This window comes from Meleagris gallopavo, chromosome 22, assembly GCF_905368555.1.
Source record: "Meleagris gallopavo chromosome 22, MGAL_WU_HG_1.1, whole genome shotgun sequence".
Classification (NCBI taxonomy): Eukaryota; Metazoa; Chordata; class Aves; order Galliformes; family Phasianidae; genus Meleagris; species Meleagris gallopavo.
In genome coordinates this window covers 9,112,132-9,251,842 of record NC_139425.1, presented here as the reverse complement: position 1 = coordinate 9,251,842, position 139,711 = coordinate 9,112,132, and the positions used below count along the sequence as shown (strand labels likewise).

At 48.4% G+C, this 139,711-nt stretch overlaps 5 protein-coding genes across 7 annotated transcripts in view; all 5 read left to right on the top strand.

Moving 5' to 3' along the window:
* The window catches only part of LOC100549696 (peroxidasin homolog), a 45,449-nt gene extending 17,214 nt beyond the window's left edge, over nt 1–28,235 (top strand). Inside the window, exons 3-23 of one of the 2 annotated variants that reach the window (XM_085241465.1) lie at nt 1,284–1,355; nt 1,607–1,678; nt 4,437–4,508; nt 5,933–6,004; nt 7,543–7,712; nt 9,058–9,175; nt 10,739–10,908; nt 11,365–11,637; nt 11,807–11,923; nt 13,475–13,633; nt 15,337–15,449; nt 16,478–16,634; nt 17,938–18,046; nt 18,797–18,954; nt 20,660–22,163; nt 22,685–22,819; nt 23,301–23,509; nt 24,164–24,278; nt 24,626–24,719; nt 25,135–25,254; nt 26,500–28,235. In XM_085241465.1, the coding sequence (XP_085097591.1) occupies nt 1,284–1,355; nt 1,607–1,678; nt 4,437–4,508; nt 5,933–6,004; nt 7,543–7,712; nt 9,058–9,175; nt 10,739–10,908; nt 11,365–11,637; nt 11,807–11,923; nt 13,475–13,633; nt 15,337–15,449; nt 16,478–16,634; nt 17,938–18,046; nt 18,797–18,954; nt 20,660–22,163; nt 22,685–22,819; nt 23,301–23,509; nt 24,164–24,278; nt 24,626–24,719; nt 25,135–25,230 (3,985 nt within the window). In that variant the 3' untranslated portion in view covers nt 25,231–25,254; nt 26,500–28,235. The remainder of the gene's footprint in view (nt 1–1,283; nt 1,356–1,606; nt 1,679–4,436; nt 4,509–5,932; nt 6,005–7,542; nt 7,713–9,057; nt 9,176–10,738; nt 10,909–11,364; nt 11,638–11,806; nt 11,924–13,474; nt 13,634–15,336; nt 15,450–16,477; nt 16,635–17,937; nt 18,047–18,796; nt 18,955–20,659; nt 22,164–22,684; nt 22,820–23,300; nt 23,510–24,163; nt 24,279–24,625; nt 24,720–25,134; nt 25,255–26,499) is intronic. The other variant, XM_085241466.1, reaches the window with a different exon arrangement.
* A 1,323-nt stretch (nt 28,236–29,558) lies between these two features.
* Nucleotides 29,559–36,491, top strand: SRMS (src-related kinase lacking C-terminal regulatory tyrosine and N-terminal myristylation sites). Its single transcript, XM_003212049.4, has 8 exons — nt 29,559–30,079; nt 31,895–32,016; nt 32,767–32,933; nt 33,846–33,984; nt 34,400–34,558; nt 35,038–35,219; nt 35,362–35,518; nt 35,833–36,491. The coding sequence occupies exons 1-8, from the start codon at nt 29,724–29,726 to the stop codon at nt 36,024–36,026; spliced, it is 1,476 nt and encodes a 491-aa protein (XP_003212097.1). The 5' UTR covers nt 29,559–29,723; the 3' UTR covers nt 36,027–36,491.
* A 2,932-nt stretch (nt 36,492–39,423) lies between these two features.
* PPDPF (pancreatic progenitor cell differentiation and proliferation factor) lies at nt 39,424–41,724 on the top strand. The gene is made up of 5 exons (XM_003212039.4): nt 39,424–39,581; nt 40,217–40,305; nt 40,804–40,881; nt 41,058–41,154; nt 41,407–41,724. Exons 2-5 carry the CDS (start codon nt 40,251–40,253, stop codon nt 41,510–41,512), a joined length of 336 nt encoding a protein of 111 aa, XP_003212087.1. The 5' UTR covers nt 39,424–39,581; nt 40,217–40,250; the 3' UTR covers nt 41,513–41,724.
* Nucleotides 41,725–48,631: 6,907 nt separating this feature from the next.
* EEF1A2 (eukaryotic translation elongation factor 1 alpha 2) lies at nt 48,632–61,043 on the top strand. Its single transcript, XM_085241695.1, has 8 exons — nt 48,632–48,770; nt 50,053–50,257; nt 53,834–54,013; nt 54,958–55,254; nt 57,945–58,095; nt 59,348–59,604; nt 60,106–60,340; nt 60,696–61,043. The coding sequence occupies exons 2-8, from the start codon at nt 50,114–50,116 to the stop codon at nt 60,821–60,823; spliced, it is 1,392 nt and encodes a 463-aa protein (XP_085097821.1). The 5' UTR covers nt 48,632–48,770; nt 50,053–50,113; the 3' UTR covers nt 60,824–61,043.
* Nucleotides 61,044–71,323: 10,280 nt separating this feature from the next.
* Nucleotides 71,324–137,631, top strand: KCNQ2 (potassium voltage-gated channel subfamily Q member 2). Of its 2 annotated transcripts, XM_085241751.1 has the most exons (17): nt 71,324–71,619; nt 90,653–90,743; nt 91,219–91,345; nt 92,410–92,585; nt 93,232–93,357; nt 95,687–95,797; nt 96,384–96,479; nt 97,339–97,433; nt 100,017–100,046; nt 103,836–103,904; nt 105,817–105,846; nt 110,693–110,746; nt 117,457–117,680; nt 118,393–118,501; nt 118,987–119,118; nt 127,034–127,157; nt 127,839–137,631. In XM_085241751.1, the coding sequence occupies exons 1-17, from the start codon at nt 71,324–71,326 to the stop codon at nt 128,556–128,558; spliced, it is 2,610 nt and encodes an 869-aa protein (XP_085097877.1). In that variant the 3' UTR covers nt 128,559–137,631. The 2 variants fall into 2 exon arrangements, with proteins under 2 accessions (XP_085097877.1, XP_085097879.1); XM_085241753.1 differs by lacking the exon at nt 110,693–110,746.
* The last annotated feature ends 2,080 nt before the right edge of the window (nt 137,632–139,711 follow it).

Sequence of the window (139,711 nt, the reverse complement as noted above, 5' to 3'; positions counted from 1 at the left end):
CTAATTTCTCCATCAAATAGGAGCAGAAAATTGGGCTTTCCTGCTGGGAAATGACAGAGCTGTCTTCTCTTTTGCTGTCGGGTGCCAAATTACTTCCGAGGGGCATATTTATCCCCAGAAAGGGAAGAGAATCAACTTGGAAAATAAGCTCCAGGAACAGTCTGAATCGTTCTTAGATTGAATTTAACCTGATATCGTAAGGTCTGACAGCTCACAGAGGGAATAGCAGCTTTTCCTTCAACACAGCAAAACAAATCTTTGCAATATGAAGTTGCAGCTCTCCTTTTTGTTCACATCTCCAGTTAGAAACTTCAAAACTAAGGTGAAGTCCTTACTCTGAGCCATCAGAGTACTTACTGGTGGCCACAGTAAGTTTTGCTGGATCTGATACTATGGGGAAAGACCCAAAGGAGTGGTGCAGTTAGGCAGCCACGATGTACAGTTAAATCCTGTCTATTAAAGAGCTCTTTTAAAGTGATTTATTGAGTTTTCATGGTGTTTGGCTTGGCAGTGGTTGCAGAAAGTTTCTGTAGCATTCAGCTGTGTGGTCACCGCCGTTGTGGTGGTTACAAGGGTGAATTGCCTTTCTGGTCACTGGCATTCATTTGCATCCACAGTCATGGCAACTGCACAATAAAACCAGAGATGCCTGCCAATATGATGCTGTTCATAGATTTTGTATTAAAATCTGGCACAAGGCTCTCTAGATTGAAAGAGGCTGTTTGTGCATAGCAGCAGATACAGGATCTGTAATATTTATTTATTTTTCATACGTACCGATTTATATACAAAAGGGATTAAACCAATGCCTTCCCACTTAACAACTCCTATAACCCATGCAGTGGCACTTTGAACTGCTTTCATACAGTTAAAACCTGGCTCTACTCACACAACCGTGCACTCCAAAAACCTGTGCAGTTGTACAGAAACAGCAGCAACGATTGAATTTGGACCTCCCCTCTGCTTCCAGCTGTCTGTCTCCCTTCCCCTCATCCTTTTCCTAGTCTAAATTGCAACTTCTTGGTGAAGACCACTGTGGTGAAAGGTAGGGAAACATCTTTGAGTGTTGTATATATTAGAAGCACATGGTGACTCTAGGTAAGAGATGTTCTTGAGTTATCTGCTGTGAACATCCCTAATAACTAAATTTGGCCTAATAACCCTTTTAAATCTTAAATTCTATGCATTAAGGGTTTTTTGTGTGACCGCCCAGCAATACAAATGCGCCGAGTCTCTCACACTGTGATTTCACCAGCTGTATTTTTGTTTCTTGCTCTGAACAGGCTGCTGAACAATAATCAGATAAAGCATATCGTGAGAAGATCCTTTGAAGATCTGGAGAACCTGAAGTACCTGTGAGTTGATAGCTCAGTAATCTCTTAACTATTTTGAAATTTAACAGCTCGCTTCTGAAGTTTTCCAGCGAAGGGTGTGCTTTGTGCACTCAGAATTTCTGGATGTTAATGTTGTAGCTGTAAAACATTGCCTTTGAATCCAATCAGAAAGCTCTGCTTTGGATTGAGGTTCGTAGCTGTTTCCTGTGTCTTCTCAAAGACGTCTGCTGTGTGGTTATTCTGATGCATTTCTCTCTCTCTCCTTTTCAAAGTTACCTTTATAAAAACGAAATTCAGAGCATCCAGCAACATGCCTTCCATGGGCTGCACTCCCTGGAGCAGCTGTAAGTATTCACGATGTGTGTCAGAGCTGAGCTGTCGGCTCATCTAACCCTAATTCTGCACTTCCAGTTGTGGAGTGCACTTAGCAAAGAGTGGGACGTCCAGCTTTGCTGTCCAGCATTGCACTGGCTTCATCTGCATGCAGCTGGTCCCAGTATTGATCTGGGTCAGGCAATATGAGGACTATTCCTCTGACATCCTATACGTTCTCTCCCAGTCCCGGACCGCTGGAGCATAGGAATAACTCAGCTGTGCTTCTGAATACTTTTGCATCCACAGGCCTTCCATTGGGAGGGAAATACGGACGCGTTTGGTGGCTTGAAATAGAGTACAGCTGCCCTCCTTTGTTTGCTGTGACTCCTGGAGCACAGTGTAGGGTCTGGCTGCTCTCTTCAATTGAGAGCAGTGTTTGTGTTGCTCTTTTGTTGGAAGCAAATGGATGAAATGCAAGCTGAGAGCTGGGGTTGGAGTATTTAAGAAAGCCACCAGGAAGGTGATGCATTAAAGCATCTGGAAATTGCAATGGGGAGAAGACGATGGAGGCAAAGAAGCTAAGTGATGGCCTTCCCTCCAAGCTACATAGCACTCTGTGATGAAAGCAGCCTCGTGTGCTCTGCTGGCAGCTGGAGCCTGTCACAGCGACGTTGCTGCTTTCCTTCTGCTTATTGCAAATCTGCGTCATTTGTTCTAAGTAGTTTTGTGTTTTGACTGTTAGTGCTCCATGCTCAAGGTGGGATGGAAAGACTGAGCTCTGACACTCTTCATGCAGCTTACTAAACTGGGATTTGATTTTTCATGCAGGTGTCATGATATGTTACATGCATGTAGGTAAATGTGTGTGCCAGAAAGAATGTAAGCGTGGGTGTTTTAAGTGCAGGCATCATTTGCATCGTTGGAGAACAGGCAGCAAAGGTGAAACCACTAATCCCTGGATTGTCTCAGATGACAGTTTGTAGGGCTCGAATGTGACTAGCAATTTTTTTACAAAAGGAGTAGAATTCAGCTTGTTCTCCCGGCTGACAGCAAAAGAGGAGGGAGCATAGTGGAAGTTCCAGCAAGCTTAATACTAGCTCTGCTCCCATCCTAGTGTATGGGATGGGTTTCTGGGTTTCCTTCATCCAGCTCTTCAGTGATGCCTGGGAGAAAACATAGGAAGTGGATCCTGGCTGGGCTGTGCTTGCAGACATGGTGCTGGCCATAGTGATGCTCTAACAATGAGCGTTCCAGACTTGATGTCATGAATAAAAGGAAAAAAACAACAAAACCACAAAACCAACAAACAACCCTCTGAAAGGCCCATCTGTTTTCAATCTCTCAGGCAGGCATGGTTCCAGAAGAATTAGCTTTGCTCAAATCCTGCTGCATTTTCCTGTACCCCACAGGTCAGCTTTTCAAGGAGAAGCATAACCCAGTTGATAGACAGTGTCAGGTGTTTTCCTCAAGGTCCAAAGCAATGACAGCAGCTATCTCAAACTTCCTATAGCACATGCATTTCCCTCTCCCCACGCTTGCTCCCCACCACAGGATCTGAGTCCGTGTGCCTTGGTTCATGCTCTGATAGCAAACCATGCATTGTGACTCCTTCCATTACAGATCAAACAGCCATGTGGAGGCTTAGGCAATTATTTCTTAATGCGGTCAGCTACAATAGCAGAACAGAGTATTTGTAGATCCATGATTAATCAGTTTCCACTGTGAAATTTATGCCTGTGTAAAATCAGGGGGGAGAGTTTTGGCAATGTTCAGAGTGCACTGAAATGCCTCTAAGGGTCAGGAACGTCTCAGCTATGTTAGTCATGTCACAGCAGATGGGAAGAGGGAATCTCGGCTCTCTTGGTGCGTTGCTGCAGACCTCAGGTTTCCTTCCCTGATGGCAGGAGGTGACTGGGACAGTGCGAGAGATCTCGTACACCTGTGGAGCAGCAAGTCGCTTGGGATTTCAGTGGGACTACCAATACTAACCTTCATTAACAAGAGCAGGGCTGTTTACATAGATGTTCCATTTAGATCATGTTGTTCCAGCTGACTGCATCTCTGTTTTTGGAGAATGTGTTTTCTGTCTGCAGAAGCTGCATAGCCTGATGGCAGCAGGTTCTCTTGATGTTTCTGCTCTCACTGCGTGGACTCGCTTGCTGGGAACTCCTGTTAGCATTGCAGAGAAATGTAGGCTGGAAGAGGCCTCTGGGTGTCCCCAGTCTGAGTTCCAGCTTCAAGCAGGACCAATTTCAGTTTTATCAGGTTCTTCAGGGCCTTTTACTACAAATGAATTGTTAGCAAACTCATGACCCCTCTCAGAAGGGCTGACGACTGCTTTATAACATGGCAATGTATTCCACCCCAACAATCCAAGGGGAGGCTGAGGCACGAGGGCAAGGTGTGCAAAGTTGCAGTTATGGTGGCTGGATGGGGAGCTGCAGCTGCAGGCTGCCTGTGGGAGCAGCTTTGTCCTCACACCTGACAATGCAACAGGTTCATAGTGATGGTGGTGGCTTTAGGTTTAACAGAAGGACAAATCCGACCTGCTCAGTGTTTGCTGGAGTTTGTAAAGAGTGGGAGTAAATAGTTTGGTATAGGGGAAATACAACGCTGGTTATTTGTATGGGAAAGTTAGAGACAATGAAGAAAAGGCTGGCTTCTGAACAGCATCTGCCCTGAGATGTGTGGTGACTGATTAGAGGATGTTGGTGCAGCGATTTGGAAAGATCCTCTGTCCTTTAAACTGAGATCTGTACCCTTGTCCTTTGCGGTTTTCTGTGGCAGCTACCTGCACTTCAACAACCTGGAAACCCTGGAGCCAGAGACGTTCAGTGACCTGCCCAAACTTGAAAGGCTGTAAGTAAAGATGCGACCTTTCATGTGAGCAAGGGGAGAGAAGGGGAAATAAACCTTTGTTTTCTGTATTTTGAAGCGAAGTGTGGTGATCTCCAAACTGGAGAGAAATGGAAAAAGCATCCTTAAAGATGCAGGTTTTATGCACTTGCAAGGTAGGATGGTTAATGAGATTGGGAAGGGTTTTCTCGTCTTGTGTTATGTTTCTATTTGAGTAGGGGTAAATCTGTAGAAAGTTAATTTTATTCCAGCTGTAAGGTCAGCATTAATCACTGCTGGGCAGTGCGGACAAAGTCACAAGGAAGTCTAACAAGAAAAGCATGCATCCTACTTGAAAGCAGTGAGGAATCAAGTCTTGTGCCTCTTACTCTCTTGTGCCTCTTACTCTCTTGTGCCTCTTACTCTCTAGTGCTGCTTGTAGTGACAGTATAGCCATCAGGAAAGGGACACACACAGAGATTCCTGCTCCATAGTGAAACCAACAGACACTTCTTTACTGCATGCAAACATGCCTTGCGTCCGTGCGTGGGGGGAAGACAAAACTGGGAAATCCAAACACCCTTGGGATAAGTCAGACCTGGATCTGCCTGCTATGGCTGATCTCAGCCTCTGTGTTTGATCCAACAGAAATTCTGGATTTAAATTTCAGAGGAAGGTTTGTCAGCATCCAAGCTGGGCAACTAGACTGAATGTGCCTGTACACGTGTGTGTGCAGACAGCTGAGTGCAAGCGCACTGCTTTTGTATTTCTTTCCTGTTCCATCGTCCACTACAATGAATTCTTACCTTTTGTAGATGGTCTTTTGTGAATATTAATGTAATGAATAACTATATTTTCTCCTTTAAGGAGGGTTAATTGTTCCATCCTGTGTGTTTCGTGTTTCATAGCAATCAGTGGTGGGTTTTTTTTTGTTGTTTTTTTTTTACTGGAGAGTTTGAATTGGATCTGCTCATGGAGTTGGCTTAGTAACACTGAGTCTGGGGGTTGTCTGCTCTTGCTGGAGCCTTGCTCCAGTGGCTGCCCCATCCAGCTTCCATGTCTTGTGCAGGGGGAGAAGATCTCTTCTAAACCAGAGCTGACCCGGGTGCAGGAATCACAGGGTGGGTCCAACCCATAGGGATTTTGTGCCCTTTCTGCTCCCTTTGTAGAGCATGAAGCAGATTAACTTGAAGATTCCAGTTTAAATCCGTGACATCACGCCTTGAGTCACCATTTCCAGTACACACCCGCTCTCTGCTTTGGTGTGCTGCACTGCACTCACAGACAAACAAAATCTCTGTAGCTCATGGAAGCAAACACAGTAAATGTAAAAAGTGAGCTCCATCTTGGTGAGCAGCCTTTGCACTTAAGCTGAGTTTTGACTCGGGATGTTACCATCTGCAATGCAAATACTGAATAATGTTTTGGCATGGGTTCTTCCATTGCAGATTCTTGCACAACAACAAAATTTCCAGGATTCATCCAGGGACATTCTCTCAACTGGAATCCCTCAAACGACTGTAAGTGAAAAACATTGCCTGCAAAGAGCATTTGTTTATCTTTGATCAGATGGCCAGGACTTGAGGAAAAATGTGCCTGGTTGGCAAAGCTCTCGGTTGTTGCACTTCTAAGGCCACTGTTAAGTTTATAAAACAGTTCTGGTTGGACGCAAGAGCTGATTTAACCAGTTAGTAGTTATTTCACACTGATGTCTAATTAAAATCTAGCTCTAATCTTCTTACAGCTCGCTAATGCCCCAGGCATGAGCATTCCTGAAAAGTCATCCCAACCCTCTGCAGCCCTACGTGCTCTGGTCCCATAAAACATCCTGCAGAAACGTGGGATGTCCAGGCTGCACATGGGATCTCAGTCATGTCTTCAGATTTGTCCTAACATGGAAGGAAAAAAAAAAAAATGTGCTCAGAGGAGTGCCACAGGTCTTGGTTCTCATCCAGGAGGGAAAACCCTGCTGTGTTATTCCCATGTAACCTGACAGTCTCTTAATCTTGCATTTTGATTGCTTATAACCCTTAGTACTTAGATTTGTTTGTCTTTTATGATCTGTGGAAATAAGTTCTAAGATGCATTTCTTTGGGAGGGGCAATAAAGCAACAAGAAACACAAAGAATTTTGGTGTCTTACCACGATTTTAAACTGCAAGAAAGTAATGTGCTTATCACTATCTCACCCCAGTCCTCTGTGATTTCTGCAAGCAGGTAGAATACTTCATTTTCTGAACAGAGAACAGCTCATGAAATGTTGTCTGCACATGTCAGAGAAAAAGATGTAGTGTCTATAAAAAGCCCTTTCGTGGCCTCGTGTGAAATCTCACTTTCTCAGATGTTTGTCCATTAAAACATTAGGCCTTTCTCTCACGTATTTAGATGGCTAAGACCCATCTACTATAAAACTGTCTGGGGAAGGAGACATAAGCTAATCCCCCAGCAGCCTCCTTATCCTTGCACGTAGCCCTGCACGTCGTAATGAGGTCAGTGGGAGGAAAGGCGTGGGTGCAGCTGGAGGTCACCAGTGCTCCCATTCGACATGTGCTGCAGCAATAAAAGTTCTTACAGCGGTGCAGAAATGCTACAACCTCCAGGATAAGATTGATCCCATGCACACTGAAATCGTGGAGGTGTTTTTGCTGATTTCGGCGTGCTCCGGTAATGGCTTATGCAGGGGGATGCTGTTATTCCCATGTGTTCACTCAGATGCTTTGCATCTTGCAGGCTATCTGGTTGGTGAAAAAAGGGTGACCATATAGTGAATGTTGTGCTTTGTGCTCCTACAAATGAACTGCGGGACTGCATTTTAGCACTTGGGCAGTTAAATGTGCAACACTATGCATAATTGGGTTTAATGGAATGATTTTCATTTGAAACTGGGATAGCTGATAGGCGAAAGATTGTCAGTAAAATCACTCTGACTTGGTTGAGCACCCTCTCTAAATGTTGTGGGAATGAACTATCTCAGATTCTGCTTTGGGATACAATCAAATGCCAGGCAGAGCAGGCAATTGTGAAGCTGGGGGCTGACATGCCTTCCCCTGCTCTTGCAGGCGGCTGGATTCCAATGCACTGCTCTGTGACTGTGACCTGCTGTGGCTGGCTGAGCTGCTGCAGAAATACGCTGAGCTGGGCAGCATCCAGACTGCAGCCACCTGCGAGGCCCCGCGGGAGCTGCACGGTCGCTCCATCGTCACCCTGACTGCCCAGGAGTTCAACTGTGGTGAGTGGGATGCAAAAACCCCACGGCCCCAGGGCTGGGCTCTGGGCTTGGAACTGCTTTGTCCATCTGGGAGTGCTGGTGGGCAGTGGGCTGACCGTGAGCCAGCAGTGTGCTCAGGTGGCCAAGAAAGCCAATGGTATCCTGGCTTGTATCAGAAACAAGCGCAGCCCTGCAGAGAGTCGAATTGGCACAAATGAGCTCATGACCTCTAGCGCATGGGAGGAACAGAAAAGGTCTGGAGACAGCAGCTGGAACAGACCTGCTGCCGTGGACTGTGCTGCACCATGAGCCGTTCCTGCCACTATTGGAAATTTGCCCTCCTTTAGGCATGGGCGCACAGTGGGATGCCTGTCAAACCAGCCAGAGCACCTGTGGTGGGAACATTTTGCTGGCATTAGGCTATTACGCTGGTCTTGTGCCAGCTGGGGAAGACAAATGATGCATAATGCAGCATAAAGCCCTAACGATGCAGAGAGCTGATATCCGAGTCAGGATGGAGCCTGCTGGCATGAAGCTGACCCACTACTTCTTAGCAGATGTCAGCCAGCAGTGCAGGTTTGCACTGGCTCAGCGTTTTGAGTCACGGCGCTTTTGGTCCCACATCAGCATCCTGGAGGTTGGTCACCAACTTGCAGACTGAAGAATAAGGGCACAGGCCTTTCACTGAGCAAGGTGGCAGGTTCTCTCTTAATCTTATGAATAATCCAGCTGTTTTCACTGGATTACTGGTCAGCATAGAGATTATGACACGAGTAAGTATTCTGCTGAAATGAGATCAAGTGCTTTAGACAACGTGCCTAAATTCCTTCCTATTTTAGCACATCCCTTGAATATGTTTGGCTTGCTCAGTGCATGAGTACATCTTAAAATGAAGCACGTAGTGAAAACCTCAGTTGAATAGGGTTGATTCTATTCAGGAACATAATGAATGAAATTCTGTCAAAAGGGAAGCAGCGTGATTTGCAGAGTGCTGGCACTGTTTGGATGGAGCCAGCAGTCACTGAGAGCTGTGGGCTGCCAAGGGCATGAAAACGACCCATGTGAGGATGCCATCAACTCTTTGCTTGTTCTGGGGAGCCAGGGGCCAACTTTTGATGAAGCAGCATACAGGGAGTTTTTGTGCCCTGTGTGCCTGGGCTGAGCAGGAGGCAGCCACTGGCAATCAGAATGGCCACACCAATCCTCGATGGTACTTGGGCTTGGGGGGCTGTTCCACTGCTGGCATTGTTTGTTTTGCTGATGCTGGTAAGGAGTGTTGGGCTGGGTGCTGGTGTGCTCTGCCAGGGGCTGGTTGCTCTGGATGTGGTTTTGTGCTATTGGATTGTGTTAAAATGGTCTTTTGCAGAGAGGCCTCGCATCACCTCAGAGCCCCACGACGTCGATGTCCTCTTGGGAAACACAGTTTATTTTACGTGCAGGGCAGAGGGCAACCCAAAGCCTGCCATTATTTGGCTCCACAACAAGTAAGTGCCATACAATGAGCTCTGGTGTAGCAAAGATTCCTACCAGGTACTGAACTTTTCAGTGACTGCTGCCATTACAAAGGCTGTTTAGTGTTTTCAGTGTTAAAGATATAGGAATGGATATTCCATGGATTGCATTTACCTTCTTTTTAATGGTATTCTCTGATGACCGTGTAACCCAAGTTATCTATTTAAAATGTCTCATGTGTGTTGCAGTGAATTTCAAGAGTTTATAGCTCTCCTGCAAACATGCTCTGCAGGCTGAAAGCAATTGTCTTCTGATAAAAAAAAAAAAAAAAAAAAAGTATTTAATCTTGCTCTCAGCCACCATATTTGCCATTTATTAACTGCTGAAATGCTTCTTGTATCTGGATTTTTTCTCACTGAAGGACCAGTGTGCTGGGTGTGTGCTTTTCTATCGAGGGGAAAATTACTGTACACCACTGAAAGGTAGACCTTGCAAAGCAGTGTATAGATGAATGTTCTATACAGCAATGCTGAAAAAATATATGGCTGTGCTAGATGCCAAAGCATTTCTGAGCAGTGCTACACAATAGAATATTCTGTGCTCAAGCAGTTACCCACTGAGGAAGTAAAGTTCCTGAGCTGCTTTACGAGCTCCTTGTCTGAGGGAGTCTGAATAGGGGCTGGTTATTAATAAAAATGATCAATGTGTGCTCCTTCAGTTAACTCCCCACTAGGCAAAGTTTCAGCACAGAGCAAAAGTTTACATCTGACTTAAGTCCCCCTGGAAGGAAGATTTTGTTGGGGAAATGCTGGCAGGCTCCCAAAGATAGCATTGTAAGAGGGATAATGATAATAAATGTTCAGCAAATGAGGTATGACTACAGCGAGGAGACATCAGAGGAATTAAACAAATGCCCAGCAAGCATCTTAGTTGCATAGTGGATTTGGCCTTTGTCCTGGTGGGAGTGAGGTCCCCTCTCCCTTCTCAATCATTTGCTGCCATCCAGGACTCCTTCATGCTGGGACAAATGGGGTGTTGCAGTGAGACCTGCTGCTGCAGACTGGGCTCTGGAGACTGGAGCCATTGCAGAAAGAGGGAAGATGCTTCGCAGCTCTTACATCCCAGACTGGAATCCAGGCTGTGGTGGGGTCCCATGGTGCCTTTCTCAGAGGTTTTTGTCTCCTCTAAGGCTCTTGGGCCCACTCAAATAGAAATGGCTGCACACAATAACAATATGCATTTGTTATTATATTTACATTTAGTAAATAATAGGAGCAAGCTTTCTGAGCTCAGATGCATGGCAGTAGCAACGGTGCTATTGCATGGGAACAGTACGCTCTCCTGATGGACAGTAAACGTCGCATATAGTCAGCAGTGAGAGAGAAAATAGCTCATCCCATCCAGGGAGTAAATCAGAGCTGGAGATGGAGTTCAGTGCTCTAAATCATAACCTTTGCTATAAATGTCACGAAGTCTCAAAGCAGTGTCAAGGAACACCAATATAATCTAATTCATGCGAAGCCCCCTGGCAGCTTGTGGGAAGAACATTTCGGCTTTCCCCCTTCCGACTTTGCCTGTCTGTGGCTGTTTTTCAGTAATGAGATTGACATGAAAGATGACAATCGCTTGAACCTGCTGCAAGATGGCACCCTGATGATCCAGAATACCAAGGAGTCAGACAAAGGTGTCTACCAGTGCATGGCCAAGAACATCGCTGGGGAGGTCAAGACCCAAGAAGTCGTCCTGCGCTATTTTGGCACCCCATGTAATTGAGCCTTGGGTACCTCTTGATGGCTTGGGAGTGTGGTTGGGGCTAGAAGTGGAGCTGATCTCTAAATCCTTACTTTATATGTGCCAAGTAGTTCTTGGTGTGCTGGGGAACAGAGTGGCTAATAGTATAATGCCATCTTTGGGGTGGTTCGTTCATGGGAATTGGGAATTGAGAGATTGGAGATTGGAGGTGATTTGGGAGTAGAGAGGAAATTTAGAGGCTGTGAAGAATTCTACATAGTGATGGGGACACAGGAGTGGGGAAATGTCAGCAGCAGGGTATGGGGAGGTTGTGTGAAAAAAGAGGGGCTGGGGGCAATGCTGAGGATTTGGAGGTCAGGGAAGAGCTAGATGGATGCTAGCTGGGCTGCATGAAGAGTCTGAGCAATTTCTGTCCGTAAGCAAGCAAGCAGCAGGGCTCCTGGTTTCTGAAGCACTCATTTCCTTCCAGCCAAGCCCACTTTTGTGATCCAGCCGCAGAACACTGAAGTGCTGGTTGGGGAAAGCGTCACCTTGGAGTGTGGGGTCTCTGGGCATCCCCACCCTCGCGTCAGCTGGACACTTGGCACAGGCTCTCCTTTACCGCAGGATCCCCGCTTCACTATCACCAGCTCTGGAGGACTCTTCATCCAGAACGTCACCTTCTCAGACCAGGGACAGTACAACTGCAATGCCAGCAATACTGAGGGATCCATCCGGGCGACGGCGAGGATCATAGTGCAAGGTGGGAAGCCCCAGGCTGGTGCCGCTTCTGGGGTGAAGTGCTCAGTGTGTGTTTAATCCCTGTGTATCAAGGCCAGTTAATTTTTCATGCTCCCTCTGAGAATTAATCTGAGCTTGTGCTGTGACTTTATTTTTTTTTCCTGCTGCTCAGTTGCTGCTTTCCCTTCCAGATTCTCCCAGGTTCCTCCTCGTCCCCACTGATCAGACAGTAACTGAGGGACAAAGTGTGGATTTTCCCTGCTCTGCTGAGGGTCACCCCCCACCTGTGATTGCCTGGACGAGAGCAGGTATGGCCTCACTTGACTTGAGTTTGTCTCTTTGCCACCATCCACAGGGTACGGGTGAGAAAAGCTGTGTTGTAGATCACCAAGGATAATGTTAAGCACTGAGAAAGGCTGCCCAGAAAAGCAGTGGATGCCCCACCTCTAGAGATGTTCAAGGCCAGGTTGGATAGTGCTCTGGGCAGCCTGACCTGATGGGGGGCAATGTGCCCACGGCAGAGGGTTGGAACTAGATGGTCTTTAAGGTCCTTTCCAACCAAAGCCATTCTGTGAGAACATGTTCTCTTAGGTCATCATGTTGAAAGGAAGGAGTGTGCCATTTTTCATCAGCGTGAAACCTACAGAAAGCCTTGAACATCCTCCTGCTGAGGCTTCTACTTCCTTTGGAAGGGCAGGGTCTGGACACCACCATCAACCAGCTCTCTGTCATTGCCATCGCTTTGCTTCTCTTGACGAGCACACAGCAGGAGAATGCTGGTCACTGCTGACACAGCTCTGAGCTTCCTTTTAGCTCAGGAAAAAGCACTTTGGGCCAACAGGTGGTGGTGAGCTTTTAAAGTCTCAGATGATTGTTAACGCTGGCTCCACCAGACTGATCCCATCTAACGCTTTCTGGGACAGAAGCCAATAATGCTTGGCCCAGAGGCCCTCCAACTTTTCCTTATGCTTCACAAGCCATAATTAATGGTTTAGTGGAGGATTCATGGCTATTGTATTCCAGCTTCCACAGCAATAGCCCTGACATGGGGTTAAGAAGGAGCAGCTGAAATTCTCTACCACGCTCTCTATCTCCTTTAACCCAGATCTCTGGTAGAGATGTCAAAAGGCTTCAGTGACAAGAAGTAAGATTAAGAAGGCAGTTTTGTAACTAGATTTGCAAGGTCATTTGGCAGTGCAGCAATTAACCAAGCTTTGTAGCACCTTCATCTGTTACAGCCAGGACAAGAGGACAAGATGGGGAGGAGCAGAATTCATCCTCAAAGTCACTTCTGACAGTGTAGGGAGGGTTCAGATTCCTTGTGATATTTGATATAAATAAACCCTTAACTGGAAGAAGGCGAATATTTAAAGAAAAAAAGTCACCAAAGTTCTGACATTTTTGAAGAAGTTAGTAAAATATCTATTTTGAATTTAATTAGAGGAAATATTGGAACAGTACAGTTTCTAAACTGAAGGAAGTCAAAATGCTGAATTAAGAAAGAGACAATCAAATACATGGAAACAGTTAGAACTAACCCACATGGTTTGGTTAACTGAACACAGAGTTGCTATCCATCAGGTGTCAGGGAGCCTGCAGTTTTCATTAAGTAAAGGCTTACAAGGGAATTAAAAACATACCATCTTCTTCCCACTGCTCAGACAAGAGAACTCCATCATTGTCCTGGGCGTGGGAAGAGCAGCATCTGTCCTGTTCCCCTCTTAGCAAGATGAAGGCTGTATTTCAGGGTGGCTGATGGCACGCTGGGGACGACACGAAATGTTGAACTTGTAGATCCACCAGTGATGGGAGGAGAAAGCTGAGAAGTGATGAACTAATTGAGCTGTTTGTTGGAGCAGGGGGACCGCTGCCGAGTGACCGAAGGCACAGCATCCTCTCCACGGGGACCCTGCGAGTGATGAGGGTTGCCCTGCATGACCAAGGGCAGTACGAGTGCCACGCCATCAGTGCCATTGGTGTGAGGACCCTGCCCGTGCAGCTGGCCGTGACCCCGCGGGGTAAGCTGGGGTGGTGAGAAACTCGGGCTGACCAATGGCTCTCGTTAGGTTCACGTCATGGTGAATAAGGCAGTCGGGGAACTGTGGGATGGGATTTTGCTTTTGCCGGGGTGCAGACGTCTGGCCACCAGAGCTCCGTCAGTTGGTGGGAAATTTGAAGGAAGTTTGCAGGGTGCCAAGATTTGTGAGTTGGAAGGAGCTGCTTTGGTTTTCCTTCCTTGGAAATTTATTGAGCTGTCAAGAAAGAGTATAACCGTGGGAATGAAATCATCTGGGGTGGGCAGTGATTGGGGGAAGGGCTTGTATGCACCCCACAGACACTGGGCAGGGCTCTGCGACCAAGGAGTGGCCTTGTACTCTAACACCCTTCAGATGAGCTCTATTATCCAACCAGTTTGGGTGAGGCCCTTCATTGTGTTTGGAGCTTTTAATAAAATGATTTTGGTAAAGGAAAGGAAACCAAAGGTTACTGTTGGAAAATTCACAAGTTGTGTTAATTGAATTCTTAGTAATATTTATTTATTTAATTTGGGCCTTTCTATAGAACAAGTTGTGAGATTCCTTTTTTTTTAATTATTTTTTTTTCTATTTTTCGTATTTAAAAATTCTAAAGAAAAACACCCGGTTCCCTCTCACCAAGGCATAACTCTGGTTCCAGGGACATTTATCTTAAACATTAGCTTACAAGGTCATAGGTTCAACCTAAATTTAGGTGTTTTTGAATATTAAGCCTTTGTAAAAACACAAGTCACACAGGAATGTGTTTTGATTTTCTTTTTTATTCCCATATAAATAATCTTTCTACATGAGCAAACGTTCCTGCTCTTTCACAGACTTGACAGAATTTTACTAATGGTAGGCCGGGTGGAAGGAAACTAGAAACATGAAATTAGTAATGCTTAATGAAAAGAGCTCGCAGAATATTTTAAAAGCAGAAAGATCAATAGAATGACTTGATGTGACCTAACACTTGCCAGATGGCTTCATCTGGTAACTCCTGAATCAATTCATAGTCATCACTTCAGCTACTGCACCTCTCCTATGCAGAAAGGTTGAGGGAACGGGGCTTGTTTAGCTTGGAAAAGAGAAAGCTCTGAGGAGACCTCATTGTGGCCTCCCAATACTTGAGGGGAGCATATAAGCAGGAGGGGGAACGGCCGTTTATGGGGGTGGATAGTGATAGGATAAGGGGAATGGTTTTAAACTGAGACAGGGGAGGTTTAGGTTGGATATTAGGAGGAAGTTTTTCACACAGGGTGGTGAGGCACTGGAACAGGTTGCCCAAGGAGGTGGTGGATGCCCCATCCCTGGAGGCATTCAAGGCCAGGCTGGATGTGGCTCTGGGCAGCCTGGTCTGCTGGTCGGTGACCCTGCACATAGCAGGGGGTTGAAACTCAATGATCACTGTGGTCCTTTTCAACTCAGGCCGTTCTATGATCTTTCCTAGAAAGTCATTTAATGGAAGATTTTAAATGACATAGAAGCCAGCACATTCCCATATAATTGCCGCAAATAGAGATGGACAAGAGTAGAAAGTAATGAATGTAAATGATGGAGGACAGTAGTGGAGAGACAGAGAACACACTTTGGTTGGGAGAGTCCTTGCAATAGCACAAAGAGGCATTCTCCCAGTGGTGAGATGCTTTGCACGTGGATTTGTTTTCCTTCATGCATTTACTGTGACTCTCCTCTGTGCTGCACAGTGATTCCTGTGTTCCTTCACCCCCCACAAGACGTGGTGGCAGAGACAGGGCAGGACGTGGCCATCACCTGCGCTGCCCAGGGGGACCCACGGCCCACCATCACCTGGGTGAAGGTAAGGGGCACTGCACTGCCAGACCAACATTTCAACTGTTTTGGGTTCTTAAAGGGTTTAAAGGAACGTTGCTATTTCTCAAGCTCAAAGCCTTGCAATGCGCATTCCTGTTTTCTCTTGCTCTTCTTTCCAAAGAGGTAACATAAAGCCAGTGACCTTTCAGGATGTTAGGGATGCTTGACTGACTGTTCCCAGAGAAAACTGCAAACTGATTATTCTTTTCCTAAGTAGTTTTGCTTATTTCCAGGATTCCCACTGCCGGAACTGGATGGTGCTTGTTGGCTCTAGCTTAGATGGGACAAAGCCATGATCCTTCACAGTCAGTCTGCAGCTTGGCTGCTCTTTTGAAGAATTCATTAGACGGAGCTCTTCAGGCTTTTTCTTGCTGTGCCATAGCATTACACCTCGGATCTTTCCTGGCTACGAGGACAGTCAGGCATGCAACAAATTACAAGGGAAATAGCTTGAGCCTCATTTCTCCTGTGGAGATCTGTTGGCAGGTGACATGCAGCTTTCCAACAGTGGAGCAGAAGGAGAGAGGAAGCATTACGCTGGGCCAAGGCAGTGAAAAGATATTAAGGAAAAAAAGAATGAAATAAATCTGAAGCCACCAGCCAGGCTGAGAGGTGGGGTCGAGCACAGTGCTGCTCAGAGCCAGCAAAAACTGCGATCTGCAGCCCTACGCCAGAAAAAGCCCTCCGTTCCAGGCTACTCCTGAAGTTATTTAGACTTATTCCTGCAGCACAAAACTTCTATGCCAGCCCATCTGTGCAGAGTGCAGCGCAATGGGTGCAGCACCCGTGCCCTGCAGCGAGTGCTGGAGGCAGAGCAGGCTCGGGAGCTGAGCACGCTGTCCTCGCAGTGGCTGCAGGCAGCAGCAGTGTCCTCGGATGGCTTTCTGCTTTCTTTCTTTCGAAGAGCAGTGCTAACATCTGGTGGCCGCGTTGGCTCATCGCATCCAGTTTGCTGAAGGCTGGGATGCAGGGGAGCTTCCCCCACGCTGACGCAGTTTCTGTCTTTCGGAACAGGAGGGGATTCAGATCACGGAGAGCGGCAAGTTCCACGTGAGCCAGGACGGGACCCTCTCCATCCAGGATCTTGGCGTGGCTGACCAGGGCAGATACGAGTGCATAGCACGGAACCCCTTCGGCTTCACCTCCAGCGCCATGCAGCTCACCATCACCGGTAGTGTTAGCTCCTCCTGGCGCTCCTTTTTGCCCTTATGAAAAGCAAGGGTTATGTAGTGTCGATGGTCGTACTTTGGATGCAAACTTCTTTCTTTAGCTTTGCAGACAGGTTGCTCACAAGCACCAGGGGGAGAACCTTCTTAGCATGTGCCAGCACGCTCCCACATCTGACCCCAGTCTCACGCACCGGGAAGGGAGAGGGAGAACAGCACTGCTGGTGCGAAGCGGGGGCTTAAACATTCCCCCTGTCCCCAGGGGCTGGGCAATAAGCCTCTGCTTTTCAAGCAACCGCTCTGTGCATTAGGGAAAGTGGAATGAATAAAGAAGAGCAGCACTCCTCTGCTGGTCAGAGCAGAGGTCAAGTGTGGCATTGTGCCTCGTAGAGGGAAAGGAAGAACTGATGAGGGGCAAAAACGCAAAGGCGAACAATGAAGTTAACAATCTGAGTAGAGACCTTTACTCGAGCACGTAGGAATTACCAGCAGGAATAGTGAGCAGCTTATTAGGTGAAATTAATATCATTTTCAGGGACTGTATGCAAGGGGCTGAAAATAATCTGAAATCTCTTTGTTACTTGAAATTATTCCTGAGATAATTTCTGTGATTTATTCTTGGTTTGTCCCTCATTTCCCAGCTGCCTGCTGCATATGCCAGTGCTCAAATAAAGACTAGTTTGCTTTGCTGCGAAAAAGGCCCTGGCTCAAAAAAAAAAAAAAACCCGCATTTTTATAGGAATTTATCATTTATTTCTGAAGGTATTCAAGCAACAGCATTCATTTTTGTTTTAAAATGGTGGTGTTGATGCACTAACACTAACGAGTTGAATTAGAAGTGTCCCACAAATGGAAAATTAACATTTAAGTGATGCCTTCAGATGAATGTCATGAATTCTAGAAATGTCCTTTGTGGGAAATAAAAGCATTATTTTCTGTTCACCCATTGAGATTTGTACATTTTCTTTTTCCAGTTTAACCACCAACCAAAGCAGGCGTTCATTTGCGAAGCTGAACAGGAACAGATTCTGAATGCGTGTTGCACAGCCATCTCCTGGAAACATCACCTCTTTTTCTTCTTAATTAATTAAATTTAAAATGAGAATTTAATTTAATTTCTTCTTTAGAATATCTGTTAGAAAAAAGACACCGAAGTTTAACAGTGGTTGAATTACAAATGGAAATACAACTTGACCTGCGCTAGAGTTACTTTGGTGCCTGTCCTCAGACAAATTTTCTTGAGCTTGGAAGACAAATTAATATCCAAGTAAATGCACAGTATTTATTCTCTCTTTCTGCTTTGGAAAGCCACGGACGTCGGTCGGAGTGGTGACACATTTGTAGCCACATCCCTGCAGGAAGCCATCAGCAGTGTGGACCATGCCATCAATTCAACACGCACTGAGCTGTTCAGCAGGTAAATATGTGAAGGAGCTCACATCTCATTGTGAGAGATGGGGATGAGAGGCACTGAATGAAGCTTTCTGAAATCTCGTTTTATCATTGACAATCCGCAAATGAAAGCTATTGTCCAGGGTACTGAAGGTTGAAGCTGTACCATGTAGATGTAAGGATGTGCTAGAATTTCATAACAGGAAGGTGTTTGGGATCCTGGAAAAAACTGGTATATTAATAGCTCTTCTTACATTGAATATATTAAAAGCATGCATTTTGTCAACTGGAGTTGGCTCCAGAGACAGTACACAGGAAAAAGTAAATCAGCATAGTCGTTTTGTGAGTGCAATTGACTTTGTGCAGGAGAACAGAAATGCTGATACAATTCTTAGGCATTTCCTCAATGAAAAATGACATCTAAGAGAATGAAAACTCCTTCAATTTCCATTCCAAAATATGGTTTTTATTGAAACAATGAACAGTTTGTATTAAGCCCCAAACCTCTGGGTTTTGGTGACTGAAAAATAAATGGCTACAGAAAAAAAAAAACCAACCCGCAGATACCAAGAAAATTAAATATGTTTACCTTCCTGGGGAAGAATATCCTGTCTTTAATCATCTGCAATATGAGGGTTAGCTACATTTACGTGTTCTGGTTTTGGAGGTTAAGCACCAAGGCAAGCTGAGAACCTGATTCCTGCAGGGTCCCATTGCTCTGAGTGCTGTGTGTTTATTTTGATGTTCTTCTATCTCTTCTAATTCCTTGGGACAGACGCCCCAAGACACCCAACGACCTGCTGGCCCTCTTCCGCTACCCGCGGGATCCTTACACCATTGAAACAGCCAGGGCAGGTGAGATCTTTGAAAGGACTTTGCAGCTGATTCAGGAGCACGTGCAGCAAGGTTTGATTGTGGATATGAATGTCACAGGTAAGGGAGATTTTATTTCCCTTCTTAACCACATGGGTAGAATGAAAGTAAAATAACAGTGTGTAGGCATGCAGAAAATGTAAAAAGGCTTGTGCAATACTGTGCCAAAATGTCTCAATCGATTATAGGTATGGTAAGAAATGTGTTGTCTGGGTTGCAGTTCTATCTAAGATCTCATGGGTGTCATAACAGCCAGAGGGTTGTGTGGCTGCTGAACCAGCTCAGCGCTCAGGAGAGTAATTCAGTTTTGCTAAACGTTTCCTGATTGTCTATGAAGACATTGATCCTTATGAACATTCATCCATCTAACTCCCACAGCTCCAGAGAGGAGCAGAGCATCAGAGTGCCTCTGTGGGTCTGAGTTTTGGTCAGAGACATTTCACAGAATCATGAAGGTTGGAAAAGACCTCCAAGATCCTCAAGTCCAACTCCAGCACACCCCACTGGGCCCACTGCCCTCATCCCTCGGTGCCACATCTCCACAGCTCTGGAACACCTCCAGAGATGGTGACCCCCCCCCCCACCTCCCTGGGCAGCTGTGCCACTGCATAACTGCTGTTTCAGATATGAAATTTTTCCTAATGTCCAAACTGATTTCCTGCCTTCCAAGTGGCAACAAGCAAAATACTGAAAACTCTGGTGTGTTTGGGTTCTGAACAGAGAAAGGGGATCTTACGCCTGATTTTTGCCATGTGTGGTCTTTTAGGACTTTGACCTCTTAGCTATATACTCCCACGTGTCCCACCACTCAGATTACTCTTTTTAGGACAAGATATCAAGCACCACAGAAGTGGAACACCACGGTGCTGTGCTGGCCAGAGATCACAGAATTGTAGAACACCCTCAGAAGGCACCCTAAGGATCATCGAGTCCAACCCCTGGCTCTGCACAAGACCACCCAAAAATCAGACCATGTGCACGAGAGCAGTGTCCAAATGCTTGTTGAACTCAGGCCGCTCAGGGCTGTGACCACTGCCCTGGAGAACCTGTTTCATGCCCACCACCCTCTGGTGCAGAACCATTCCCTGATATCCAGCCCAAACCTCCCCACAGTTCCCTGCAGAGATCTAAGTGCCCTGCAGTAGCCTTCCTGTGTTTGGACATTTCCTTTCACTGCACATTGCTACCTATATGTGTTAGTCGATGTGTAGCAGGCATGTATGTTTGGGGCCCATAAATACTCTATGCCTGCCTGGATCCACTCCAGGCTGCAGGGAATCTCCCTGCAAGCTGCAGGTCAGGTCTGGGCTCATTGCCCTGCCAGCCTCTCCCTGTTCCTGCATACACCGCAGCATTATTCAGCACATCGCCAAGTCACCAACAGCTTCCCTGCTGCTCGTCACGTAGAGTTTGGGTGATCAGTGGTGCTCAGGGTTGCAGCATTAACCCAGAGAGATGTGAAATAATCCCAGTGCTGACTGCAGAACGGGAACCAAGCTGCCTTGCTGTTTGGTCTGCCAATCTCAGCAGTTCTGATTTCCATCTCTGCACAGTTCGCATGAAATGCTTTTCCCTTTCTTTTCTTTTCTATGGGTCTGATATTATCTTATGCTTCCACATGTTCTGTATCACATGTAGCTTGGAGATATGGTCCTCCCATGCCCATCCTGGGAATCCCAGATGCAGGCTTCCAACAGCACCCTGACATGGGAACCAGATGGCACAGTGACTGGCTCTGACACTGCACTGTTGGTTCCATTTGCAGGTTATCGTTACAACGATTTGGTGTCTCCTCACTACCTGAATATGATTGCCAACCTGTCTGGCTGTTCTGCTCACCGCCGCACACCCAACTGCTCTGATATCTGCTTCCACAAGAAATACAGGACACACGATGGTTCCTGCAACAACCTGCAGCACCCAATGTGGGGTGCTTCTCTCACCGCCTTCCAGAGGCTCCTCAAACCTGCTTACCAGAACGGATTTAACCTTCCCCGGGGGTTTTCCTTGGCAGAAGATGCCAGGGACCTGCCCCTTCCCTTACCCAGGCTTGTCTCCACAGCCATGGTTGGGACTGAGACCATTACCCCAGACGAGCAGTTCACACATATGCTCATGCAGTGGGGCCAGTTTCTGGACCACGACATGGACCAGACGGTGGCAGCCATCAGCATGTCTCGCTTCTCAGATGGAGCACCCTGCAGCCAGGTATGCAGCAATGACCCACCCTGCTTCTCCGTCCTGATCCCCGCCAACGACCCACGCGTCAGGAATGGGCGCTGCATGTTCTTTGTGCGCTCCAGCCCCGTGTGTGGCAGTGGGATGACCTCCCTGCTGATGAACTCTGTCTACGCCAGGGAGCAGATCAATCATTTGACCTCTTACATCGATGCCTCCAATGTGTATGGCAGCACCGAGCAGGAATCACGTGAGCTGCGGGATTTGAGCAACCAGAATGGGTTGCTGAAGCGAGGGAGGATGGTGCCCAGCTCAGGGAAGCACCTCCTGCCCTTTGCTGTGGGGCCTCCCACTGAATGTATGAGGGATGAGAATGAGAGTCCTGTGCCGTGCTTCCTGGCTGGAGACCACCGTGCCAACGAGCAGCTCGGGCTCACGGCCATGCACACACTGTGGTTCAGGGAGCACAACCGCATTGCTGCTGAGCTGTCTGTCCTTAATCCCCACTGGGATGGAGACCTCCTGTACCACGAGGCGCGGAAGATTGTGGGTGCCCAGATGCAGCACATCACCTATGCCCACTGGCTCCCCAAGATCCTTGGGGAAGCAGGGATGAAGATGCTGGGTGAGTACAAAGGCTATGACCCCAGCGTCAACGCAGGGATTCTCAACGCTTTCGCCACTGCCGCCTTCCGCTTTGGGCACACTTTGATCAACCCCATCCTGTACCGGCTGAATGAAACCTTCCAGCCCATCCGCCAGGGCCATGTCCCCCTGCACAAGGCCTTCTTCTCCCCTTTCAGGATCACGCAGGAGGGTGGGATTGATCCACTCCTCCGTGGGCTCTTTGGGGTTCCTGGGAAGATGCGGGTCCCCTCAGAACTCCTCAACATGGAGCTGACAGAGAAGCTCTTCTCCATGGCACACTCTGTCTCCCTGGACTTGGCTGCTATCAATATCCAGAGAGGACGAGATCATGGCATCCCACCTTACAACGACTTCAGGGTCTTCTGCAACCTCTCGTCTGCACAGGAGTTTGAGGACCTCAGAAATGAGATAAAGAACTTGGAGATCAGGGAAAAACTCAGGAGGTACTGTAGCCTGGACTCAGAGGGATCAAAATCACTGGAGATCAGCTAGTGAAAAGCTTTTGCTCCTCCTAGAGCATCAATCAAATAACCTTCCTATCGAATAACCTTCCTATCAAATAACCAGCTGTTGCTGTCAGATATTGGGATAAGTTAGTAGCTGTGGTTTGAGAATGGAGTAAGAGAAATAAGGTCTCTCCAAGTGATCAGGCTATTTGTGAGCGAAATGTCATCAGGCACTGCTGTGGTGTAGCTTGGGAGCAGACTGAGCCTTGGAGCTATTTTCCAGAGAGACTACCTGCAGTGTATGTACTGGCTGCTATTAGCTTACTCTTTCCAAGACAGACCTTTATCCCAGTGTCTTTTAGATAACACCAAATTAGAAATATGTTCTAGATTACTTCCTGTTGTACACATGCCTACAATAGGATCAAATTTTTGTCTTTTTGATAGTTTTTAAATGTTTGTGGGTTTTTTTTGTGTGTTTGTGTTTTTTTTTAAATATATATATATTTATCCTTTAGCTTATATGGAACTACCAAAAATATTGACCTGTTTCCAGCCCTGATGGTGGAGGATCTTGTCCCTGGTACCAGAGTTGGACCAACGCTGATGTGCCTGTTAACAACACAGTTCAGAAAGCTGAGGGATGGAGATAGGTATTATCATCAAAGTCAACTCAACATTCTGTTTGGGGAGATTTGCTCCCTGTGAGGAGCAAGGAAGCAACAGAACTTGTCATTTTTGATTGTTCTTAGTCTTATGATAGCAAGAAGGGTCTCCTCTGCTCAGGACTTGTCACAGTTACTTTCAGTGTGTGCATTCATGATTTAACAATTCCCTTTCCACTAAGAATGCGTCCACTGTCTCCTCAGAACTCAAGAGAATATCAGCTTCCTTGTGATTCCCAATTTGCCCCTTGTGCAAGTGCCTTGGGATTCCCCTGCACAGGGCTGTATGTACGGGTGGTCGCACTCTGCGGCTCCCAGGGATTCCTGGGTTCACAGAACTGAACTTTGTCTTCACAGCTGCCTGATAGCAGAATAAAAGCTCCTTTGGGGGTCTGGGTGCTGCCATGCAGATGTAGAGGATCTCTTCTGCCATCTTCCTCTCTCATGCTGTGATTACAACGCCCTGCAGGTTTTGGTATGAGAATCCAGGAGTCTTCACGCCAGCGCAGCTGACTCAGCTCAGACAGTCGTCCCTCGCTCGTGTCATCTGTGACAACAGCGACCACATCCAGCAGCTCCAGAGGGACGTCTTCCGTGTGGCGTCGTACCCACAGGGCATGGTGGGCTGCGAGGAGATCCCTGCTGTGGACCTTCGCTTTTGGCAGGACTGCTGCGAGGGTAGGGAGGAGGCTGTGCCAGTGCTGTGAGGTGGCATCGTCCCATGCCGTCTCTTTTTATGTGAAGGGTCAGGAGCTGGTTTCATGAAATTCAATGCATCGAGTCTGGCCAAAGCTCCATCAAGGCCGTTCAGGGCTTCTCTCTCTGGCAGCTGGTGCTTAGGGAGTGAGACTGAACAGGATGTGGGGATAGTGACCCCATAATCAGACTTACGTGTTCGAGAGTCTGCAAAGCTCCTCTGTTAAACTGAAGATCCTACCATAGTCTCTTTGCGTGATATTCTGGCTGCAAACACCAAAATAAGACATAAGAATCTATGCACAATTAATCTCCTTCATTCTGCTGTATGAGATGCGTTAAAGGCTGCGTGGTGAAGGAGAGCAGCACTGCCCTCTTCATGTTTCATTTTAAGCCAAATGGCTCTATTTTATACACAAGTGCTAACACAGGCTTTCCTTTCCTTAGACAAGTATTGGCACAGGCTGCCCAGGGAGGTGGTGGGTCACTGTCCCTGGAGGTGTTCAAGAACTGTGGAGATGTTGCACTGAGAGACATGGCTAATGGGCATAGTGAAGTGGGTTGGGGTTGGACCTGGGGATCTTAGAGGTCTTTTCCAACTTTAATGACTCAATGCTTGTTTGTTTCCTTCCCTAGACTGCCAAACACGTGGGCAATTCAGGGCTCTTTCTCAGCGGTTCCGAAGCAAGAGGTCTCCTGGATTCAGCTACCCTGAAGAAAACCCTGCCAAGCACAAGCCTGCCTCCCCCAGGTGGATATTAACACTTTTAACCTCTGTTCAGAAGCATAAGAGAAGTTTTTAATTACTCAGTCCATTCATGGCATTTAACACTGGCATTTTGCACAGGAGTGTTTCAGTAAGTAAATGCTGAATTTGATCAAAGTTATCCAACACTTTAGCAGAGAATATTTTTAAATATTTGGGTAGATCAGGGTACCACTGAGTGGCTGTTAAACTGACATCTCTTGGAAGACAAAACAGTAGTTGGGCCCTTCAGCGCCCATCTTGTTATATGGAGGCTGATGTTGGAGAAGGCAGAATCATTCTCTAATCCAGGAAGTCAACATTTCTATAATTCTTTTCCCTTTTCACCCCAGAAATGAGGCGCCTTCTCCAAGCTCTTCTTCCAGAGAGAATCTTGAGTCCCTTGTGGCTGAACTGGAGAAGGCAGTCACTTCCCTACGGAAACAGGTAAAACTGTGCGCCCCAGTATTCGTCTTCCATGGAGTCAGCCTGAGAGCAGGACTTAGCTGTTTGCTATGAGTAGCTTCTGTGCCCTCCAGATCCAGGAGCAACCGCTGGATGAGAGTAGCCTAGGATCACAGGAGTGGGAGAAGAGAATTCTGAGTTCTTTGAGCTCAGACCTCGACAACTGCAGGGAAAGCACAAGTTTGAGACTGAAAGTGACTTGAGCTAGCTCTTTTTTCTTGCATTTGGGACAAGTTAAAGAGCACTGGCCCTAGAAGATGTGGTTTAGTGGTAGGACTTGGTCGGTCAGGTTGATGGTTGGACTTGATGATCTTGCAAGTCTTTTCCAACTCGAATGATTTTATGATTCTGTCCAATAGTGCAGGCTCTACTAAGATCTGCTTTTCATCCCCACCAGGTGCATATACTAGAGAGCCAGCTGAGGTGGCACCACAGGAACACCAGCACATATGAACAGGGGAAGAAGACTGGGGACAAACGGAGAAAAAGTTGACCATATTGCCTCCTCATATACGAGGTCAGTGTGCTTGTTCTGGGCTGGGGTCCCTGAGGTGGCTCAGTGCTTGTGGAGGGACAGCTGTGCAGCCTTCATATATAGAAAAGACTTGCAGTAAGGAGTGGAGCAATCCAGTGATGAATGGGATGAGGTAGTAGGCTTAACTGCAGCAGGTTAGACACCATTTCTAACAGTAATGATTAGTGACTCACTGGAATGAGTTGTCTGGGGATCTTGTGGCATATCCATATCTGGAGGTCTTTTAAGAACTGGTTTGGCAAAGATGGGGAAATACATAAGTATAGGACTTATGTGGACTGGGTGAGGTGTCTGAAGTTTATTCTCCAGGGATGTGGGTAGGTTTCTTCTAGCAACACTTAATGCCACAACCCCAAACCCAACAGCCTCCAGAGGACCTTTGTGGGGAGAGAGAGTACGAAGTGCAGTGATGGAGCAGATGGACTGGTTCCTCCTCCAGGTAACGAGGACATCTTGGCACATGGAGCGATCCATTATTTGCTTACATATTGACAGAGATTTCCCCCTTGACAACTGAATCACTTTGCACCTCTGTGCTGAAAGCATCAATCCTATGTTTTCTCAGCTCCAGCCAAGAGAGCAAGGCTGTTGTATTTCTCAAGTCAGTGTAAGCTGTGGCAGAAATCTGCAAGACCTCTGGTTCCCTGTGTTCAGGGTCACAGTGAGCACAGGCTGAGTTCCCTTCCTGCCACTTCCATGGATATCCCTGCAGCCTTGAACAACTCGCTGGAACCTGCCAGTCTGGAGGAAGTGGTTGATAGTTTTTACGTGTTGCAAATTACTACTTCATGGACAAGAGGAGTTATGCAGAAGCATTGCCCTGCCAGGCAGTCTGTGCTAGAAGAAGCGTTCACTGGAAGTTAGATTAATGGGGAGGGCACACCAAGGCTGATCTATGCTGATAATCTTTGTGGAAAAAGGAGGAGAAGCTTATAGACCGACCATGCCATTTTCCAGCCTGATTTGATATGTGGGTTTCTACCCATTTTCCACTTGAATACTGATCCCATTAAGAAATTTGATAGGCTGCACTGTTACCCACACGAATTGGCTTTTCTTTGTCATCATTTGATCATTGAAGAGCACTGTAGGGGTTTTACAGGGTCCCTCAGATACATTTGTGTGGTTTTAAAGGGTTCTGTTGTTGTGCTGCAGTCGCATGTGCCTCAGGCACAATACGAATGGTGATCTCTGCCTCTCACAAAGTTTTTTTCTGTGCTGTTCCAGGTGTCTGGTGATCTGTGCTCTTGCTCTCCGTCAGCCAGTCCAACCCATTCTTCAAGGGCTCCAAGCAACCCATGAGCTCCTATGACACTCTGCCACCTCCTGTGCCACCTCTTGTCCCACAACAGCTGTCCTTCTGCCTGTATTCAGCCCTGCACTGCAGCCCCTGAGCCCCTGCACTGTTCCAGCCCTTGTCAGCCTCTGGGGATGGGCTCTGCCACCACACTGTCCTGCTAGATGGTGCCAAGATGCCACTTCCTTCCACAGTCCTGAAGAAATGGAGGATAATTGAAGCTGCCTTAGATTCACCATTGTGCCCTTCTCCTCTTCCCATCCATCCTTGACATCATCTTCCGACCCCTGGTCTGAAATGTCAACTGAAAGAATTCATTACGAGACAAAACCTCTCTCAGATGCACTATCTTCAAGCCAGGAAATATCTGGAAAAATCTGTATGTGGTTTGAAAAAAGGAAAATTGAACAAGCATGAGATATTCTAATGCTAACAGAAAGACCAAAAAGAACCTGAGAGCCCTGGAAAGCACTGTGTGGGCTGGGCTGGGTCCATGCCAGCAGCAGTGAGCTGGATCCAGAGCCTGGGGAAGCCTTGCAGTTGCTGGGGTGCTTCAGGACAGGCTGTGGCAGCCCACCACGCTGAGGTCTGCTGCTGTGCTTTGCCACCTGATTGGTAATGGGTGGCACATCCTCAGTGCTGTGACCCTATGAGCGACCTCCCATTGCTTGCCTGGTGCTCAAAAACATTTTCCTCAATACTAACTGCATTCTCCAGGGTTCTGCCCTTCTGAGGTTTAATTGGATTTATGTTTCTCTTCCTTTTTTTTTTTTTTTTTTTAAACTCCCAATGGCTCTTCACTGGAAGATGTGTTTTGAGTGTAAATGTAACAGGACCCGGAACAGAACCTCTGATAATTAGATGTGATGGGTGCTCTCATTAGTGAGGGGGAGCTGCTGGTTTCTGTCAATTAGTACTGGAGAACACGATGTGCAGTATTTGACACACTGATGAATGCCAAGTGCTGCTTGTGTTTATTGCTCCTAGGTGCTCTGCAGCGAAACCAGGACTGTGCAACCAGCTCTCCTGAGGTGGTCTTCTGGTTTCCTTGCTCTTTGGAGGTGCTTTTTAGTGGTGCTAGAACTGAGGTCCCTGTGCATCCACCACAGCTGCATATCTGTGGGCAGATTGGTTCTTAATCCATCTGTGTAAGCCAAGCACAGGGGCTGAGAGAAGATACTTGATCTGTTTGATAGCTGTGCCTTATCTTTTTCACTTTTCCTGTGTCCTCCCACCTGCCTTCCCCAGTGCAAGGACTCACGTCTTTTATGAACGTGCTTTCCCTCGTCTTGTCCTCCTTTTTTTAGGTGTGTGATAGTACCAAGGGGATTCAAAGCAACAGAGATACTCCTGGAACTTAATAGGAAAATAAAAAAAATAGGAGAAACAGGTTGTGATTTCTTAGCAATTTCCTGGCATGGAACTCCGAGCCGTGTGTGCATGTCCTGTGCAGACAGAGGCTGCAGTGATGAGTGTGTGTTATGCATGTCTGGTAAGCTCAGAGGCAGCATTTAGTCCTCGGGGATGTTTGTCACGTTGAAGTACTCTTTCATTTAGGTGCAAATCAAGGTCCAAAGCCTTGCGTGTTCTATATCAGCTGCACTCGTCTCTTGCTTGTACCACCAGAGAATCTAATCTGGCAGAGGTCAATAAAGGTAAATCAGTCTCCAGTCTCCTTCTGCAAACCACAAGTTTACCAAGTCCCCATTCAAAGCAGCAAGACATAAATGGTTGGTGCTTGATCTAATCAGATAATCTCTCTAAATGCATAAGTGAGCAGGGCATCTCCTTCCCCACAGAGCACGACATGCGGTGCAGCCTTGGTGCAGCCTTGTCACAGGGACAGCTGCCACTTTGCTCCCCACGTGTTGCAAAGCCTGAGCTCCGTCCTCCGTTCCTCTCCCTGGGCTGAGGTGGGAAAAACGTGCAAAAATTAAACATCAGTGCATGCCCCCACCAGCAAGGCTGTGTGCTGGGAGGGGGGAAAATCTGGCGGCATTGCCCGTATGTCCAGGTGCTATTTTGCAAAGAATGTTTTGCTGAAGACTTGCTTTTCTCTCCAGCCCCTCTGTGCAGCAAGGTGAAACCACTACAGCGAATTAATCTGTTTTATTTATTTATTTTGGAGAACCTCTTTGAAAAACCCATCCCCACACCCAGAATGAACTCCCCCCAGCCATGACAGCAGGGGAGGATCAAAATAACGAGCTCAAGGCTGGGAACTGAGTTCCTGGGGGAGCTGCTATCGCCGAGCACTGCCAGGCACAGAACTCCCACTAATTAGATGGAACAGTTAAGTGACAAAACCCACGCAGGGGTTGCTGAGGGGGCTGGTGGTGGGATTTGTAGCAGAGTGGATTTTCAGACAGCTGAAGGAACGTGTCCCATGTGCACTGTGTGAATCTCCATCCTTTGCTGGGGATGAGGGCTCAGTGTGGGGGGCATGGAGGCACTTGGGGCTGATCCAGGGGGACCCATCCTGAGGCATCAGGAAGTTAATTCCTTAGAGATGCCCTGAGAAAGAGGAATGAATGGGAAGAGTCAAGTGCAGGGTGATGACAGGAGGCCATGGCATCAGACCCAATGGAACAGGGTTTGGCATTACAAGCTCTGAAATATCTATCTGGCAAACGACCAAACTTCAGACCTCCTCCAGGTTATTTTAATTCTATTTTCCTTTGGAAAAAAAGGAAAAATAAAGCTCTCCCACACCCGGGGGACCGAGACCACTAAGGAGAGCCCGCCGCTCATCACAAGAGCTGCTTAAAGAGCAGCGAGCCTCGTTTACCAGCACTCTGGAAACGAGCGTGAGAGCGCACGTTAAAATCTTAATTAAAGGCGAAGCCTTTCTCCTCCTGCGAGCGCTGCCCGGCTCGGCGGCTCCAGCTGTGCCAGATGTGCCCGCAGGTCTCCCACACAGAGACGCGTCCCGCCCGCGCACTCACCCCACCAGCCCAACGGGTTTCACTTTCAGAAATAGGAAGTTGGTGGCAGTGAGCGCCCAGACGCGTGCGGGTCGGGACGGAGGTGGAGAGCTGCCGGGCGCTGCGGTGCGGGGCCGACGGCATGAGCTCCCCGCCCGCCCCTCGTTGTGCCTTTGGGAAACGCCGGGGAATAGGAGCGTGGTGACATCCAGACGCTGCATCCTCCAGGGATGGAGCAGTTCGTCCGCAAGCGTTTGACCTTCTTGACATCCTTCTGGAACAAGCTGTGGCCCCGCTCAGGCCCGGATAGCTGCTCGCTGGGGTACTTTGGTTCCGATTCTGTTTCGCTGCACTCGGAGCCCAGCTGCGTTTCCTTCATTCCAAAGTCCTCTCTCTGTATCGCTTTATACGCTTTCACAGCCCGCAGTGCAGATGAACTGACTGTAAATGCAGGGGACAAACTGCGTGTCCTCAGAGAAGAAGGGGACTATGTCTTAGCCAGGAGGCTGCTGGGGGAACCGGCCACGGGATACGTCCCTGCTGCATATGTGGCCAACCTCAGCCAGGGCACCTCTGCTCACCGACCGTAAGTATCCAACCTGTCTGTGTGTAGGGTGGGAGGTGGCCCTACAGCAGCACAACCCTGCCCAGGAATGGCAATGGGAACCTTTATAGGGCTGTGCTGGGGCTTTGTCTTCCTCTGGGCATCCCTGGAGGGAGCTGATAGCAGTGGGGTGGAGGGGTTCAGGATGGTGGGCAAAGGCTGGGGACGTGCTGGGGACAATGATGCTGGTCCCCCTCCTTTGTGTATCATTCCAGCACGGGACTAGATGTGCTCAGCTGGGACATGGTGCAGTGATGTATCAAAATAGGTCCCTGCTTGCTCTGGTTCCTTTTCCATTTAAGGGGAGACAGTGGGGAGGGATGGAGCTGGGGGAAACCACCAGGTCCAGCTTGTGTCAGCTCCAAAAAGCCTGTGAGAACAGAGAGAAGCGTTTGAGTTGAGAGCCGTCAGGAGTCATTAGAGCCAAGCCATACGTACACTGCTGTGGTGCATCCAGGATGGGGTTCCCCTCCCTGCTCTTGCCTCTCCCATCTGTGTGGAGCTGGGTTACCATCCTCATCCAGGAAAAGCCTGGACTCATCCTTACATAAGGCAGCCCAGTCGTGACATGCTGGGTAAAGTGCCCTGAGACATCGGTGCTCCCCGGCACTGAGTCAGTGAGCCCTGAGGCCCTGAGTCAGTGAGCAGGATGTGGGTGGGTGTGGGATCCCTGCGCTCCCTCAGGGCTCCTGCAGCCCCTCCATGCTGAGATAAAGGGGCATAGATTGCAACCAGAGCCCCTCCCTCGCTCCCCACCCTGCCTACACTTTGGGGCAAATTGGCTCGATTTGGGACCACAGCTGCACATGCCTGGTGAGTTTGGCACCCTGCTGTGTTCCCATTGCATCCGCTGGAGTGGGTGTTTGTGTCTATGTATCTATATGTGTTCTGAGAGCAGAGGTGAGGGTGATGCCAAGGGGCAGCCGAAGTGAGCTGGGAGCGCACAGACTGTGCGGAGCCACAGGTCTCAGCTGGGTGTAATTTGCCTTGCTGCAGTAAGCCCATCATGGTTAATTTCCCACACAGCAGATGCTGGCAATCCTGGCTAATGATGAAACCTCCGGCTTTGCACATCCCAGCTGGAAGGAAGCAGCCTCTTCCCCAGGCTCCTGTGCGTCACACAGGCGTTGGGCCCCAACCACCAACCTGCCTTTTCTTGCTGGAGGTTTTGTGCATGAAAGAAGGGTTTGGTTGGGTACTCCCTCGTGGCTCAGCACTGCTGATAGCAGTGCAGCAAAGGGCAGCTGCAGTGCACAGATGTGTGGGAGGAAACCTCCCAAACTGGGGGATCCATTTGGGGTCCCATACCCTCCTTCCCAGGTGGAGCAATGTGCATCCTTTCCCTGGAAATGGAAATGGGTGCTCCTGAGCCACCTGTGGAGCTGTATCCACCAGAAGGAAAAAGAGAAAGAACTTCCCAATTTTGAGCATGGTGTGAAGATAAAACAGACTCTAGCCTTGCCCTGGTGTACACAGAGGATGAACTGGAAATACCAATTATTTGGGTCTTGGGGCACGTGGCTATGAGCAGATTATTTGGAGAGGGATGAAAGGTGCCTTTGGCCGAGCATTCCAACAAAACACAAGGAAAGCATTTGCAGTTAGAAAGCTGTGATAAAATGCATCGAGTGCCTGTGAGAGCAGTGCAACAAAGCAGCCCCAGTTCAGTCGCTGTGATGTTCATCCTTGCCCCGTGCACAGCATGTAGAGCACCACTGCACTCTGCTCCATTCTAATCACTGCCCCATCCCTACTGGGAATCTGCCCCAACTCTGACTGCCCTCTGCTCTCCCCCAGGTGGTATTTCAGCAAGATCAGCCGCAGTGAGGCCGAGCAGCTGCTCCTCTCGCCTCCAAACCAGCATGGCTCCTTCCTTGTCCGGGACAGTGAGAGCAGCAGGGGCGAGTACTCTCTCTCAGGTAATTTTGGGGTAATTATCCTGAGAAAATGAGCACAGAGAAAGGAGCCAGGCTGGTCCCCAGGAGCAGCTCAATCAATGTGGGGAGAAAAAGATAGAAATATGCTTTGAGTGCTCTACAGCACCTTGTTAAAAGGAGCTAACTGCTTCCTAAAAGCTAACAGGTGTAAGTATGGATCACTGCATTACTGTGGCAAAGGAAAGTGCATCGTTTCCATCTGAAGTATGAAAGCCATGAGCGCGTTACAGCAGTTTAATGACGGTTTTGCAGCACTAACTCCTGGGATTTCATTCTGGTGGCTTTTGTAGTCTGATGTTGGCTGTAAAGTGCCAGGGCCTGGTGCGCTCCTGTGCACAGCAAGCTGAGCGTGGGGAGTTTCAGGCCAGGCAGCGTCATTGCAATGTGGTCTGATCCAAGTCAAACATCTCCAGCTCCTGGCAAGCCATAGCTCTGTGCTGCAGCGTGCTTTCTGCAGGTACAGCTGCTCCTGATTCACCGACCCCACGCAGTGGTGAACTCAGACGCTCTCTGAGCAGTTCGTTTGCATGGGAATGGTTTTCCTCTCATAAAGCATCGCCTCTCTGCTCCAGCACCGCCCGTAGCTGGCAGTCTGCTGAGCCAGGCAATGCCAGAAGGAGAGGTGAACCCCAGGGCTCCTTTAGGAGGAATTAAACATCCCAGGAGAGGCAATGGAGGGGGCACTGGGGACATGGAAGGAGCTGAGATTTTCCCCCTGGGCTTCCTCTGCAGTGCGCAACCACACCAAAGTCAGCCATTTCCGCATCTGCAAGAGCCCTTCAGGCAGCCTCTACATCCAGAGGGGTCATCCCTTCCCCGACATGGAGGAGCTGCTTGCCTTCTACACCGAGAACTGGAAGGTCATCCAGAGCCCCTTACTGCAGCCCTGCAGCCCCACGGTGCGTACAAGGCTGCCCCCCAGCTGCTTTCCCCTTTGGGCTTGGTTGAATGGGTTGGAGCCTAAAAGATGTGGAAGAAAGGAAAGAAGCTAAATAGGGAAGATCAGAAATAACACGTATCCATCTGGGATTCGAGCTTTGTTAAACTAAAAGCTATAACATACTGTTAGCATAACTTCCAGATCACATTCATTGGCCATATTAAAGCTGGGCTTGTTGTTTGTATGCATGGAGAGCTGCCTTGCCCAGCTTGTGGCCTGGCCAAAAGGCACAGTCTTTTCTGAAATGTTTGCTCCGTGACAAAGACTCAAAACCATGTCGTTACAAATTCCTTCAATACTGAGTCTGGAAATAGCTGCTCTTCCAGACTTTTCCTAAGGAATAATAAGACCACTTGGCTTTTCTATGGTTCTCATGTCAATTAGTGCGGCACTCATAAATCCAGCTACGGCACAAATCCCAAATTACTAGCTTGCTGCCTGATTAGAATTGCATTTGCTAGTTATGGCTTAGAAATAACAATTAAATATATGAATAATTGGAGAGTGAAATGGGCTAAGAGATAAATGCTTAACGAGTTGAAGCCTAAACCAGCCATAATATGTAATGATATTAATTTATTCATTTTTTATTTATTGGTGGAAATAGAGAAAAGCCATCTTTAGGGGCTGATGAGGAATTACTTATGGATTATCATAGAAACACAGAACGGTTGGGTTGGAAGGGACCTTACAGCTCCTTAACCCCTATGCCAAGGGCTGCCTGCCCCCCACCGGCTCAGGTTGCCCGGGGTTCCATCCATGGCCTCCGGCACCTCCAGGGATGCATGACACCGATGTGTGGCTGATGTCCCCTGTCCTGCTCGGGACCAGCAGCTGACACAGGTCTGAGCATGCCATGCCCCTTCTGCAGACCCCCCCGGAGAGGGATGGCTGGGAGCGCCCGCGCTGGGAATTCACCCTGCGGAGGAAGCTGGGCGAGGGCTACTTCGGAGAAGTGTGGGAAGGACTGTGGAGGAACACAGTGCCCGTGGCCATCAAGATCATCAAAGGTGCGTGGAAGGGCAGATGATAATGGTGACCTACCGAATGTCTTGTTTGCTGCTACAGTGTTCATGCCCTTTTGTTTCCTGGTCCTCTTGGTCACTGTGTGTGTCTCATCAAGCAAACTGTGGTAGGACCCGGCTTGTAGCCATGTATGGACCTGTTCAAGCTTGTGCTGTGCCTTTACGTAATGGCTCAGCCCAGTGGGTTTGTGATAAGTCAAGTCTCAATGGAACAATGACAATGAAAATGGGATCCAAAGCCCAGTGGAAAACATCTCATGGGTGTTTGGACCTGAGATGCAGGGTGTGCAGATACCAGGCTTGAGAGACACAGGGAGGATAAAGGTCCTTATATCAGATGGGAGGTGCAGAGCTCTGAAGGTCTGAGTGAGAAAGGGTTCACAGCAGCTTTCTCTGTCAGCTGACATGAAGGCAGAAGACTTCACCAAGGAGATTCAAAACCTGAAGCGCTTGAGGCATGAGAAGCTGATCCAACTGCACGCTGTCTGCTCGCTGGATGAGCCTGTGTACATCATCACCGAGCTCATGCGGAAAGGCAACCTGCACAGCTACCTCAACAGTAAGTCAGTTTATTTTTCTTGGCTTTTATTTCCCATCCCAACCTGGTAATCAGACTTTGAAGGAAACAAGACCAACAGCTCCCACCAAGACCTGTTTTTCTGCCAGGTGCATCCCTCCTCCTCCAGACCTCTGGGCTGGGGCTCTGGCAGCAGTTGGTGCCGGAGGAGAAGGAGCTTGCAGGTAGGATGGGTTGGGAGCAGACTTGCATGGCAGCAGGTCACCTTCAGTTTTGACCAAGCTACAGACATCTGCATGCTCTTGCAGCTCAAGGTGCTCCTCAGGCTCACCACATTCCTGATGAGCACAGGCCATAGTGAATGTACCACACAGCACAGCCTTGACCTTAGATTTGACTTTTTCGTGTTCCCCACAGCATCTTCTCCCACACTGCTGCCACAGGGTCTCCTTTCAAACCTGAACATCCTAAAATAAATGTTACTAGTTTGCCTCAAATGCCTGGATCATTTGGGTTGACAGGTCCTGAAGGAAAGTCCCTGGGCACCTCCCACCTGCTCAACATCGCCTGCCAGGTGGCAGATGGGATGAGGTACCTGGAGGAGAAGCACATCGTCCACCGGGACTTGGCGGCCAGAAACATCCTGGTGGGAGAGGAGCTCACCTGCAAAATTGCTGACTTTGGACTGGCCCGGCTCCTCAAGGTCAGTCAGTGGGTCATTGAGCTGCCCCACACTGCAGCCATCACCTGTTGACCCCTTCCCATGGCCTCCAAGGCAAAGCCCTAAAAGCAGCAGCTGCACTCATCTTGCAAGCCCTCAAACACTGTCTCCCTTTGTTTTTCAGGATGACATTTATTCCACCAGCAGCAGCACCAAAATCCCGGTGAAATGGACAGCCCCTGAGGCAGCCAACTACCGCACCTACTCTCTCAAATCCGATGTCTGGTCCTATGGCATTCTGCTCTATGAAGTCTTCACATACGGGCAGATCCCATATGAAGGTAGGGCTAATGGTCCCTTCCAGCATCTTGCCCATGCTCTTCAAAAGTCAGCGTGTCAGGAATTGTCATATTATCCCTTCTGCAATGGAAGTGGAAGCATCTCCTGGCACATGATATGGTTATTGTTCAGGGGAATTTTGGTGTTTGCAGAGGGATCTGGAAGGTGGTATGGGCTGAATGATCTCTCTCAAACCAAACCTGTGGCAGAAGCCGTTTCCAAGCAACACTGGTTGATCTCTTGGCCCATTACAGGTCTACCCTCAGTACGTCCTTTGGGAACATTAAAGTGAAGGAAATCTTCTCTTCTATTGTAGGAATGACAAACCAAGAAACCATACGACAAATCACCAGGGGCTACCGCCTTCCCCGGCCCAGCTCCTGCCCTCCTGAGATTTACAGCATCATGTTGGAGTGCTGGAGTGGCAACACGGAGGAGCGGCCCACCTTCCTGGCACTGCGGGAGAAATTGGGCTTCATCTACAGGCGGCTGCTCAACACCCTGTCCTGAGGGACCTTCCCATCCTTCCTGCAAAACTCCCTTTGGGCCAGCTCTTGCCAAACGTCTCCTTCCTTATGGTTGCCCTCCCATAGGACTTGAAGGAAAGCACGTGTCCCATCCCCTTCCCCTCCTCCCTCCCAAAGAAAAACCCAACAAACAGCCCCTGGACCCTCTTGGTGGGGATGCAGGGAGGTGGTCAAGGGAAAAGGCAATGAAAGTGTGAATTCATTACTGGAGCTTGGCTGTGCAGCAGTCTTGGAAAGCCCCGTGGTAGTGAAGACATCACCCAGTTCACAGCTCCATTCAGCCAGTAGGGTGGGAGGTTCCTGCCATCCCCACACCAACATGAAGGTTTGCAGTTTGTTTTCAGTTGTGGCTCTGCTTGGTTTTCTTGTACTGTGTGTCTGATGTCCTTGTCAATAAATGCGTGTGCCTCCATCCCTGCTGCCTTCTGCATGCTGCCATGCCAAAAGGCAGTGGGTTGCAACCAGTCCCACTCTTGCAAACCCAGATGGAACCATTTTGTGTGCAAACAGAAATGTAAGTGTCTCTGTTTCTCCAGGTGGAAATAGGCAGCTCCTGTCCTGGCTGCTCCTCTCCAACTCCTTGCTTTGGTCACATTCATGCGTTCTCACAAAGCCGTAGAATCATGAACGTTGGAAAAGACCTTCAAGACCATCCAATCCAATACCAACCCACCTCACCGTACCACTTACCATGTCCCTCAGTGCCATATCTCTGTGTTTCTTGAACTCCTGCAGGTATGGGGATCCCACCACCTCCCTGGGCATAGTGGGGATGGGATGACAGTTGGAATAGAGGCAGCATTGCAGGTAAGACAGCTTCACCCTGTTTTGCTGCAGTGTAGAGGCATTTAAAGGTGCAGCTCTGGACTTGACTGTTCCCATCTGGAAAAAGCAACCCATTGGGCTGACTGTGGTGTTTGGCAATGGTTACAGGAGGAAACTTTCATCCTGAAAGCATTTTGCAGTCTGATCGAGCATTTGCATACAGCGCAGCCTAATGCGAAACCAAAGTCTGAAGCTGCATCCGATAGGTGATGGATTTATTGCATGCCAGGAAGGTACTGGGACATGTGTTCATGGCAGGACCTCTGCAGCAGGGCAGACTGCAGGCGTGCAGGCATTGCTGCCACGAGGTGGTGCTAAAAGTGAAGCAGAAGGTGCTGGGAACGTTCAGGGTTGCAGGTTGGAGCCTGCGTGCACTCATCCTGCATGCAGCTGTCCTGCGGCAGCTCACCATGCAGCAGCAAAGTCACACTGCAGAGAGGGGATGCGGGGATATGAGAACATAGCCAAGCTGGCAGTGCTCACGGCAGTTTCTCCTTCCTCCTCTGCAGCTGCTGCACTGCTTGGGTTTGTCTCCAGCTTTGTCTGCTGGGTTCTGGCATTTCTCTGCGTCTATATTTGCTTTTGGAATGAATGCATAGCTGGAGCAGCGCTTACATTTTCTTTTACCTCAGGATCTCAGCCTCATCTCCCATCAGAGCTGGAGATGCAATGGGAGATCAGGCTGTGCCCTAGCTGCAGGGGCCCCGTTCCTTTCCAAATTGCCATAGGGTGGGCACTGCAGACACGTGTTATTAGAGACATCCGCTGCTCTGTCTCAGCCTGGCACGTGTTCTCTTAATGGACCCAAGTTGTCCAAGTGGCATTTGGAAACAGTGCCAGGCTAAGGCAATGTATGAGAGCTATGTGTCGTTTGTTCCTATTTTTAACATCCCACTTGAGCCTTTGTGAAGGGTCAGGGAGAAGCAAAGTTTCTGCAAGGAAAAAAAGAAATCCCAAAGTGGCAAAATGTAGGAAATGAAAGCAAATATTTCTCATACTGGGCTGTTGCAGGAGCTCCTCTGACAGCAGAGGGATGGCACAAGGGCAGTAGTGAGGGCCAAGGGCGAGCAGAAAGCACAAGCTATTTTTGCCCAAATATGTGAGTTAATCAACAGCCAAAAGGCTGAGTCTTGGAAAGCAGCATGGGGCAGCAGGTGAGGAAGGGGACACTGGTCCCTGGTGGGATGCTGGCACTTGGCGGCAGAGCAATTTGATCCTCCAACAGAAAGCCATATGGAAACAGGGGGGAGGTCTTTAGGTAGGGCTATGGGGTACCCTGCTTTTCTCTCTTGTGTCACCCAGTGAATCTCTCACTGTCCCAGTCTGGTGCACAATGCATCAGTAAAGGGAGGTATGGGCTGAGTTGCAGTTCCCAGTTCACCAAGTTGCTGGCGCTGTGCTCTCTGCCATGACCCTGCCATGACACTTGGCCTCTCCTTGGGTCACTCTCACCTCCCTGGGTGCAAAACCAAAAACCTGAGCGCAGCCTTGAGGCAGCTCTAAAGTCTTCTGAAACTTTTGGGTTTCCTCTTGTCATTAGTGGTGGGAATGAAATGAGATAGAACAGCTGGAAGGGGCCTTCAAAGATCGAGTCCAACAACTCGATCACTTCAGTGCTAAGCAAAAGTCAAAGCAAATTATTGAGGGCATTATCCAAATGCCTGCTGAACACCGTCAGGCACAGCTCAGCCTGTGTGAGGGGCCCTGAGGTTGTTTTAGGGAGGGCTGGGGCTGTTGGCTAGGTTCCAGCTCACTCAGGCAAAGCTTCGCTGCAGGGTTATATGGGGACGTGCTCGTGGCCTGGCCGCGCAGCTGCCAAATGAAGCAAGGAGCCCTGCCCTAAAGCACTGCTATTAAAATACAACAAATGTGAGCTAAAGCAGCGATATTCCTCTCTACGGAAAAAATCTACACGGAGATGAAGCGGCCCCTTGGAGCACAGCCCGGACCTGCAGCAGCATCCTATAGTGGGACAGCAGAGCCTGGAGCCAGGTGGTGCCAAGGCTGTTCCCAGAGCTGCTGGGGCTGTTTGCCCGGGGCTGACGGGTCTGCAGGAGCCCTGCCATGGGGCAGGTGGGGGGAGCTGGGGACAGGCTGGCTGCTTGCCCCGTGCTTCATGAGTAACTGATTAAGGAACCAGAATCACAGGTGAGAGGGGGAGGAACCCCGCCGTCCGGTTTGTTGTGCTTCAGTATGGGTCGTGCAAGGCTTTTTCTCCTAAATTAAAACCTCTTCTGCAAAATCGATGCAGATGTAGTGATTCAGAACCCCTTCGAATAGATATTTATCCATTTGTGCTACAGTTTTAAAGAATTAAGAGGCAACGACAGCTTTTCTCTTGGGGGAAACATATTTTTGCTTGGCCTTTTTCAAATGTCTTCGCACCAAATCTCAAACATAAGTCGAAATCTTCGGAACCCGCCGCGACCGCGCCGCCGGTACCGCGCGCTCCGCCTGCAAGCCCCGCCCCCTTCGCGACGTAGTGGGCGTATTTATACACTCCCCGCAATATGATTGGCTGTGCGGAGGGGGCGTGGCTACAGCTGCTATATAAACAGGGTGGGGGAGGTGGGCCCGGCAGCGCCGCGGCTCAGGCCGTGCGGAGCGGTCGCGTTTGTTGCGCTCCCTCCGGCGGGGGCTCCGAACGGCCCCGCCGGGTCCCTTTACCCTCCCCTTCCTCTTCCGGACCCCGCTGGGCCCTAGTGCCGGCCAGGTGCGCTGCCGAGCCTTCGGGGATGGGTTGGGGGTGCTGGATGGCGGGGTAGCTCGGCTTTGAGCATTGTTACAAGGGTGCGTTGGGGGGAAGTGGGGAGGGGGCTGCTTTGGGAGGGGCTGGTTGGGTTGTCGTTCACCCTGAGGGTTTAGGGGATGAAATCGAGCTCCCTGATTGTGGCTGCTGTGATCCTGTGCGGGTGACGCGTGGGGGTCAGCCCAGGCAGTGCCGTGCCTCAGTTTCCCCAGCACTACAGATCAATATGGGTGCGTTGTCCCGATGGGTGCTGGGCTGCACCCCTGCACAGAGCCTCATCTTGCACCCCCACCTTTGTTCCTTATGCAACTTCACGCTCGGATTTCACAACTCCGAAGTGTTGACCCAAGGAAAGTAATAGGATTGCTGCAGAGAAGCAAAACAACTGTGCTGGGCCCCAGGAAGTTGTTGCACTGAGGCTGTGCAAGCTGTTGTTTCCAAGGGAATTATTTTGGCTTTGCACAAAGCTCTGAGCCAGAGCTCTACGGCTGCAGATTGACACATGGAGGACTGCTGGGCATCGTACCTGGTGTGGTTAAGTCTTTTACAAAATAATCAGTCTGGTCCCTCTGCAATCATGGCTGTTCCTTTACTTGCAGGTTTTCCATCAGCACAAACCCAGGTCCCAGAGCCATGGCCTCCATCCCATCGAGCGGCTCGCTTATGGCCACGCACAACTATCACCGAAGTAAGAGCAGAGCACATGGGGGTGTGGAGAGTCACTGGGAGCCCAGAGGAGCTCCTTGGCAAGGAAGAAGGGTGCCCAGCAGCTCTGACCAGCTGGGGAGCAGTCTTGCCAGCTCCTCTGCCTGTTACAGGGTTATGAGTTGTAGGGCATTATGCACTGCTGCTGTGGAAATGAGCTGCAAAGCCACTCTGGGCCATGGCAGCCACTGGTGCCTCTCTAGGGGGTGCTCCAAGGGAATTGAAATACTTCTTCTGAGCCCAAATTAGGAACAGGCTTACAGCACATGGGCTAAAGCTGTGCAGATTAAGTGCAGGAATCAGCATCCTCTTGGCCTTGAGACATCTGTAAAGGTTTCTGAAGTGTTCCTTGCAAGGCCAAGCCATTAAATAACATCCTTGGAGGTGAAAGTATTTTCCTGCAGAAGTGTTCAGGTGTTTTGTGTTGGCCAACTTGCCATCTCTCCGTGTTTCCTTCCTGATGGCTGCAATTTCTCTGCAGGGCGTCTGAGCTCCACGTCCAGCAACAGCTCCTGCAGTAGCTCTGAGTATGCTGGGGAGGTCATCCCCCACCACCCTGGTGAGTGCATGGGAATACATCCCCTACATGTCCCAGCAAGAACATTTTGCCTTTAGAAATCTATATGGAAGCACTGAGGACAGCATGTAGTTGTGCACTTACCAGAGCTGTCCCAGCCTCTCCTCTGGGATGGCAGTGGGGCTGCCCAGTATGCACTGACCTCTGCTGTCCCCCAGGTCTGCCCAAGTCTGACCCTGGCCAGTGGTGGGCCAGCTTCTTTTTCGGGAAGACAAATCACCCTGCCATGACGACTGTGTCAGAGTCCCCAGAGAGGTGAGTACTTTGCTCTGGATAAAGACATTGGGGCAGAGCCACTGTGCAGCACCCAGGGCTCCCCATGCCACATCCTTTGGGTGCATCCTAGCCTGGGTGTTTGGGAACCACGTCCCCATGGCGCATCCTGAACCCCATGGGTGACATCTTGTGGGTCTTCACCACCTGCTGTTAGACTGTGGAGGAAAAAAAGGCAGGTTGAGCACAAAGCACCGTGCTGCTTTCCTGACCCAACATTTTGCTCTCTTGCAGCTTGGGAGCGCTGCCATTGCCCGTGGGGCCCCTGGCATGTGGGCTGGTGCCAGGAGCAGGACGCAGGCGGCATGCCAGTGAGCCGGGCATTGGGCCCTCATCCTGAGCTGCATGGCCCTTCCCTTCCCCACAGAGCTGCTTGCAGATGTATGTGCTGCTTTGGGGTAAGACAAGGCAGCAACCCCCCAGCAATTCCTATACCAGCCTTTTACTATTTCTTGATGCAACTATGCTATTTCTGTCCAGATTTGGTAACACACGTTTATTGACTTTGTACTTGTACAATGGCTACTAATAAACTCAAGCAGCCTTTTAGAATGCTGTGGGTTGTTCTTCACTGTGGTGAGGGGTCTGCCAGTCTGGGGTCAAGCCATGGGTGTGGATGGGATGGATCCTGGAGGCAGTGCAGTCTCCATCCAGTATTTCCAGCATGGCTATAATGCTGGGAGGGACTTTTGCAGGAGGTGAGTAGCTCTGAGCCAGACAGCGTGGTCATGCCAGCATGACTCACTGGTGCAGGGGTGTTTTGCATCTGAGCAGGATCTGGCTTTACCACTGCAATTCTACAGGCGCCTGCTGCACCCTGTTCTCCCTGCGTGGCTGCACAGCACATCCCTGCTGGTGCTGCACACATTTGCTGCAGTAATGTGCAGGGTGTGCAGGGCTGCTGTGCTTGGGTAAGGAGCATGGGAGGGGGGAGGGAGGAGGTTTGACCAAGATGGGCAGTGCTGCTGTGTAGCTGGCTGATGTTTGTGCTGAGCTCTGGCTGGTTTTGCCATCAATTAGTCTAGTGACCCTTCTGCTGACCAGCTGATTACTGGAGCATACTGCTCACTGGAGCACTACGAAAACAGGAGCCTGCAGGCCTGCGTGCAGGACAGGAGCCCAGCAAACTTCAGGGCAGGAGCAAACTTAAAGACGTGGAGTCTTGCTCCAGTTTGCTTTCAGCAAAAGGTCTGTGAGAAACCATGTGTGTACTGGGTGAAAAAAGGGGGGAAATAAGTCATTTTTGTTTAAAAGCAAGTTGAGGTGGGAACAGGGTGAGCGTGGCCCTGGGTGCAATCCCAGCATTGCTGCTTGTCCCCTGTGCAGGGTGAGGCTGGGAGCAGTGGGTCTGTGTGCTGCAGATTCCTGGTAGCAGCCCCGTGTTTCAGAAAGAGAAACGTATTTTTATTAAGGCTTACAGCCACATAGGCTGCAGATTATCAAGTGTGGACACAGGCAGAGTCAATATTGCTGTTTGCTTGTCCACCCCATGACCACTGAGGGTCAGATCTAGTTCCTGGAGGAGGGTCAAAAGCCTACCCCAGAGTTTTGGGATGAAGAGCAGAGATGTGTGTCATGCAGCTCAGGACTAAGTCCCTCCCACTTTGCCTCAGTTCCCCCATTGATGGTGCTGGCTTGGTGCTTTCCACGAAATAAGTTTGCTGAAGGCTGTGATGGACTTTGACCGTACAAATCCAAACTGTTTGAACAGCCCTGTGGTGACTTTGTGCCCAGCACCAGGATTTGTTTTTCTGCCTCGTGCTCTGGTAGGGGGCTGACTTGGGGGTCCCTGGAACCCCCAGGCTGGCCCTGCTTTGTGCAAATGTTCCTGACCCCATTGGCTGCAAAGCAAAGGCAGCTCTGGGAAATGGGCTCTGGAGGTTAACGTGGCCTAGAAAGAGAGGATGGAAAAGCTGAAACTGGGTGCTCCAGGGCTGAGAAGTCACTTCTGTTCTAGTGAAGTTGATGGCATTTCTGAGGTTCCCCCTCAAATGCTTCCTGACAGATGCATTCCTGTATCCTATGCCGCTCTGATTATAGAGTAATAAAAATATATTTGATACACAGAATACAGTCTATAATGGGCTACATTCTTTCTGATGGGAACAGAATGGCTTTGTATTCCACCGTGCCTGAGTGGGATAATAGCTTTAATTAATGATAGAGCAGAGATGCACAAACACTTCCTCTTCCCTTTGTGCAACAGCACTGCTTACACCCATGTCTCAACCTGCTTTATAAAGCACAGTGGCAGCAGGGTCACAACGGAGCAATGTAGGAGGTGTTGGTCTCTGTGTGGATGGGTTTCGGCCTCCAGCAAAACATATCTGAGAAATGGTGGCAGGACCTGCAGCTGGGCTTGGGGAGCCTCACATTGGGTGAGAAGGGATGGGACGGGTGTGGGGTGGGTTCACAAGAGGGCAATGGGACAACAGTGGGCTCTGCAGGTAGTGATGGGGGAGCTCTGGGATGATGCTGGGCAGGCGGACAGATGGGCAGAGCGGCAGTGGGGGATTGAGGGGGTGGGGTGAGAATCTGGGCTGATTTCCCAGCACAAAGCCTGTGCTATGTGTGTGGAAGAGAGTAAGCTAAATTTCGTTTGTATCGATTGAGAATCAATCACTTTAAAAGCGAGCGGACAACAGGATTTGGATAGATTTCCTTTTTTTTCCTTCAGTTTTCCCTCTAATTACAGTCTCCAAGTAACTGTGGCCCTCCATGCGTTTTGCTTTGGAGCAAACTCTCTGCTTCTCTTTCTCCGTATTTATCCACCTGGCTCTCACTCAGGGCTCCGTGTTCCAGCGGGGCCTGTATGGGGAGCGGGCACCAGTTGGGGACCTCTCCTCCTCCTCCCTTTTTTCCCATCTTTAGCATCGTGCTGCTCCAGGCCGGCGTGGGCAGCTGCTGCCACCTACCGGGACGGATCCGTCCTCTGCCACGCGGGTTTGGGTCGCAGTGATAACGTGGGGATGTGCTGGGAGTGGCCGGGCTGCTCCCGGCTTTTCTTCTGCCCGTTGCGTTCTCAGTCGTCGGTACGGAGGATAACGCATGAAGGAAGTTACCCCAAGCTTATGTATGATCAGCAAAACCTGGGAAAATGGGATAATTTTTTTGGCAGAAACCAACACGGTGCTCAGCAGGACACAGGCAACTGCTGGAGCAGCATCTCCTTCATGAGATCGAGGGATAATTTTGCTATCGTTCAGTGAATGCGAAACAAATCCATTGCTAAATATAAGAGGGGCTTCGAGAGAGGCTGGGTCAGCACTGAATGTGCTCACTGAGGTCCTCGTTTCTCCCCCTGGATGCAGCCAGTGTTCCTGCTGTCAGCCAGGCACCACCAGCAGCCCTTCATGGGAGATGAGTAGGAGATAGGGGCTGGTTTTGCACTGTGGTTCAATAAGAGCTGACCTAAGGATGAATGCAGGCTTTTCCAAACTTGGAGTTGTGCCCAGCTGCCAAAACGCAGCAGCATCTCAGAGAGAGCAGGAAGGAGCTATATTTTAGCAGCAATGCTGAGATGATTGTGGGGAAGGTGAGGAGCAGTGAAGGAGTTAAAATCTTCAGAAGAAACCCAAGTTTAGGGGAGGAGCTGCTGCAGAGGACCTGGGGATGTGCACTGTAACCCATGGGTGCTGCTCAGCTCAGCGAGCAGGAAATCAGGCATTCTGCGATGGTTTTCTCTCCAAGGCTGAATTTTGGCTGAGAGCCCACAAACTGCTTTGCCTTTGCAACAGGATGTGCAGCTCAAGGTGTTGTTGACCAAGTCACCTAATCCAGCAGGGGGTGTCCAGGATGTTTCCAGCACCTTCTCCCCTGAATTTTGGACATGAATACCCACAAGCAGCCAGCTGTGGGATGGGATGCTGATTTCCCTGTTTCAACCCCATAACTTATCTGTTTTGTGCAGAAGGGGTTTCTTGAGGAGCACCCCTCCGTGCCTCCACTCGTACCCCAGATGGCCCTGAGGACACTTTTAAAGGCCTTTAAGCCGTGACCTTTCAGCATTGCTGCCTCAGATCACCGCAGTACCCAGGAGCTTGGTGGTTATGATGACCTGAAGGAAGCTCTGGGTTGCTCATCCCAGTGCTGCTGAGTGCCTTTGTGAGCCCAGCACAGCCACGTGGCACACTGCTGTCCCATCAGGGTGACACCAGACACCAGCCCCAGCTGGCCGGTGGTGAGAGGGCTTGGGCATCTTGCTGTTACTGCCAGAAGTTATTTTTAAACCACTGGCTCCAATTTAAAATTATCTGCATCATGTGCTGACTGCAGGACTTCAGAATACTCTCCCCTCCTCCTTCTTCTCCTGTCTTTCTGTCCCACAGTGCTGTCTTCACTGCTCCTCTCTGCAGCATGAGCAGAGCCACCAGGAGATGGGGGAGGGAATCCCATCCATCACAGCTGGGGTTTGACTAAAGTGAGAATTTGACTCTTGTGTATATTGCTGTGCTGCAAGGAACCCTGACCATAGGAGGAGGGAATCCTAACAGCATCCTCCCCTGCCATGAAGTGTCCACTGGATCTCAGCTGCTTCCCCTATGCTCTCAGCTGCCCCAGTGCTCATGAGGCTGTGTATTTCTTCTTTTCAAGGCAAGTATTGCTTTACATGGGGTGAAGGAGGAAAACAGTGACCCCTCTGCTGATCCTGTGGCCAGCCCTTGTGAGAGCAGGGTGTCTGGGGTGATGCGGGGGTGAGCATCCCTGGTGGCTGCTGTCGGCACCACCCAGACCCCCTCCTTCAGAGGGGACCTGATGCATTACACAGGGAGAATTGTGAGAGCTCAGTGGGCTGAACATGTTACTCACGGGAAGGAATCCCCCTTCAGTACCAAGGCAAATTCAGGCAGGCAGCCTGGAGTGTCAGCATCCCAGATACATACAAATTACCAGCACTGCGGATTATTCACTCTCACACTATGCAGAGCCTCTTGGGAAAAAATCTCAGTTATTACATCTGGGCAAAGGGAGATTTTTGTACAGTTTAAGGCATCAGATCCTAACATGGGGGCTGAGGGGTTGGAAGGAGCGGAGGTGATAACAAAAGGGATACAGGATCCTGCCAGCTGCCATCACAGCACCTTTGAATGGCCTTTGTGGGAGGTCTCCATTTTCTTGAGTGATCCCAAATTGTTTGGGGATGGATTTTCTGGGGAAAGCCTAAATAGGATGGGATACAGGGGAGCTGTTTCAGCTGAGCCCAAATCTGAAGCTGAAAAGATGAAAACAAGGCTCTGAACTCCCAGTCACTGCACGTTTTGCCTGCTCAGGTCTTTTCTCCTTCTCAGAGCTGAGAATTGAAGGTGGATGAGAACTAATTTCCGGGTGTTTGGGCCAACACTGTAGTGAAGCACTTCTGCTCAGGATGCAGGTATTGGTGAAGCCCTGCTCTGCAGCACACGGCTGTGGCTTTAAGTCCCTGGGAGGCCGGGTGTCAGGTGGCTGCCCCTCATCCCGATTAGCCAGGTCTGGCAGCTCTCTCCTATTCCTGTCCTGCACTATTTATAGTGTGATGGGCTGTCGGGCTCTGCCATGCTGCAGCTACAGGCAGCCCCGTTTCTGTGCCTCCTGCCTGTCCTTGCATAAAAAGGGGAGATTATTTTTTGGCAAAGCACTGATAAATGGGCAGAAAGAACAAAGGACTTGTGCACCCATCTCTGCTATGCATTGCCACACTCGATGTCCATCTCCAGCACATCCATGCCTGGGGTTATGCCATTGTTCCCACCCCAAAATAAGCTCAGTGCCTTTAAATACCCTTCCTTCTAAAAGTCTAGTTTTACTTTTTTTTTTTTTCCCCCCTAGTACTCAGTATTGCACAGAGAATGCTGCATAAAAGATATCTTCCTATCACATCTCTAAGAAAATACCACCAAACTATAACATTCAGGAAAAAAAAAAGTCTCTCTTTAAACATTAATGAGAGCTTAGTACCATTTTAATCTACACGATGTGTGTTTAACCCTGAGACAGTGAAGTGAGAGCACATGACTTAGCTGCTAAACCCACTGGAAGATGTCTGGCCCACAGAATTGGTTTGAATTATTATATAGATTAACTCAAAATTCGCTCTCAAAGTTTTGACCGGTTTTTGGTGTGGGGACACAGAAAATGTTGCGTTACCTTATAACTGCACAGCTGACATGGGTAAAAATACTCTGACCACCACCTGATATTTATTAATGCAAAGGAAGTGTCATGGTAGGACAGTAGGACATTATTCATGATTTCCTTGTCCTAGGACTTGAACCACATCTCCCATTAAATTCAATGATGTTCACAAACCACAGATTCTTGAGCAACAGCCCTACATATTGCAAGTGCAGAAACATATTTTGCTTGATTTGTTCCTTCACTGTTTGCTCCTGGGCTAATGCATTTCCACTGATGCAGAAATGTGGGTCAGTGCCCACAGGACTGTGCCCAGGGACACGTGTGTCCCTGCAATGACCTGTCCCCCGTCTCACGAGCTGGGAGTCCTGAGCTTCATGCCCATTCCATCCCTTCACTCCCAGGCTGCCGTGAGGGTTCCAAGCCCCTCTTGGTCCCACCTGCCCCGATCCCCCTGGATGGGGAACTCCATCATTTCCACTCACTTACAAAAAATACTTTCTTCTATTTCCGTCTATCCCTCCATCTTCCTCCTTGACCTCCACCTCCCTAATCTCTCCATCTGCTCCATCCCTCCTTTTCCCACCTTCATCTTTCATCCCTACAGCTCTCCTGGCTTTTCACCTGTCATCCCTCCACCTCCCTCCCATTCCTCTGTCTTCCATCTTTCCTACCTGTTCTCCATCCTTTCACCTCCCATCCCTCCATCTTCTACCTCTCCTGTTCCTCATCCCTCTATTCCTCTTATCCTTCCTTTCTGCCACCCCTCCATTTCTCTCATCCCTCTATCTTCCTCCCATCCCTCCATCTCTTCTGTTTCTCTCTTTCCTGTTTTCTTCTTATTGTTCAATTTCTCCCTCCCTCCCTCCATCTTCCTCCCTTCTCTTTACCTCTCATCCTTCTGTCTGCGTCCTCCTCTCTCCATCTCTCTTCCATTTCTCCTTCCACTCTTCCTAACCCTCTATTTCTCTCTCCCTCCATTTCTCCCATCCCTTTATCCCCCATCTCTTTCCATCCCTCCATCTCCCACCCTTCCACCTCTCCCATCCATTTGTCTACCGCTCCTCCATCTCTCCTCCCATCCCTCTGTTTCCCCTATCCCCCTATTCCTCCCATCCCTTTACCTCCGATCTCTACATCTTCCACTACTCCAGCTTTCCTCCGTTTCTCCCATCCCTCCATCTTCCTCCCATCCCTTTATCCCCCATCTCCTCCCCATCCCTCCATCTCCCACTCTTCCACCTCTTCAATCTACCTTCCATCTCCAGTTCTCCCCCTCCGCCTCTCCCTGCTCTCTCCTCCTCCTTCTCTTCCTCCTCCTCCTCCTCCCCCTGGCTCGCCTCCTCCTCCCCCTCCCGGTACCGCATTGCCGTAGTGCGGGGGGGCCGCTGCATTGCGCTGCCGCCGTCAATAGGTGGGCCCCTCCCGGGGAGATAAAGCCGCCGGAGCCCAAGCTGGCAGCCTCTGCCGCCCCGACCGCCGCTCCGGTAAGAGCTCCAGCCCCCCCCGGGATCGGGCTGCTCGGAACGGGGGGGGACCTGGTTGAAGGGGGGGTTGCTGGGACGGGGGTACGATGCGTGTGCATGGGGTGCTGCTGGCATCGAGAGTGGGGGAGACCCCCGGGATGGAGAGAGAGGATGGGGTTGGGCCGCTCCTTCAGCCCGCAGGTGGGAAACAACCTACATCCTGGAAGCTTGAGGGAAGGAAAAAGATTAACGATGAAATCAAAAGAAATAGTGAAAATAAATGAAGATAGATTAGAAAGGGGGGAAAAAAAAAACCACGAAGAAAAAGGGGAAAAAAAAAAAAAGAGAGAGGGAGAAAAAAAAAAAAACAGTAAATGAAAATAAAGGAATCCCCCGCTTCCCCGGCAGCCCTGCGCCCTGGGCGCACAGAGGGGAGCGCAGCCGACGCCGGGCACCTGAGCGAGGCTGCGCCATGGCCGGATCCTGCGCTCGTTCAAGGGCAGGGAGGAGGGCCGGGGGCAGCGGGGCTGTCACCGCCCGCCCGAATCGCTGTGCGAACGGAAAGCTGCCCCCGACCTGCTTTGCTTCTATGGGCAGCTTCATAAAATTGGATTTTATTAGACGTCAAATTAAAGCTCCTAATTGTGCAGAGCTTCTGTAGCAGCTGCGGCACCATGGTAACCCTGGGAGATGCCAGAACAGATCTATTGATTTTCGTTTTAAGCCTCCTCCCTCTGTTTCATCCAGATTCAGGGCAGCAAAATACCACAGAATCTCCCACAGCAGGCTCAGCTGTGCTGCCCTGCCCCGCTCTTTGCAGCCCTGCTCAGGGCAGAGTGAGAGGGCTATTTTTGTCCGTCCCGTTTTTTGGGCACCATGTTGTCACCCAAGAGGTGAAGACACCCAGTGGGGATGGGCACCCATGGCTCCTCCCAGAGTGCCCATGAAGTGGAGGATTTGGAAATGGAATAGGGTTTGGAAAGACCTAGAAGGAAGCAGTGCAGAGCCATCGGAAGGTTGGTTGTTTTTTGTTTTTTCACGGAGGAAGGGCACCTTCGAGGTACCGATGACGTAGCCTTGGGAGCTGGGGGTCTCCAGGAAGGCAGATGATAAAATCATGGTATCTTGCTGAAGCTGGAGGCTGGACGTGTTGGCCAGAAATAGCCTGGCCAGTCTCCTCCGGGGGCGGGCTGGATCTGACCCAGCATGAGCAGAGCCACCGAGCCACGGCTGTGCACCCCTGTCTGGACTGGCAGTGCAGTCGTGGGGGCTGTGCTGACGCTGCCTTTTTTTCCCTTTACAGCCTCTCCATAAACTCAGCTGCATCCCCAGCGCTCCCCCCACCGCCCGCATAGCCCACCAGCATGGGGAAGGAGAAGACGCACATCAACATTGTCGTCATCGGGCATGTGGACTCTGGGAAATCCACCACCACCGGGCACCTCATCTACAAATGCGGGGGCATTGACAAAAGGACCATTGAGAAATTCGAGAAGGAGGCTGCCGAGGTGAGGAGAATGACCCCGCCATGTCCCCTGCTCCATGCTGATGTCCCGTAGGCAATATGCCCCTTCTCCTGGTGACGCCATTCTCGTACCTTCCTCCCTTTGTTCCCATCACTTTTTCCCCTCTGCATCCCAAGTCTTCCCGGCTCCTGAGGCCCATTGGTCCATTGGGGTTTTCCCCCAATGCTGATCCCACCACCTAGGGATTTAGAAGATGGATTGTGGTGCCAGCAGTAATAGCGAGATTCTGGGAGAGCCGCAATGCTACAGGGCATGAAATTCCCCCTAAATGTTGTGCATGAGGAGGAAAACCTGATAAATCCTTTCCTGCCCTGTGCACAACCATGAATTTCACCCTATAACATGTCCTTCCAGCATCATGAGGCAGCCAGCATCAGCTGAGGGTGAATTTGGTCCACTTGTCTAAAGATCCATCCCCTTAATGGGGTTTGATTGGTAGCCTTCTGTATAGCAAAGCAGGCATGGAGTATAAGCATTTAAGCTGAATTCTTTTGTTTAGCTTCTCTAATGGTGCCATTTGTAGCAATGTCATAGTGCAGGCATTTCTCAGACTGTCATGCTGCAAAGCACCAACCAACGCCTATAATGTGGCATAGATCAAAGAGGAAAAAATATTCTGGGGGACAGAGAAGAACATTGCGAATGGGAAGAGCTGGGAAATAAGTGATGGTAAATTCTAGAGAGGTGGGTGAGCCAGGAGCAGGCAGGCTGTGTTACCCATGGGGCAGCTCTGGTCAGAAGATGTCTCATCATCATCGTGTCATGAACCTTCCATAAATCTTTAATGCAGACATCCCTTAATTTTTCTGGACAAAACCTCACATTTAAAAGAAAAGAGAGAGAGGAAAAATAAAAAAGAAGCCTTCAGAGCTGCCATTCCTGACAGTACATCTTGCTGTCTGTCTCTTTGAACCCTTTGAATGTGCCAATAGCATCTGAGCTACACCACCCCTTTTCCTGCCTCATTGTCAGTCTTCTCTTGCCGCGCTTAAGACCAGAGCCTCTTCCTTAGAATAAAATCATCTCTCTTTCCTTCATTTTAAAATGATCACTGCCATCCTTTGGTATATTTCCAGCCCCTTACCTCCAGATCAGGTATGGCACGATGAGGTTATCACGTACATGACTGCAGCTGTGTTAATTGAGCAGACATTTCCCCTGACTTGCCAGAATACGCGGGGACTGGAGCTGCTATTAATAGCCTATTGACTGAGCTTACCGACTCCATTTTCTGATGCAGGGCTGGGAAAGGGTTTTCTTCCATTAGGTGGCATTCTCAGGAAATGGAGGCCTGCGTGCACCCAAAAAAATCTATCAGAGAACACAGTCTGATTTCTTATTATTTTCTTTTTCCTAAGAGAAAAGATTTTATTTTTCTTTTTGACTTCCAGGGCAGAAGTAACAGTATCTCCAAGAGAGGAATTTTTAAATTCCTCTTTAAAAAAGAAAAAGAAAAAAATAAACAAAAAACCAAAACCCAACAGTATTTGAGAATAGAAAGCTGTCCCTTTGCTGGGGTCTGATGGAGGAAATTCAGGCAGTCCTAGCACCAAACAGTGAAGGTATTGTGCAGTGCTAGATAATGCAGTAGTTTTTTGTTTTTTTCAACAACAGCTCTGGGTAATTGAATATACCCTATGGAAGGAGGGGAGCTGTTTGCTAAATAAAGGATCTCACTTGCCTTCAGGTTATGTCCTGCACGTTCCGGGGGAGGGGGGGGACGACACAGAATGGACAGCTTTTGGTTGGGTATGGATCCCTGTGCTTCCTATGAGGGTTTTAGGATAAGCTGATTGCTGCCACAACCAGCTGCAGCCTGGGGCCTGCTCTGTGCCTTGGGTTCCCCACCCCTAAGCATAGTGCTGATGGCTGAAAGGCTGTGGGGTTTGCTGGTTGAGCTCCTGCCTGAGCGAGCCTCATTATTAATGCACTGCATAAAATAAATCTCTTTTTCCTTAACCCTCCTCTTGGCTTGGGCAGTAAATTAGCACGCTCTAATGATGCCCTAAATATCCCCCAGCAAGGGAGAGAGTGGGTGCGCATGCTGGAAAGGGTTAACCTCCCAGCTCCCACTCTGCATCTTTTGCCATATTGAAGCAAAGATGTGATTCTGGATTTTTCCACCCCCTGCTCCTGCAGGCACAGAGCTCAGGGCTGCCCATTGGGGCTGCGGCATCACCCAGCACTCTGTCTGAGTAAGGGGAGGTTTGCTCTGGCTTTAGGATTTTGGCTGTAATCCCCCCACTCCCCCACCCCGAGCGAGCTGCAAAGTCATCGCAGCGCTTGGCTGTTACATAAAGGGGCTGGCATGGTTAATTCCTCGTGCTGCTCTGGCACGGGGCTGCGATGCGGGAGGGATGTGGGGCACGGCGATCCCATCCCGGTGCAGGCAGGGTGCGTTGGGTGCGGTGCTGCAGCATCCTCCCCAGTGAGAAGCACTGGAGCGCTCGCTGCCTGCCAGCAGGAGGCATTTCCCTCAGGATCGGTGATCTATAATCGCCCATTATGAGTTTTATGCACCGATGCTCCAGAAGAAATCGCTGCTGCAGACATGGGACCGTGGTACAGCACCTCCGTCCTTGCGAGGCAGTCACAGCACATTACGTCATCAGCAAATGACCTATTTCTCCAGCTGAATTCTATTTTCCACCTTAGAAAACTCGCCTCTCCAGCCAAGATCTGGTGATTGACACACGTTAATCCTCTGGTCCACCTGGGCTACCCTGGGGCACAGTGGGACAGGCTGAGCTTGTCCTCCCCCATCTATGCAGGATCCCTGTTCAGAGCCTGGGGAAGGTCTGGCTCTGCTTGGTGGCATCAATGGACACCGACCCAAAGGAAGCAGCATCCCGATTTTACAAGGGTGTGTGCTTTATTGCAGGGCAGGGAGATTTTCAGTGGCTCCACTCACCCAGCGTGATTTTCTACATGACAATGTTGGCTGGGATTTTGGCCATTTGGCAGTGACAGTTGGTCTGACTGCAGCTCGCAGTCGCTTTTCGTGCAAATTCGCACACTCTGTGGCAAAAATCAATCACGTTTCTGTTCAGCTCCTAGCAACCCTCTTGCATTTCGTTTTCTTTTAACCCATTCCCTCGCTATGTCCTGTTAGTTTGGGGCTCCCTCGCTTAGCAATGGCTTTTCCCTTTACCTAACTGTTTCATGTTCACTTAAAAGATTAAAATACAGCAGCAAGAAGCTTTCCAGCACTGCTGTGTAATTCTGCATCAATGCGATTTCACAGCTGCCCTGCAGGGTTGTGGCATCTCATGGAGGAGACATTGCTAATCTCCGGCTCCAGCTTCTTATCCAGTCCCACCGTGAATCCTCTTCGTAGCTCTGCTTCCAACCTCTTCTCCATCCTACTGGGGAATGTGTTTAGAACCATATCTCCTTTCCTCAGCATGTATTGATGCATAGATTGTGGCTGCCATTGACTTTAGAGGGTTTGCAACGTGACCTTTTGCCTTTGTGGCTATGGGAAATGGGATGTGCTCCATTAGTGGGGGGTGCCCTGGGTTTGGGGCTCTGATCAGCTCTCGCCTTTGTCTTGAACAGATGGGGAAAGGGTCCTTCAAATACGCCTGGGTGCTGGACAAGCTGAAGGCTGAGCGTGAGCGTGGCATCACCATTGACATCTCACTGTGGAAATTTGAGACCACCAAGTACTACATCACCATCATCGATGCGCCCGGCCACAGGGACTTCATCAAGAACATGATCACAGGCACATCCCAGGTGAGAATGGGATGCTGGATGTGGAGCTGCTGGATGTGGGAGGCTGAGGTAGCACCAGTGAGTGGTGGTGAGCAGGGTCCATGCAAGAGGTGGCACCAGGTCTCTCTCTGGATGCTGAGGAAAGGGTTTCTTTGGGCAAAAAGGAGTGCTACAGCACTTCCCTTACTTGTATGAGCTGGGGAATAAGGACTCTGAGAAGCAACAGGATGTTGTGAGCTATAGGTCTTTTTGTGAGAATGTCTCCCATGTTGTTTTTAGCCTCAGACAACTCAGGCAAACAAGAAGCTTCCCACAGACCGTTAGGTTTTATTGGCCAGATGAGACTCTGTGGGCCTTTTCTCTTTGCTTTTTCTCAAAACAGCCATCTTTGTTCCATAAACCACACCACAATGCCAAACTGTGGTCTGTGTCTCAGGGGCAAGGCAGCTTCTCCCTGCTGTGCTGCACTGCACTGCAGAGCATTTCTGCATCCCAGGGCCCTTCATGGGCACTGGATGAGCCTTGTTGCATGCCCCTTGATGCCACCTGGGTAGTGCACACCTTTTGCCAAAGGCAGACAGCTTCTGTCATTGACACTGAGGACAAGAGAAACCTGTGGGAGCTCCTCCATCAACCATGGAGATTAGTGGAAAGACTTTAGTGAGGTTTTAGGTGAGGCTTTGGCCCTGCAACCATGGGATGTCAAGATGAGGTCCTGGTTAGATCCACATAACTTAGAAAGATCTATCCTGTTGTCTAACATATTGTGAAAGTATGCACAATTGGCAAGAATAAAATCACATGGGTCAGGGTTGAGGTAGATCAGCAGGGTTTTGGGTAGCAGCTGGCAAGGCATCTGCCTAAGGCATGTTCATTCTGAGTAACGTTCCCTTTGGGACATACTCAGAGCTCCCAGGAGCAGCATTCTCAGGGACAGCAGCAGCTTATCATCTCTGTCCTCCCAGGCTGACTGTGCCGTGCTGATTGTTGCTGCTGGCGTCGGTGAGTTTGAAGCTGGCATCTCCAAGAACGGGCAGACCCGTGAGCATGCCCTGCTGGCTTACACCTTGGGGGTGAAGCAGCTCATCGTGGGCATCAACAAGATGGATTCCACGGAGCCTGCATACAGCGAGAAGCGCTATGATGAGATCGTCAAGGAGGTCAGCGCCTACATCAAGAAGATTGGCTACAACCCAGCCACGGTTCCCTTCGTGCCCATCTCGGGCTGGCACGGGGACAACATGCTGGAGCCATCCCCCAATGTAAGTGTGCTGTTGTGCTGTTCCCCCACTGTAAATGGCTGCATCCAGGCTGAGGTTGGTTTTGGTGCTGTGAAAGCCACAGGCATGCTTCGTGCACATGTCATGGTCCACGTTGCTGGCGTAGATGTTTGTCACGTCGCTGTGATTGTGCTGGGATGAATGGGCACAGTGTGCGTGCTTCTTGTTGTACTGTGGCCAGACATCCCAGTGGCTCTCCGTGAGCATCCTCACATGATCTGTAGGGCCGTGCTTCTGGGATCTAATTTAAAAATTTTGCTTCGTCAGACCCGTGGTGACGTTAGAGCCAGCCACAGCAATTGTCATGCTCAGCAGGAACAACATGAGCAGTTTTAGGGCATTGTTTTCCCAGGCAAACAACACGATCTGGTGCAGGGTTGGAGCAGTTCCCACTGCACAGCCGGGCTAACACGTGCTGCATATTGGGTGCTTCTTCGTGTCGGTGCCATATCAGCTGCACCAAGTTCCACTGCTGGGACTCCAATTTTTAAGGCAATTTTTGCATGGGAAGGTACCATGATTTCCTTGAGCATCCATTTGGGGTTTCTCCTTGGCCAGTATATTCCAAATTGGCCTATCCCTTCGTATATCAGTGCTGATGATAAAACGATAGGGTGCTATTTCCTCATATGATGGCAAGGGAGAAGGAAGAGATTGAAGAGGCATGGGGGTTCTTTGTCAGACCAGATGCCAAGAGCAATTGTTACTCACATCTTTTTTTGGAGAAAAAGCTCCCCCAGCTTCAGTCTTCTAAAGACTAAAGAAGGTCTTGTGATATCAAGCAAGTTGCTGAGTGCTGAAACAGTGGTACCTTGGGAAACCAACTGGAAACTCAACACTTCAGGGAGATTTAGGACTTTACTTGTGGATTTGGGGTCAGCACTCCAAAAGGAGGGAGGCAACGTGTCCAACTACTGCCAATGGAGATTGGGATTGAAAGCCTGAGCTAGAGGAGTGCTGCAATGCAACCTCACACCAACCTGGCATGTAGCTCACAGCCTTGCACAGGAAAGACAGCTCATGAGAAGCTTGGGGCTAGCTTGCAAAAAGTGGGTTTTTGGGAGATTCCTTTCCCCTGTAGAGTGGAGCTGGGATAAGGTCAGCTACGGTCATGCCAAGCCCAGCTGCATAGTTCCTGGGTGCCTCCAAATCAGGCTCCAAATGTCAGCAGCTGCTGGGCAGGGAAGATGATCCTGAACAATTCGTTATTAATAGGCTGCAGAGGGGAGGCACAGGGCAGGATGGGCCTCACTGACTTCGTCCCTCAGATGGGAGGCTGGGAGAGTCAGGGGGGAAGAACTGGCTGCGGGGCTGGGAGTCCAGGGAAGCTTTGCTGAAAGGATGCATGGATATTCTGTATCCCATGATGTGGTCCTCAGGGTCCCCTCCCACCTCTGTGGTGACAGAGTCTGCCTCCCCACATTGCACTCTTTTCTAGGAAAGCTTGGGTGGCAATCCAGTGCAAATCTCTCTATCTTCCTACTCCTCACCCTCCAAAAAAGCGCTGATTATTCTCACTTGCTTATTTCCAGCTGAGTTTCACTAGAAAAAGAGGCAGCCAGGTGACTTGTCCATCCATCAGGGGACAGACAGCCAGGGTTGGGGTTGGAACTAGTTGATCTTTAAGGTCCTCTCCAGCCTAAGCTGTTCTGTGATTCTATGCTTTTGCAGTGGTGTAGCAGCTGCATCCCATCAGGCTGCATGGACATGGGGCTGGAGCCAGCCCTACATGGGAGAATGTAGCCCATGGCCCTGATGCACAGAATTGCTAGGCTAATAAAAAAAAATGACAGTTTGACAACTGCTTGCTTTTTGGCAAGTGAGGTTTTGCATTAAGCTGGCTTTTTGTTGCTGCAGCTGACAGAACGAGGCCACTGGTGGGTTTTGGAGTCTTTTGCTCTGAGGGGTACTGCAGCCCAAATACACCTCATCTGTGATGCAAGGTTGGGATGTATGGGGTACAGAGTGGGCAAAACTGGAAAAATGTGACTGCTTTATAAAATGAAGTTGGAGTGCAACAGGAATTAAAGCTCAGCTGTTAATGAGAGGAGCTTGAGCTTGCAGCACCCGTGGCTGACAACACTGGGTTAATACACATCCTGTCAGACTGTGTTACCTCAGACCCTGTTTCTGCCATGGAACTGTGGAATAGTTATGGCTCTTGGGAAATGGATTTGGGGTCATACATGAGCAAAGTTTTGTTGTGCAATGGTGTGCTTTGGGCGACAAGTCGCACCCAAGGATCCAATTCTGGGCAGAATTATCTGTGACAAACAATCCTGCCTCTCAGCAGCTTTGAGGAAACTCGGTGGCTCTGCAGTCCCTGTGCTGAGGGCTGGATACATGTGGCTGGCGTGGGAAGGCAACACCTTTGGGTTAGGAATGGAGGCTGCAGGTTTGCTGGGTTTAACCACTTTCATCCTTTTTCTTCTGCTCATAGATGTTTCACATATTTCTAGGAGAGAGGAGAGAATGGAGATGGAGCTGGATGAAGGGATGCAGGTGAACATGCAGAGATGGTAGAATGCAAAGACTTTAACAAACCCAAATAAATCCAGACTGCAGCTAAACCAGCTCCACACAAGTTGTCCTAGTGGGACACTTCAGTGGGACCATCTCAGGGTGCTGAGGACAGGCACGCTCAGTGCATACTGTTGCTATTCTGTTTGCAGATGCCTTGGTTCAAAGGCTGGAAGGTGGAACGCAAGGAAGGCAACGCGAGCGGGGTGTCCCTCCTGGAGGCCCTGGACACCATCCTGCCCCCAACCCGCCCCACAGACAAACCCCTGCGCCTGCCCCTCCAGGATGTCTACAAAATTGGAGGTGAGCTACCATCAGCGCGACTTCTTAATTGTAGACTTCCTTCTGCAGGGATTTGGGGATGATCTTTGAAGGTATTGGAAAGCTGGAGGGATTGGACTTCTTGAACTTCAAATAATACTGGGGAGAAGGGTATTTGCTCCAGGGCAGAGACCCTATGTGAGACTTCGGGTTGGAGGCAGACGTGCCCAAAGGTGCCTAGAGACGTGAGAGGAAAGCCATGAGCTCTCCTCAGTGAACACGATGCCAAAATGGCTGCAGATTTGGGTGTCCCAGAACACACAGCTGGCAGAACCAGGTGGAGACCAGCCAAGAATGAGATTCTGCTTGGCTGTGGTCATTGATGCTCCCAAATGCTGGTGTCCATCAGCAGCACCTCCATGTGTCCAGCTGCACCACAGGACCAGCCTTTTAGGGAACACAGACAGTGACGTGGGCACTTCTCAGGGCTTTAAATATCCTGCTGGCAGCACTGGGCAGCCCTGCAAAGCCATTTCCAGCCCTTTCCATACTTTTCAAAGAGCATGTGCATTGCAGAAACTGTCCATGTAGAATGATGCTCCCTCACTTTTAGTAAGCATTTTAATGCAAGCTTTTGCTTGCAATAGAGATGAGGGATGGTGGGCAGCTCTGCATCCTCCTCTGTCTCAGCTGGGGGAAAGACAGGATTTTGTCACAGCATTAGACAGGTCCTTAGGGAGCAGAGACACTGTGGGAAGGGTGGAACTGAAGGCAGTAGAGTTGGTGTGGAAAAGTGGATGGATCCCACCAGCCTCTTTTGCAGGTTTTTTCTCTTAATGTTTCTTCACCTCAGTCTAAAGGTGAGTTTTCCTCAAATCTCCTGTTGACACAAGGTGCAGAATGTCCCATTCATCTAATTTAGCCATCCTGTTCCCTGATACAGTGAGGATGATGAGTCCATTGAGGCATATTTTGTACACACGCCGCAATGTTCCTGATCCTCTGCACAGAGAATGGCTGCTGCGAAGGAAAAATTTCCAGGGCATGTGGTTGCTCATGGCCTTGAAACTATGATGCAACCCCATATTTTTATTTTTTTTTTACAAAACATTGAGTAGAAAGGGCTGATTAATGATATTTTTGAAGAACCTAAAGTTGATCTTGCAGCTAATAACTGATTTTTGGTTTGGCAAGAAACAAATGGAGTCTCTGATAAAAGCTATTGGAGATGCCCTGCTGCTCCTCATGTGCATCGCGGGTGACATTCTGCTCTGATCTCTCCTTGCCCCTGCAGGAATTGGCACAGTTCCTGTGGGCCGAGTGGAGACTGGCATCCTGCGACCCGGCATGGTGGTCACCTTTGCACCTGTGAACATCACCACTGAGGTGAAGTCGGTGGAGATGCACCATGAGGCACTGAGCGAGGCTCTGCCTGGAGACAATGTTGGCTTCAACGTGAAGAATGTCTCCGTCAAGGACATCCGCCGTGGGAATGTCTGTGGGGACAGCAAGTCAGATCCGCCGCAGGAGGCAGCACAGTTCACATCTCAGGTTAGCTGATTAGAATTCTGTTCTGTTCCATTCCACTTTTACTCTACTCCATTCCACTCCATTCCATTCTGTCCCCAACATCCAACAGCTCACAGCCTCGCACGGCTGATATCAAGGAGATAAAACCCTGAGGAGCAACGTACCCACCAGGGAAAGTTGAACATTTTAGAGATTTCCTGGGGTTTAAGCCTTGGGTTTGCAATTTTCATGCTGGTGCACATGAAAATGGTCGCTCCCTCTCCCAAATGCAGTTGGCAATGGGAGAAGAGCAGGACTAGATAACCTCTGACAGTGAGGTGCCTGCACCCATGTCCTTCTGTGTTCTGAATAAATAAATAATAGCTTAAGTAACAAAGGAAGGATTCTGCCATGAAAGGCAATTAGCTCTTCTCTCTGTGGCACGTGATGGCGTTGATTTTCCCAACCTTGCTGGTCCTTGCTGGCACCGAGCTGTGCAAGACCCCATAGCCAAGTCCCTTTGGACCTCGTTGTGTCCCATAGGTGATCATCCTGAACCACCCCGGGCAGATCAGTGCCGGATACTCACCTGTCATCGACTGCCACACCGCACACATCGCCTGCAAGTTCGCTGAGCTGAAGGAGAAGATCGACCGGCGCTCCGGCAAGAAGCTGGAGGACAACCCCAAATCCCTGAAATCAGGCGATGCGGCCATCGTGGAGATGATTCCTGGCAAGCCGATGTGTGTGGAGAGCTTCTCCCAGTACCCACCTCTTGGTAAGGGAATGGCTCCTGCGTGGTGACCCGTGGAGGAGCATGGAGGCTGCTTGGGCGCAGACCTCACACAGGTCATGCTGAACCTCCCACTGGTCAGACGGGGGGCAGAGGGAGGTGCACGTGTTCCATTGCTGCTCCATCTGCGAAATCTCACACGTGAGCTGGGTTAGGGGGGTGGGACAGGCTCTCTCCTGGGCTGGGTTTTCCCTCTGGGAATTGCTGCAACGCAACACTGTGCAAGAGTGTTTCTCAGCTTCCCTATCTCTACCCTGACACAAAACTGATCAGGGGAAGAATCAGAGCCTTTCACGGGGCGGCCACAGCCACATCACTCACATCCTCCTCCGTTCCCCAGGCCGCTTTGCTGTCCGTGACATGCGGCAGACCGTGGCTGTGGGCGTCATCAAGAACGTGGAGAAGAAGAGCGGCGGGGCCGGCAAAGTCACCAAGTCTGCCCAGAAGGCCCAGAAGGCTGGCAAATGAATCGTGGGCTCCCAGTGCGTAGCGCAGAAACCATCCCTGACACCAGGACGCTGCCACCGTCTCCCCCCGGCGCATGTGTGCACATCAGCTTGTAAGAGTTTATATGTCAACGACTGGATGCTCACCATTAAGGTCCAGTGGAAATTCTTTAAAAGGAAAAGCATGTTCCAGCGTTTGTGAGGCTTCATGTTAATTTTACCAATAAAACTGGTACAACATCCACAGTGGAAAAAAATAACAAAAAAAAAAACAAAACAAAAACAACCAACAGCAACAACAACAAAAAAAAAACCAAACCAACCAACCCCAAAGGTGTGGAGCTCTGTGTGTGTGTGTGTATGTGTCATTAAGAGGGGCTGGTTTTCTGGGTCTGTTTGGGCAGATGTTGGGATGGCCACAGGCAGGGATGGGAGCACCCATGGGCACCCAGCACCAGCCGTTCACCCCTGGATCAGGTTTATGGGCTCATTTCCCTGGCATAAAGCAGGGGCTGCTCTTGCAGTGGAGTTTTGATATTCTCCTTAACCTGCTCAACTCTATAATATCATTTATCAAGACCCTTAATTATTATTTTTTCCATGGTGAATAAGCTTGAGTTAACCCCCTAATGTTATTTCACTGATAGGGAGAAAATAGCACACCCATGCCTTCTTGAAAAGCTAGCAATATCACTTTCATACTTTTATTTACACTTTTATTTAATAATTTTGGGAGAAGTGTCCAAAGCTGCCTCTCCTTCATATGTTTCCTTCCCTTACCCGCAGCAGATCCCCCAGAAGCCTTTCTCACCCAAATGAAGACATAAGCAGAGGGCAGAGATGCCCAGTGGCTGCCCAGAGCCCCAGAATTCAAGGTGTTCACCCAGGACTGTGTCCTGGCTTCACTGCAAACTTGTAGAGCAGGAGAAGGTGTACCCACCCAGCACAGATGCCTGAACCCAAAGGCTGCACCTGGGAGGTGCTTAGGACTGACCAAAGGGTGGGATGTGGATTAGTGGGCATGGGGGGTGGGTTGGTGGTTGGACTAAGTGGTCTTAGAGGTCTTTTCAACCCTTATGATTCTATGATGCTGAGTGCAAAGGTAGAGGAGGTGCGAGAGGCTGCTCACACTCTGCCATAGTGCTCTGGGGACATCCCCAAGGTTTGTTCCTTGAAGGCGGGGCTGGCAGCACACCAGGGCATCATCCTGTGCTCATAAAGCAGTGTGTAGGAGAAGTAGAGGCAGAGGATGCAAGGTGAAGGACGGCACTGTGCCAGCTCCTTCCCAGGAGGGCCCCAAAGGCACAAGGATCATTACTGTTTATGTTGCAGGAGCACCTCGTTGATAACAGATGCTCTGCAGTGCTGTGTGCCCCAGGCAGAGCCCCAAGCCACCACAATTCTGTGCCACCTCACGGTGCTGCCTTCCCCAAAACTGCACTCACAGTGCACCAAGGTTCCTCTTTGTATTCACTGCTGTTTCCAAGCAGGATGGCAGAACCTCACTCCATGCACAGCTTTCCCCCATCTTTTAGGAATGGGGACAGAAGCTCCCATGGTGACATGGCTGCTGCTCTGTAGAGTGCCTCCTCCTCTCCTGTACCCAACAGGAGCCGGTCCTGGAGCAGCAGGGACCTTGGGGTCAGACGAGAGACGTGATCAGACACAAGGTCCAAACCTGGTCCTCTATAGCTATTTTAAAAGCAAAAAAAGCTTGACAAAGCCATGGGTACGTTTCCATAGAAATACAGCAGGGGAGCTGTGAAGATGCTCTGGGAGTGATGCACAAGCAGTGCAGTAATTAACGGTGTAGCTGCATAAAGGGAAAATTGAAAACCTTGAGGGTTTAACTCAGACTTGCTCATGGCTCACAGCAGGTTCGAGATTTCAACTCTACTTCTGTGCAGTTGGTACCCTGGATAATCTTTAAGGTTTGAAAGAAGATATGGGGCCTGAAGGCAGATGCCTGATTTGGGAGGCTTGAGCTGTGCTCCGCAGAGCCAAAATAAACATAAATGTTCTGATGTAGGCCCATTTCAAAGCAGAAGATTGAAAAATCGGGCATGCCGAACTTCCAGGGGTCTCGACTCAGGGCAGAATGAAACCATATTCTGCCTCCACCCAAACCTCAGATGCAAAGACTCATTGCAGACCTGGTCAATCACTGCCCAACCCCAGGAGGCAAGGGGGATGGTGCACTTATTCTGGGCTGGGACTGACCCATTTTGGGCTTCTACCAAAACAGTAAGCAACCCAACATGACTCTGAACAGGGCCACAGATGGTTTTCAGCAAGCTCTGCAGCAAATAGAAGTTGATTGGTGAGCCATCAGCACTGCGCATAAAGCAGGCAGGTGTGGTGCTGCCTGTATCAGGTGGTGATGATGATGAAGTTACAGAGCTGTGCTGGGGAAATGCATTTTAAAACACCAACTTTCCCTCCCTGCCATGCTCAGGTGTGCTGGGACCTCACTGAAAGCTCAGTTTTTTTTCAACCCAGGCTGCTCTATGATTCTATGAATCTATTTATTTTTATTTTATTTTTAAATGGTGGTGTTTCATATCCCTGTCCTCCTTGCTTCCCCTCTATACCAGCCTCAGCAATGCCATCTCGTGGAAACAGATATGAAATCCTTCTGCAGAGATAATTAGGGATGGGAGATGCAAACCAATGGCCCTTCTGCTTCAAAGCCCTGCCTGACAGCAAATCTGCAGCACGAGCAGGGAGCTGCAAAGTGCTTACTGCTGTTTCTCTGGGGACTGGAGTTTGCAAACAAGATTGTGTTACCCAAAACTTAAAGCTCAGGAGGGAAATGACAGCAACTGGAGGTTGCAGGTAAGTCAGAGAGCACCAGGGCTGGCTCTCCCATGGTGCAGCCCATCAGGTGTTTGAGAAACCACCAGGCTGGCTGTGCGCTGTTAATTATTTAAGTGAGTTTCGTTAAGCTGCCGGAGCTGATTGGCTGACTCAGCAGGCATTTGGGCTGTTCTAAAATATTGATGAGGCAGCTGCAAGACTGCAAGTGGAACCCATGCTGCAGATGCTGAACTGGGTGAATTCGAGCTGCCTGCTGCCCTTCCATACTTGGCAGTGGGTTCAAGCAGCAGCCACAGCTTCCCTGCAGGTTCAGCACGATACCAGGGAGCTGCTGGCCTCCAGGTGGATCTTCCATCCCATTCCTCCTCCTTTGGAGGCCAAGTTATGCTTCCAGCATCCCCAGCAGCCATCAGTGGTCTTGCCATTGCCTGCCGGTGCTGACCCACCCTTGGTAGATGCGGGAATGATGCAGGTACAGCTGGAATTCTGCAGCTGCTCCATTTCTGGGCCCATGTCTCCAGAATTTTCTACTCGTTCCCTTTAACCACCTCCCTCTGCATCCTCCTCCCACTGCATTTGGAGCTGCATTTTTAGAGTGAGCCTGGGCTGCTTTTGCAGGTGGGGTGGCACAGAGCTCTGCACCATGTCCTGTCCTTCTCTTGGCCTGTGCCCTCTCTGCGTGTGCAGATGTTGCTGACCTGAAGCAGAAACCCAAGCTGCAGCACAGCCCGTGGCTGAGCTTCTTCCATGCACCCCCTGCCTTTGGTGATCTTCCTCAAGATCTCTGAAACCATTCAGCCAAAACTCATTGCTTCACACAGAGAAGCTGCAGCACTTTCAGATAATTTATTTCAGCTTTGTTCACAAGCACGTACCAGCCTGCCTGCAAATTTAGGCTGGCCTGTATTTTCTTAGTCTATATTATATCCAGTCTCCCCTTGTCTGGCACTATTTTCATGCCTTCCATCTGCTGAATGCTCTTTGCAGTGCTGGCCAGCAGAGCACTTAGGTTTGATGAACCTGGAAGCAGCCAGCCTGCAGGACAGGGCGTGCTGGGGTCATCTGCAAGAAGGGCAGAGAGGAGGATGAGCCCCAACAAGCAGCACTGCTGCAGGTTGCTCAGTCCTCCTGCTCTGCATGCTGTCAGCACGCACAGGGAGATGCTGAGTGAGACATTTTGTATGCACAGCCTGGTGCCCAGAGGACAGGAACATCCTTTGGACCGGAGAGCACAGGATGAAGTTACAAGAACACAACAGGGACTGCATGTAAATAAGGCTGGGAGCAAGGAAAAGCCATTCTGCAAATGCAGCATCAGCTTCATCCATAGGAAAGCCCCACAGAGAAAAAAGCAGCAGAACTAAAGGAGTCCAGTATGCTATGGGTTTGTTAAGAAAAAGTGTGGCTGGATTTTCTGATGCCTAATGGGGCTGTGGCTGGGTCGCCATCTCCATCACCAGAGATACTTTAGGATTTGTATCCTCTCTTATCACATATTTTTACTTGCAGCAACCTGAAGTATCTCACTCATCTTTAACAAATTAAGATTAAAATTGCCCACAGTTATTAAAGAGACAGATCTAGAGCTGAACCACATATGCCAGTTTTCCTTGGGACCTTGGGTTAAAACTAAATAAATCTCAAGCTCTCATCCCTTCGTGTTCCCTTGCTTCCCCCAGCATGCAGGCCAGAAGCAGAAGCTCGCAGTGCAGCACAGTGCAGAGAGACTCTGAATTCAGCTCCTGTAAGTTTGTCCTTGCATCAGGCAGCTGTGTGCTGTGACAGCCAGTTCTGCCCAGGAGTTTCTTAACAGCTTCATGGCCATTATAGAACAGGTCTCCTACCTGGAACATGGATCAAGAGAGACCTTCTTAATTAAAGAGAAAAGCTAGATTCTGCTTTTCAATATGCCTTTTTTTTTTTTTTTTCCCCTAAAAGGAAAGGTTAGATGAGAAAATCGAAGAGCAGGTTTTTGCATTTGGAGGTTCTCTTATCTCTCAATAATGAAAAGATTAAAAAAAAGAAAGAAAGAAAGAAAGAAAGAAAAGCTATATAACTTTTCCCTGTTGCAGTAATGGCACTTGGCTCTGGCAAGTACTCCTCTCCCAGCCCCCATACCCCTTTCCATCCCCACAGCAGCCCACCAAGGTGAGGGAGAGCCCGGAAAGGCCCCTCTTCTCTTAACTCAATACCTTTTGGAGCTTATTTATTTTTGCTGGATGTGTTGTTTTCCTTCTTTCATCGCTGCAGAACAATCCACAAGAGGAATCTAGTATGCTCCTGTACACTCATCTGAGATGAGACAGATGTGTCAGCGTTGTCAGCTATTTCAGTATGGGATTTTTCTTTCTGATGACAACCTCCAGGTCCTAAATATTCATGCAGGTTTCAATTCAGCTTTGAAGTTGGTGGGAGGCAAGTGCTGGAATGGGAACAAAGCACTTCACGGGCCCTGGGGGAGTGGTCCCAGGTTCAGTTACAGTCCTGGGGGGTGTTTCAGTCAGTCCTGAGCTGGACTCCAAGTTTATGGGATCTGGTAGGGCTGGTTAGTTCTGTTGTTTGTTATAAAGCTGCAAGTTGCAAAAAGTGGTGTTGGTTTGGAGAAACTGGAAGGTGTTCCCAATGGGAAGCCTTCTAAGACTGTAAGGGGCTGCCCTACATGGAGCTGCTGGTGGCTCCATGGAGGGGAGATGAGGTCCTGGCACTGTCTCATCCCAAGGGATAAGTGCTGGAGCACAGAGGTGGCAGCAATTTGGTTTGTGTGGCTTTGGTCCTCATGGATGCAGGAGGAAGCAGAAAGCCAAGGAGGTTTGGAGGGATGATGTGAACAAGGTAGACGTGAGGAATGACAGAGAGCTAAATTTACAGAGTCTTGGAAAAGGAAGACTCAGGGGCAACGTGGTCACAGGCTATAAATAACTTCAAGGTAACAATATAAATGAAGAAAGGGAATTGAGTGTCGTCTCAAAGGAGGGTAGGGCAAGAGCCAGAGCTGGAGGCTGATGAAGGAGATGCATAGAGCGGAGGGAAGGGAGATGGCTGGGGGGATTTGCCAGGGGAGAGGGCTGGGGGGCAAGTAGGACCATGAAGTGCTGGGGGAAATAAGGTGATCAGATTCCAGTGTGACCAACTTTTTTCCTTTCAGCTTTGTGCATGCCCTGAAGTTAACCCTGTTTAATTCAATAGAATCTACCCCAACTTTGTTTTTCACCATTGCTTCTCCTTTCACGTACCTGGTGTGCTTGCTGTTCCTCTGGGATCTGGTTTTCTTTCCAGTCAGGCCTGCACAGCTTAAACTAATACTGAAACTTCACCAATTTTAATCTCTCTTAGAAAGGAGCAACGAAGAAATTCTATCTGAGCAAAGAATGCACACACACTTCATTGCAGCTCAGAGGTTTCTCTCCATGCGAGCGCTCCTTGCTGCAGCTCAGGCCCATCTCATTCAACACGACTTTCCCTGGGTTCTGCTGTAGGTGCTCTGACGACGTAGGTGCTGTCTAAGAACAGGACAGAAAGATGGATGATGGCACAGAATTTTTGCATCTGCTAAATATGTAATATAAAACAAGAAGCTCTGTCAGCACCAGATGGAAGGCAGCCTGGCTATTTATCAGTGCACTGCCTGCAAATTTGGACTGAAGCGTTTTAGTGGCTAAGGGGGTTGGGAGTGATGTCCACATGGGTACCTTCCCTGGTGTCCTGCAGAAATGAGATCACACTTCAGGATCCCCTTTGAATGGGAAAGGAGGCAGCATCAGAGATACGCTCTCTCTTTTTAGGCTTCTCGCTTTCATGACAATTGACACAAACTTAATTAACCTCAAGGCTGATGACTGTCAAATTTGATTGAAACTGGACAGTCATCTGGTGTCTCTTCATTTTAGGTTGTTAAAGAATATCTGTGGTGGTTCTGTGGTTGGATGCAAGCACCCAGAAAGGCTTTTGCTCTCTGCCCCATGCCCACATTGAAGACCCTTTGCTCTCAGGGTGGTCCCTCAGCACTTGGGCTGTCTCCACCACTCGGTGACCCAAGGGCTGATGTCCCCATCCCCTCCCATGGCAGCAGGAGGTTTTGTAGACCCTGCTGGCTCAGGCCAAGCCATGAATGGGATTTCCAGGTTGGTACCACAAAACCACCCCACCTGCTGCTCACCCTGCGTCTGTAGCAGCTCCACATTTATTAAGTGCATGAATCCCTTCCTCAATCCAGTCAACAAGGCATGAATCTTCAACCTAATTTAAGCTTATTCAGTCATTTTGTCCCTCATTAAAGGCCCTTATCATTATGGTTCAATTAAGAACAGCAAAAAGCAGGCTCCCTCCAATTACCTTGTCTAGTGCTTCCTTCTCCATCATGCATTTGTGCCCAAATCTTCCTATGCCAAACAATGAAACCTGTACTGAATGTTGGCTTGTGTTTGAGCCAGAAGTACACATTCCCCCTTGTCACACTCACATTTTTTTTCTGCTTTGGAAATCTGTTGAACTTTCAACTTTTGCCCAGGAATTTTTCTTGCAGCATCTTCCCCCATGGGCTCGAGCTGTAGTGCTGGGTGCATCTGCATGAACCAACCTTCCTCTCAGGTCATGTCTTGTGGTTTAAATCTCAAAAAGTTTTGCCAAAATGGTGTTAGGAAGACCCCCTGTTGGCCGAGCAGAAAAAGACTAATCAATAAACGTGGGCTCCGGGATGCTGGTTGCTGCCTGGAGGAGAGGATGGGGTTGGAAGAGGAAAGGGGTTCAGCAGAAGAAGGAGATGAGTGCATGCAGAGTGCTGAAAGATCAGTCACCACTCTGTTCTTGGATAAGCTTTGCTTGGATGGTGCAGCATCAGTTAGCCACGCCCTGTACAAGAAGAGATAGAGCCATCTGCTTTAGAATTTGAAAATAGCTCGGGGAGCAAACGGAGGGTGCCAAAACCCAGGCTATGGGCAGCACAGGGCATGGAAACCACCGGTTGTTGGGTGGGTGTGGAGAAAGGGCTCCGGTTCAGTGTTTCAAATGGAAGCATATCCCTGGAGTCATTCCACATATTTCACACCAGTCTTCTTTTTCTCTTATTAGTCCAACTGCCAAGGGACAGAACATGAACCTTTCTGTATCATCACAGAGCTCAATAGATTTCCTCTCACCTTCAGGGTCTGAGCTCTCTGCCACGGTGTTTGTGTTTAAAGCCATCAGTAGTGTTGAAAGCAAAGAACTGACTCAGTAATTCTGTTTGTGGAGACATAATGTCCTTGGATCAGATAACAGCACCTTCCCAGTACTGCTTTTACATACTTCATTAATTCACATAGTGTTAGTGGCTGTCTGTCCTCCTGTTCCACAACAACTGCCTTCATCTTGAGTTTAGTATTAAATGTGGAGGTTGGTGGCCCTGCATGTGGCAGGGGGGTTGGAGAGTCGTGATCCTTGAAGTCCCTTCCAACCTGGGCCATTCTGTGATTCTGTGATCTTTGACATCACATCGACAGCCTGGTTGAGTGAGAGGCAACCCTGTGCATGGCAGAGGGGTTGGAATGAGATCCCTGCCAACCTAAGCCATTCTGGGATGTCATGTTGCTGACTGTCTGTCCTTACTTATGGGGCTCTGCTGGTCTTTCTTTGAGCTTTTGTCTCCCTCCCAAATGAAGCCACCAGCACCACCCCACACCTTCCCCAGCATCTCACTCACACCCAGTGCTTGGGAATGGTGAAATCCCATCCCCTCCCTGAGCCCATTGCTGTTTTCTGATGATATCAGAGATGCGTGGCACCCAAAGCTGTGCTGCAGTGTGACACCACAAATGACCAGCTAATTAGGCAAAGAGGAGTGCGGCGAATTTAGATTCTTCTTTAGGGCTCACAGACTATTAGTAATCTGGAATTTGTTAATTGAAAATTGCTTCCTCTGTTTGTTGTTAGCCTTTTGGTGGAGGGGGATATTTCCTGCTTTTGGACTGCGTCGCTGGATCTATAATAATGCACTTTGTACATTAGTGCCAGGCACATTTGTAATTGGCTACCCTATTAAAGAACACTAATGATCTTACAAGCGTTCACAAATAATGAATAGAATGGCCCCTCGCTGAATTGAGTAATTTATTCACTGACATACTTGCAGATCTGTTTTTCCATCATTTAACCCAGCTTTAGCTCTCTGCCTGCCTTGCAGAGACATCTCCTCTTTCAGTCATGTGTTAGAGATAATATGGGTCACAGGAAACTCACTGTTCATTGGGACGTAGGGCTGCTCCACACTGGAGCACATATGTGATAGGATGTGCAGAGCAAGCAGCAGTGATGTCAGTCTCTGGTGCATTCGTTGCTGCTGGGATTCTCCTGAAGCATAAAAGGAAGACAAAAAGCCAGAACTTGGGAAATGCAATCCAGAAGGCTATGCTGATTTTCTCTTTTAAATACAGAAGCCATAAAACAGAGCTTGGGGTTGGTTTTCCAGCTACTGCCCCTCACAGGAGAGGGAGCTGGAATGCAGCTCTGCCAGGTTCCTGCACACCACGGAGCTTTGGGCAATCCTTTTGCTGCTTCCAAAGTACCCACACTGTGGCAAGGTGCTCTGTGCTGAAATAAACAGCTCAGCAAAGCTCACAGTTCTATTTTCACACAACAAGCCTTGTCCTAAAGCACTGCCTACTTATGAAAAACAGAGCTGTTTTCCATGGAGGATAATGGTGAAGGAAGGTACATCTTTCTGATGCCAGGCTTTTGCGTGTTCTTCTGAGACCTGTGATTGTCCATCAGGAGGAAATATTCTTTGGGGCAGAAGCCTGCCGTGCTGTATGTGGGAAAATGGTAATGCTGGGTCATAATTACAGGCTGTGACAAAGAGGTGGTTTGGGTCAGCTTGCTTAGAAAAGGGCTTCCTACAGTGGGAGCTTTGTAGCCTCATCATGGTGAAGGTTCAGCACAGGAAGTAAGGTGTACAGGGGTTTGTGAGCCCGAAGGTATGACCTCAGGGAAGCGTGGACAAAGGGAATGGCTTTGCTTAAGTGGATTTGTTGTGAGGTTACAGAAGCTGAGTGGGTATGGAGCTGGTTCTCTCCTGTGACCCACGCAGCACTGCCTGTGCCCGCTGCAACCCAGACTGTGGCAGGGCTGTAGGGATGGACAGCCCACCACAGGGCAGCCCCAGCAGAACAGCTCACACCGTGGGGCCTTCCCAGTGGGAGAAAACCTGCAGTGACTTTATGGGGGGAAGCCAAAGCAAGGAGACATTGGGAGTGACTTGAGGCCAGGGGAAGGTGGCAGAGCTTGGTTTTACAGGATACTGGAGCTTGCTTTTGGGGGGAGAATATCAGATCCTGAATTTTTGAGACGATGCTGAAGCCTGCTTTGTGGGGGGACACCAGAACTTGCTTTCTTTGCACTTGTTTCTATTAGCGTGTGTGTGTATGTTTTTTAGTGGTTTTTTTTTTTTTTTTTTTTCCTTTTCCTTTCTATGAGAGCGGCGACCTCTCAGTCCCCTATTCTGGAGGATGCTCTCTGCGGGACTTTGGCAGCCGCTCCCCGCACAGCTGAGGGTTAACGGGGCGGGCAGAGCGGGCGGGGCGCGGCCCGGCGGAGCCCATTGCAGCCGGTTCCGTTCCGTTCTGTTCCGTTCCTGCGGCGTCTCCAGCGCCGGGCGCGGAGCAGCGGAGGGGAGCGCGGGTGGAGCCCCCCCTCCCACCCCCCTCCCGCGGCTCCGCCGCCCCCGGCCACCACCATGGTGCAGAAATCCCGCAACGGAGGCGTTTACCCGGGGCCCGCAGCCGAGAAGAAGCTGAAGGTGGGCTTCGTAGGGCTGGACCCGGGAGCTCCGGACTCCAGCCGGGACGGGGCTCTGCTCATCGCCGGCTCCGAGAGCACCAAGCGGGGTAGCATCCTCAGCAAACCCCGTTCGGGGGTGTCGGGCAGTGGGAAGCCCCCCAAAAGGAATGCTTTTTACCGCAAGCTGCAGAATTTTCTCTACAATGTGCTGGAAAGACCGCGGGGCTGGGCTTTCATTTACCACGCATACGTGTGAGTAATAAAAAGGTGGTGGTGGGGGGAGGACGGCGCAGCCCCCTCCCTTTTTACCCCCAGCCCCAAATTTCTCTTTGCCACCCATCGCCAATCGCGGAGTGCGGGGTGGGTGGGGGATGCTCCAGCTGCAGAACGGCTGCAGGGAAGGAAGGGATGGGGGGAGGAGGGGGGTGGAAATGCTCGCTGAGGAACCTAAGAGTGCTGCGAGCCCCTCCCGGAGCTGCCGCAGCCCCGTAGTGTCCGGGCACCGGTGCACCTGGGGAAGGGGTGTGCGGTGTGTGTGTGGTGGGGGGGAGAAAACTGAAGCTGTCCCTGCAGAGCTGGAGGTGGCTCCGGTGGGGAGGTGCAATGCACCGGCCCTATGCACCCCCGTTTACCTCCCCGCTTGCGGGGGAAGGGGCTGCGGTGGGTGCATGCAGGGGAGCGATGGGGAGGGAGCGCTCCTCCGTCTTGCTTTAAATCACCATAGCAATGCTGGGAGCTGAGGAACACAAAGCGCTGCTCAGGAACTGGATTCTTTCCCTTCCCCCCCATCATCCCCCCCCCCACACGTCTCCTCCGGCCCCATCTTTTGCGGGGTGCTGCGGAGGATGTGGGGCCGGGGGGTTGCGGCTCCGCAGTGGGGCCGGGAGGTTCTTCTGTGCCCCCGTGGGGAGCAGTGGGGTGGGAATGTCTACGAAGAAATGCTGAGCAGCGGCTGGGGCTTCCTGGGGGGGATGGAGAGGGAACAAAGGAGCGGTCCCGGGGTGCGCATTTCTCCTCGGCAGCCTCGATTTTAGGCAGGAATGACCACGTTGGGTGGGGAAAAAATGCCCCTGACTGCAGGTTGTGCTGGAGGAGGAGGAGGACAGCTAGCTGCTCGTTGTTGGGAGGATTGCAAAGGGAGGGTCAGGATAAGTCCCTGTGTTAGCAACTCCCTTCCCTCTGGGACTTTCCACAGTCCCACTGGGCTGTTCTGCGGTCCTGGGCTCCAGCACAGCCCTGTTTGGGTTCCTGCTCCCTTAGAGCAAATGGATTTTTTTTGTTTGCGTGCTCTTTGTCATGGCCAGGGCCTCCATCAACTCAATCGAGAAGATTTTGGGGGCCTTTTGTTATTTTCCCTTATTCCTTTTGATGCTAATGCCATTCTTAGATCAGATGTTGGGATGTGCTTTATGGTCCTCAGCCATTTTGTGCCTTGAGGCCTCCCAGGGAGGTGTGTTGCGTCCGGGCGATGAGATGCTGTTTGGGAGGAAGGGAAAGCTTCACCCTGCACTGCAGAGGGCTGGGGGCTTGTAGAGAGCTGGGTGTCCCTGGGAGCATCCTTGGAGCTCAGCGGTGGCTGTGATGGGAGTGAGGTCCATTCTCCATGCCCAGGAATGCTATGTGCTTGGTGCAAAGTCTCACGGAGGGGCTCGTCTGGCTTTACAGTGAGGATGAGATTGTTGTATTTAAGAGCACACGGTGCATGCTGTACACAGGTGAAAACCCAGCTTGGACTGGCAATGGCAGCAGTGAAAGGGGCTGAAAGCCAAATGGCCAGCAAGGGGTAGCCCTGCCTGGGAGGGCTTTATAAGCTTCTTTTGCTTCTTCAGCTGCTGTCCTAACTTCTGATCCACGTCGCTCTCTGCAGTGGCATTGGCTTGGGCAGGCAGTAATCATCACAGGGCACGAGCAGGGCAGCCCAAGCTACCTCCTTCTGGGATTCACCTTCTCCTGAAGTCCCCATTTCCAGTGCATTCCTCTAGAGCCCCACAGCTGCATCTTGCTTTGGGCACATGGCTGTGCTTGCTGCATGTCACCTGGTTGTGCCAGGAGTCTGAATAGGAAACGCTGCAAAACCACTCCTGACCCACACTGCTGGGAAATGGAGGCAGCGCTCAGGGCTGAGGTGAGAGCTGCACTGAGGTCTGTGAAGCATTAGTAATGTGATTAATTTTTTACAGTGCGTTGGGATGTTTTGTGAATGCCTGTCTTCTGAACCATGCATGCAATAAGGTTGGCTTTGGCAGGTCAGTAAGATGTTATTTAGAGAGCTGGAGGGTACGATGAACATCTCACAAAGTCATTGGGAAAAGCCCAGCACCAGCTACTCCCTTTGCTGCCTATTAGCCTGGCCTCACCAGTGCCAGCTTTATGTTTATCAGAATGGGGCAGGTGGGGGCTTTTCGGGGTTTTTGTAGCTAAAAATCTATAATCCAACAAGGACAGCACAAAGCCTGCTGGCTGCTTCTGCACAGACGTGAGGGCGAAGGGACTGCCTCAAGGTCACAAAGTTTGTGTGGAAGAGCTGCCTGGAGATCCCCATGCAGGTCGCAGTATTTCTCATGCTGCATCCTAGCTCCAATCCATTGATCTATTTTCCTTCTCTTTCTGTCGATGTTCTTTCCCTTTTGCACCATTTCACGCAGTACAAATCAGAAATCCAGTGCAGCTTCCATCCCTCCAGCCTCACCCCAGCTACTGCCTCTGTAAAAGCACCATGCCCTCCGTGAAAACAGTGCTCCCTATTTCATATTGCTGTGTTGTGATTCATTTCTATGCAAAACAGCTCTTCCCACACTGACACAAGTGGGTGACCCACTCATGGTGTGTATGTGTACATTATATAGGTATGTATGTTCTGCACAGTTCTATGGACGGCTGAGTTTCATGGATCCCATCTTGGAGTGTGGCTGGAGATGGACTCTGGGCTTCCTGTATCTCATCTCCCATATTTTCCTGGTATTTCTCTTCCTCCTCTCAGGTCTCTCTCTCTTTTTTTCTTTCTTTTTTTTTTTTTTCTTGTCTTTTTTGGCAGAGCCGTAGCACTGCAGCACATGGCCTCGTTCTGTTCAAGGTTGAGCTAAAACTTGAAAAGTTGAGCCCTGTCTAAGCAGCAAGCCATGCCTTTTGAGGGACATGGCAGCTCTTAGATCTCATGGCAGCTCTCTGCACAGAGAGGCATTTTGCTTGCAAAATTGTTCAGTTTTTTTTTTTTTTTTAATGGTTTAGATTATCTTTTCCCTCCTAATCCTCTTACCTTGCTTATTATCGCTTGTCCCATGCTTGGTGGTGCTGAGCCTGAAGTGCTGTGATGCATCTTATCCCAGAAGGGATGCTGTGCTCTGTGCTAACTGCATGGACTGGGCACCCCACGGCCCTCTGTATCTGCAGGTGCAGTTCCTGACCTCTGGGTGAGCTGCTCTTGTTTGGGACCTATATTCAGCCACTTTTAAAGCTGTGTGTCTACAGCAAATGTAATTTTCGCATTCTGTTTATTGTTCTCTGTAGCAGCAGCTATGGAGGATTGGGAAGATGAAGAGATCTTCCCTAGAGATGTGGGGTTTCTTGGTGCAGAAGTGGCCTCTTTTGTGACTCCTCCCAGCCCTCAGGGACTGGGAAAAATGTGGTTATTGCATGCAGATCATCTTTCTCAGATCATCTTTTACTTTTGATATAATGCCTTCGGGAACCCCTAGATATTTTTCTGCTGTCAGAAAGCTTGTGTGTTTTGTTTTGGTTTTCTCCCCAGTTAATTTTGTATACGTATTTCATGGCATTGATTAATTAGAAGAAAATTTAAATTGACCCTCACATATGTTCCTTCCCATGCTCAGGTGAGCCTTGAACAACCCCAGACCCACCCAAACCACTAATGATGGGCAGGGTCCTCCCCACATCCTACTGGGAGTGTAGGATGAAGGTCCAACACAAATCCCATGTGCTGAGCATAATGGAGCTGTTGGGCTCTGGAGACCGATGCCCTCACCCTGCAGTTTGTCCTCCCTGGGGACTTCCATGCAGCGATGCCTCACCAGCTCCTGCTTAGTCAGAGCTGGGTGGGAGCAACCTGATTTAATGTGTCACGTTCCAGTTGTATTCACCCCACACTGACATTCAGGAAAAGAAAAACAAGTCGGTCCCCTGGGTGACTTCCTTTCTGCAATGCAATGCGCCTCAACCAGCTGAGCCTCCATCCTTCTTAAGAAGGAATGACCCCAATGCAAGTCCCAAATCCTCTATTGAAGGGAAGACGGGTGTCGCTTCAACAAAGAAATGCAATTTGTGAAAACCACATATATATATATTTTTTTAATACATATTTTTTTTGCTTGGCGGCAGATATGGGGGACGTGGTGGGATGAGACTCTGCGGTCTGTTGGTAGAGCAGGATGGCAGGCTGTTGTCAGGCTTTTGCAGGGCTTACTGGGATAAAAAAGCACAGAAGTTTTGTATGTGGCGTTTGGGATTTAAGCAGCAAACGCTCAACCCTGCATAATCCTGTTTAAGGTAGCCCAAACCTACGGCTGGTTTCTCTGTGGGCTCTTGAGGGACTGATTCCTCTTTAAAATTACAGTGGCAGTTCCTGCCGTGTAATCTCCTGCGGAGAAGAAGCAGGGGAGCAGAGGAGGATGGAGGGTGATTCCTACAGAGGATTAAACTACAGCATGCTTCTGTGGGAATGTGAGCCTGTTCATGTGAGACGTCCCCTGCAGAGACAAGATCTTCAGCACTGAGCTGGATAAGCCCCTTCTTCCCGTGGTGGTTTGCGTTGCTATGGGATAATGCAATGGCTTTTAGCCACCAGGTGATCAGAAAGGAATTAATTACATTTAAAAACTGGCTGATCGGGGTGGTCTGGGCTGAGTTTGATGAATGCATATATTGTGAGGTGGTTTGAGCAGCGAGTGTGTGCCAGCAGGACCAGGTAGTGCAGGAGGACACCTGGTCCATCACTGCCATGTGTTCAAACTGTTCCTAGCTGGGCTGTAAGCCAAGAGCACTTGGGCTCCTCTGACATCATCTAGAGCAGAGGATGGCCGTGCTGATGCTGCAGGTATTTAAATTGGCCTTTTGGTGGATGTGCCCATCCATACAGAAAAAGAACAAGCTGGAGTTCCTGGTGACCTCGGCTTCCTATGCCCTGTTGTCTCAGCCCTGTTCTGGGCAAGCTGTGAATGCAGCAGCTCTGACACACAGACTGAAGGTGTTTGGGGAGGTCATGTGCATCTGTTCTAAAGCACTGAATTAATTATGTGCAGAGCTGTCTGCTGGGGAGTATCTTGAGCAGAAGTCACTGGCTGGGATGATGAGAGCTGCTTTATTGCAGCCTCTGGGCTTCCTGACTGCCAATAAATGAGGGAAACCGGAGCATTCCTCTGCCTATCTCTCATCTGTCTGCAATATCACTCCAACCTCTCATGTGCTTTTTAAATATGTGAAAAGCTCTGGTGTTGGTTAACATCCATCTGGTGACTTCTTTTGGGTGGATTGGACCTTAAGTTGCAACAGGAAGGTTCAGGTTGGATGTTAGGAACATTCTTTTTTTTCCTCTTAAAGAGCAGTGATGCAGTGGCACAGCTGCTCGGGGAGCAGTGGGGTTACCATCCCTGGAGGTGTTCCAGAGCTGTGGAGATGTGGCAGTGAGGGATGTGGGCATGGTGGGGTGGGATGGAGTTGGACTTGAGAATGTTGGAAGTCTTTTCCAACCTGAATGATTTTATGATTGGATGTTGGGCAAAGAGCAGCTTTTCCCAGTGCACAGGGAATGGGAGATCTCTGATATTTTCTCACCCCTCTTGCTGCTGAAGTGGCGTGCTTCAAACTACCACCAGGAGTGCTGGCTGCAGCAGGAGCTTCCTGGTTTGTGTTAGTGTGGACCGTGCTCAGACACTGAGCTTGGTGATGCTCAGATGCCTGCTGGATGGAGCACTGTGTCCTATGTTCCTCTCAGAAAGCCCATAGGATCCTTAGAGCACGTCTGCCTTCTGGAGATGCCCTTTTCTCTTTTTATGACAAAGGGAACCTGAGTTCCCTTGTATACCTTGGCTGGAAGCTGGATGAGATGAATCCCAACAACGAGGTGAGAAGACAGAGCTTGGCATCTGTTTGCAAACTGAAAACTGGAGTGAGCTGAGGCAATGCTAAGCATCTCCCATTCCAGCCATTAGGAACTGTGGTGTTCAGAGCCAGAACTGCACTGTGGATGTCCCAACAGGTGAAGGTGGGAAATGGGTCTGATCCACACCAAAGCAGAATGACCACAGTCTGAGCTCCACACTTAGCCAGCAATTGCTAAGAAGCAGTTTTGAGAAAGGAACCTTTATAGCAAACCCCAATCATCTTGTGGACCTGCAACCCAAGTCCCAGAGGGAATTAGAGTATAATCAAGTCTTATTAACACTGATTATTGTTCAGAGCAGCTCTGGTTGAGTCTGGGTTCTGGAAGCAGAGTGCCTGGCAGGGTGGCCAACCTTCCTTCTGACACTGAATGCATCCCAGGCAGGGGGCACAGGGCACGGGAACGAGAGGATGAAGTGTTGGGGAGCAGCTGCCCTCACTGGGTGGGGGCTGAGGATGGTGTCTGTGTGCGTCTATCCATTGCAGCAGTCACTCAGCATCCCTAGGATGAGATTGCACAAGGCGAAGGTTATGCCTTCAGGATGGACTTTCTCAGGGATTCCCAGATGCTGCGTTACAGATCCTAACGTGCCTCAAGTCCCGCCTTCTGCTTTACAGCTCCACCAACCCAGGGAGCAAAATCTGTCCGAGGCAATTGCAGAGCTGCTGTCACACGTTGCAATGGATGAATGCAGCAGGATGAGTTTTCCTCGCACAGCTCCTGCAGACACGCTGTCACTCCCTGTAAAGCTCTTGTGGTACCCAGGAATTAAACCTAGCAGAAATCCTGGCTCAAAGGTGACTCACGTGCACCTCTTCTCCATCGCCTGTGTGAGTGTGGGAGCTCGTGTCTGGGCACCTGCTGTGTGTATTTGTTGCAACTTGTGTTTGGTGTGGTTGGAAATTAATGAGCTGTGCAAAATAGAAAAGAGAAACTTCAGTCAAATAGTGGTTATAGTGAACACCAAGGGGAGAACAATATTAATATTATAGCAGCGTGTCAGCAACCCTAATGAAAGTCAAGTCTGTGAGTTTCTGTTCTATACGTGAAGCCCAAAAGGTTCAATACCTGCTGTAAAGGCTTCAGGTTGGATAGTAGGAAAAGTTTTTTTTTCCAAAAGAGCAGTGATGCAGTGGTGCAGCTGCCCAGGGGTGGTGGAGTCACCGTCCCTGGAGGTGTCCTAGAGCTCTGAAGATGTGGCATTGAGGAGTCTGGGCAGTGGGCACAGTGAGGTTGGGTTTGGTGATTCTATGACATTCTGTGTTGAACAGAATGCAGGTGTTAGTCCTAAAGTAGGTGCTGGGGAACTGCTGGTAACTGCTTTGTTCCAGTCTTTTTAAGAGCGTTTGGCTGGCTGCTTCTTTGTTTTTGAGTTGATGGGTTGGTTGCTATTCCTGCTCCTTGGGCTTGAAAAGGAAACAGGTTGGCTTTGGTGAGGACAGGCTGTCCAGGGCAATCCACCAGACTCGGTAGCTCAGCAGAGTTCATCTGTGCTGGGAGGAGGAAAGCATCTCCCCAGGAAACGTTCCCTATGCTGAGGTAGGTACGGCTTCTGTGTGCTTGCAGCAGCTTCACTGTTGGAGTGCTGTGTGTGGCAGTGAAATGGCAGCACTGGGAGAGTTTTTTTCTCCTGCATGTTTACGGGATTTTGCTCGACGTGGAGTCTCGGAGTGGCCATTAATTGAGTTTATGTTTGCTTGGAGCTTCATTACTAGGTCTGAGGAATGTAGAAGGGGATGTAAGAGCACTCCGTCTTTCACTTTAGAGGAGAGCAAAGGAGTTGAATATAAATCTCTCTAAATTACAGCTGGGCAAATAGAGAGTGAGGCCAGGCTGCCTTCTGCCATGCTACTCCATATGGAAATGAAACCAAAACACATCCATCCAGAAGGGTCAGTGAAGAACAAAACCTCTCCCAGTGCTGAGGGCCATGCGTGGCTCCTGGAGCAGGCTCCTTGTGTTGTGATTGCTGGTTCCATCCTGTGTTTGCTCATCCTTCTCCTTGTCCTGTGCATGGCAAGTATGAGGATGTTGTCCAAGCAAACCCCTTGCTGGGCCTTCCTCCAAATTTCCTGGGTTTATTAGCACTGATTTGTGCTTGGGGGACTAGTTAGACTCCTGAGTCATCTCCTTAGGCAGGGAGCTATTTATTGCAGCGTGTGTGTTACACTCCATGGGAGTGGGTGTCTCTCTTCCGCTTTTGGATCCTGCCCTGACTCTATATAAAGACTCCAGGCTTGAATGAGCAGCAAAACTCTGGCTCTGCTGTTTGGAAGACAGGTGCTGCTAACCTGTGTCCCTGACTGGAGGAGCGCAGTGGTCCTGAGCACCGGTAGGCGTTTGCATGGGATATTTGTCCTCCTTGGCATCTCCCAGCTGCTAGAATGGCTTGTAGGGACATGAAGCACTACATGATGATGTCCAGGAGTGCTTCTTGCTCTGCAGTGGCTCACAACCAAGCGGGAAGCGTGATTTGTAACTCCTTTTTTACCCCTCAGGTTGATTTGTTGATTCTTTTGACTTTTTAACGGTTTATTTTTCCAGTTTAAGAGAGGTGAGGTATTTCCTAGCAGCTGTAATTCTCTGTTGGTATCAAAGACTTGGAAGTGCCACGGGCAGATGTGATGAGTTCCTCTGAGACATTGACAGCACAGGAGCTGCCAGATCAAGAGGGACTTTGCTGTGATGTTTCTCCTGGGGTGGAGAAAGGCCTCCCCTGTGTCCTGGCGGCCTTGCAGAGGGCTGTCTGGATGCCAGACCAGCCTCTCCCCAGCAGCTCTGCAGGGAGCAGCATCCATCTGAGCGAGAGCTGATGGCAGCGTTGGACCAGGGCTGGCTTCACACCCCATTAAGCATCACGCTGAGCCACAGATACCAGTCCTTGTGTTGTCTAACTGAATTGCTGGCACTTCAGGAGGGCTCTGTCTCTGTAGCCGGAGGGACTGATGCATTTAATCTCTATTAGTGCTAAAGAAACTTTGTTAATTGTGAAAACGTGCTTTGGTCCTGGGGGCTCCTGGTCTGTTTTTGTTTGATTGGTGGTTGTTTTACAGCTGTGGCATTTTCTATTAAAAAGGAAAAAGTCTTAGAGAGAGAGAGCTTGGGAAATTTTCTCTGTCGTGTCTCAGACATGATATGCAGCCATTTAGAATTTAGCACTGATTTTTTTTTTATTTTTTTTTTTCCTTTTCACATTTTCCGATTTAGGAGTAGATGTTTTTAATGTAATTCTTATTTGGCTGCTCCTTTCTTAACATGCCAGCTAATAAGGGGAAAGGATTCCTGCACTGAGCTTTTGTTGCTGCTGTTTTTCCCTTCTGCAATAGAAATCAGATCTAATGTGAAGCCTCCATGAGCTGAGCTCTGACCACTGGTGGGTGCTGGGAGCATCATGAGTGATGCTGGGTGGCCCTGGGCTCACTGCAGATCTGAGCCAGGAAAGATAACAGCATGCAGGGCTGGGATGTGGTTGTAGGCCAGCAATGGCTGCATAGAATCATTAAGGCTGCAAATGACCTTTATGATCACTGAGTCCATGGGGACGTAGGCACATACAAGTGGGTGAAATGTGTCTCAGGCTCAGGTTTTTGCTCTGTGCTTTGGAATGGCCAAAACCTGGGAGACTGGCACTGCCTTGGCTCCATCTGTCCTCACGCAGGACCTTGGGTGCCTGGGGAGCATTTCATCCAGTTGGCCATTTTTGCCACCCTTCTTTGTGAACCTCTTTGCAGAGTGAAAATAAGCCTGAGCCCCATCTCTCTGCAGAGAAGCTGAAACATGCTGAACCCCCCAAAGAAGCTGCATTCCTACCCAATCTTGCTTTTCTGGCCCTTGCTGTAGGAATGGATTTTATTAAAAGCACCCAAAGGAAACTCATTGAGCCAATGGGTTGGGAGCCCCACCCATGGCCAGGAGTGCCCATCTTTCCCACAGCCATATCTTGGCGTGATGTGGGTCAGAAAGAGCTGGAGTTGAGCCTGAGCCCACACCTGCTGGGGCAGCTCCGTTATTTTTCATTTCTGAAAGCGCAGCAGAAATTAAATAAAAGTTAATTAAATCTTTTTTTTTTTTTTTTTTTTCTGCCTGCTTCCTTTCACTGTTTCTAGGGAAGACTGAAAAAATGTACTAGAGAGGAAGCGAAACTCTGAGCATCCTCTGAATGCTGAATATGGCCCCTGTGGGACTGCAGGGAAAGGCCCTGTAATTATGGGGAGCGTCCTGCGAGGCTGGGTTACACAACCAGGACGGAGAGCTGCTCCTGCTCTGTGTTAGCAGCAGGCAGATGAGGCTGTGACTCAAAATACTACCTGGCTGTTATCCATTCATTGCTTTTCATCGTTGCTGGTGTCCTCTACGCACAGCACAGACCGCTCACTAGGCTCCGAGCCAAGGCAGCAGGAGAGGAGCATGCAGGACCACAAAAGAGCCATTTGATATTGATGGTGACACAGTTCTCAGATGGCCCCAGTGTGTTTTGGGGCTGGCTGATGGTCACGCAGCAGTGCCACCAAGTGAGAGTGAATCATCCCCAGCTCGGGCAGAAGCAGCATGCCCTGATGGTGGAGCAATGTGCTGCTCACGAGCCGTTGGGTTTAGGGGATGGAGCGTTGTAGCAAACGCCTGGAGACATTGTACGGGGCGACCACACCTCTGCGTGGTGCTGGCCGTGCCCTGGTGTCATCCTGCAGGATGTCGTTCTGCTTTTGAGCTGTTGTGTGATGCTGTTGTTGGCTCTGATCTGTGCAGACTTCGCATGCTGGTGTGCTTTGCCGGGCTTTGTGCTCCTCCAGGAGGATTTATGAGGCTGCGGGCATGGCTGGATTTACATGTGGGCTTAACCTTAGCTGTGTGCTAGGGAGAATCGTCCCTATTTGGGAGCCCAAGTGTGGAGGAGTTCTACACCACGGACAAGGTCCCTGCAGCAGAGCTCAGCACCCTGTGCTGTCACCATGGCCTCTCCCTACTCCAGCAGCAGTAATCACTTCCTACATAGACGAGGAGACTTCAGCGTGTATCCTTGTTCTGTCAGGCCTTGGCTTTGAATTATTAAATAATGTCTCTGTTACGCATCACCAAGTTTGTTAGAACACAGCTACTTATCAGAAGAGAAAATAGTTGTTTCCCTGTTTTAGGAATTGACTTCATCTACTTGTGAGACTTGCAAAAAATGGAAAAGCATTTTACAGAAAAGACATCTGGAGAGGCTGAGGTTGGAAGTAGCCGTGCAAAAGCACCATCTTTCCAAAAAAATATGCAGTTCTCTGTCACAAAGTCCCTTTGGTAACTAATCTGCATCTTCTCTCTCAATCAAAGTCAACTTGTATGGGTTTTTCACTGTCTCTGAGAGCACTGCCTGTGGAGTGCTATCTTTTCCAAGGTCAGATTTTTGCCTGCTCCTTGTAGGAAGTTGGATGGTGCCTACTGCTTTGGATGAGGCTGGCTTGGAGCTGCAGCAGCCCAGCCTATGTTTCTCTCTCTTGTTCGTTTTTCTCTCGCTTGAGCAGCACTTTGCCCCACTGCCCATACAGCATCCCTGAGTAGCCCTGTTTGGTTGGACCCAGGCAGGCAATTCCCTGTTATTCCCAAGAAATACATGATGGGAATGAGTTAGAAATGGGGTCCCCCTGCTGTCAGGCTGGGGCTGATTCCCTCTGGACCATCCCTTCCTGCTCTCTTGCCTGAGCTGCTGAGCTCCCAGGAGCAGCCATCCAGCACGGTGCTGCAGGAGCTGCCTGGGGACCTGCTCGTGCCTAGAGAAGCGGGTTAAAGCAGGTTTTCACAAGCCTTTGCCTGCCATTTTAAATGGGAAGGATGTTTCCTTGGCAACGAGATGGATGCTTCCCAGCAGAGCATATGGCTTCCATCGACTTTGATTTACCAGTGTGTTGAAATGGCAGCTAGATAATCCTCTTCGGCTTTAATGTGTCTGTGCCCTGTGTCCCTGTTATTTGGGAGCTTTAAAGACCCTGGGTCAGGTCCTTGCAGCGCTGGACTTGTTTCCAGCATCCTGAGATGGAGTTGGCAGGATCCCCGCATCCTGGAGACCTGTGCAAGCAGGGAGCAGCACCCGAGCATCACTCCAAGCAGAGAGCTGCAGGGCAGACAGGAAAACATCCCCTGTTCCTGCTGCCTTCCACCAGCTGAGCTCCTCCTCCTCAGGGAACATCGTTTGCAATCCTCTCTTCCTGTTCTCCTCCCTCCTTTAAATCATTTTTAGATGTTTTCTACCTTCCACCACACGATCATCTGCCTCTTGCAGCTTGCTATTTATTGTTGTGTTTACTGGTGCTGGGAAATAAGGAGAGGGAACAAATCTGTCATTTGCTGGACTGAGCTCTGCAGGTTTGCTGAGCCCATGCATCCTCCTCCTTGCTGCTGCCCATCAGAGAGGAAGGCTCTCTGTGCTTTAGCAAATTGGATGAAAATTGGCCAACATGGCCAGATATTAGGGGGAGCAGCCAGACAGGGCAATCACATGAGCCTCATTGCCTTAGGAACTGGGATAAAAATAGAGAACTCCTTTCACACGACTGGGTGGTGCTGGGGCTGGTGCAGGGATATGAGTAGCAGAGAGTGCTGAGCTCAGGGCTCAGGAAGGGTGACCCTAAATGGGATGGAAGCAGATTGCTGGCCTGCAAGCATCTGCACTGCAGGGAGGGGAGGGGGTGTGCTGCCCTGTTGTTATTGCATCGATGCTGCATGGTTTGGTGAATCCCTCATGCTGAACGTGGATAGCAACGCAAATTCCCCTGGCCTTGTAGCACTTAACCAGGCGCATAGAAGGCTGAAAAAGTGCCAAAATGTGGCGTGGTTAAATTTTACAGGAGGCTTCATGCTAAGGAAAAGGGGCATTTTGATCCTTCTGCCTCTATCTGCCGGCTGAGGGCAGGCGAATTGAGCAGGTGGGGAGATCACCAGCTCTAAGCCATATTGCACATACTGTGCAAGTCTGTTAATTAAAACTGATGAGCAAGTGAAATTAGCAGTGCTTTGGTAACGCATGTGTTTCCTGCTTTGGCTGTACCCATGAGCCTCTTGCTCCAAGACCCTGCTCTCTTGTCTTTGTTATCAAGGCACAAAGCGGGAGCCAGACCTGGATCACCTGCCTTCAACAGGCACTGAGATCTCAGCCTATCCTTCGTTGTTGGTGGTCACGTTGGAAAGGGAGCCCAAGAGCATGGCTCTGTGGTCCCACCTCTGGGAAAGCATAAACCATGGGCTTGGGGCGTGGTGAAAGTGAGATGGCAAAGGCTGCGCAGAGATGTTGCTGAGGCTCTGAGCTGGTCCCTGCAGCTGTGCCTGCAGCTCCCTGTGGGGCTGTGAAGATGCTCAGCTTTGAGGCGCTTTAATTCTTGTGGCTGTAAAAGCAGTGCAAAGGCAGAAACAGGGAAACGAAGCTAAGGATGCTCAGAGAGGTGCAGCTTGTCCTTGGTGTGCGGGGAGCTGATTCTGGGACAGACCTTTGGAAAGCTGGCTACTATTCCTGTCTGCAGCAGGAACCAGCCCTGCACATTTTGAAGACAATCTTCCTATCTGCAATTAGACCAGAGCCTATTTTTGTATATCCCATTCCCTCGAGGAATGTTTAGATGAGATGCAGCATTACATTTTGCAGGGACATCTTGCTTTTAACCCAATTTGAGAGCACAGTTAAGTCAGGTCAAGTGACTTGCCCAAGTCAGCAAGAGGATTTTGTTGTGCCTTCATGCTCAGATCATGCGCATAGCCCTTAGGTTTTTAAATTTATTTCCTTTTTTTTTTCCTCCTTGAGGTATTGCCAAAAAGCAGGGCTTTGCTCTTAAGATGCAGAGAGAACTTGATCTTTGTATACAGATAAAGGTTAAATTTGGAAGGCTTGTGTGCCTCTACTTACTACTAATAATTTCTCAGAGGTGGAGAGGAAGCAGAGATTCTTTTCGGGGAATACCCTGTGGGATGAAGCACAGGCAGTGCTCAGGTTTCAATCTGAATAATGCTGGTATTGCATGAGACAGCAACTTTCCCTCACATTAAGATCAATGAACATGCCCTGAGTAAATGCCTGCACAAGCATTTTAAGAATTACACCAGTGTCCGATGTTTTATCCTCTTAATTTACCTCTGAACGGACCATAATTGCACCATGGCCTTTAGGGTTCTGTGAACAATTCCTGGAGTTGCATGGCTGTATTTCTCCCCACCTGGTTTTTGCAGCAGATCTCAGCCCCGCAGCGCAGAGCCCGTGGACGGGTGCACTGATGGATGAATGCTTTGGGTTTTCCTCCAGACCTCTGACCGCTCTGAGGCTGCAGCACAATGCAGGGAGAACATGCAGACAAACATCTCCCAGTGATTCATGCTGGAGGAGGACAGAAAGGAACGTTTTAGCTCGATCTTGGTGTGCGTTCATTATTAGCAATGCGGCTTTAGTATGAGTTTTAGGTGCCTTGAGCAAGTTAGGTGATTAGAGCCAGGCAAGTCTATTAAAAAACAGGCTGCTGATTGCTGAAATGTAGCCCTTTCTCCTGCTGTAAACGTTCAGTTCTTAGTCTCTATCGCTGGTCTTTTCCAGCTGGCATTTTTCCTTTGAGGATTCCATCTGGGAGAGCTCTTGTGTGTTCAAGCTCTTCAGTGTACAAGAACTGTAGAGATGTGGTTAGTGGACGTGGTGGGGTGGGTTGTATGGTTGAACTTGCTGATCTCAGTGGTCTTTTCCTGTCTTAATGATGGTATGGTTCTATGGTCAATCTTGCTTGTAAATGTGGAGATACATATGACTTCGTTGCTGCGCAAAATGCCTTTCTTCTCTAATTCCTGCTGTGTAAGTCAAGGATTTGGGGGGGTTGAGGCAGATGAGGCCATTCCTGCTCTTTGCATTACAAACAAGAACATTTGCAATGTTCTTCATCTGCCTATAAAAACAGAAAATGATCTCCATTGCAAAGGAAACCTTATTTCCCCTCATCTCCCCAGGCTGTAGCTGTGCAGGCATATCAGAGAAGATCCTAAAAAAAAAACTCAATCTACTGGAGAACACCCATCTCCTATTTTACCACGCTGCTGTCACACACTTTGCTAGTGATAGAAGTCACCTTGGGTGATGATTTTTGGCTGAGATGTGGAAGCCTGGAGTGGGGCATTCAGGCTTGTGTTGAGCCTTGTCAATGTATAGCTGGGCTGTGGGATTCCTTATGTGAAAAACAATGATGGAAGCTCCTGGTTAGGGCAGGGACAGTGTGCATCATCATAAACCCTTGGACAGCCATGGCGTGGTCAGAGTTCTGCTTCTGATTCAATGGAGATTCAAATTCAGCTATAAGTACTTCTGTTCTGAGTGCTAAAAGGCTTTTTACAGTCTGTTTATCCAAGTTTCGGAAACCTGAAAGCCAACATCTTACAGAGACCACTGCAAATGGATTGCTGGGATTACAGCTGGATTGCCCATAAGCATTTGGGTTTTATTTTAGCACAATTATCAATGCCTTATTTATGTCCCCAAAGTCATTTTCAAGTGTTTTAAGTTGTTTTCTATCGTGTGGCTCTCAAATGCTTGGCGTAAAATGCTCCCTCCTTTTCAGCTTTGCTTGTTCTAATTGAGCAAATCATTAATTCCTTTCCCACTTCCATGGGAAGGCAGGAAAGCAAGGAAAGAGCCCATTGCCTCGTGCCACCTCCTTGCATTACATCCATCCCTGACACATCCTGGTATCCCACTGCTGCTGATCCCATTGGAGCTCCGTGTAAGTGGGTGTGGAGGTTCCAAGGGGAGCATCTTTTAGAAGGCAAACGAGATTAATAATTTGAAAAGATTCATAAGGATTCTGTTATTTACTTTTACCAAAAAGAGAGAAAAAAATACCTTTCGCGTTTCAAGTCATTTTATTTCATTATTTGCTTAGTTATTTGCTTATTGGAGTGGGAGCTCACTCCTTTCTTCTGCTGCTGCTAGTATGAAATGCAGTGGAGATGAAATCTGGATATGGAGGTTTCGTGCCAAGATTGATAATCCAGAATAAGAAGCTTGCCATGGGTGTTTTAAGTTGACATAACCTTTCTTTTCTGAGAGAGTGGTGAGGTGCTGGAACAGGCTGCCCAGAGAGGCTGTGGATGCCCCTGGAGGTGTTCAAGGCCAGGTCGGATGGGGTTCTGGGCAGCCTGGTCTGGTATTGGATATAAACGTTGGTGGCCCTGCCTGAGATGGGGGACTTGGAGCTTCATAATCCTTGAGATCCCTTCCAACCCAAGCCATTCTATGAACCTTTGGACAGAAAGGCAAACTTTGGAGGACTTTGGGTTTTTCAGCTGTTTGCAGCAGTCAGATTTGCACAGCTGAGTCTTGGCTGAGCACAGAGGTGGAAGCAACTCAAGAAGTGTCTGTCCCCAGGAGGCTGCTGCCAGCTCTGTCCCTGCTGTCACCCTTGGAAGGGATGGAGGTGCAGCAGCACTTGCTGTCCTTTGCATCCTGGCCCAGTTTGGGGATGTTGTTGCCAGCTCTGCTGTGTGGGGCCCAGCTCCTGTCTGCCTTGGGGGAGGATATTGTCTTCTGCCCAGCTGTAAGCAGAACTGGCATCTTTAATGTAAAAATCATTAGAAGGGACATAATTAACGTTCCTTATTGCACATTAACATTACCCAGAGTCAGGCTGCAGACATAATTTGCTTTGATTAGATATGTAGCTTTAAAAATTAGATTCATCCCAACCTCTATGCTGTTTATTGGCCTGTTTCCCTTTCCCTTGCTATCCATTATGAGCTGGAGCCCTGTCCTGCACTGTCTGGGTGGATTAGATGTAATGAAAGCAGAGTCAACTTCCCACTGCCTGCCCTCCATGGGAGCTCAGAGGGTCCTCTCCACCTTGGCACGGATATGGCTCAGCTTTCTCCTTCCATCCCGTGCAAAGAGGGAAGCTGCAGAGCCTTTGGAGCTTTCCAGGAGCTGTGCAAACCCCAATTCCATGAATCCATTGGAAAAAATGTTTCATTCTCGAAGTCTACTTTTCAGCCTCTCGGAGGTTTGGGAACCTTGGAGTTGAGCAGAGCAGCCAGGCATCACCGTGGAGCTATTTTGGTATGCTTGTGAAGTGCCCACATCCTATGGTGGCAAGACCATTCCTCACTTGCTGGCTGAGCATCCCTGTGGGGGAACAGAGCAGAGGGGATGGGAGCTGCTGCACTGTGGGGTTTTGCCCATAGAGCAGCCCTGGCTTACCCCACACAGCTTGCACAGGGCACAAGGAAGATGTTCACCAGCAGGCATGTTGGACCACATCTGTACAAAGAGCCTGATCTGTTGGGTAATGCTTTCAGCTCGTGTTGAAATCATAAAGCAATGTCTTTTCCTTCCTTTTTTTTTTTCCTGCCCTATCAATACATTTCTAATGGCAGAGGTAACATGAAGGACTCCTCTTTCTCCTGGCATTCTCCCCCAGCAGGACTCATTTTTTCAGCATGGCTTCGTTCTGGATCCATTTGAAGCATCCACTTTAGTAAACAAGGTGTGCGTGTCTGCTCTGATGTCAGCACTTTGCTTTCAGCACCTGTCTGAGCATCTTTTTGTGATATTCAGTCCCAGAAACACAACCCACGCCCTATTTCTTCAATCAGAACATGTAGGATTTTCTTTTCCCCCATCCTTTCCCATGATCTATTTTTCCCCCTCTTCTCTTTCTTCTTTCATCGATTATTCATTTGTTTCTCACTCTGGCGTGGGAGTGTGCACCAAAATCTGGGCCACCCCAGGAGCGGGGCTGCCTGACCCATTTGCAGCTCCCTCTCACTGCACAGCCTGCAAAAGCCACTTTGGGTGAGAGTGATGGTGAGTGGGATTGCAAGGGGCAATTCCTTGCTTTTTCGGGTTGTTCCAGGTCCCTGAGTACCAGAAAGGCAGAAATGAGGGGATTGTCCTGAGCTGTTCTGTGCTGAATGGGAGTTGCTGCTGGCAAAGCTCAGCCTTTGTGGAGCGGCTCTGAAGGTCCCTTCCCTCCAGCAGACTCAGCACTGCCTGTGGTCAGAATAAATGCTGCCAGTCCCCCCTCTATACCTGAGCACTGTGATGTTAATGGCCCTTGAGAAGCCGCAGGCACAGCCCTGCAGTGCCTCTCTTTACACAGCACCAAGCAGCTGTACCCAGCAGCCTGACCTAGTTGCTTATAAATATTTGAAAGTCAGTTTGTAGGAATGTGAGACAAAGCCAGACAGATGAATTATTTAATGCTTTGAAAAATGCAGCTTTTAGTTCCTCCCTGTGCTGGCCTACTTCATTGTTTCAGTAAATTGATCTGCAGCAAATTAATTTCCCTTCTTTTGTTTGAGTAAGCAGCGGGCATGGCAGGTTGGTGGGGGTTGCTCTGGCCACAAGCAGGTGCCAGGACACCTCCACGGCTGCAGAGCTGGCATCAAACATCAGAAGAGAGTGGAGCTGCTGCCACCCATCAGTGCGTTTGGATTGGCATTGGTACACCCAATGCTCACGTGGAGAGGACACTCGGTGGGGGCAGCCTCTGTGTGCGTTTTATCATAGAACTGTAGAATAGCCCAAGTTGGAAGGGACCTATAGGGTCATTGTGTTCACCTCCTGGCTTCACACAGCACCACCCAAAACCCAAATCCCACCTTTGTTAAATCCCCATCTTGGTAATCTGTGGACAAGGGATGTTGGGAAAGCCGCTGGTGGAATTGAATCTGAAGAGTTGCCAAGTTTTCCTGGCAGTGAGGAAGTAGCAAAGGAGTGTTTCCATGTTTGTTGGAGCTGACCTAACATGGAAGTGATCTCAGAGGCTATCGCAGCCACGTGCCGGGAATGGAGGTATTGGCACTGGCCAAACTGGGACTGGTCCAGTGGGTCCTTCCACACCCAACCCTTCCTATTCATAGAATCGGGGATCCAGGTTCCCTTTTGCTGGTTGGTTCTCCTCCAATGTTAAATGTGAGCCCTGTGACTGATCAGCAGAGTGATCCCAAGTGTGATTGCATGGGCCTGGTGGCCTCGTTGCTGTCACTTCTTATCTCCTCATTACCAGTTAGAGGTATCCTTGAAAAGGGACAGTGTTAAAGCAGCAGCATGGTGAATGCTCCTATGTGTAAATGTCAAAACGTGTGACCGAGTGTGAAAAGTTCTTGCTCTGAAGACTGACGTTCTGTCCCTCTGTATTTTTTTTTTATTTTTTTTTTATTTTTTGTGTTCTATAGTTTTCTACTTGTTTTCTCCTGCCTGGTGCTGTCTGTCTTCTCAACCATCGATGAGTATCAGAACAGCTCTGAAGGGGCCCTTTATATTCTGGTGAGTTGGGATTTGCAAATGAAGTGAGCAATATCACATCAAAATAAAGTTAAAAATACATAAGAGATGCACCTACCCCTAAGATTGGGAATATTTAACTTAGGCAAGAACATGAACTGTCACTTGTGGCAAGTGTCTGTTGGGACCCACAAGTGTCTGTTGGAGAAATCTGTATCAGGGCACTCAGGAGTAATCTGAGCACAATATTTGCTCTGATGTAATATTTTAAAACCTTCTTCCTGAACTTTTTCCGTTGTTTTTGCTTTGTTCCTCTTTCTCATCCCCTGTCCAGGAAAGGGAAAATCCAGCAGCAAAGGTCTGAGCATCACTCAAAACAGGGCTTTCCCCTTATGGTCCTGTGGGGCAATTCTGCATTGCGTAGGAGAGCAGGGTTTAGGCTGTTGGACTTAATCTCTAATTCTAGAGCATGCTCACCACGTTTCCTTCTAGGCTGACAGCATGTTGTCTCCCCCAGGAAATTGTCACCATTGTGGTGTTTGGGGTGGAGTATTTTGTGCGGATCTGGGCAGCCGGCTGCTGCTGTCGGTACCGGGGCTGGAGAGGAAGGCTGAAATTTGCCCGCAAGCCCTTCTGTGTCATCGGTAAGACCTGCCTCCTGCATGGGGTTTTCCAACCTAAGATGGCTATTGAAGAGCTTGCTTGCACAGTGCTGCAACTTCTTGCTTGCAGTTTGGGGATCGTTACTCACCTAGAGAAGGGAAGGGAGGAGCTGAGGTCCCCGCCCAACCTCTCCATCAATTTGCTCGCTCCGTGCCTCATTTTGCCTTCCTGGGTGCTGAGGAGGTGCATCACAAGGGGATTGTGAGACTTAATTCGTGCTTGTAAAGCACCCGGTGCTCCTGTTGTGCAAGGGGCCATCTGAGCACAGTGGGTGCTTTGTTTGGGGTCAGGAGTGGCAGGTGAGCCAAGCCATGCCCCATGGAGCCTGCTTTCAGGTGTCCAGGAACTAGCAAGGATCACACACAGGATTTTAGCTTATTGCACAGAAAATCATTCATAAAAATTACATAGAAAAACAAGAAAGAGAGAGGGTTTCAGGATCCTGCCCCATCCCTGAAGGTGCTCAAGGTCAGGTCGGATGGGGCCCTGGACAACCTGACCTAATGCCTGATTTGATGGTTGGCAACCCTATCCATGGCAGGGGACTGGAACTAGATGGTTTTTTGAGTTCTCTTTCAATCCAAGCCAACCTGTGCTTCTATGATCCTCGGGTTTGGGATTTAGAGCATGTGACTTCTTTTCTTGGACTCTTGCTCTTTCCTCGAAGACCCTGGGGTTGTTGTGGTGAATCTCTGGTGTTTAGACAGGAGAGCTCGCACCTCTGGGCAGTGCAATGTCACAGCAGCTAAAAATGGGCCTGGCAAGGACTTAGCCCAGCCTAGCCCTGGATCAGAATGCAGTCAAGTGATATTGAACGCATTTTCTTGGGAATGATGAGTGTGGAGAAGAAAACTAAAATGTTTCCATCGGGTGTGTAGCTGCTCCTTTTGTCCAGTTAAGTCTTCTGCTGTATCCCTCTGGCGCAAGATATTACAGTACCGCTTCCACACACACCCTTCTGCTGCCAGTGGCGGTGGGAGCACCATCCCCTTTGGTGGTGCTCCAGCAGCACGTCTCCAGCTTTCAATGCCCTTTGTTCATGCAGACATCATGGTGCTGATCGCGTCCATTGCCGTGCTGGCAGCGGGCTCCCAGGGCAACGTCTTTGCCACCTCGGCGCTCAGGAGCTTGCGCTTCCTGCAGATCCTGCGCATGATCCGCATGGACCGGCGGGGTGGCACCTGGAAGCTGTTGGGCTCCGTGGTTTACGCGCACAGCAAGGTGAGTGAGCCCCATGCAGGCACGTGGAGCCACTCTTTTCATTGCCTAGGTTTGGTTCCCCACCCAAAACATCCTTCAGGCTTGGGAGGATGGAGGGGGCACTCACGAAGTGGTGACATGCAGAATGCAAGGTCCCATGGAGCCCTCCAGCCAGCAGAACAGAAATGGGAGGGATGTTGGGATGTTTGCAGAAAATGCCTTGAACACAGTGACCACCTGCACACTGAGCTCATTTCGTAGAGTTAGCAATTAGCCAGCAGATTTGGGGGCTCGTGTTTCAGTTTTAACTTATGTGTGGGCTGGAGAAGTAATTATGTTTTCATTTCTGTTCCACATCTTTAAATACTGGAGCTGTGACTGCTCCCTTTCCACTTGCTGAGGTGTTTAAGGCGATGTGCTCTGCAGGGTGGCGGTCATCCTGTGAGTGCTGCAGGGCATCACTAGCACGTGGGCCCATCTCAGATGTCCCCTCTCTGCACTACATTGAAAATCAGCACTTCTGATCTCCAGCCGAAACCCAAAGCCTAAACATGCACAAATGCAGAGCAAGTTCAGCTCTGAGGCCAACCGCAAGCAAGCGGCTCAGCTTTCAGAGATGCACACCAGGATTGCAATTATTCTATTCTGTCCCTTAATGATCTTGCAGGAGCTGATTACTGCCTGGTATATTGGCTTCCTCTGCCTCATCCTGGCCTCTTTCCTGGTATACTTGGCCGAGAAAGGAGAAAATGAGCACTTTGATACATACGCAGATGCACTCTGGTGGGGTCTGGTAAGTAATTTTTGTAGAGCAGCTGCTGGTTATTAAAATAAAATGTCCATTAACCCCCCATCTTCTATCACTTATTGAGGAATCAGCTTACAGACTGCTTAGTTAACATTTTTATTAAATGGCTTCAGGCTATTCCATTTAGCTAGATTTTTTAAATAAGGCTTGTAGGAGATGCTATGGGATCGCATTTGTTGAGCTACTTGGGGCAGCACAGCAAGAGGAGATCGGCAGTGGGACTTGGCTCCATTGTGGCAGATCTAATAAGAGCCCTGTGGTCATCGCTGTGACAAGTATTGCCACCTTTCCATCATTTATCATCATACTTGAGCTGTTAAATGCACCAGACTATATTTCATAAAATTAATGCATCCTAAGTACCAGGAAAACTTCAGTGCTGAAAGCACTCCCTTTGCTGACAAAAGAGAAAGGGCAATACTTTCAGTTTGCTCTGTGTGCGTCTGGGAATTATTGGATTACTTGATTAACAAAGGGAGAATTAATGACGTTCTAATCTCCTTGCATTATTGTTCCTCTGCTCTGGCACTGCAGCGCTGGTTTGGCCTTGATTACAAAGCATGTAATGAAAATCCCAGATCTGATCAAATCCCAATAACAGGCTTGGGGAGGAATCGGCTGATCAAGCAGCTCCTGTTCTTCAATAAAGGGAATGAAACGCTGCTAAGGCAGTGAATTGCTTTTCAAGCCCCTTGGTTATGACAGAAAATAAAAACAAAGCCCAATTTGACATAACTAGGAAATAAACAATGGGGGAAAGCTGACGGCCCGGATCAGAGCTCAGCATGAGGAAAGCCATGGGCAGGGCTGTCCCTCCCTGGGCTGGAGAGCCATGTGCAGAGCTTCCCACCTCATTCCCCATTTCAGGACGTGTTGGAGCACCATGTGGTGTTGCTCCTGTCCATCTGACAGTGACATTTCAGCCTCATTAAAACGAGCAGACTTTGTCGTTGTCCAGCTCACACGTCCAGTACAGACATGCTAAGAAATGAGCAGAAAAATACAAGCTGTTGGAGCTATATCCTGATTTCATGTCAGTGGCTCCAAATCCTTGCAGTTGTCTCCATAAGTTGTAAAAAAAAAAAAAAAAAAAAAAATTATAACCCAACTTTGCAGTGATTAAGGAGTGAATGTTGCTTCAGCTCAGTATTTCAGCACAGAATAGCCATGTAGATGCATTTTACTAAATGCTTTGTCAAAATGGCAGCTAATTGATAGGGCTTTTAGTGGGTGCTATTAAACAGTGCTTTGGGATCGGGCTTCCATTTGATTAAAACAGTTTTGCTCCAGGCTGAAGGCGTTAGGTTTCTGACAGCATGTCAGTTATATCAGGACTCCACCACCCCTGGAGACAGCTCTGTCCTTGGGGCTGTGGGTCAGGGACCTTGGGTCCTTTGGGCAGAAGTCTCCACGAGATTGTACCCATCGTGCCAGTCCTCCCTGTCCTGTGTGTCCCAGGCTCCCCAAACTTTTCCTCAATTCTTGATGGAGGGCCCAGCATTCTCCATTTGCGAGGTTCGTGGACAGAAGCAGGATAAATCACCTTTTTTTGCAGTTTGAAGCTCCATGGTTATTTGTTTCCAGCAGATCTCTCAGCTCCTACCCCAGAACACACGGAACAGCTTGCCAGTCTCTCTTGGTGCATTACATTAATACTGAGGAGGGGAAAAATACCTCTAAATTAGGTTGTACAAAGCAGCTTGTCAGGCTAATGTGCAGTTTTTAAGTAGGAGGGGAGACTGGCTAATAAGCACTGCTGGGAAAATGGGCAGTAAACAGCATCAGCTCCTTACGTGTGCAGATAACCTTGATTTCTTTTGAGATGTGCTGAAGGCAGGATGACCCCTGAGCTTGTCCGCTCCCCACCATCTGCTCAGGGTATTTTGGTGACATTGCTTTACTTTATGTTATTATTATTTTAGTATTACATTTTAGTACTTATTGTTTTATTATTTTATTTCAGTGCTTATTGAAAAATGATGGAGAACAGTTTTTACATGGGGAGACAGTGTTAGGACAAGGTGTGGGGGGATGGTTTTAAACTAGAGTAGAGGAGATTTGGATCAAATGGCAGAAGAAAATTCTTTACCCAGAGTGTGGTGTGGCTCTGGCACTGCTGCCCAGAGAGCTGTGGGTGCCCCATCCTGGAGGTGCCCACTGCCATGAATGGGCCCTGTGCAGCCTGGTCTATGGGAGCTGTCCCTGTCCAAGGTTGTGGTTGCAGCTGGGTGGGCTTTAAGGTCTCTTCCAACCCAAGCCACGTGGTTTCCAGTAGAAAACTATGTGACTGAGGGTTGGGGTTCTCCTCTTGCAGATCACCCTGACCACCATCGGCTATGGGGACAAGTACCCACAGACCTGGAATGGGCGACTGCTGGCTGCAACCTTCACACTCATTGGTGTTTCCTTCTTTGCTCTCCCTGCCGTGAGTGTGGGCTGGGCTGGGTGGGCAGTGGGGGGGGCTGAGTTATTACCTTAGGGCCAACTTGTGGCTTCGTGTGCCTGAAGAACTCCTGGCTTTGACTGCTTGGCTGCTTCTGAGTCAAAAAAAAAAAAAAAAAAAAAGTGTCCACCTTGTGTGGACAGCCATGGTACATATGAGCAAACAGGATGGAAAATGTGAATGTAGTTATTCACAAATGAGATGGAAAATGTTTATTGAAGTGAAACTATATTCCTGCTGCTGTTTCTAGGGGTAGCTGTGCCATTTCAGTAAATCACCCTGCTCCCTATTGCAGTGTTACACGGATCTGATTTTCCCCCATGGGGATGATTTGCTGCATGCTTGTATGATATGGATGTTTCGTATTTTATCAGCTGCTTTTACCAAAGCAGCAAGCACCAGCAAAGCCCACATTTGGGGCTGCCTTGGTTGAGGGCTCCTTGCTGTTTTTCTGGTGCATTTGAAGCAAAAATGAGATAGAATAAAGCTTTGGAAGGAAAGCTGGCTGCAACCTCTCAAAGCTTGTCTAACACCTGCTAACTGCACATTCTTTCATTCTTTTCCCCAGGGCATTTTAGGTTCGGGGTTTGCTCTGAAGGTTCAGGAGCAGCATCGGCAAAAGCACTTTGAGAAGAGACGCAACCCAGCAGCAGGCCTGATTCAGGTTAGGAGCTGGGAGCCTCAGGGCTGCATCCTCCTGATGTTGAGGTTTAAATGGACTTCTAGGAGCAGGGGAGGAGAAAAACAGTGCTGCATGTCTGAAGTGTGAGACAGCAGCTGGTGGCTGGGCTTGTCTGGGAACGAATGCCAGGAGGGCAGCCATAGGGATGCAGCATATGTGAAGGGCAGTCTGGGGGAGAAAAGGATCGAAACTCAGCCCAGCACAGTGAGACAAATACATTGGGACAGTCTGTTTCACCAATTATATATTTTTTTCAAAGTGAATGTTTATACTGATACCAAGTTACAATTGGGAGCATTTTCTTCATGCTAACAGATGTCTGCACAGAAGGCTGGCCTTGGCGGATAGCTTGAAGAGTGGTTTTACACTCCTCTGCTCCCTTCTCTCCAAATTTTGTGGCTCCCCAATGCACAGCAGTAGTGCTCCTGACAGCAAGTGCCCGGTACCTGCAGCATCTTTAGCTGTGATCAGTGGCATCGTGGTAGTACCCCCAGTGTGTCACGTGCCAAATGGATCATTGGCATCATGGTAGAGCCCCAAATGTGTCATGTGTCAAATGGATCATTGGCACTGTGGTCACACTCCAAATGTATCACATGCTAAATGGATTGGTGGCATCATGGTAGCACCCCAAATGTGTCACATGTCAAGTAAATCGTTGGCACTATGGTTGCACCCCAAATGTGTCACATGCCAAATGGGTCGCTGGCATCATGGTAGCGCCCCAAATCTGTCACATGTCAAGGAGAAGGCAAAATGTCAGACACACAGCAGAGAATTGGTGTTGGTAGAAGTTTATGAAACTCAGCCTGTATCTCCATCCTACCCTGTCTCCTCCCAGGCTGCCTGGAGGTTCTATGCTACCAACCTGTCCCGCACAGACCTGCACTCCACATGGCAGTACTACGAGCGCACCGTCACAGTCCCCATGTACAGGTACTTCCTCTTGTGCTGCCTGCCTCGTGATGCCAATGTTTCCATGTTTGTTACCTGGATGTAGATTTTTATTGTTCATTTAAGTTGTTATTCATTTAAACTTTTTATTTATTTAAGTTTAAAAAAAAAAAAAAAAAAAAAAAGATTTCCACATCTCTTAAAAGCCAGAATATGTCTTTTCTTTCAAGGTTTATTTGTTTTTTGCTATGTTTCATTTTGTGTTTCTTTTGGCCTCAATTTTAATTTCCCTGTTATTTTTTTTTTTTCTTTTCATCTCTGTGTGTATGTATGTGCTCTTCTTTTCACCTTTATTTCTCCACGCCCGGGGTAGTTGCGTTGTGTTGTGACAGTGCCGTGCCCAGGTGTGAAGACTCCAAGCTGCCCCGGACCTAGGTAAATGCTGCCTTGCCCTGCGTGCAGCAATTCATGCTGCTCCACCAGGCTCTAATGGTCCTTATGCCTTTCAGCACTCTTCTGTCCCTCTGGGCTGCCCTGGCGCCATCCCCAGGTGCATTTGGCCTTGGTTCCAATTTCCTTTTCCTCTTCCCTTTTCTCCTTTTCCCCTTCCCCTTCCCTTTTCCTGCCTGGGCAGTGCTGTGCATTCCTCTCTGGTGTGTTTTGAGACTGCCCAGATCTCTCTGGATGGTGTTGGTTGGATATTCCTGCAGCTTTGTGAGGTTTTTTTGGGGCACGATGGGGCAGGCTCCTTGTGCTCCCAGTCCTTGTGGTGCAGAGCTGTTGTCCAGCTCTGGGTTCTGCCGGTGCTGATGCAAAATCCCTCTGTGTTTTCTGTGTTACTGGTGCCTTTTAGCCATTCGAATGCATTTCCCAGGGCAAGCATTAGTCCGTGTTTGAAGTGCTAGCCAGCCTGTTAATCCATCTTAGAAGCCTGTTGGAATTCACGTTGTCGTGGTCAATAAGTTGTCGTTGGATTCATTCCCAGTGTGTGCCTGATTGGTTGTTTGTTCCCTAAAGGTATTTATGAACTGACATCAAGATTTTGCTTTAAGAAAAAAAACAAAGCAACAACAACTCAATGAAACAGAACCAAACTGTTTCCCAATAGCATTAAAACCCACTCATCCAACTCTCTCTGTCCCACTTCTGCGTTGGTTGGGACTAGCTGCTGAGGGGAGCAGGACCTGGCCCAAAGCCCTCTGCAAAGCACACAGTGCCAGCATTGGCTTCAGTGGGCTTGGTCGTGGTTATACTGCTCTTGAAAATCCCAAACTTAGCATGCAGCCAGACATACAGGGGCACCTTTTGGCACGAGAATGAGAGCATCCAGCACTTCCTTGGGCATGGGGCTCTCTTCTCTCTCAGCTTCACCCTAAAACTCCAATTGCTGTCTGTGCAAAGGTAACCTGATCATCACTTGAGAGGTGAGCCCTGATGGCTTCAGCTCTTTATTTGTTTGTTTTTTTACCAAGCAAATGGTGAACTTTTTTTTTTTTTAGTCTGCTTTGGATGCGTTGAACTGAAATCATTCAAAATACTTGTCCCCTAATTTAAAAAGGGGATAACTGTATGTTCTGGCTGCCGCTTCCATTTCTCACTCTGCCCATCTACCCTTCCTACCCACTTCTCCAAACCAGCTGGCGTGCACCAACAGCTGCATCCTGAGCCCAATGCCATGGTGTTGATTGCTGCGTGCAGCTTAGTTGCAGGCTGTGATTGGGAACTGGGTAGGGGGACACAGCATCCCCTCTGCCAGGGGTGAGCTGCAGTCACTGCTGCCTTAGCACCTTTTCTGCTCAACATTGGGCAGCTTGTTCCTCCTAGCAGGAGCCCCATGACTTGAGCTTACGTCTCTTCCCAAGGCACCTTTGAAAAGGGGGGCTGTTTGGTGGGGAAAATTGGTAGCTGTGACTGGGAGGAGCATGCGTGTGCCCAGAGCATCACTCAGAGCACTGCAGGAGAGCTGGTTTCTCTCTGCTGGGGAAAATAGGGTGGGCTCTGAGAGCATCTCAGCTTGGATGTTGAAATTCAAGATGTGGTTAAGCAAATCTGCAATATACATCTGGCTCCTATATAAAAAAAACAAAACCAATATAAAAAAAAAAAAACAACAAAAAAAAACCAAACACAACAACCAAAACCAAACAACAAGACCCCCAAAATTACTCTATTATCACTCAAGAGAAAAGGATATTGTTTTCAGCTAAGTTCATGTATTTGCACTAAAAAACAGTTACTGAAATGTCACATTTCAGTAGATATTGGAGCTCCTTGGAGCCATCCTTCTGGTCCAAGGAGCCCCTGGCTGGTGGCACTGAGGGCTGTGGATTCCTCTCTGAAGGTCTCTCAGAATCCCCCTGCATTTTCCCTGCCCCGTGGTGCCTGTTTGCTTTGGGAGCGAGGTGCCAGCAGCCTGTCTCATGGGTGGCAGTGATGTGAGGAGCAGGGAGCGAGCTCAGCCTGCACTGATGCTCACCCACAGCCTGGTCCCATCGCGCCTGCTCCCAGAGTGCACTTGGTTCATGTGCTAATTTTCTTTGTTCTGTTTCTTTTCTCCCTCCCTTCATTTTTTTTTTTTTCTTTCTCTTATCCCTTTGGTTTTCTTTGGTGAAAACTCTTGAAAAGCACGCAAACGCAAACGTACGGTGCCTCCAGGTATGACATGCATGTGACTCTGAACCGTGTGTCATGTCACTCCTTGTTCTTCGTTTGGGACTGTAATATACAAAGCCTTTAACTAAAAAAAACCAAACCCAGAAAGCTCTGGAGGTCAGGTTTTTTTTTTTTTCAAAAGAATGAATGAAAGCCCAAACCAGACCACCCATCCCGCTGCCTGCCAACTAACTTCATGTGCCTCCGTACGTGTTTTAGCTATTGGTTTGTACAAGTGTTGGGAAACTGTGCCAAAATGATGATTTAAGGAAGGAGAATGGGAGAGTGCTTGATAAGCTTGCTCTATTAACGATGATTTCTTGATGGTCTTACCAACCTCCTTCAAATCATACAACTCTTAACAAGAATACCTCCCCATTCATGCTTCCATTTCACCTCTCCCGTCACTCATGTTTGTTGCCCTTTCCCCAGCCCTCTTTTCCCATCCATCAGTGTTATCTCAGTGTTGTAGGAGCTGTGCACGGGTATCTCTGAGTCTGCTGCCCTTGCTGGTGTGAGTGGTGTTGGTGGCACCACGGGACGCATCAGTGGTAGTGCAGAATAAAATTGCAGCGGTGGCTGTGCCTGTTTTTCAAAGGAGAATGGGATATCAAATGTAGTGTGCTAAGCCAAAATGATCGCTCACAATTTCCCTCAGTAATTCAATGTGATGCTTGGATAAGAAGTGTCCCTTCTCAGCAGGGTAATTACATTTTGGTTATTTTTCCTTCTGTAACTGACCTGGAGCCAAGCAGTTATTAGTCTCAGTTGTTCCTTTTGAGAGCTGACCTTTCAATCCAATCAAACAGACGTGTATGTGGCTGGGGTGAGATTTATTACAAACAATATTATCTCAGGTTCTGCAGAAGAGAGCAGGTTTTCAGATGATAGGCATATTTTATATGAGGTGGGTACCTGAAGGTGCAGTAAAGTCAATATTTGAAGATGTGGAATTAATGGCTTACGTTTGGAGACTGTGGGCCAAGCTCTGTTCTTAGAGCAGTTTAAATCCTCACTAGGTGCATTAACACAGATGTGATTTAGTGCCTGATTTACAAAACTGGTTCCAGTTTTCATGGATGCGAGTTTTGCTGCCTTACTAAATCACACTTACCACTTTGTGTGGTTAATTTACAGCAAATTGCATCTGTGATTCGAAGTGTGTGATTGAGTGCACGTTAGTGGGACAGCCTGCTTTAAGAACTGGGCGTTTTTCTACTGCTGGAAGTGAAATAAGAATGCTTCCACTCCAGCTCTTATCATAACATATTTCATAAGTCTCATAAGCATTCCCTGTTATGGAGGAATGACTTAAACTGGAGACAGAGTCATGGTGAGTGTGATAAGCTCCTTGTAGAACTCCAGCACAGCATGGGGACTCGTTTTAGTCCTCATCATGGTATCCATCTTCTCATCACCCCCTCCCTCATTGCTCATACTGGGGCTGTTCAAACAAATCATCACCGTCTGTGTGTGTGTGTATGTGTGCTCCTGTGCTCTGCTGTGTGCTGCTGCCCTCCCTCCTCATGTTGTGAGGTCTCAGTGATGTCCTGGCCGGAGGCATGATGTCCCCACTGTCCCCAAATGCTTGATCGTTGTCTGTGCTACCAGGAAAAGCAATTGTACCTTCTCTTTGGCTTGGGGAACGGAGTCAGTGTGGTGTTTTTATGTGTGGTCCTGAGAGGTGATGGATTGCAGCTGGGTGTTCCAGTGGTGGTATGGGCTGTGTGTGCTCCTGGGGCGTGCAGACCTCAGCCAGCTCCCCTTCACCAAAACACGCTTCCCTTGTTAACCAAGTGGCATGAGGACCTGGAGGAGAGAGAGAAAAGCACGCCGAGCCCCTGAGGCAGCAGGCTTCCCTTTGAGGTTCTGGTGAAGTGATGCAATGCAGAGCAGTTTCCCAGGCTGCTTTTGTAAGAGCAGGTTAGGCTGAGCAGTCAGTTTGGATCACGTTTGGGGTCGATGTGGGACTGAGTTGGGGCCCATTTTGTTAATCGTCTTTTCAGCACAGCATTCTTTTCTTCACCACACGTACACTGTGCCCACACCTACTGCAGCAGCAGTGAGTCTCTGTGGTTGCTTATGTCATTCACCTCTGCATGGAAGCATCTCTGCTGACCCATAGGGTTGTCACATTCTGCACAGTGCAGACCTCAGGTTGTGGGCTAATGAAGAGGGAAGGGTCCTCCTGAGACCCTGAATCCCTCCGTTTAGTAAAGGGGAATCCTGAATCTTTCTATTTAGTGAACAGGGGCCTCAAATCCTTCCATTCAATGAGCTCACGAGGTCTTCAGCTCTGTGACTTGCATCAGAGCTGTGCATTTGTGATCCTGGCTTGAGAAATTGGGGTTGTTGCCCTGTGGAGCTCTTTGAAGCAGAGAACTCCATAAAAGAGGTGGAGTTAAACTCGATGATCATCATAGGTCCCTTCCAACTTGGGATATTCCATGATTCTAAAGAAGAATAGTTGTGCACTCAGCATTAAATGCTGAATACACTTTTTATTTAGCAATACACTTTGTGCTTGATTTTTATGCACCTCCTTCTCCCCTCTTGGCATCAGTCTGCAAATGTTGTGGTGGGTTTGCAGGGAGGTAACAGCCCAGCACTTGCACACTGCTCCAGTGCACCAAGGTCAGCCTCCTCCTGACACCTCAAATGAGGAGGGTCATTCATTCACCTACTCAGGACATGCTTTCCTCTGGGTGGAAATGTGCAGAGCTGCACTGTGGGGGAGAGCCAAATTTTTCAGCCCTGTTTTTACTCTTTCCTCCGTCTTTAAGATTGGAACGTTTTTTGATTGCCTCAGTTTTGTGAATGCTGAATCTGTTCTGCTGCTCAGCCATGTTTTTGAGTATGGGATTTGTGTGTGCGGAGGAAAAGCTTTTCCAGTTGTTGTTTTTTATTCCAGTTAGAGGAAAACTGTGAGCCTGTTGGTCTCTTAATGGCTTAAAACCTGTCAACAGCCCTTTTCCTTCCCCTTTCCTTCCAGTCCTCAGCTGTAGGTTGGGGCAGTTTGAGCAGATTGTGCTTCCATCAAAGCCCCTATGGCTCCTTTCCCAGTATGAATGAACAGACCCCTCCTGGGAGCTGTGCCTCTTTGGGCTGTAGCCCCATCCTTGTTGAAAGCACTGGAGACAGCTGCTGAGTTTGCTTTGCACCCTATAGCACAGCCATGACATGGAGCCCTACAGCAGCACGTGCTGGGGGCCCAGAACTGAGCTTGCAGAAAGCCATAGGGTGAGCCTGAGAAAAAAGGAAAGCCCTGGTTCCTTCCTGATCCAGAAAGCCATCATACAGAGCTATGGCTCTTCTGGGGGCAAAATCATCTGCAGGCAGTAAGGAACCTGGGGATCTCCAGCCAGTAGCTCTCTGCCTTTCCTGGATCACTGCCTCCCGTTCCCCACAGGCTGCTCTCTGCATACATCTCACACATCCTGAGAGCAGCAGGGTTGAGTTTCCCCATTTGCCTCCAGCACAGGAGCATCTCTTCACCCTGACACCCAGCAAACCTGCCACAGCACCCCCATGCTGCCCGGAAATGCTGCCAGGCTCTGATGGTTAGGAGTGTGGTGAAGCAGACAATTTCTCTCTCTCTTGCTGTCCCAGTCTTTTCCTACCACCCTGCTATGGGTCATTTTGGGAGCAGCTAGTGACCCCCCTTCCTGCCCCATTGCAGTCAGTGGCACTGAGGTATGGTGAAAGGAGGGGACAGCAGGCAAAGCTTCCAGGAGAGGAGGCTCTGGGGTCAGCTCTGCCAGAATGTTAATATTCTTTTTTTCTCTCCTTTAGACTCATCCCACCTTTGAACCAGCTGGAGCTCCTGAGGAACCTGAAGAGCAAGTCGGGACTAACATTCAGGTCAGCAACAGAGTTAGGAGAGCTTGGAAAGCTCACACTTCTTCACTGCATTTTTTTTTTCTTGTTTTTTTTTTTCCCCCCCCCACCCCCATATTCCTGCCTTTTGCGTGTCAGCAACCTTGAAGATGTGAGAGGTGTTGGCAGCTGATCCCCACGGGTTGCTCAGCGATCTCCTTCCCGCCCCTCTTCCATGCTGCCCATGCATTTCTTCAGCCTAATTTGTCTCTGGAGTAATGTTACAGTGCTTGGCTGGAAATGCAAAGTGGTTCTTTCAGAGGGTCAGCTCAAGGTGGTGTTCTTGGTTTGTCTCTGACCTTCCTGTTCCTCACTGCCCTCGGAGGGCGTTCAGGCCCACGATGTGCTAATTCATTCCCTACCCTCCATCTTTCCCTGAGAGCAGGCAGGATTTAGTGGTGAGAAAAAGCAAAAGGATACTCCCTTGGTCTCTCTCCCCTGACTGAAGCGCTGTGTCCCAGATTCCCATAGCTCCATAAACAGGTTACAAAAATCAAAGATCCTGCTGAGCTGGAGCACAGCACGTGGCAGTGGTGGGTCAGGCTTGAGCATTGCTGTGAGCATCCTGCTGTTTGGAAACCATCCTGCTCAGCACACCTCTGCTTATCCTCTGGGTGAGGCTATCAGTCAGCCAGAATCACCACCTCATGCCTGCTAAATTTGCTCTGGTGAGATAGCGACGATTGCCCCAGAAGGCCAGGCATCCTGCAGCTTCAGTCTGCACTCAGGAGCGATCATTTCATGTATTTTGAGCAAGGTAGGCCACCCCATTTGGTGACAGGGGCATTGCAGAGCCCTGGGGATAGAGAGGAGATGCTGAGCTGGTGAGTGGTGGGTGGGACAGCACCTGCCCGGGCTGTGACCCTGCAGAGCGCAGGGATCTGGAGACCCATGGATGGGTCAGACTGCAGATTGAATGTGAATGTGTGAGGCTGGGGCTGGGCTGAGCACAGAGCAGAGGGATGAAGGCATTTTTTTAGTCTCTTCAATCCAGTTTGCCCCCCCGACCCCCGATAGCCAGCTGGTACCTGGAAGGAGCCAGGAGATGCAGACCTTTACACTGCTGACATTCACTGTCTGCTCTCTCACTTCTGGAGCTGCATGGGTGAGGCTGTTCTTTCAGCCTGGTGTGAAGAAGGTGTGAGTAGCTGAAGACAGGACAAGTTTTCCTCGTACTGCAGGGGAATGCTACCAAGCTGTTGGCCAGTAAAAGGGAGACTTCTTTAGTGCGGCCATAGGTTGGCTTGCGATGCTGTGCCTGTCCTTTCAGGTGTTCACCTCACTTTGTCCTCAAGGTCCATGGTTTTTTCAGTGCAGCCAAGTGGTTTGGGATCTCAGTGGGAAACTGCATGCAAGAACTGTGGTCCCCACTCCTTCCACAGAGCCTTTGCCAATGACAGAAAGGATGGCTGAGGTGGAGGACCTGGGGCCAGGGTTTTGTACCCCTTCTCAGCTTTTTCCCATTGGCCAGGAGGGAAAAGCAGGTACCCCAGGTTCACAGGAGACACTCCAATCCTTGCCTATGTGCAGAAATCACTCGGGGAGGTGCTTTTCCAAAGGAAGGAGCTGCTCTCTGAGCACACAGATGTCCTCCTTTGCTCACCCACATCACACGGCCCTGGGGTGTCTGAGTCATGCATAGGCACAAGGATGGGTTGGGAGCAGTTCTACAGCCCTGTGCGTTGTATGTGTCTTCTCTGAGGTTGTGTGAGTCTCCAGTGATCTCCTGTCCAGGACAGAAACTCCAGGAATTAAGTACTCCTTTCCCTCTCTTCTGTCCTCAACTTCCACTTAGTTGTACTGTTTGGTATTGTCTTTTCGTTATGTTTTAACAGTGAAGCAGCAACATCTGTTGCCACCTGACACCATGCTAATGTACTATTGCTTCTGTTTAAAGGAAAGAGCAGCAGCCTGAACCATCGCCAAGGTCTGTATCACTGCCAACACGCCATCCCCATGCATTACCTGTAGATCTGTGTGTGTGTATGTGTGTGTACCATGTCGTGGCACCATCGAGGGAAGCATCCTAGGTATTAACGTGCTTTTTCTGTGCTGTGGCAGTCCAATGTATCTATGTGTAATGCTGGGCCTTAAATCATCTCTCCTTGCAGTCTGCCTGGGTGGCTATGAGGATAGTGAGGCTGTAGGGCAGAGGGACAGCAGTCAGTAGGGCTGCAGAACTTCATTAGGGGTGACAGCAGGGCTGTGGTTGACGCTGCTTTTTTTTCCCCTTTCGTTGCTGGAGTTGTAGCTGGAGTGGTGCAAGAGGGGCTTGAGGTGTGCCAATGGTGGTGGTGCTTTGTCTGTGCCACCACCATCCATTTGAGCACAGAGCCATCGCCATGTCACCAAGGTGGCATCTCCCAGGCACGGAAGGGCTCTCTGGCACGGCACTGAGCTGCATGGCAGAAACAGTCCAGCCCTGCCTCGCTCTCTGAGTGATGCCCAGTCCCTGCCCTGCTTCCCTTCACGTGCAGAGCGTGCTCCACTGGGTGCCCTCTGGACGTGGTGAGCACCTTCCAAGGCCAGCCAAAAATCTGACCTGAAGGAAAGTTTCTATCGCTTCATATGTCCCAGGGAAAGCAACAGGGCTGGTGTTTGGGATGCTTCCGGGAGACTTTTCGTCCTTCTCAAACTATTGAATTCTGGGATTTTTTTCCTCTTTTTTTTTTTTTTTTTCCCCTAGTTCTTACGGAAGTAATTTTGGGACTGAATCTCCGTATTTATTTATTTATTTTTCTTAAGGAGCAGGATGCAAAACTGATGATCTGTGGAGATCATCTGCTTGGCTTTCAGGTCTTCCATCCCATATCTCAAAACTTAGCTTAAATATTGCAAATATTGGAAAATGCATTTTAGTAGTATGTCTAGAGCCTGGCATTTTGCAGATGAAACTTTCTGCTGTGCCTTTTAGCCTTATCAGAGGCCAGAAACTAATTTTTTCCTAGCACAAAATCCAACCAAAGATGTCTGTGCAGATACAGTGCCAACTAAAGGAAAGAAATTTCATCCTTCCTTTATTCCCCCCACTCCTCTTTTTTTTCTGTATTTCATTTGAGCTTTTTCTTTGCAAGCAGAACCTCCATAGCACTCCATCCACTCCCTGCCAAATAAATCAAATCACCAAGATCATGTTTCAACGAGCCAGAATTTCTCTTTTTTTCCCACTCGGGGTCCCAGTTGGTGTAGTGAGAACAAAGGCAGCCTCCATTCAATTTGATTAAAGCAGGGAAATGCTCTCTGGGAGCAGAGGAAGGCTGAAATCTTGGTCACCTGCCCTTGGTTTCAGGGACTGCATTGTCACAAGAAATCCCTGCTCAACCCCAGCAGCTCCATAGCTGGAGGACTGTGAGGACCACTGTCCTTATGTGGTCCCAGTACTGGTCTTCCTTCTGCAGACATTTGTCCTCTTGCAGCCCTCATTTTCACCAGTTAGCACAGTAAGTTAAATGATAGCATATTTCTTCATAGAGGTTGCAGGTTTTTTCCTGTTCAATTTCTACAGTACTGTCTTAATCTTATGCCACAGAAAGAAGCAAAAACAACCTTTTGCTGTCCTTATTGAAAATATTTCTTACTATATATGGCTCCTTCATCAGGGTCATTTCTGAATGCTCCTGTGTCCACTTCCTGCAACAATGCTGTGTTGCTGCTCTTCCATGGAAGATGCTAAACCTTGAACCCAGGCATTCTAAAGCTGAGGGTCTGTGGCTGCCATATATGTGTCAGTAGAGGACTTTGCAGATTGCTCAGTTCAGTTGCCAGGGCAGAGTTGAAGCTCTTTCCATCTCTGTTTTATTAAGACAATATCACTTCTCCCTGTTCCTGCTTTTCCTTCAAAAAACGTCTCAGACCTCAGGAAAGCATATTGCACAGAAGTCCCTATATTCAGGGGACCCCAAATCAGCTCTTTCCCAAATAAAAGTCTCTGGGACTTTCATAGTGACATCCCAAATCTCCCACCTGCTTTGATTTTCAGCAGCCCCATTGATTCTCGGTGTGTCGTCCTGTCCTTACAGGAGTAATCTCATCTCCTCTGCCGTTCCACCCAATGGTGTATCTCTAGCTCTGCTTTGTCACTGGTGATCATGACTTTGAAAACTCCCTGGCTGAGTCACTTCTCCTAGCAGATCCCAGCACTGCTCTGTTACTGCTTTGGCAAGTGAAGCATTTTCCCCTTTCCATTTCCATCAAAGTAACAAAATGTCCAGTCTCCCATCTGGGCACAGCTGGATCTTCTTCCTATTGCAGCTCTTTGTAGGAGTGGCTGATTTCCTATATCAATAACCAATAGAATACCAGGACATCCTTACGGCAAGTGGCACAGAAATGGCTTTGCTGCTGTGTTGCACCTTCCAGCATTTGAAGTCGGAGTGGAGATGCTGGCCCAGCTTGTGGGAATGTGCTGTGCAGGACTGGCCAGTCCCTGGGGTCTGACAGTTATGCCCTTTGCCCCCAGTACTGCTGTGGCTTTGCTGATTTCTGTTGAGATGGCACTGGGAGAGTGGCAACCTGAGCTGGGGGGATGCGGGGATGTGAGCAGGTTAGCGAGGTGGGGACTCGGGGTCGCCTGGAATGATTCTGGTGCCCTTTGGTTGGGTCTTGGCGTACAGTGGGAGAGCCATCAGGGAGACAGGTTATGATCTCTCTCTGTCATCTCTGTTTTGTTCTCCACCGTGAGCTTTTCTGCGTCCGTCTCTGAGCACAGGGCAGCCACATGCTGACCTGCTGCAGGGGACAGGAGTTCAGCTCCCATGGCACAGAGCTGGGCTGCCAGGAACAGAACAGACTCTGGCCTTTTGCTATATGCCGTGGGCTTCTTTACCATTTTTATTCTCCTTCCATTAAAAAAAAAAAAAAAAAAAAGGAAACTGCTTACAGAGCCTCCTCCACTGGGAGCTGCTTCAGGCTCTGCACCAATGGCACCTCTGGGTCCGCAGGGTCTGGGACACAAATCCAAGCTCTCCAATGCCATGCAAGGAGGAATTTGATTGCTCCTCTGCTTGTCAGGTTGAAAATTCACTGTTGATTTTGTCATCTGACTGTAGTGTTCAAAAGGCAGACGGGTGGTTAGCCAGGGCTGCAGAGGCTTTTGTGGAAGAGATGTGCTCCAAATGATTTGGTACACATCTGAAAGCATCTATGATCAGATTTGTTGGGCAGGAAACTCGAGATGAATGAACTGGTTGATCATAATAATCCATTAATATTAGAGAAGAAGAAACAGAAAAATTCTGGGGAGCTGGGAAGCCGAAAGTCAGATTACTTTGTCCAGCATGAGTTAAGTTCTGTAGGCAATGAGAGGAACCTCCTTCAAAGGTTTTCCTCAGCATTGGTTTGTCCCCAGCCTCAATGAACTCAGCAAGATCTTGGCCATCATATTGAGTGAACGCTGGACTGGGCCACTCTGTAATGTGTATGTATATCTGTGCGTATATTTCTTTATCAGTGTATGTACGTGTCTGTCTGAGATGCACTCTCCATCCATAGCTCTGCTCAGGGCTATGATTCAGGCTTTAGGACACACTAGAGGATGCCTTTGGTTGACTCGGGACCCTTGCTCTTGCCAACTCAGGGTTGCTGACTTTAACCTGTTAAACTGGTGGCAGAGACTCATGCTGGGACCGACAGTAATCTGGAAATAATCAGTTGCCTTCCAGGGAGCGGATTATTTGCACAGAAGGAACCGCATCTTTCCATAGGGACCCTGAGGCTCTGCATGCTCAGCGCCCCACAGCCGTGCTGCGATGCTCAGCCCCCGGTGGCACCACCACTCCATGGGGACGTGCTGACCCATTGTGAGCTCCTGGGGCATCCTGGGGACGTGGGGTCCTATTGTGAGCCCTCAGCAAGGAGAGGGCTGAGCTCGCGCTGGATGCGGGAGGAATTCCTGCACGTCCCTCCTGTGCCCATTGCTGAGCTCAAGGCTGATGTGAGCGTGGGGCTTTGTGCCTTCCCTCCCTCAGCCTGCCCCTGAGCTCAGCTGGGACATCAGCTTTGGCTGCGTGCAGGGCCACCTCATCAACCTGCCGCAGGCAGAGGGCTGCTCCATGGCATGAATGCCCCCACGGTGGTGGGGGGGGATCAGTGGACAGCACTGGGATGGGTCCACAGAGCCAGGAGCTCCCCAAAAGTGATAGGGGACATCCAAGGAGTGGGCAAAACTCAGTGCTGAGCACTGATGTTCAGATGCCTTCCCATAAGGGACTGCACCGCCTTCTGTTTTAATCTGTGTATTTTTTTTAATGCCAGGCTTAAGCTTGTACTATTAGCTGTATGACAAGTGCAAATAATTCACAGATTAATGAGTGCGCTTGTTGATACATAAATATATATTAAAAAAAAAAAAGAAACCAATATATTCAAACCTTTCAAATGTCGCTGGGGGAAATCAGTTAAATTTTCGGCTCTCCATATTTTAGATAATAAAAATATGGTATTTTTTAAAAATCTATTTAGAGGAAGAAGAGAGTGCTTTTTGTTTCCAATGCAGTTGAAAAAGATCTTCCTGCAGGATTCGTTCGATTGCAGATGAACTGATGCCACCAACTCAATGCAGAATGTGTCACGTCTGGTAATGACATTTATTGACCTCAGCAAGACAAATTTCAGAAATGCCCTTAATGTCTTTTTTAATGTAATGCTCAAGCATAACAATCCTGTCATGGACCTGGCCCTCAGATCACCTGTCTTTAAACCCCAAGTCAGTAATCAAAAGTTTCCTGTCTGGCATTTGCTTCTAGGTCTAATTTTTACTCTCCCCTCATTTCCAGTAAAAGCAAACCGTGCAGAGAGTCACTATGCGGATGCTGCTCAGGAAACTCTAGGTACCACGGGAAATGCGTCGCACGGAACTAATCAAAAGCTGCACGGCTCATTCTCCCTCTACCCTGCTACCACCCGTTCTGATCACTTCTCTGCTTAATAGAGGTACTAGATGAGTAAAATAAGGTGGAGGAACCTCCCCGTTGCTCGGAAATCAGAGGCTTCCTTGTCTGCTTACTGTGCAGAACAAAAAGAGATGAGGATGGGGAATTTGGTCGGGGCTAGCAAGCCAGCGGCTGCTCAGCAATGAAGGAAGCCAGGAACTGAAGTTTAACAACAACAACAACAACAAAAATAATTTTAAAAAGTGCTGAGACCCCTTCCTCCCTATCGCTTCATCCCTCCTCAGGGTCCAGAGAATCCTTGCAAATTACATTGCACTGAACAGCAATATGAAGTTAGTAGCGTGAGAAATACCAGCTTCCCACCTTCAGCTGATCACCGTTCCTTTGGCTTTCTGAACACTGCAAATTGACCTTGCCTAGTCATGTGGCCTTTGGAAGCCATGGCTTGCCTATCTAGCACCTCTACTACGCAGCTAGAGGACTAATCTCAGCCTGTCCCACCAGATGTAGGGATACGGGTTCTCCTTAGTGTTGACGTTGACCTTGTGAATGGTTTCTAGATCCAGTGGGGAACAGACAGCTAGAGCAGAGCATTTGGTACAAGCAGTGATTTCATCGTTTCCATCCAGTTGACAATTGCTAGGCTGCTTCAGAGAATTCCCAATGAGCATCCCTTAGCACACCCATCTGATGGCCGTGAGGGCACGCAGATATCTGTATTATATTCCTGATGTATAAATAGATCTACTTTCACACCTGCACTGGAGGAGTCTCTCTCCTTGCCCCAGACACTGCTTTTGGCAGAAGCGTGCACCTTCTCGAGTTACTGTTGCCCAGAGTTTGCATGCTTTGAATGCTGGCAGGGGGACCCCCTCAGCTCTTCCCCCCAGGCCAGGCAGGCGGAAGCCCAGGAGTGGCACTGAGTGATGCAGCATGTTTGTGAAACTGGATTTTTGCATGCTTTTTCCTGGAGTCCGTTTTAATTCTCAAAATCACCAGTCTCTGTCTCCTTCAGAAAGCCGACAAACTGCAGTTAAAAGAAACAAAACCAAAATACATGTCTCTCTGATTTTCTCCATTAATTCTTCCAACTTGTATCTTTTCCTTCCTTGCTGTTTTTTTTTGTTTTTGCTTTTGTTTTTTTTTTTTTTCTTTGCTGGCTTCTTGTGTGTCAGACTAGAGGCTAAGTGAGACGCATGCCCAAGCCTTGCGTGTACCAGAAGCTCAGAAGTAGCATGGTAAATCCCATCTCTGAATGGGTAATGAAGGGTCAGGGGGCATGGTTTAGTTTCATGAAAGCAGTTCCTGGGTATATAGCCTGCATCTCTGAGTTAGCCTCACTACATGTTTGGTTGGTACTTCAGCACTCCTTGAAGCTGATCCTTGAAAAGACTGGTTTCAATACTGGGTGATCATCAGATGCACAAACAGGCAAAAATTTGCTTAATAGTCCAGCTGGAAAATGTACCCTACCTTCCATGCTGCTTGCATTTGCCAGGTAAGGTTGCTTTATCCTTGGAGGATGAACCATAATGCAGGGACTGCCCTCAGAGAACGGCTCCTTCCATTGCTCAGTGCTCAGGTTGGTTTTGGCAATGGTTAAAACAAGCAGTGGTATTCGTAATGCTGTCCTCTCACCTGTGTCCAATTCTGTTTTCTGGAAAATCAGCCACTCTGATCTTCATGTCTTCCTTGCTTGTCTTTCTAGGCGTGAATTTTGAATTGGTAAAGCCAGTATATGGTTTTTTTCTCCATTTTCTACTGAATTCTTTCCTGCTGTGGTCCTCATTTCATCTCCCCCATCTTGAGTTCTGCGAGGGAAAGGGAGGATAAAACAAATTATTACCTCAGGATCTTCTCAACACATTGGACACCCTGCAGAGGGGGATTACAGACTGTGCTTCTTCCAGTCCCAAAGCACTCTTGAATTTTGGAGTAGCCACAAGGGCATCTTTACTACCTGCATCCATTCTGAGTATAGCATTGTGCACTCTGTGCTTTAGCAAGACTATATGTTAACCCTGGAGGGATGTAAAAGTAATTTTCGTGTCTGGATTGCTCAGCCCTGGGGCTGCACACTGCTAGGAGCAGGCACCAGCACAGCACTTCAGTGCATCTAAGGCTGAGTGCTAAGGAGCCTGAACCTGAGATACATATAACAAAATAACAGTGAACGGTGATGCAGTCATGGGAAATTCGTTGTAGGTAAATTAATAGAAAGCTCCCCAGGAGCCAGGGCGTTGTAATGTGCTGAACCAATGATTTTAGTCAATAAATGCAATGATGGGAAGGGAAGGAATCTGCAGAGCCCTTGACTGGACTGCGGGTCTGGTGCAGTGTTTTTTTTAAAGTCTTATATAAGAAGTAATCAGCCAGGTTCAAAGATGCAATCTAGCTGTTTTGCGCTGTTCCTGAAATGCAAAGCAGCTGAGCTGGCAAATTGTTGGAAGGCACAGGACATGAGCAGTTTGACTTTTGCCAGTGCTCAGCATCAGTTTGGGAAAAAATCCTTCTTGTTTTAGAAGGAGAGGGGTGACAGTACAGCAGATGCTGCAGAATACCAAAGACCAAGGTTAATGGTATGTGGCTGGAGCTGATGTCCCTTTGTGGTGGTTCCAGCCTTTCCAGCTGTCATTTCAGTGACCTCCTGCAACCCGAGTCTAACACTGTGGTTTTGTATGAGGAAGAGAAGAGGGATTAAGTCCTATTTTTGATAGGACAAGAGGGAATGGCCTCAAGTTGTGCCAGAGGATGTTTAAATTGGCTATTAGGAAGAATTTCTTCTCAGAAAGAGTGGCAGCAAGTGACGGAGTCACTGTCCTTGGAGGTCCCTAAGGAAAGAGTAGATGTTGTACTTAGCAACATGGTTTAGTGGGCAATATTGATGGTAAGTGGACGGTTGGACTTAGGTGACCTTAGAGGTCTTTTCCAACCTTAATGATTCTATTCTGTTCTATTACTCATCATGACATTGGTCATGAGCTGATTTTTGTTTTGTTTTGTTTTGTTTTCTTTGTGCTCTGCTTCTTGAAATTCCATTCTTGGAGCTGAATTCACCTTTGCCATGGTTTTTCTGAAATCTCTGGGTATGAATCAGGCTTGAGCCTACTCCTCTGATATTTCTGCTCAAGCCATGGCAAGCGTTGCACACGCACACATTTTTTGTAGGAGTCCCCAATCATCCACAAAGGCTATCATTGACTCTGGACTCTGCTGCTTGCTTTTAACAAGTTCTTTTCAGATATCATGAGCTCAGCACAAGTCATGGGTTGACAAACAGCCTCATTTCCCAGCAAGAGATGGCCTCTTTCTCCTGGCCATAGCTTTTTCAGGAGAATGAGCCCCATTACTGGTTGAGCTTGTATGCAGTGATGGATTTGAGCCCACAGCAGCCTAACTCAGCTTGGTTAGTGTTTGCTGCCTACAGAATGGAATAAGAAAATGAAACAATTGCTCGGGGATAGTGTAAAGTCAATGGCAAGAAGCTATAGGTGATTACTTATATTGATCCAAAATTACTGCTATTGTTATAATCCACATTTTGAAAGCTACTGATTTAATACCATAGAATACTGTGGATTGAACCCCCTAGCAGAGGGTTAGGGACAGAAGCTTCTGCCCCCAGCATCCTATGGAGGATGGATGGCAACTCATCTGAAGGTCACTTCTCATGCATTTTCTTGCTGAGGGTGTTGGACGCAATTGAGCCTAAATGCAAAGCCTGCCAAAACAGTGAGTATCCTCCTGTTGGCTGCTGGGGCTGCGGTGGGTCCTGCCTCTGGGGTGGGTCCTTACATGTTCATCCAGCGTGGGCTCTCATTTTTCTGTCTGGCAGCAGAGAAAAAGTCAATTCCATTTGTATATTTTGTTCAATTCAAGCCAAAAACTGAAAGTGTTGCAAACCTTCCCTGAAGGTAGAAAGGAACCTTTTTATTTATTTATTTATTTTTGATCACTGAATACGCTTTTAATGAATGCCAGCCTAAAGTTACTGTGAAGATCCGGAATTAAAGCACAGCTTGTGCTGCTGTTATGGCTTTCCACAATCCTTGATCAGAAAGCCACAATTTTCTCTCCCTTCCCCCTGGAACAAGCAGTGCCGTGTGCTCACACTGCTCTTAGCCGTCACCTCTGCAAGCTCTGGTTCGTGTTGTGTAGGGCTGGATTCCTGCTTCCCCGTATTCATGTCACGTTTGGCCACTGAACTGAAGCTATTTGCCATCTGCCTGAATTCCACCTGAATAGCACTTCTCTGGGACGCTGTGTCACTGTGCGTGACTTTCTGGTTGAAGATGATGATGTTGGGCCGGCTGGCAGCTCGCAGCTCTCTGTGTGGGTGTGTTTCTCCTGGGCTCTTTCTCGTTGCTCTGCAGAGATTGTGATTGCATGCAGATTGCAGGGTTGTTCCCAGTCACGGAACTGCGTGGCAGAAGGAGGACTTCAGTGAATCATTCGTGGTGTTTCATGGGTATAGAAGAGGAGCCCGAAAGCAAAGGCCCTGCTCGGCTCAGTGAGGCGCTTTGAGTGCTGAATGCTGGTGCTCTGCTGACTCATTTGTGTAAAACTTCTTTTAAAAAGGACCACGCATTGGTACTACTGAAACACAGTAGATCCCAGGGACGTTCCTCTGTAAAATCAACCACGATACGGAAACAAAAATCCAATTGGCCTTTTTAGGATCGAATGGCAAATAGTGTTTCAATCTGGCTTCTCAGGCACGAAACACAGAATTGCCTTTTGACGTCTGGCTGCGTGCTGATGATATTGGTAGCATCAGGAATCTAGGCTTACGAACAGAAAGGTGTTGGGGCACATATTTGCTCCCAGCGGGGTCGTAGCTCTGCTCTGATTTTCAGCTGCGCTCAGCATCTGTGGGCCCCCGGCTTTCAGGTGCACTTTGCAGGTGGGCCGCATGCTGGATATGAATTCCCCTGTACCTGTCTACGCAGTTTCACTGAATTAAAAATGAATCATTAATTGAGTTAATTCTGCCTTTTCTACTTGAAACTTGATGTGAACGTGTTTTGTTTGCATCTCACGACCTGAGATTGCAGCCCCATCCTGCACAGGGCACTGCTGCCCGAGCACCTTTCTGCCCAGGTCTGTGTTCCGTGTCTCACAATGTGAAGTGACTTTGTAAAAATAGCACCTTCTTATTCAACAATTCTGCTCCCTGCGTGTCTTGAAGTCACATCTTTTTCCTTTTCTGACAAAGCCACGTGTCTCGTGCTGCAGCTGGGGAGGGAGCTGGGGTTTGCTTTGCTTCAAACATCAGCAGCCAAGTTCAGGTTAAAGAACCTCTGGTTAAAGGACCTCATGCTAGGTGTGAAGGCAAAGTAGGGCTGTTTGCTTCTGAATTTCAAGGTGGTGCTGTGGAGAGACAGGAGAAAAACAGACCTTTGGTTGGTGCCCTAGAAACCCAGTGTGAAAATCAAAATTCCAGCAGTGTTCTGCCTGCAAACGGAGGCCAAGTGTTTGCAGCACAATAAGTGGCTGCTGCAATGCTACACAGTACTGGAAAAGCTATCCTTGGTTTTATTCAGTTTTGCACTGCTTCTTTATGAAATATGAGCTCCATGCACAAATGCCTTGCACTGGTTGCTGACCTCTATTTGTATACTTGAATAAGCAATTGCTATTCAGAGAATATGGAATCATCCCAAACTGTTTGCAGTTTGGCTCCCTCGAGGCTGTCTCTAAGCCTTTTCGTAAGGATTCATCCTCGCTTTTTGGTTTGAAGTCTTGGTGTGAGAACATTGTCCTCTTCATTTGGATGGAAGCTTTTAATTACCGATCTCAGAACGTGTAAAATAATGAAGGCTGGCTCAGCAGACTGCTTTTTGGTGAGATCATCTCTTCTTCCAGAGTGATCTTTTTGCTTTGTTAACAGAATGGGACTCTGATAGAAAAACAGCAGTTAATTGCCATATTTTGAGGTTGTATGTTTTCCTGGTGGTGCCTGTAGCAGACCTGTAGCTAGGTCATAGTTAGCTTTTAGGTTGAATCTTCATAGGGTATAAAGGACTTGCATGTTTCAGTATTTACGTATGTGACCGGGCAAAGATGAACTCTTAGTAAAATATAGAAGGGACACCTTCTGTTTTAGGAGGGGGAAAGATAGAGACTAGTGAAGGAGGAAGGGCAGGTCTGAGCACCAGGATTGAAGTGTTTCTAAGTGAAGTTAAATACTGAAGGTCAAGGCTTTTTTCTTGGTATTCTCTTACTGGATGTAGGGCTTCGAAAGGCAGTTGTGGAAGAAAAGGTTCCTCGCTCATGATCGGAGCCGATCAGTGATTTAAGGACTCATGACCTCATCGTTAACGTCATTCTGTCCCGCCAGCCCTGGCATCCCACGAGGGGCTTCTGTTTAAGTCCACATTATTTTTTCTCTCTTAAAAATCATTCCCATTTCACTCATTACGGCGGAAACATTTCTACAACTCTTTATTTAAAAAAAAAAAAAAAAAAAAAAGCAATAACAAAATGAATATATATTTTTTAAAAAGCCAACAGCAAAACTACATCTCACTGCTGCTTGGAAGTGCTCTTGGTTTCTAATGGCTGGTGGGGAAGGACTGCGTGGTTTCCAGAATGACTCCTCCTGCTGTCTCCTTTTTGTCTTTGTTTCAACGTGTTTCTCTGAACAGTCAGAAGGTCAGTTTGAAAGATCGTGTCTTCTCCAGTCCCCGCGGTGCTGGCACCAAAGGGAAAGGCTCTCCACAGGCTCAGGGCATCCGGAGGTCCCCCAGTGCTGACCAGAGCATCGAGGACAGCCCCAGCAAGGTGCCCAAGAGCTGGAGCTTCGGAGACCGCAGCAGAGCCCGGCAGGCTTTCCGCATCAAGGGAGCTGCATCGCGGCAGAACTCCGAAGGTGTGGCCTTGGGGTGCTCTGTGGGATCCCAAAACCCCATCCCTCTCCCTCACCACCCCAGGTTAAGCAATCCTGTTAAGCAGACCTATTTGGTGGCGAACAGAGTTAAGTCCAGCTGGTGACCTGATGCCGGTGGTGTTCCCTAGGGGTTGGTTTGGGGCCAGCTGTGTTTAGTTAATCTCTATTGATGATTTGAATGAGGGGAATGAGTGTACACTCAGTAGGTTTGCAGATGACACTGAGTTGGGAGGAAATGTTGATCTGCATGAGGGTAGGAAGGCCCTACAGAGGGATCTGGACAGGCTGGATCAATGTGCTGAGAGAACTGGGATGGTTTAGTCTGGAGCAGAGGAGGCTCAGGGATATCTCATAGCTTCCTACAGTGACTGAAAGGAGGTTGGGGTTCGGCCTCTGCTCGCAGGTAGCAGCAACAGAACTAGAGGTGATGGACTTAAGTTGCACCATGGGAGGGCCGGGTTGGGTATTTGGAAAAATTTCTTTTCCAAAAGAGCGGTGATGCAGTGGCACAGCTGCACAGGGAGGTGGTGGGGTCACCATTCCTGGAAATGTTCAGGAAACGTGGAGATGTGGCACTTGGGGACATGGTGGAAATGAGTCAACAGTTGGACTTGATTTTAGTGGTCTTTTCCCTGCCTGGCCTGGCTGGAGAATGCTAACCCACTCCTTTCTATTCCTGCTTTTCCCAACATAGAAGCAAGCCTGCCTGGAGAAGACATTCCCGATGAGAATAAAAGCTGCAACTGTGAGTTTGTGACAGAAGATTTAACACCAGGACTGAAAGTCAGCATCAGGGCAGTGTGGTAAGAGAGGGAGAAGGGGAAAGAGGTTTGGAAACATAAGCGATAGAATAAAATGAAATACAAAGTCCAAACAAATGCTGAAATGCCTGTGTTGCAGGCTGCTTTTCCCCTGGGTGGCCTGCCCTCCTTCACAGAAAATTCTGCCAGAAAGGGAATTTTTGCTGAGGGAAGGTGAAAATGCAGAAACAGGAAAATCCCCTGCAGGGATGCATCCAAGCAATTGCTCTCACTCGCTCTGAGATTTAATGCTGACATTTACAAAAGCAGTGTGGAGCGGAGACGTGCCCAGCTGAGAGTACGGAGGTCATCGGTGTCCCCTGGTGCTCACAGGACTTCAGCTGCGAGCCCCCACCAACCCCTTCCCTTCTCCTATTGCCATGTTGGGCACAGGGTGTGGATCTGCTCCAGTTCCCTTCCAGCTCCCTGCGTGTTTTAGATGCCACCAGGCGAATCAGGGACTTTATTTTTCCTTCCCTCTCTTGCAGCATTATGCGATTTCTCGTCTCCAAACGCAAGTTTAAGGAGAGCCTTCGGCCCTACGACGTGATGGACGTCATTGAGCAGTACTCAGCTGGCCACCTGGACATGCTCTCCCGGATTAAAAACCTCCAATCCAGGCAAGAGACCCCTCTGCTTGCTTCACTTTGCCCTTGCTTTTTGTTCATCACACAGATGTTGCCATGAGAGACACTTTCCCTTGCAGCTACACCTTAATTTTTTTCCTCCTTAAGAGAAAGTTCAGAGGAAGCATCGCTGCATGTGGCTGGGACCCATGGGGATGATCAGGATGGAGCACATGCAGAGCAAGCACTGGGGTTGTGCCATTAAATCTGCCTCTTGTCCAGCTTTTTTAAATCTCCCTCTTGACAGCTTTGACAGCTCTGAACTAGATTTCTCTCCTTCCCCACACACAAAATCCATGACATCTACAGCTCACCTCCCTGCAGGTATTTCTTCAGGAGTTTCATCCATTTGCGCCTTCCATGGCCCCTGTGCTCCATGCCAATGATCAGACCCCTATCCCAGGCAGCTCTGTTGGCTCAGAGGTCACAGCTCTGCTGAACACAAGGACGCCCAGAGCAGGAGGCAGGGTTTGGCCTTGGGCTGGCTGTGGTCAGAGTCATTTACCATTTACTTTAACAGTTGGATAATGAAAGTGTTTTCCTTGCTGACTGCAGCAGCCCAGCTTCTGCTGGAAGCCACTTGGGGAAATTTTCCTTTAATTTCCAGCCCATTTTGGTTATGAAAATCTGAAAGAAAAAAAAAAAAAAAGTTTTTAGATATGCATGCAGGAGTGGAATAGGAAATTTGTCTTATGTAAAAGAGGAATCTCTCTCATTCTAATCTCTCAAAGACCCTTTAACTCTGCTATTTCTGATGCTCATGCAGCGGAGCTAACTTTCTCAGTGTTGCTGCATGCTGTGGATTTCCTATTTCCAGCTCTACTGTCAGAAGGTAAATTCTCCCTTGCAATGAAAATTAAAATATCCCAGAGAATTTCCTCTCTCTGAGCCTCTCACCCCCACTCAGTACAAATTCAGTGATTATGAATCTGAGATGCACAGCTGAATCTGGAGGGGGAAGAGGAGGAGGAAGGGATTGATATTTCCCAATCTGAATAAGCTGGAATATGAAACCTCCGGGCTGCCTCTGCAGTGGGGAGTGAGCCATTGGGTTGGCATCTCTACTGGCTCCAGGTGGGACACCTGAGTACTCAGCCCCCAGAACAGTGCCATCTGTCCCCATCAGTCCTATTAGCATTCCCTGATGTGCTGCCAAGACAAAGTTGGTTGGTTGGTTGTTTTTTAGGGAGTTTGAGATAAGGAACTGAAGCTTTTAAAGATGAAACTGAATTGTCCCCTTAACTTCATTATTGGGACAGTGAGGCTGCAGTCCCTAGGACTGCCATCCACCCCACTGCAGGGAGGTCAGGAGGACCAGAATCTTCTTTAAAGCCATGTGTGAGGAATCTGGATTTGGGATCTAGGGCTGATGAGTAGTTTCACTGGTTTCCCTGTCCCCACCAACTGGATCAGTGATAGAGATGGCCGCAAAGCCCCTTAGGACACTAAGAGATGCCCTATCTGTGACCTGCCCAATCCAACTGGAAGGGACACCCTGTAGCCAGGGCATGTGCCTTGGTGGCCTTGGCCAATGCTGGGACGTGAGCTGGAGCTAGGAATGCAGTGTGCCCATAGGTGGAGCCCAGCAAGCCTGTCCTGGATCGGCTTGGAGAACTTTTATTTCTGTTCTCCTGTCCTGTGAACTGCAGTGCTCTCCTGCCTGCTCAGCTCCATGGGTCTGTCCGTGTTGTCCCACAGCCAGGGCTGGGGATTAAAGCACATTCAGGCACTTCTCTGGGGGGTTTACCTGCACTTTCCTCTTCAATCACAAATGTCTCTGTCACTGTGTCGTATCTGTAATGTGCTTTTTTCAATGTTGTGTTCATGCTGTCTCGTGTCTCATCCCTTGCCAACCACGGATGTCCCCCATTCATTGAGTTCCACAGTCCCACAGTGTATCTCACCGACTCCAACAGCTCGTGTATTTCTGAGCTAGCTGAGGGTGCATCATCTGGCAATGTAACTGAAAGGAGAATGAATGTATGTTGTTTCATGTCCAACCGTCTCGATGGAATAGTGCTGCAAATATATTCCAGAGGGTAAAGCATGTTATCTGTTAAATCTGGGATGGGTGGGGGGTATTCTTCTAAACAGCAGTGGTGCCAAAATCTCCAAATCTTACCCAGGGTGGGTAAGGTTTCACCGACAACCAGGTGGTAGGAGAGAAACTTCTGTTTCTAGCGGAATATATTTTCAATTTCTCTCTCTTTCTGTCTTCTGTTTTTCAGTTGTTTCTTTCTGCAACTTTCTGACCAACTTTTCTCTACGTGTTGCTTCATTATGCATTTTGCTGGTGTCTTTTTTCTTATTTACTTTGCCAGGATAGATATGATTGTGGGTCCCCCGCCCCCTTCAACTCCCCGGCATAAGAAGTATCCAACCAAAGGACCCATGTATTCTTCCAAAGAATCTCCCCAATACTCGCCTAGGTTAGGATTCACCAAAATGCCGCTTTCTCTGGATTTTTCATTTGCTTAATGTCAAACCCCTTTCATGCCAGTTATATGACGGCATTTATCACTTAGCAGCTTGCTAAATCGTGACTCAGAATGGCTTGCTACTCTGGGTATGATCTGATTTACTTGCAGTAATGAGCTTTCACATGAGACAAGCCAAGGGGAAAAAAAAAAAAAGGACATTCCTACCATCATTGGTAACCATAAGTTTCTTCAGCTAGACTATTGTCAGTCTTCTCCCAGTACAAGAAAGACAGGGAGCTGTTAGAGAGAGTCCAGAGGAGGGCCACAATGACAGTGAGAGAGCTGAAGAACCTCCCCTATGAAGACAGGCTGAGGGAGCTGGGCTTGTTCAGCCTGGAGAAAAGAAGGCTGTGGGGGTGACCTCATTGCAGCTTTTCAGTACCTAAAGGGAGCCTACAAACAGGGAGAGAGTCAAGTCTTTACAAGTAGATAATGGGAGGACAAGGGGAAATGGTTTTAAGATGAAGGAGGGAAGATTTAGGTCGGATATCAGGGGGAAGTTCTTTACCAAGAGAGTGGTGAGGTGCTGGAACAGGCTGCCCAGAGAGGCTATGAATGCTCCATCCCTGGAGGTGTTTAAGGCCAGATTGAGCAGCCTGGTCTATATTAAATGTGGAGGTTGGTGGCCCTGCATGTGGCAGGGGGGTTGGAGATTCATGATCCTTGAGGTCCCTTCCAACCTTGGCCATTCTATGATTCTGTGATGATTCTCCAAGGTGGTGCTGAAATTTAGCTTTTTTAAATGTCATATTTTATCAGACTATCTTCAAATGTAACAGGTGGAATATTTACCCACAAAGCCAGTGCAACCCAAACCATCTACTTTCTGAAAGATCAAGCACCCCAGACAAGCAGAGGAGCCTCTGTTTGCGGCCCTTTGGACTGTGAAATGAGTTGATCTTGGCGGGCAAATTAAGAGTGAAGTGTTTCATGCTGAGCGATCTCTTTTTGCTGATGCAGCTTTACTGACCATGGAGGTAAAAGTTCTGTTGCAATGTTACCACCATAAGACTCATATTCAGAAAAAGGTCCTGCTCTGGCCTGCAAAAAGAGCCCAACCCAGCCTATAGGCTCAGTGAAATACTTTCTTGTTGCCCTTATTAAGTTCTCACATTAGTTAGAGCTATGCTCATAGCTGATGCTGTGAGGACCATCTTTCCACCAAGCCGCTCATTTTGGGGCATTCTCATGTCTGGGCAGCAGATAGCTGCATTTCACCATTGAGACCGCTAGAGCCCAAAGCAGGTAGAAATATTTGCTAGAAAGCCATTTTCCACGTGCAAACAGTAGGTGATTTTCAAACACAGTGAGCTTAGCCTCAAGTATTTTTTTCTAACTATACTTGTCCTCCCGAAGTGCTAATACATGACAAATCTCTTGAATTCTATTTAAGCTGCTCTGAGTAATCTTCACTAGCAGGATGTGAGTAAAGAGAATACTGAAAGCTTACCTTTCCCACTCAGCAGGTTCAAAGATTAAATAAAATAAGTAGAGAATTTTCCAGAAGCCCCAAAATTCATGCTTGGGGGGAAAAAAAAAAAAAAAAAAAAAGATGCTTTCAGAAAAGCATTTTTTCCCCAGTTCTCCCTCCCTCAAATGATGAGGCCCAAACTGATCTTTAAAAACAAAACAAATCTTTTATCTGGACCAATGTTTTGATATGAAATTTAAAAGTAGGGATTCAACTGGATTTTGCTCCATTTACCTTTTAGATGCAACCAGCCTTGAAAGGCTGGGCAAGATTTCCACATGGAAACAAATGCCCTGCACATAGGATGGGCACAAGGGGAGGAGGTCCAAACTCTGGATCAGGCTTAGCTGTTGTTCTTCCTTTTCAGCACATTCCTGTTTTAGCCAAATGTTGCCCACGCAGAGAATTGGGTTTAATTCCTCCCAGTGGCTGATTTAATGTAGACCTGTTCTGAAATAGTTGCAATTCAGTTGGAATTCATAGGCAACAGAATATTGGTCAAAATACGTCTAGAGCAAACTTGATTGAAAAATGGGGAGGTAAGGAGCAGTCACGTGACATGGATGAAGGGGGTTTGGCTTCAATGCCTGGATTGTGTTAAAAAAAAATAATTAAAACAGATAAAGAAAACAGAAAGTAATTGAATATATATTCCCAAACACTTCATTTTTATCTCATTTGAGCCGTTTGACCTTTTGATGTCTGCTTCTGGCCCGAGGGTGACATATTACACCTCTTTGCATGTACTGTCAGCATGGAAGCGTAATGAAGCATGAGAAAACCTGCACTGTGGCTGATGCAAGAATTTACATTTTTTTTATATCATGAGAAAGAAGGAAAGATATCAAAGTTCGCTTCAAAGAGCAACCGCCCTTCTCTCCCCCTCCCAAACTAAGACCCAGCAGAGCGTGTCACAGGCAGCAGATGGCACAGCTTGTCATGCATCGCTAGAAATCTTGGAATCATCTTCTGCTGTGAAGGGAAGAGTGTGGGTCTGCCTCTTCTGAAGCCCCAGCTGAGGGCTTCCCTCTGCACACGTGTCTTCAGCACAGCCAAGATAATGTTGGGATTGCACAAGGTTGCCCATGAGATGTAGTGCAGAAGGAGGATTTGGCATCTCTGGGAAGATACGTGGTCCCTTGTCATGCCATAAGAATATACACTGTTCCTCACCGCTTGCAAAGGTGAAATGTATCCATTCTTCATCTTTTGAGCTTTGTTGCCCGGTTTGGATAAGACAAACTCTTCCAGAGTGGCTAAAAGGGCCACCTGCCCTTTGCTGATGGCTGTGCCTTTGCAGTGCTCAGGTGAGATTGCTTTAGCACCGTTGGGTTCTCAAGAGGAAATTCCTCTTTTATCAGACAAGGCAGAAGGAAAGCTCCACATTTTGCTGAGGGTAGGAGCACCCTCCACAGGTTTCTAGCTTTTGCCATGAGGAGCCAAGAAATGAGAGATCTTGAGCCTGGTTTCTCCTACCCAGGCACCAAGAGAAGGGCTTGCTTCACCTTCTTCTGCACTGAAGCCAGTGTCCCACAGCTGCCAGCATCCCAAGGTCCATGAGACCAAGGTGACATCAGGCTCTGGTTTCTCAGGGCTGCAGAAGATGTCAAGGCTGGATTGTGGCATAGCTGGGAAGGGAATGATCCTGACAGGAGTTCTGTCAGGCTCTGCTATCAAGGATATACGGGCAAGGGCTTCTGAATGCTTTACGGATGAGCTCTGTGAAGCTCTGCTTATAAATCACAGCAGGTCTATCGGAAGTTGTATCCCGCCTGACGATGGTGGAAGAAGTCAGCTTCTCTGTTTGGGGTGGTTGGTCACTCCATCTGTGAAGTACACCCAACCTATGCTTCCCATGGCTCCTGTGAGGCTCACTTACTGTATAGCTTTTCTTTTAAAGATGTGGAAGAAAGCAGAAGTCCTTCCTCAAACTCTACAAAAATTAGAAATAAGGTTGCAAGAGACTCTCTCTGCTATTACAATACACAGTAACATGGCCGTGTTTGGTTTTTCTCTCTGTTACTGTCCTGCCTCCTTGCTCTACTCCAAAACTGTTGAAGGACGTATCATTTTCACTAGTACACACATTTCGGTGTTAGCATTGTGCTAGATGTGGCAGAGTACCCTGATTTTTCTTGGCTTTCCCAGGTATTTGGTAGCAATTAGGCTTTGAGCCTCTTAAAATGCATGTTCATTGCTTTACTAGTTTACTTGCTTGTGCATACAGGAGAGGAGTTCGTACAGTGGCTGTACTACGCCTTGACTTGTGATTCCAAACCAAGGTAGCCCGAGGTATCTGATTTAATACCTCTTTGCTTACATGGTAGAAACATTGTCATAGGATTTCTCGTGCTGTATGTCATGTCAGTAATTGCATCCCTTGTGGGGAGTTCCTGTACATGTCAATAATTTGCTTGTCCTATTACAAGAGAGAAATAAGGCATGCATATTCCTCACACTTGTAATTATGGCACTTGGTGCTCTTTGCACTCCTGTGCTTATGTTGCTAAGCAAAGGATCAAACATGACTTTTTAAATTGAATGGTATTTTGCCACATCCTCGCCCAAATGAAGTATGTTCTGGGATCAAAGATAAACTCCAAAACAATGGTTGGCTTGTATTTTCTGTCTTTGGTGTGATGTGCTCACCCACTTCATCCCTTTGAGCCAGATCTTCTGGTGCTGCAAAATGCTGTTGCTTTGGTATAACCCAAGGGAGCTGCGTTGGTCTATACCCACTGATATCTGTCCCTTTACGTCAACAGCTAACATACATACTAAGTCCCTGTCACGTGTGAAGAAAACAGATGGCTCTTGTGTTGGAAATAGCCTCACATCTCATTCCTTTCCTTGTTTTTTGTTTGTTCATTTTCCCCTGTCTGTCTGTGTTCAGCTCCTTCCTTTTCCTCCTCCTGGTGCATGGACCCATGGCCCACACAGCAGAACTGTGTAAGAAGCATTTTGAGTTTTCCACTCAAGATACCTCAACTTGATTTCAGTCAGATTAATTAACCCTTCTTTTCCCTTGCCACCCTTACTTTTGGTGCATTATGCAAGAGTAAAGTTTGCCTGGTGTAGAATTGGGTTATGAACCAGGCTGCCATTAAGAACCCATTCCAAAACTGGATTGCTCCCCTGGCTTTGGAGGGATCAAATAATTGACTTCCAGCTTCCAAACTGGCTCTGCCCTCCTCTTTCCTGAGATGTTTACGAACCCTGTTATTTTTGGACTGGGAAGGAGGAAGTGCAAATATAACGTGTGTAAATAGTTGTCACCAAACAATGTGCCCAGTAGCTTTAGCTGCACATACTGCAAGAACGTCCTCTGATGTTAACAGTGTAGAGCCCTGCTAATAGAAAACATCTAATGATACAGGTGAGAGCTGCAGCAGCACTCGGGTGGAGGCAATTTGGTATTGCTTGGTGAGTTATGACCAAATTCAGCATAATTCCACTAAAACAGCACCACAGCTGTTTGTTTGGATCTGAGGGCAAGGGGCTCATTTTCATGGACATGAGAATTACACGCCTACATTTGCATTGAGGAGAAGAGACTTCTGCAAAGACTGAAAAAAATCCCACCAACATATGCTAGACAGAAAACTTGATCTTCCCCCAAAATAATACAGCCTCAGTGCAAATAAAAAGCTAATTGATTTGGAACAAAGCCAGTTACAGCGATTTTTTGCAGCGGGTAAATTTACTGTGCATAATGTGCCAGATTTTATCTGTATAAACAGAAACGGATAATTTCAAACTCTGCTAATACCGCTCTGAATTTTGCATCTGAATTAACACTTCAGTGCCACTGCGTGTCTGTGAGTAATTTGGAGTGCTAGCGGGGAGAAAGGCTGCTGCTTTATCCCCCAGAGGCGCGATGAGCAAAGCCCCCTCGCATGCTGCCTCCGACTGACTCCAGTCCTTTTCCGGGGATGGGGGGATTTTCTGATCCTGGTAGAGTTGACCAGATCGTTGGGAGAGGATCCTCCATGACTGACAAGGATCGGACCAAAGGCCCAGCCGAAGGGGAGCTGCCTGAAGACCCCAGCATGATGGGCAGGCTTGGGAAAGTAGAAAAACAGGTACGTTGGGGTGTGAGGGGTTCCTGTCCGTGGGTATTACCTGCGTTGTGGTGTTGTTTGGGGTTGGGTTTGTTTGTTTTATTCCAATTGGATATAATCATTTGGAAGCAAAACTAAGAGTAAGCAATATTTGCAAATGAAACAATGGGTTTTATGGAAGGGCATGAAATGTCTTCAAAGCCTCAGAACAGTTTCAGGCACTCAAAAGTCTGTTTCTTACAGGCTTTCTGTTTCTTTTTTGAAGAGTCTACCGAAAGTCTGTTTATGAAGATGGCATGGTGCCACTCTGTTAGACGAGCCCATGAGCCTGGCTGCTGCGGCTGCTAGCCTTGCTGAACATGGAAATCCTCCCAGAGAGTGAGACCCAGAAATCCCACTGAGCACCTGAGCCCAGGCAAGGGCCAGATGCAGCAAGGAACTGAGAGATGTTGGAAGGATTCAAGTGTCCTCCAGCTTTCCTTGAATTTGATGCGTGACAGATAGATCACAGGAGATTAAGGAGACCTGCTAATGAGGAGAAGAATTAAGGGTTGTTTCAGAATATAACAAATATGTACTGACAGTTCTACTTTGGCGTAGGTTGGTGTAGGCAGTAAGGTCCAGGCCCACGTTTGTGCCTTGGTGGACTGGAAGCTGTTCATCCTCAGAGGGATGTAGTGCTGGAACTGTGGTGTTTTGCAGGTTCAGTCGATGGAGAAGAAGCTGGACTTCCTGGTGAACATTTACATGCAGAGAATGGGTATCCCACCAACGGAGACGGAGGCCTACTTCGGGTCCAAAGAACCAGACCCGGCCCCTCCCTACCACAGCCCCGAGGACAGCAGGGAGCACATTGACAAGAACGGCTGCATCATCAAGATCATCAGGTCCACCAGCTCCATGGGTCAGAAGAACTTCTCAGCTCCTCCGGCCCCGACCAACTCGTGCCCGCCCTCGACGTCGTGCCAGCAGCAGCCCTACCAGCGGCAGAGTCACGGCTCCTCGCCCGTCGGAGACCCTGGCTCGCTCGTCCGCATCCCACCTCCGCCCTCCCACGAGCGCTCCCTGTCAGCCTACAGCGGCGGGCACAGGGCGAGCGCAGAGTACCTGCGGAACGAAGACATTACCACCAAACACCACGAGAGTGCCCTGAGAGACAGCGACACGTCCATCTCCATCCCCTCGGTAGACCACGAGGAACTGGAGCGCTCTTTCAGCGGCTTTAGTATTTCCCAGTCCAAAGAAAATTTGGACATCCTTAACAACGGTTGCTATGCGGCCGTGGCCAAAATCAGACCCTACATTGCAGAAGGGGAATCGGACACCGATTCTGACCTCTGCACGCCCTGTGGCCCTCCTCCCAGGTCGGCCACGGGTGAGGGACCGTTCAGTGACATGGGCTGGTCAGCCCCCCGGCAGTGAGGGCCCCGTGCAGCCTCAAGCCATGGCTGAGTCCCGGCAGCTGCCCGCTCCAGCTGTCCTCGTGTCGAACTTCTCAAGGAGACGGACAGCTAAGGGTTTCCTCCATCTAGGACATCCTTAGCTGCTGGATGCTTTCTTGCAGCTTACTCTGGGGGGCAATGAGCAGGCCCAAGCCTGCGGGAGTGGAAGAGGTCACGGTGGTGAGCGAACTGGAGCCGTGAAGTCCGGATTTCTTTCATACTCTCTTTCTAAGATCCTTAGGTGAAATTCTTTCATGGTGCAGGATAGGCAATTTGCATTTCTTGGGAATGTTCAGAGATGTGGGGCAGGAATAAATCACCCGGCCAGGGCTTTTGGAGGTCACATCAAGTGGTAGTAAGCAGTGTCACATGGCAGTTGCCATACCGTGGCACTGGTGATTACACCTTTCAGTATTTTGGAGTCGCAGAATGAACACGTGTCAGTTTCTAGCTTAGATTTCAGGTCGCATGAAAATTGCTGGAGCGATATTACTCTGTGGTTTGTCATTAACAATCAGGAAGATGGGAGAGTTCCAAAATAATTCATGTAAATTTTGTACGTGTCCCTGGAGGAGTGGGACAGTGGCTAGAATATTTGTATAAACAGAAGTGGGACAGGTTAGGGGAATGCTCTGAACCAGCATGGTTTAGAAATTCTCCTTGTCCAACAGCTTAGGAAAATGAAAAACTCATAAATACGAGCTTGAATGCAAGAGCTGAGATAACCCAGGGAACACAGAAATAAGACAGAGAAGGAGAACAAGTGACTGTGTGGCTGTAATTTTATATTTTAAACCATGTATTATCTTTAATTATCTCTCTCCTTCCATTGACATGACCTGGAGGTGCTTTGGAAGCAAAGGCAAACCGAAGGCAACCCCTCCATAGGGTTGCCATGGTGTAAAACTGTTCTTACGGCCAGCAGGGCTGTCGTGGAGTCACAGCAACAGCAGTCTGAAGGGAGATATGCAAGACGCTGCAGTTCCTGCATTGCTGCAAGCTAAGTGCTGAGCTCCATCCTTTTGAATTCCTGATGGTCAGAGCAGGCCCTTTTCTTACAATTTGCATTGTGCCTGAACACTTTTGCACACACTATGCCCTGTGAAAATCCTCCCTTTCTTCTTCTGCCCTGGCAAGAATCTCACATCCCTGTTCTCTGGACATTCATTGGCTTGTTTGGATCTCTTGAGCTGAATTAAGAGATACTTCTTTGTTTCTTCATGAACTTTCAGAAGCCTCTTAACTGTGTGTGCCCACAAGTTGTGCCAATCCAAATCTGCCCCATTTTGTTGTTCTTGTTTGTCTTGGAAGGATCATCATGTTGCTATCAGGAATTCCAGCAGTGTATTCAGCTGGGGGAAGGTGAGGGGAAAAGTGATGCTCAGTGTTTCTTTTGGGACCAAAAAAAAGCCACAAAGTGATCTTTTACATGGATAGAGAGATTTTTTTGCAAGAGAATGGATTAAAGTGTGCTTTGGGATCCGTCTCCAAGCCTAGGACAGTGTTGTGCCTCTGATGCCTCTTGTGTACCTACAGCCCAAATCCTCTATGTGTTTTTTGCAATAGCCAGGGCTGTATCTGATTTTAAACCCCATCTCTCCACTATCTCCCCATGCTGTACCAACAGCTTCTGAGGGTATTTAGGTGACAGCTTAATTTCTGCGTGGCCTTTGAGAGGTTGAACATTGACTTGTTTGGGTTGAAGAGAGAATCACGGCTTCCTCTCCCTGTTTGCTTGGCAGCAGCCAGGTGAGACCCAAACCGTTTTGGCCTTTGGGAAGATGTGGGTACATCTGTGAGCTTACAGACGGGAGGTAAAACCACCCTTTGGTAGTGCTTGGACTGCAGTGCAGGGCTCCACGTGGGATCAAGGAGTGGGGGAGTAATATGAGTGTAAAATAGCTGTCGATTGTGCAGATATGGCCCTGCTGTGTTGCAAGGTTAGATTCCTTCAGGTAGAGCAAGATTTTCACCAAATCAGAGATAATAAGCATTTGCAATCTTTTTTATTATTATTAATTTATTTTTTTTGTTTGCTTGGCAGCTACTTTTTGAGACCTGCTGGAAATTTGGCACAGAATGCTCCATATAAGGATGAGGGTGATGATTTGTGGTCCTATTACAGCAGAGATGTTTGCCTGGTCTTAAGCATAGGTGACAAAGCCAATAGTACTTCAAGGCACAATTTAAGTGGAATGTAATTTTCATCATGCCCTAAATCTGAAGCTCTGTTGGCTCTGATTTGAATGTGCATTTCCCAGTTCTTAGTGCAAAACCCCTTTCTCTTGCCCAGCTGATGTTATATCCTCTAACACAGGTAATGCCAGTGTGTCCTGAGGAGAATTAGTTCCACTGTGTCTACTGTAAGTTTGCCACATTGCAGTCCTTTACCTCCTTAGGGACTACATAGGAAGAATTGTGAGCCCCTCTTTAGACCAAAGTCTATAAAGATTTCCTGACTTGTAGCTTTAAAATGTTTTACTTCTGTCCCCCAATCACAGAAAGCAAGTTTTATGTCTGTACAGCATAGATCGTATCTTACTGCTACAAATTTTGTCAAGAATTGTTTGGAAGAGATAAGCAATGTGGCATTCTGATCCATAGCATCATTTCAAAGAACTTCTGACCCCTTCGACCATAGCCATCCCATAAATCAGCAGTTCTTGTTCATCCTGGCAAAAAGGCTTGACCTGGATTTTTGGGTTAACTTTATGCCAGAATTGATTCCAAATAATGCTCTTATTTCAAAGAAATGATTCATGGCTGTGTGAATGGGAACAGAGCCTGCTTTAACTAAAGGTTTCGTTCTTTATCAGCAAAGCTCCTTGCAAGGCCTTCACTTTCAGTCCCTTGATTTCCCCTGCTCGTATCACACACTCCTGGTGATAATCTCCCCCCAGAAGTCTTAGCCACCAGGTTAAAAGAAATAAATTAATTTTACTTTGCTCATAAGGCAGTCCCAGATAAAGACTCTTAAAATGATGTGCAGGCCAACTTTGTCCTTTTGCTGAGCCTCTCCTGGGCTGTCTTTGCTCCCCTATTCCTCCTGTGTTTGGTTTCTTATTTTTTGTCAGACCCCAAAGGACTGAAAGAAGCTTCAGGCCATGCTAAATGTGAACACAGGAGAGCTGAAGAGCACTTGAAGGCCCAATTTCCAGCAGGCTATCTTGAACTGCTCCCGAGCTGCCCGTGCCCACGTGGACACAAATTCTACAGATGACTCCACCTGCGGGATGGGGTAATTGCTGACACACTCCCTGCCAAGAGGGAGGTCAAGTTGCCTGAGATATCTGTGACAAGAGATGTGGCCGGAGATGCTGCAGGCTCCATGCAGGTGGCCTTTCCTAACGTGACTCTGAGACATAAGAACAGAGCACTAGCCATAAGTCGCATTTCCCAACATTTGGGAAGAGACTTTAATGTTACTCCAGTGCAGATTTTGTATGTGAATTTCCTTGTTGACTCATTTTCTTATTAATAATTTTTAGAACAAGAATATCAAGGAACTCACTGAAAAAATAAAACAAATCCTGTTCAGCTCAGAAAGCCATTACAGTTCTTTAGTCAGACTATGCGATAGATCAGGTTTTCTAAAAATGTATTTTGTTTCAGACGCTGCTTAATAATTCCAAACAAATTCTGCGGGGCCATTGCTCTTTACAGATAAATAGGTATATTTTTACATTTTTAATTGATTTTTAAGATTTTAAATTGAATTTTTAGAACAAGTTTGTATAATCTACCTGAAAAAACAGAGCATTGCTGCAGATGCAAGTGCTCCCCTCCCTTACTGTTACCCAAGAGAAAGGGAAGACATATTTCTTCCTTCTTTTCTCAGGAGGGAGCTACTGCAAGCCTCATTTCCTTTATATCCTCAGACCATTGTGGTCACAACAACATTACTACGAAACACAAAATGAAAGCGTTAAAAGAGAAACTGAAGTTTCAGTCCTGCCAAGGCCAGAGGAGGAAACGTGGGGTCAGGTTCAGACACCTCGCTGGGGCCAGGTGGACACTCGGATGGTAGCACTGAGGTGAGGTTTTCTTGTTTCTCAGCCAGAAGGTCTTCCTCTTGCCTGAATAGCAACTGCTATGGCCTTGTGAAAAATTCATCTTATGGAAGACCAGAAGATGATACTGGCTTGCCTCAGGACTCCCCTTATAAGAAATTCCTAAGGAATATATACGAGTTATCCCATATAAAGGCCCGTAGCACTGAGAATTACTTTGGGAATGTTAAAAAGCCCAGGAATAGAGTAAGTCTTTCTGTTTCTCCACCCACACTCATGCAAGCCTTCAGGTTGGGAGAGCCATCAAGCTCCCATCCTTTCCTCCCCAGACACTGCTCCTGTGCCAGCAGTGCTCCGAGCCACAACTGCACACCCTTGTCCCTTTCTGTTTTGATCAGCTTCCTTTCCATGTATGAGGAACAAGGAAATCAGATACAAAAGCTCCTTCACCTGCATGTAACATTGAGGCTGCGACGTGGAAGGATGTGGCCCTGGGGTGTAAAAGCAAAGTTCTGCTTTTAGCACACAAACCTTTCTGTCTCACAGCGCAAAAGCTGCTTAGGGCAAGGGCTGTGGGTTGGTTGGTTGGTGTCTTTTTTTTTTTTTAAACAATAACAATAGGGTTTTTTAAATAATAATACGATAATAGTAATACATAGGAATCTTCTTTAGTATACCTTTAGTGTTTGATGCCCCAGTGACACAATACTGCTTGCCTTATATTAGTGTCTAGAGGGAGAGGGACTACACACGTTTTGATACCGTATTAATCACGCTTGTAATTTAGGCAGCCCCAAGGAACGGCAGCTGCAGGAGGAGCAGCCGGGTCCTTTTTAATGTATGAATGTGCTTTCCAGCCTATCTCACTGACTGTAGTCTCAATTTTGCCTGCTACTGCATGCAGCCTGAGATGAGTAGACAGCAATACGCTCCAGCTGTATCTGCACTCCCAGATTGCTGTAGTACCTGGAGAGGGGTGATGTAGCTAAAAGTATCTTTCTGGGAAAAGGCCAACCTCCCAGAGACCCATCACGTAGGGTGCTGCGGTGCTTCTGTAGGTAACACTGATATACCAAGTGTCTTTCATGCTGCGACTGATCATTGCCTCATCCCTCCGATACAGCATGCACAAACACCACTTCTTCTACTTGTTAATAAGGAGTAAAAAACACACGTTTGTAACCTGTGGGCCATTGAAATGTGTATATGGGGAGAAAATAAGGAAAAATATGTGAATTTTTTTGGCTGTGCATAACAAGCTCCTTTCCACCCAAATGCCTCTGAAGAAGAGCATCCCAGATAGCTCTTCCCAAGAGCATGGAGGAGCAGGCAGAGCAGGGCAGGCGCTGCCAAGGGCAAAGCCCTGACCTTCATTTAAGAGATGCCATTTGATCCCACATGTGTGGGACTTGCCATGTTTATCATTCCCTTAAGGCTCTCTGGTGTACACGTGCATTGTGCCTGCAGCCAAGCCCAAGGGGCAGGGGAGAATACAACTCCCAGACTTTGAAAACACTCCTTGGAGATTTCATTGACAGCACTTGGGGATCCTGGGAACCCTGCAGCTGTGCCATATTAATATTTCACATAAGCATTTCTTACTCTCTTTTTGGAGGGGCACTGAGCTGCCTTCATATTGCCATAAAAGTTTTGCCACTGCTATCACCTGCCATGATAGCAGACTCACAAGGCCTTCAGGATTTGCCCACATTGCTGGTGTTTGAAGTCTCTTGTATCACTTGTGATGCTGCTGCAATCAAGTTTGCCATTGTGTCTTTGCATTCCTTGTCCAGACCACATACAAGTGAACGTGCAGTGCCAGAACTCTGCTCTGAGACTTTCTTTTGGCCTGGCATTTCTAGATGTCCCAAAGAGCCTTTATGTCCTGTTAGCACGACAGTTTTGCTTTTTCTTTGTCATTTATTTGCTTCCTTGTTGAGCTTCCATGGCCTCAGCACATCCGTGGTTTGTTCTTCTGGAGCCTTCAGTGCAGGGATGGATGGATGGGGTCTGCTTTGCCCATTCATGCAGCACCCTGTGAGGGTTTGTCCCTTGTTTAGAGCAGACTGCGGGGAAATAGGGATGGGGGTTGAGGTCTGGTTTTTGTACCAAATTGAAGGTCTCAGAGAAGAGCTCACAGACTCCAACAGTTGTTGATGCTTTTGCTCCCTGAAGCAAGAGCTGCTTTCCCCAGCCCCCTTCAGCAGTGCGCATATGTGGCTTTGCATGCCAGCCTCCAGCTTGGTAACAGGGAGACTTTGAAAGCAGCTAGTCCAAGCTGTGCTATTTCCAAAGCTGCTGGGGAAGCTTGAAGCTTCTTCCTCTCTCCTCATTTCTGCAAATACAGCCTCGGATGAATTGTTCAAGCAGCATCTGTTTGCCTAGTCCTGAGAAACTTGAGCTAACTGCAGCTACAAAGTTTTCCAAAACTCAGTGCCAAGCTCGGGCTAGATTTCACCTGCAGCTACGCCTATAATTCTAGGGCAGGGTTAGTGATTTCAGGTAGGAGTCATGCTAAGCTCTCCAGTTGGGATGGTTCTGGCCCAAAACCAAGGCTGAATGTCTTGCTGCCGGTGAAGCCTGCCCTGGGCTTTCAGCTCCATGTGATACTGCTGAGTGCGGGCCTGAGGAATCACTCCCTCCTTCCCACTTTGCACAAGGAAAGCTTGGCACAAACCTTGCGAGCCAAGATGAGACAATGCCTCTGTATTTCAGCATGCTGTGAGCACCTCCCACTAAGGCAGAAGCGGTGTTTCACTGTAACCTCTTGAATCTGACCATCACAGTGAGCATCACCCAGTATTTCACATGCGCAGTGATGCTCCTGAAAGGGATTTATTGCAGATGTGAGTATAGAGGGCTCATTCCTCTAGCATCTTTGTAGACATTGAGTTCAGTTCTTGCTGATGGAAAACTCATCAATGCTGGTGACAGATCTCTTCTGTCCTATTCACGCCGGTCCAGCATCTCCCCTAGAGCTGAAGCTGCTCCTGTCTGTGGGTGGGACATGGACCATTCTGTGTTGGTTACTCTTCCCCACTACCTGGCTCCAAACCCTAAAATTCAAATTAAGATTTTTTTTTTCTCCTCCAAAAATGACACCTGTGTAGAAAACCTGAGACTTTCAGGATGCCGGGGGCAAAACAAGGTACAGCTGATAATTACAGGGATTTTGTTATTTTAAATCACGAGCAGATTTTAAGCATAATTGCAGTTGCTGTGTGGTATATCAAATGCTTTAGGAGACTCAATGAATTATTCTCATAAATGTTTTATTCTTTTATCAGTAATTTGTATAAGTGGGTGCTACTGCTCTTCCACAGCAATGCCCCTTAAGCTAAAACTGTCTCCTTCTCCAGTATAGCCATTGTATGTATGAAATTTATCTTGCTTCGTGTCAATTTGGCACAGTACCCACATGTACTGCACACAGATTGCACATCACACGCACCTGGCTGATAGCTGTCCTTAATCGTAATAGGCCAGACAAAGCATTACCTATCTGGTTAGTGGTGTGACTCAACATAAGTGGCACAAGGGGAAAACAAAGATCTTATTTTGTTAGGAAATACACCGTATTCCAATGCTTCTTTAACCAGATTTTACCAGGAAACCAAACGAAGGGAGATTGTTTCTGCAATGTTACTTAAAGACAGCGGAACGAAACCAATCAAACAGCTCTAGAACACTTCACTGCTGTATTTCTATGTATTCTTCACTGCTGTTCATCTGAACTGTAAATTCTGTACAGATTGAATGAGGTTCACAGTCTGTCATGACCTGCGAGATAAAAGGACAACACGACTTTGGCTGCAGCTGATGTCTGTTGTTTGCACACATGCATATCTTGCTGTACGTGTGTGTATGCAGACACATGCACATATAAGCTTTAAGGCAGAAACATTTGCATCTGAGATGCATGGGGGAAAAAGAAATTCTTTCTTTAGTAGCAGGAGAGTAGGTAAAACCAAAATAAGAGACTATTTTGATAGCATTCCTATCTAAAATTAAATCTCCAATTGTCCCTATACTGAGATTTCAATGACCTTAAACAATTTCCCCTATAGGATTTAATTTTGCCCATAATTTCACAGATAAGAGATTGGATGGAACTTATTCTTCAGTGTTCAATGTAGTATGAAGAGCTAACCTTTCCAGCTAAATGTTGTTGGATGCCATTGAAAAAAAACGTAACTAAATTTTTACCTGAGCTGAAATTCACCTCTAGTTCCGAAATTTGTAAGAGCCATTTAAAGGTACCACACCAAAGGTATGCTCACTGCTGGAACACGTCACCATTTCCCTGAGATACCTTGAAGCTATCACAGTTTACAGCAGGATGTGGCTTCTTTGGCTTTACAAGGGCCAGAAATGGTTCGTGCACTTGTCCTGAGGATGAGCAGGGAGGTGAATTTTGTGCTGGGATGGGCTGCTCTCACATTGCAGAGAGAAGGTGCTGCACACACTCACCTCCTGCTCATCAAAATCTCAGGCTCCGCTGAGCACCGAAGTTCGGTTGTCCTTTAGAAAGCAAAGGCAGCTGCTGCTTTGCTTCCTTTCATTTGCTCTGTTGCCTTGGCTTTTTTGCACTTTTGTTTCATCTCCAAAGAATCTCTCATAATGCCTTTGGTACTTCTGTACAACTTTCGAACGTTTTGTATGTAATTGAATGGTACACACTTTCTCTTGTAATATAGCAATCGGACTTTTTTTTGGTGAATGTGTAATTTCCACTGTACATTTCCACCATGACTTCGTGCAATGTACATTTTCTAGGGACGGATGCCAAGGGAACAACCTGTAGTTTTCTAAGGAGCAGAATGACACAGACACAGATGGTTTCACATTAGCACTGCAGAAGAGCAACGTAGCCCAGGCTTTTAGCATTGAGCATGACACAGGGTGTACCTTCACATGGATGACTGTGACAGCTGCAAAACTGTCTACGTGTGATATTAGAATCAGCAGCGATGGTTGCAATCAGAAGGGAAATGGAGGAAAATTAAATAATCACACTCATTAATTTAAGCCTCGAAGCATCAGAATGGAAAATTTGCATTCAGTAAAATTACCAGAGATTTAACCTTCATGAGATGAAATACACATTTATTTTTCTTTGCACTTCTTGTGTGTACTTTGTTTCTTTGTTTCTGATGATTTCTTAGTGCTTTGGGGACATGCTTAATACGGGATGTTACTGAGGAGGTGTGAGATGGTGGCTGAGGGGCCTGGCATCAAACCTTCACTCCTCCTTCTCTGGTTTCTAACTTCTTTCTGACGTCTCAACTCAAGCTCAGAAATCTCAAGAGCCCTTAGCTGCAAGGACAACATCCATTTGAAGTCCTTGGAATATATTGATTTTCTTATGGTCTGGCATCAGCCACGTCCTGACAGATAAAGGATGGTTCCTGCAGCTGTTTGCCCCCATGCCAGCTTCTTATCACCGTGCTCACATAGAGGCTGGTGTCATCAAAGCAGGCTCAGAGCCAAGGAACTGCACCTTTATCTGTCCCACACGTTATCTTGCTTACCAGGTGTCGGTCCTAAATTAAGAAAGCACACGCTGGATTTTGGAGAGCACTCTCGAGGATTAAAGTGAATGGACTGATGCTATTTTCAATAGCAAGGCTGAGCGATGAAACAGCAGTTTCATGTTGCAAGAAAAAAGGGAAAAGCAAAACCCATCCCTCCACATGGATGGTTTTTCCAGAGATAAACAGTGAGAATTGAGTCCTTGGATTTTAGAAAGCATCATGGGACAAGGCTGTGACATGAGCTCAGCAGGAAGAGTGGCTCATTTTGGGCACAGCAGATGACTTGGCTGTGAGCCTCCAGCAGTGCCCATCCTCCCAGAAGCTATTACAGGAGCCCAGGTGTGAGCCTTTCCCGGAATGGATGTGGCAAATTAAGGTGTACTTAAATAACATCGTTATATTTTACCTCGTTATGTTTTTTGCTGGTGAGATAAACAGGACTGCAATCATTCTGGCAGTTGTATGAAAACACGTGCATGGTCTTCTCACAGCTCCAAAAACACAAAGGCATTGAGGTAGCCCAGCAGCACACCTACGTGGGTTTACAGCCCACTGATTCCAAAAGCAGCTGTTTTAGGAAGTGAAGTAAAAGCTGTTTTCCTAATGAAGCATTAGGAAAATGCTTCATTAAATTATTTGGGGTTGGAGATGTATATGTAGTGACAGGGCGTGAACCTCTGCAGGATGAGCTCACCGCCATGAACTCCAGCAAGGTTTAAGCTTTGTTCCTAACAGAATCCCAATGCTGGTATCTCAGTGCCTCATTCACTGACTAATTAAACCATACACTGTCCTTGACAATTAAAGACAGATTTCCTCCTTGCTCACTGGCTAAGCACAAGTCTTCACAAGCACTCAATGTAAGATGTCAGTTCTAATTCTGGGCAGGCAGCTGAAGACACCTGCAGTTTCTCTGCCCAAGGAGCAGCTCCAGGCTCTGATCCCACTAACACACCTGAGTCCAGCACTTCAATTTCCAGCCCAGGCAGAAACAGTAGTACTACTAATGGACTCCATTTTCCTCTCTAAAACTGTGCAATAACTCAGCAGCAGAGCCATGAATGAAGTCCCTCATCCCTTTAATGCTGCTCCACCACTGCTCTGGAGCACAGCTTCCCTCTATTGACTTCTTGGCAGCAATCTCCTTTGCCATCAATAATAATGTAATGGTGGTTTTGGAGATAAAGTGTCTCTCCGGAAAGAGAAACCTTCTGAGCAAAAGCAGTTGCTGTTTTCTTTTACCTGCGCTGTACTATAAGCAAGTTAATAATGCATAGCTAAACAGAAAGACAGACACCAGAGCATTAGGAAGAGCACAAGGGACACATTTTAAAGGATAATGTAACTTGGCATGAATAAAGGATTCAGGAGATAAGAGAACATGTGATTTTTCACACAAAACACGAGTAATTTTTTCTCTCCTTGCCCTTGATAGACTCCAAATGGGAGGCTGCAACTGAAAACCAGCAAGGTTGTATTTCAAATCCACAAATTTAGATGTTAAAGAAAACAAGCAGATGCCCCATCTCTTCCCCCTTTGGATCTGCCAGCTGAGTCAGCCCCATTCTGCACAGAAGACCAGGTGCAGG

Excerpts from the sequence above, each read along its gene's own strand:
- SRMS (XM_003212049.4), top strand. The coding sequence starts at position 29,724 with ATGGAGCAGTTCGTCCGCAAGCGTTTGACCTTCTTGACATCCTTCTGG. Across the intron at positions 34,559-35,037 it reads CCTGCACAGCTACCTCAACA|GTCCTGAAGGAAAGTCCCTG; the intron begins GTAAGTCAGTTT and ends TTGGGTTGACAG. Across the intron at positions 35,220-35,361 it reads GACTGGCCCGGCTCCTCAAG|GATGACATTTATTCCACCAG; the intron begins GTCAGTCAGTGG and ends TTTGTTTTTCAG.
- PPDPF (XM_003212039.4), top strand. The coding sequence starts at position 40,251 with ATGGCCTCCATCCCATCGAGCGGCTCGCTTATGGCCACGCACAACTAT. Across the intron at positions 40,306-40,803 it reads CACGCACAACTATCACCGAA|GGCGTCTGAGCTCCACGTCC; the intron begins GTAAGAGCAGAG and ends ATTTCTCTGCAG. Across the intron at positions 41,155-41,406 it reads GTGTCAGAGTCCCCAGAGAG|CTTGGGAGCGCTGCCATTGC; the intron begins GTGAGTACTTTG and ends GCTCTCTTGCAG.
- KCNQ2 (XM_085241751.1), top strand. The coding sequence starts at position 71,324 with ATGGTGCAGAAATCCCGCAACGGAGGCGTTTACCCGGGGCCCGCAGCC. Across the intron at positions 93,358-95,686 it reads ATGCACTCTGGTGGGGTCTG|ATCACCCTGACCACCATCGG; the intron begins GTAAGTAATTTT and ends CTCCTCTTGCAG. Across the intron at positions 100,047-103,835 it reads CAAACGTACGGTGCCTCCAG|ACTCATCCCACCTTTGAACC; the intron begins GTATGACATGCA and ends TCTCTCCTTTAG.
- EEF1A2 (XM_085241695.1), top strand. The coding sequence starts at position 50,114 with ATGGGGAAGGAGAAGACGCACATCAACATTGTCGTCATCGGGCATGTG. Across the intron at positions 54,014-54,957 it reads TGATCACAGGCACATCCCAG|GCTGACTGTGCCGTGCTGAT; the intron begins GTGAGAATGGGA and ends CTGTCCTCCCAG. Across the intron at positions 59,605-60,105 it reads CAGCACAGTTCACATCTCAG|GTGATCATCCTGAACCACCC; the intron begins GTTAGCTGATTA and ends TGTGTCCCATAG.